Source organism: Macaca mulatta, chromosome 15 (assembly GCF_049350105.2).
Source record: "Macaca mulatta isolate MMU2019108-1 chromosome 15, T2T-MMU8v2.0, whole genome shotgun sequence".
In the NCBI taxonomy this organism is placed as follows: Eukaryota; Metazoa; Chordata; class Mammalia; order Primates; family Cercopithecidae; genus Macaca; species Macaca mulatta.
Window position 1 is genome coordinate 127,058,855 of NC_133420.1, and position 110,835 is coordinate 127,169,689.

A 110,835-nucleotide genomic window follows, 5' to 3' on the forward strand; every position below is an offset into this window, starting at 1 on the left:
AAACCCCGTCTCTACTAAAAATACAAAAAAAATTAGCCAGGAGTGGTGGTGGGCCTGTAATCCCAGCTACTCGGGAGGCTGAGGCAGGAGAATGGTGTAAACCTGGGAGGTGGAGCTTGCAGTGAGCCCAGATCGTGTCACTGCACTCCATCCTGGGCGACAGGGTGAGACTCCATCTCAAAAAAATAAATGTGTAGATAGATAGATAATAAAATAAAAAATTAAAAATAAAACAAAGTGAAACAAAAAACCTTGCTATTTTTTGTTGTTGTTGTTTTGAGATGGAGTCTCAGTCTGTTGCCCTGGCTGGAATTCAGTGGCACGATCTCGGCTCACTGCAACCTCAGCCTCCTGGTTTCAAACGATTCTCCTGCTGCAGCCTCCCCAGTAGCTGGGACTACAGGTGTGTGCCACAATGCCCCGCTAATTGTTTTTGGATTTTCAGTAGAGATGGGGTTTCACCATGTTGGCCAGGATGGTCTTGATCTCCTGACCTCAGTTGATCCATCTGCCTTGGCCTCCCAAAGTGCTGAGATTACAGGTGTGAGCCACCACCCCTGGCCTGTTATGTTTTACATAGACTTCAATAACTGCTGCTTTATCTTACTTCAATTTTATCTTGAAAGTTTAAAATATATTTTTTAAAAAGGGGGTTTGAGGTTTATATCTTTATCAGAAGGGGCCTATATATATATATATATATATATATATATTTTTTTTTTTTTTTTTTTTTTTTTGAGACAGAGTCTCACTCTGTTGCCTAGGCTGGAGTGCAGTGGCGCGATCTCCACTCACTGCAACCTCTACCTTCCGCGTTCACATCATTCTCCTGCCTCAGCCTCCCGAGTAGCTGGGACTACAGGCGCCCGCCACTACACCCGGCTAATTTTTTGTATTTTTAGTAGAGACGGGGTTTCACCCTGTTAGCCAGGATGGTCTAGATCTCTTGACCTTGTCACCTGCCCGCCTCAACCTCCCAAAGTGCTGGGATTACAGGCATGAGCCACAGCGCCCGGCCCAAAGGGGCCTATATTTTTAACAGTTGAAAAGACTACTTTAGTAACATAGTAAGTATCCTGAGATAGGTTTCAGTAGTTTTGAGTTAGTATGTATTGTTGTTACCCAAAAGGGGTCCAGATCCAGACCCCAAGAGAGGGTTCTCGGATCTCAAACAAGAAAGAATTCAGGGCAAGTCCGCAGTGCAGAGTGAAAGCAAGTTTGAGAAAGTAAAGGAATAAAACAATGGCTACTCCCTAGGCAGAGCAGCCATGAGGGCTGCTGGTTGCCCATTTTTATGGTTATTTTTTGATGATATGCTAAACAAGGTGTGGATTATTCATGCTCCCCCTTTTTAGACCATATAGGGTAACTTTCTGACGTTGCCATGGCATGTCAGAACTGTCACGGTGCTGGTGGGAGTGTAGCAGTGAGGACGACCACAGGTCACTCTCGTGGCCATTTTGGTTTTGGTGGGTTTTGGCCGGCTCCTTTACTGCAACCTGTTTTAATCAGCAAGGTGTTTATGACCTGTATTTTGTGCTGACCTCCTATCTAATGCTGTGACTTAGAATGCCTTAACCGCCTGGGAATGCAGCCCAGTAGGTGTCAGCCTCATTTTACCCAGCTCCTGTTTAAGATGGAGTTGTTCTGGTTCACACGCCTCTGACATTAGGGGCTGTTAATGATATCTGAGAAAGAACAAAGACATCGGGAATGTGATCCACACACTTCAGACAGCCTCCTCACTGCATGAAAATGGAGCCAAACAAGCAAAGATCTGGTGTGACCTCAGCTTTGCTCCTGGAATCACCCTCTGCCCAGTTCACACATTCCTGGCATGTCTTTCATTCTCTTGGGGAAGAGAGCAAGTGGAGTTGCCAGGTTACTGTTGATGAAGGGCAATTTTTAGAAGCAGAAAGTCAGCATCCTGTGCTGGATGATTCATCTTGCCCTCTGGGACATGCTCTGGATGTTAAACAGTAACTATTTGTTGGTGATTAATCTGTTGGATTTTGCTCAACCCCTAATTCGAGTGTCCATGATGGATAGATCACTTTTTTCTTTACACTACCTGTCAAGTATAAAATAGATGGATAACATTTCCCTTCCAAATGATTCAGAGAAATATGTTACAATTATTTGGTATTAAACTAAAAACAAAACGAACGCTTACTGAATTAGGTGAAAGTAGAGCTGAACTTTCAGCTTTCTAGATCAACCATTACACTATGGAATTTGCCGCTAAACTCCGAAAGTTTTGGAATATGAGAAACGGGACTCAGAAATGTGAGTCCCATTTTTCAGCCTTTTCCTTCTTCTGCTCAGCAGACACTGAGATATAATCCACAGGCAGTACAGACTCATTCTTCCAAAGGATTGATTATGTAACCTTGTACAAGCCTCAACTTTTCTCATTTATAAAATGGGAAAAATATCTTCCTTACCCAATTGTTGAGTGAACTGTGAAACATCCGTATGTATTATTGTGTATCAGTACATATATGCTATTTTTGTAGTAAGCCTCCAGAAAATGGAGGCTATATACTGTTTCATTTCTTAAAAGGATACTTTCACTTGGTTCAAAGTTCAAAAGATACAAAGAGTTTATGTTGTATTTCTTGAAATCTTTTCACTTCTGTTCCCAGCCACATAATTTCCCTCCATGATCCATTAGTTTCTTTTGCATCTTGCCAGATATTTTATGTAAGTCTAAAAGTAAACACGTGTATTTTCCCCAGTTTAACAATTTTACATAAAATTACACTATTGCTTGTTTTGCCTTTTAAAATAAAAATACATTTTTGAAATTGTTCGTATCAGCACACAAAGAGTTTCCTTTGTTTTTAAACAATTGTGCCTTAATTTAGGCATAGCTGTGCATTTCTGTGTGTCTTTCACAGAGAAAAGCTATTCAGCTTAGTTATCGGTTATTATGCAGTCGTGTTCTAACTTAATTACCAATTCTAACCCTTAACCACTGGATATTCATTCATCCATTCAACAAATATTTATCGAGCCCCTACCGCGAGTCAGGCGGTGCCTGGGAATCTGTATTCACAAGAACAAACCGCAGCTCCCCAGTCCACATCTAGCGGGTAGGAAGCTGGGCACCCCCTCCGGCCGGTCCCTCCTCTGCCGCCTGCGAGCCCCACCCGGGCCGCGGTCGGCGCCCGCCAGGCGGGGCTGGGAGAGGACGCCGGGGCTCCGCGCGTCCCGGCGCGAGTACGAGGACGCGGCCGGGGCAGGTGGGGGCAGAGCAGAGTGGGGCGCCGCCCCGACCCCCGGAGCAGCCGCTCGGCAGGGCGGGGTCGCCGGGCTGGGGGGGATCCCCGAGGCGACTTGGCGGCATCAGTCCAGAGAGCGGACACTCGCCCGGCTCTGGTGGCCTCCGCGCCGCCAGCGGCCCGCGGGGACTTCGGAGGCCACTTCCTGGACTCTCCCCTTTGCACAGACGGGGAAGCGGAGGCCCACTATCGGCCGGGGGAAGTCGGGGCGGTGCTGACAGGGCTGGTTCACAGCGCGTGCAACAGCTGAGCGGACGGAACTCGATTAAGAAACCAGGCACGCCGGGTGCCCACCAGCACCTCCGGCAGCAGAGACTCCAGCGGCCCGGCGGGTGGTGGGACCCAGGGCGGGGCGGGACGCGCGGCGGGGCCCCAGCCCTTTAAATGCCCTGCGCGCGGGAACCGCGGCCCAACAACCAACGGCGGGCGGGGCCGAGCGGGGCGCGCGCCTCCACCGCCCAACGATCGCCCCGGCCCCGCCCCGCCGCTGTCCAATCAGCCGCCCGCCTGCCGCCCTCCCCGCCGCCCAGTCGCCCTGGCCCGGACCAACCACACGGAGGGACGGCGGGGCGGGGCGGCAGGCGGGTGTGTCCGGGCGAGTGCCGGCGCCGCGCGCTCCGCTGGAGTTTCGAACGCTGTTGGCCCTCGAGACAGAAAAAAATACAAGAGCGGCGGCCAATGGCGAAGTGGGAAGGACCCGCGCGCAGACCCGGCCCCGCCCCGGCCGGCTGGAAAGAAGGCCCGGCCCGGCCATTGGCTCCCGCCGCCTGTCACTCGCCGGTGCGGCCAGCGGGCAGCGGCCTCGCGGCGACTGGTTCCGCCCAGGCGCGAAATGTAACGCGGGAAAAGCCGGGGCAGGCACCGCGGCGGCAGGTTGTTATTTTTGGGGGCTCAGCGCTGCGCGTCCTGCTTTCCTGTCACCGCGAGGGCCGGGCCGCCCGCCGCTTCAGCCTGCGCCGCGGAGTACAAAGAGCGGAGGGCGCGCTCGCCTGGGGCTGGGGTCCAGCCCTGCCCGCCGGTGCCGGCCGCTCCCCTCGGTAGGTGGCTGCTGCGCAGGATTCCGGGAAACGTCCGTCTGCCATGAGCCGGCAGGACTGAGCCGGCGACTCGGAGCAGAGCGAGCGGGGGCAGAGCGGTGCTCAGGGGTGCGGCCCGGGGCCGCCGGAGCTGCGGGTCGGGCCGGGCGATGATCCGGGGCGTGGAGGCGCCCATGGCGGAGAACCCGCCGCCGCCGCCGCCCGTCATCTTCTGCCACGACTCCCCGAAGCGGGTGCTGGTGTCGGTCATCAGGACGACCCCGATCAAGCCTACGTGCGGCGGTGGAGGGGAGCCGGAGCCGCCGCCGCCGCTCATCCCCACCAGCCCCGGCTTCAGCGACTTCATGGTGTACCCGTGGCGCTGGGGCGAGAACGCACACAACGTGACGCTCAGCCCCGGGGCCGCGGGGGCCGCCGCCTCTGCCGCCCTGCCTGCCGCCGCAGCCGCCGAGCACTCGGGGCTTCGTGGCCGGGGCGCGCCCCCGCCCGCCGCCTCGGCCTCCGCCGCCGCCTCGGGAGGTGAGGACGAGGAGGAAGCGAGCAGCCCCGACAGCGGCCACCTCAAGGTGAGCGGCGCGGGCGGGCGGGACGCGGGGCAGCCGGGGCCCGTTAACGGCGCGGCGGGCGGGGCGGAGTTGAAAACGCGAGGTCGGTCTGGCCGCGGCGGGGGCTGCGGCTGACAGGATGCTGACGTCACTGCCGCGCGCCAAAAACCGGCCCCGGCCGGGGGGGGGGCCTGTCACGTGACAGGCGGGAGCGGCGCGGGAGACAGTCCTTGCGGCAGGTGCAGTGTGGGCGGGAGCGCGGCCTGGGTCGCTGGGGAGGCCGGGTCAACGGCCACTGCCATCCTCCTGGCGGGCTGCCGAGTCCCTGGTTCCGAGAGGAAAGGAGGGGGGATGAGGGCCTTGAGTTCCACCGAGTGCGAGAGGGAAGGGAGCGCACAGTGTCTGCTCCATTACTGCAGATCGCCCTGGCCCTGTTAAAAGATGCCCTGCAGAGACAGCCGAAGAGCAAGAAATGACTTCTGGGCGTGTTCTGCGGCTGAAGTTGTGCCTTCACTGCCTTTCATTTATCCAGCATACTACTTGCTAGGTGTTGAGAGCACATGGTGGAATGAGACGCTAAAATTTGCTTGCAGTCTCCGACTGCTTAAAGCTGGGAAGGTTGTGACCACGGGTTCAAACCTACATTTTACAGATCAGGCAGCTGAGGCTTAGAGTGATTAGTGAGGCGACCTCCCAACGATCGCACAGCTCAGTAGTGGGAGAGCGGGGACTAGGTCGAGGTTTCGTGGCTCTTAGTCCTGCATGTGTTTGGGTGTCTTTCTGCTGACTTATACTGAACTCTGTAGACTGTAAGCTCCAGGAGAGCCAGGAGTATTTCTATCTGGAAGACTATATGAGTTTAATACCTTACATTCTGTAAATGCTCAATAAAGGTGCTCAAAATATATTCGTGTAATGAATAAATGGTGCTAACAGAAGGGTAATATCCAGGTTCCATTTGTTACGTGGCTGTATAAGATAAAGCAATTTGCAAGAGATATAATGAGTAAATCACACAGTGGATAAGCATCTGTACCAGCACATAATGTATAAGTTGAAATGAGTTTGATCATTTTACATGCAGTCACAAGGATGTTGAAACTACATTGTTTGGGTTTTGAGGAAATTGATACATTTTATATGGCATTATTATGAAGTAACTATAAAGTTATAAAACTATAGGTTTTTATACACTTCAACTCTTGAAACTACACCTCAGTAAACATTTGAAAGAACAGAACCTGGGCTGGGCGCGGTGGCTCACGCCTCTAATCCCAGCACTTTGGGAGGCCGAGGCGGGCGGATCACAATGTCAGGAGATCGAGACCATCCTGGCTAACATGGTAAAACCCTGTTTCTACAAAAAAATTAGCTGGGCGTGGTGGTGGGCGCCTGTAGTCCCAGCTACTCAGGAGGCTGAGGCAGGAGAATGGCGTGAACCCGGGAGGCGGAGCTTGCAGGGAGCTGAGATCAGGCCACTGCACTCCAGCCTGTGCAGCAGAGCCAGACTCCGTCTCAAAAAAAAAAAACAAAAAACAACAAAAAAAACAGAGCCTGGTGAGGTGGCTCGTGCCTGTAATCCCTTCGGGAGGCTGAGGGTGGGGAATCACTTGAGGCCAGGAGTTCAAGACCAGCCTGGGCAACATAGTGAGACCTCATCTGGCGGCCTGCCCCTATAGTCTCAGCTACATGGGAGGCTGAGGCAGGAGGATCACTGGAGGCCAGGAGTTTGAGGCTACAGTGAGACATGATAGCACCACTGCGCTTAAGCCTGAGTGACAAAGACCTCAACTCTTTAAAAAATATTGAAGAAACTTGCCGGGTGCGGTGGCTCACGCCTGTAATCCCAGCACTTGGGAGGCTGAGGCGGGTGCATCACCTGAGATCAGGAGTTCGAAACAGCCTGACCAACATGGTGAAACCCTGTCTCTACTGAAAGTACAAAAATTAGCTGGACGTGGTGGCGGGCGCCAAGAATCCCAGCTACTCAGGAGGCTGAGGCAGAATTGCTAGCACTCGGGAGGCGGCGGTTGCAGTGAGCCGAGATCGCGTCATTGCACTCCAGCCTGGGGGACAGAGGGAGACTCAGCCTCAAAAAAAAAAAAAAAAAAACAAAAAAAAAAATTGAAGAAACTAACGATAGAAGTGTTGATAATATTGCTGAGTATTACTGAAGGCTGCAGTTACTGTTGGGCTGCCTCTAGGTAGCCCTTAGTGAGATGTAAGATGAATGGGTGTCTGCGGGTGCGGTGGCTCACGCCTGTAATCCCAGCACTTTGGGAGGCTGAGGCGGGCGGATCACAAGGTCAGGAGATCGAGAACATCCTGGCTAACATGGTGAAACCCCGTCTCCACTAAAAATACAGGGAAAAAAAAAAATTGGCCGGACTTGTTGGCTGGCGCATGCAGTCCCAGCTACTTGCGAGGCTGAGGCCGGAGAATGGCGTGAACCCGGGAGGCGGAGCTTGCAGTGAGCCGAGATCGCGCCACTGCACTGCAGTCTGGGCCGCAGAGCGAGAGACTCTTGTCTCATTTAAAAAAAAAAAAAAAAATATGGATGGGTATCGTAGATATTTTTGTGTTAACGATTTATAAGTTTTAGTCTTTTTTAAGAAACGCTATATTAGATTATGTAGTTGAACAATATAAAGGCATACATTCATAAATTCTTGTGTAAGATTTTGCCTTTATGGTTTTATTCTTACGGATTAGTCTAGTTCTGGATCACCCAAGAAGATTGTTATATAGATGAAATCTATAGGTACGTTGTTTTTGGCCTAAAACAGACTTATCCTTACCCAGACATTTTATAAAAGTTGCTAACAGTGGCCGGGCGCGGAGGCTCAACGCCTGTAAACCCAGCACTTTGGGAGGCCAAGGCTGGCGGGTCACGAGGTCAAGAGATCGAGACCATCCTGGCCAACATGGTGAAACCCTGTCTCTACCAAAAATACAAAAGTTAGCTGGGTGTGGTGGCACACGCCTCTGTAGTCCCAGCTACTCGGGAGACTGAGGCAGGAGAATCGCTTGAACCCTGGAGGCAGAGGTTGCAGTGAACTGAGATCATGCCACTGCACTCCAGCCTGGCCACAGTGAGACTGTCTCAAAAAAAAAAAAATTGCTAACAAGATGCATGGGTTTGAATTGTATTTCCATGCTGTACACCTCTTTTCTGAGGTAAAGTATACCAACAGTTGTAAAAAACATGTAAAAGTGAAAAGGCTGTTTTATATTTCTGCTTTTTTCCTTTCTCATGTAGTTTTTCCTGTTGTAACTTTCATAAATTATTTGGTAAATTGATTTGAATATGTTTTTCTATTGATGAAGCAATCCACATGCAGCTCCAAAAATTCATTTATTTAGCATTCCCACCATAAGAGAGAAGGGTCTGGAATATACCTTTATTTAAGAAAGTTGCTAGAGTAAGCTTTGTGGGGGCAAGAAAGAAAAAAAAATAAGGAAGTTGCCTAGTTTGATTTGTGGTCAATACACTCAACTACAAAGATAGGGAGTCCCAGCCCGTTTTACTGCTTTGCTTCTTTAAAGTACTTGTAGTTCTTTATCTCCACGTGCATCATCGGTGAATTGTGCTGAGTCTGCTCATTTTTGGGGAAGACAGGAGACAAGTTTGTAATGTAGCCAGTGCCAATAACGTGCTCCCAATATGCCACATAGAGGCACTAACAGCTGTGGGATTGAGAACCACATTTGCGTTCATTTACTGTCTATTCATTGCCACTGCTCCCAGGGGAGGTGTTAGCGTCTGAGTCCTGCACACCCTGTGTCAGCTTTCTCTTGCTCTTTTGTTTGTTCCTGCCCAACACTGTCTTCCTCGCCTGTGGGAACACCTACCAGCTTATTTTGGCTGCTCATCACACAATTGCTTAGCACTGTTGGCATATAATTATATATTGTCTTCTTCTGGATTGTAGAATTCTGAGAGGGAAGAAAGCAGGTCTAACTGCCTTCGGCCACGGGTTGTTCCAAGGCTCCCCACCTTGTCACTGTGCCCTCTACTCAGACTGCATTTGAAGTTACTTCTTCACTGGGGCTGGTGGGATCTGGCTTCTCAGATACTATACACCCTGCAGGAGCTACCGGCTGCCTATGCTGCTTCCCCTTTCTGTGTCACCTGAACACTTCAAAACCTAGACTGTACATACTGTTTCGAATAGCTGATTTTTAAATACTTTATACATAATACATAAATTCATACTATTTATGAATAGTAATGTTTGAGCACTGTGTTAAACCTAACGTCATGTTAACATAGTAGGCACTATTTATTGCCTGGCACAGAGTAAGCATTTCATAATGTTAGCAGCAAACTGCTGGGCTCTGTTGAGCATTTTGAATTTTTTAATTCATTTTATCCTGTTTACCTGATGAGGAATGAGAAATAAGAGTCCCCAAGACAAAGTCTAGTTAAGATCATATGGTAAGGTAGCAGAACTGATTGGAACCTTTCAGTAGTCCCCGTTCTTAGTCCCTATACTATACTGCTCCTGGGACTATCACATGTAAATGGACTTCAGGGGTTTATTTTTGTTTTTTAAATATTAAGCTGATATAAGTAGACATAAGAAATGCATACTATTGGCTGGACATGCTGGCTCATGCCTGTAATCTTAGCACTTTGAGAGGCCAAGGTGGATGGATCACTTGAGGCCAGGAGTTTGAGAGACCAGCCTGGCCAACATGGTGAAACCCTGTCTCTACTACAAATACAAAAAAATTAGCCGGGCATGGTGGTGCACGCCTATAGTCCCGGCTACTCAGGAGGCTGAGGCATGAGAATCACATGAACCCAGGAGGTGGAAGTTGCAATGAGCTGAGATTGTGCCACTGCACTCCAGCCTGGGCGACTAAGCGAGATCCTGTCTCCAAAAAAAAAAAAAAAAAAAAAAAAGAAAAAAGAGAAAAGAAATACATACTATGTGTAGCTTATCTATATCTCAATTGAGATGCTTTATAAGAGTCCACTCAATTCAATAAACTGGAATTAAAACTTGAGAAGTTGTGAAGATGAGTCAGGATGGGAAGTAGGGTTAGGAAGCATGTATGCAAGTCATGGGAAGTTTGTATCTAAATCTGAATGTGAAAAGGTTCACACACCTCCGTCTGAGACCTATTTTTGTTTTCCTTCTAGGTTGTGCTTGTGCCCTTTATTTGAATTCTACTTACAAAAATGTGTCAAGGACTTTTAGGTTTTTTAGTTGTCACATGACTAACCACTTTCAAAATCACTAATCTACCTTCTAGAGGTATGGAGATTGTTTTTAAAATTGTATTTATTAAGGTGTGCAAAAGTTTTTGGCAATTTAATAATTTTGTGTTGCGAATCGTCAACAGACTTGACAAGATCTGTTCTTAGCCTAGAGGTGCACTTGGCTGCTGAGTGTAATACTCTTAATTGTCCGAAGATGCCTAGAAACAAGGTTTTCTCATTGATAAGGCCAATAGGAAGAGGGTCCTCTTTAAATAACATTGCTTATTTTAGTATATATTGTTAAAAGATGGTCTTTATTCATTTATTTAGGGCATTATATGATTATTTGTTTCGTCTTAGTTTTTGAGCTAAAAGAATGCACTTAATTAGCCGGGCGAGGTGGCGGCGCCTGTAGTCCCAGCTACCCGGGAGGCTGAGGCAGGAGAATGGCGGGAACCCGGGAGGCGGAGCTTGCAGTGAGCCGAGATCGCGCCACTGCACTCCAGCCTGGGCGACAGAGCGAGACTCCGCCTCAAAAAAAAAAAAAAAAAACAAAAAACTTATTCATGATATGACCATAACCAGCAATAATCCATGAAATTATTGTGGCTTAATAAATGATGGCAATAAACATTTCACTCCTGTGTAGCTCCTTCTGTCTGACTCTGGGTTAATAATTTTAGCAAGCAAGACTTGAGCTAAATGTGGCTACTGAGGATCACAGCCCAGGAGTGAAGATGAAAGAATTTGTTGATCACCAATAATGGCCACGAGTTGGTTTGTTAATTTGTACTTTAATGATAAGTCATGGTCCATTTAGGATCTTGCTAATTCCTGCTTCATTATACATGGGAATTTCTTGAGGAATTAAGTAAGGTTGATGAGCTTTTTGTTTCATCAACAGATATTTGTTACTAACACACTAAGTCAGTTAGCTTAGGCTAAAAAGCAGGCTGCAGAATGCAACTTCAAGATGGCAATCTCAGCCTCAGCATGGCTCATGTTATATGTCCTGGGAGGGTTGACCACTGGTGTGCTCCACATTCCGTTCATTCTAGGATCCTGAAGGAATCTCTCCAAGCTGGGACAGATGGGTCTCAAAGCAGAGAGAAAACAGAGATGGAAGAACCACATGTTGTATTAGTCCATTTTACATTGCTATAAAAGAATACCTGAAGCTGGGTGATTTATGAGAAAAATAGGTTTATTTGGCTTATAGTTCTGCAGGCTGTGCCAGAAGCTTGGCACCAGAATCTGCTTCTGGCGAGGGGACCTCAGGGAGCTTCAAATCATGGCAGAAGGTGAAGGGGAGCAGGTTTCACATGGTGAGAGGGGGAACAAGAGGGAGGGGAAGAAGTGCCAGGCTCTTTTTAACAGTCAGATCTCATGGTAAGAATATGAGCGAGGACAGCATCTGGATGTTCATGAGGGATCTGTCCTTATGACCCACACACTTCCCACTAGGCTCCGCCTCCAATACCGGGGATCAAATTTCAATATGAGATTTGGAGGGAACAAACATCCAAACTACACACGCTATTTTCGCCTTTTATTGGCCAAAGCAAGTCATGGCTAAGTTGGACTCTGGACCCACAGTGAAAGGGGCAGGGAATGTTTTTGCAATAATATCTGCCACAGTGCCTTCTCACACATTTTAAAAATTGTGGCAAAAACCCTGTAATATTTACTACCTTAACCATTTTTAAGTATACAGTACAGTATAGTAGTGTTAACGATATGTAAATGGTTGTGCAGCAAGTCCCTAGAATTGACTCATCTTAAACAAACTCTATAACTCACTGAACTTGCCTTTCCCCCTCCCTACTCCCTGGCAACCACCACTCTTCTGTGAGTTTGATGACCTCAGATGCCTCATATAGGTGAAACTATGCAGCATTTACCTTTTTGTCACTGGCTTGTTTTACTTAGCATAGTTTCCTAAAAGTTCATCCATGTTATGGCATATGGCAGGATTTCCATCTTTCTCAAGGCTGAGTAATACTCCATTGTTACTAACACACTGAGTCAGTTAGCTTAGGCTAAACTGTATATAGCACTATTGATCCATTCATCAGTAGGTGGACATTTGGGTTACTGTTGATTGTGAATAATGCTGCAATGAACACAGATGTCCAAATATCTCTTTGAGATCCTGTTTTCATTTCTTTTGGATATGTAGCCTTCCCATATCCCAATAATTAATTAATTAATTAAAAAATTCGCATATCCCAATAAATAAATAAATAATTTTAAAAAAATTCTGTTTTTAAAAAATTATTTATTTATCTATTTATTTATTTAATAATAGAGATGGGGTCTTGCTGTGTTGCCCAGGTTGGTCTCTAACTTCCGGCCTCAAGCGACCCTGTCACCTCAGACGCCCAGAGTGCTGGGATTACAGATGTGAGCCACTGTGCCTGACCCCCACTTTCTGAATCATTAAAAAAGTTAACTGGAATGGCTAATGAGAATTTATACTACCAACATAAAACACATTTCTTCAGTTATTAATAATTTTTAGGTGTTCCTGTTGAGTATACTGCCTGTATGACTGAAGGAAAAATAGGTGGAGACTTCATTAAATCTTTTGAAAACTTTCTGTAGACTTTTAGAATACAAGTAGTAAGTGTACAACTAATTTGAATATTCATGGTATAAGACTGAAATCAGGTCATTAAGTTGTGCTGAATATAGATTTTAATATCTAAGGATTTTCTTAAAACATGATTTATCCTAGAAGATAACTCATCCATGTAGGGATCGATCTTTTCTTTCAATGTGAAAATTTGATTGAAGGGAATTTTGCTGTAGCTTATTACTATCCTTCAAGGTTTCAGGCTGATGTTTAAGCTTTTGGAAGGCTTTGAGTTTTGATATTGAAAGCCCTAAAAGCATCTTCATTTTAGATGTAGTTGTATGTGATCTTTTTATTATTTTTTTTCATGTAACTTGTATGTGTGAAAGTTCACTTAACTGGGAAACAAAGTTTCTTTCAAGTAAATGTTTATTTTATATTAGTTTTAGCTGTATAGAAAAGCTGTGAAGATAGCACGGAGAGTTCCCATAAACTGCATACCCAGCTTTCCCGTTAACATCTTACACTAGTGTGGTACATTTGCTAAAAATTAATGAACCAATATTGATGCACTAGTATTAACTGAAGCCCATAGCATATTCAGATTTCCTTAGGTTTTTAATCAACGTGAAATTACATAACATTAATCATTTTAAAGTGTACAATCTAGTGACATTTAGTACATTCACAGTGTTGTACAAGTTCCAAAACATTTTTATCACCTCTAAAGAAAACTTGATCTATTAGGCCATGACTCCTTGTTCCCAACGACATGCAGACCTTGGAAACCAACAACCTACTTTCTGTCTCTGTGAATTTACCTATTCTGGATATTTCATTAAATGAAATCATGTAATATGTTGTCTTTTGTGTTTGGCTTCTCTTTTTAGCATACTGTTTTTTAGGTTCATCCACTTTGTAGCACACATTATTTTCATGGCTGAATAATTTCATTATATGTATATATACATATTCCATTGTGTATGTGTGTGTATATATATATATGATATTGATACAAAACTATCAAACTTTTCCACAGTGGCTGAGCCATTTTACATTCTCATCAGTAGTATATGATGGTTCCAATTTCTCTACATGTTTTAGAAAAAGCTATTTCCTACTTATTTTCCCTTTTTCTCCCAGTATAGTATAACCTAGTTGGTGCGAAGTAGTATCTCATTGTGATTTCAATTAGCATTTTCCTAAATGATGAATAATTTTGAGTTTTTTTTTTTTTTTTTTTTTTGGAGACAGTTTTTGCTCAGTTGTCCAGGCTGGAGTGCAGTGGCGCGATCTTGGCTCACTGCAACCTCCGGGGTTCAAGTGATTCTCCCTCCTCAGCTTCCCGAGTAGCTGGGATTACAGGCACTCACCATCATGCCCAACTAATTTTTGTATTTTTAATAGAGACGGGGTTTCACCATGTTGGCAGGCTGGTCTTGAACTCCTGACCTCAGGTGATCTACCCACCTTGGCCTCCCAACGTGCCGGGATTACAGGTGTGAGCCACTGCGCCTGGCTGATTTTGAGCATCTTTTTATGTATTTGCTGGCCATATAACTGCATTTGTTGGCCATATAACTGCTTTGGAGAAATGTCTCTTCAAGTCATTTGCCTATTTTTTAATTGAGTTTTTTGTGTTTTTTGTTGTTGTTGAGTTCTAAGAGGTCTTTTTATATCCTTGATACTAGGCCTTTATCAGATGTATGGTTTGCAAATAAATATCTCCCATTCTGTATGTTGGCCTTTCATTTTCTTCATAATGTCCTTTGATGTACAATAGTTTTACATTTTGATTCAGTCCAATTTATTTTGTTGCTTAGCTCTTGGTGCCATATCTAAGAATCCATTAAAAAATATAAAGTCATGAAGATTCATCTCTATGTTTTCTTTTAAGAACATTACAATCTTTTTTGTTTTTGTTTTTGTTTTTTTTTTGAGACAGGGTCTCACTCTGTTGCCCAGGCTGGAATGCAGTGGCGTGATCTTGGCCCCCTGCAACCTCTGCCTCCTAAGTAGCTGGGACTTCAGGCACGCTCCACCCTGCTCAGCTGACTTTTTGTGTTTTTGGTAGAGATGAGATTTCACCATGTTGCCCAGGCTGGTCTCCAACTTTGGTGCTGAAACAATCCACCCGCCTCGGCCTCCCGAAGTGCTGGGATTACAGGTGTGGGCTCCCATGTCCAGCTAAGAGCTCTCGAGTTCCAGTTCTTCCGTTTAGCTCTGTGGTACATTCTGGGTTAGTTTTTGTATATAGTGTAAGGTCAGGGTCTAACTTTATCCTTTGGTATATGGAAATCCAGTCACCCCAGAGCCATTTGGTAAAGAGGCTGTTCTTTCTCCGTGAACGTTCTTGGGTCCTTTGTTGAAAATCAATTGGCCTTTCATGTATAGGCTGGTTTCTGTACTCTAAATTTTATTTCATTGGTCTATATGTCTTTCCTTATGCCATTACCACACTGTCTTAATTGCCAGTGCTTAGTACGTTTTGAAATTGGGAAGTATGAGTCCTCCTGTTTTGATCTCTTTTTCAAGATTGTTTTAGCTATTTGGAGCCTCTTATTAAAATTCCATATGAACTTGAGGATAGCCTTTTCCATTTCTGCAAAAAAACAAAAAACAAACACAAAAAAACCCCTGGAATTTTAATAGAGATTGCATTGTGGCTGTAAGATTGCTTTGGATAGCATTGCTGTCTTATCAATTTTAAGTCATCTAATTCCTGAATTGTATCCTAGTAAGTTTGGTATGTTGTGTTTTTGGTATTATTTGTGTCAAGGTATTTTCTTTTATCCCTCGTGATTTCTTCTTTGTCCCATTGGCTATTTAAGAGTGTGTTGGGCTGGGCATGGGGGCTCACGCCTGTAATCCTAGCACTCTGGGAGGTCAAGGTGGGTGGATCACGAGGTCAGGAGTTCGAGACCAGCCTGGCCAACATGGTGAAACCCTGTCTCTACTAAAAATACAAAAATTATCTGGGTGTGGTGGCGCACACCTGTAGTCCCAGCTGCTCAGGAGGCTGAGGCAGGAGACTCACTGGAACTCGGAAGGTGGAGGTTGCAATGAGCCGAGATTGTGCCACTGCACTCCAGCCTGGGCAACAGAGCAAGACTCTGTCTCAAAAAAAAAAAAATGTGCTGTTTAATTTCTATATATTTGTTCCTGTTTTCCTTCTGTGAAGTTTCATTCCATGTGGTCAGAGAAGATACTTGGAATGCTTTCAGTCTTTTAAAATTTATTGAGACTTTTTTGTGGTCTAACATATGGTCTATGTTGGAGAATATCTTTGTGGATCTTCTGCCTAGTTGTCATATTTATTATTGAAAGTAGGGTATTAACTGGTCACAGGGGCTCACGCCTGTAACCCCAGCAATCTGGGAGGCCGAGGTGGGCGGATCACGTGAGGCCAGGAGTTCAAGACCAGCCTGGCCAACATGGTGAAACCCTGTCTCTACTAAAAATACAAAAAAAACCCCACCAAAAATTAGCCACGCGTGGTGGCGGGCACTTGTAATCCCAGCTACTCGGGGGGCTGAGGCAGGAGAAAGGAGAATTGCTTGAACCCGGGAGGTGGAGGTTGCAGTGAGCTGAGACTGCACCTCTGCACTCCAGCCTGGGCAACAAGAGTGAGACCTTGTCTCAAAAAAAAAAGAAAAGAAAAAAGAAATAAAGGAAGTAGGGTATCTAAGACTAGCTGTTTTTGAACTATTTCTCCTTTTAATTCTGTCACCTTTTGCAGGGGGCTCTGTTCTTAGGTGTATATGTATTTCTAAATGTTATATGTTTTTCTGGCCTTTCACTGTTCTTTCTGTCTTTTTTTCTTTCTTCCTTTTTTTTTTTTTTTTTGGAGATGGAGTCTAGGCTCTCTCACCAGGCTGGAGTGCAGTGGCATAATCTCGGCTCACTGCAACCTCCACCTCCTGGGTTCAAGCGATTCTCCTGCCTCAGCCTTCTGAGCAGCTAGGACTATAGGTGCGCGCCACCACCCCCAGCTAATTTTTGTATTTTTAGTAGAGTCGGGGTTTCACTATGTTGGCCAGGATGGTCTTGATCTCTTGACCACATGACCTGCACACCTCGGCCTCCCAAAGTGCTGGAATTACAGGGTGAGCCACTGCGCCCGTCCTTTTTTTTTTTTTTTTTTTTTTTTTTTTTTTTTTAAAGAGATAGGGTCTTGCTCTGTTGCCTAGGCTGGAGTGCAGTGGTGTGATCATAGCTCACTATATTCTTGACCTCCTGGGCTCAAGTGATCCTCCTGCCTCAGCCTCCTGAGTAGCTGGGACTATAGGCACACACCACTGCACCTTGCTAACTTAAATTTTTTTTTTTGTTTTGTGTTTTTTTGAGACTGCGTTTCACACTGTCTCCCAGGCTGGAGTGCAGGGTGCAATCTTGGCTCACTGCAACCTCCACATCCCAGGTTCAAACGATTCTCCTGCCTCAGCCTCCTGAATAGCTGGGATTACAGGCATGCGCCACCACACCTGGCTAATTTTTGTATTTTTAGTAGAGGCAGAGTTTCGCCATGTTGGTCAGGCTGGTCTCGAGCTCCTGACATCGTTATCTGCCCACCTTGGCCTCCCAGTCAGCTGTTAATCTTATCAAGTACCCCTTTTACATGATGAACCACTTTCTTTTCCTTTTGAGACCCCGTCTTGTTTTGTCCCCAGACTGAAGTCAGTGGCGTGATCATGGCTCACTGCAGCCTTGACCTCCCAGGCTCAGCTGATCCTCCTTCCTCAGCCTCCTGAGTAGCTGGGACCACAGGTGTGTACCACCACACTCGGATAATTTTTAAATTATTTGTAGAGATGAGGTCTCCTTGTGTTTCCCAGGCTGGTCTCAAACTCCTGGATTTGAGTGACCCTCCTGCCTTGGCCTCCCAAAGTGTTGGGGTTGCAGGCTTGAGCCACAGTGCTTATCCAACTCACTGCTTTCTTGCAGCTTTAAGATTCTTTTTGTCATTTGACAGTTTGATTACAACATGTCTTGGTGTGGATCTCTTTATTTTTCTTGAAGCTTATTGAGCTTCTTGGGTGTTTAGATTTGTGTCTTATCAAATTTGGGAAGTTTTCCATCATTATTTCTTCAGATATTCTTCCCTTTTCTCTCTTGCCTCTACAACTCCAGTTATATGTATGTTGGTGTGCTTGATGGTTCCATAGGCATCTTAGACTCTGTTGATTGCCCTTCATTCTTTTTTCTTTCTATTCTTCAGACTGGATAAATTCAACTGACCTATCTTCAAGTTGGCTGATTGTTCTGTCAGTTCAAATCTGCCATTGAAATTCTCTAGTGAAGTTTTTTTTTGTTTTGTTTTAGTTATTGTACTTTTCAGCTCCAGAATATCTATTTGATTCTTTTTTATACTTTCTGTCTCTTTGTTGGTTTTCTGTTTGTTGAGACCTTGTTCTCCTGGTTTCTTGTCATTCTTTTTCCTTTTTCTTTTCTTTTTCTTTTTCTTTTTTTTTTTTGAAACAGGGTCTCGCTCTATTGCCCAGGCCGGAGAGCAGTATTGTAATCATGGGTCACTGCAGCCTTGACCTTGCAGGCTCAAGTAATTCTCCCACCTCAGCCTCCCAAGTAGCCTGGGAGAAGTGCCACCATGCCTGGCTAATTTATTTTTATTTCTTGTAGAGAGGGGGTCTCGCTATGTTACCCAGGCTTCTTGTTATTCTTTGTCCATCGTTTCCATTAGCTCATTGAACATATTTAAGACAGTTGATCTAAAATCTTTGTCTAGTAAATCCAATGTCTATTCTTCTCAGTCTCTTTGTTAATTTCTCCTGCGTATGTACCATACTGCTTTTATTTCTTTGCATGTTTTGTAACATTTTGTTGAAAACCGGATGTTTTGAATATTATCATGTGGTGACTCCGGAAATCAGACCCTTCCTTCTGAGTTTTTATTGTTTGCTGTGAGTTGTAGTTGTTTAGTGACTATTCTAAACTCTTTCTAAATTCTGTGTTCTTTGTTGTGTTTGTTCTCTAAAGTCTCTTTCTTAGCCTGGTTCAGCTGATGCTTTTTTGTTTGCTTTTTGTTTTTTTGAGATGGAGTCTCGCTCTGTCATCTAGGCCGGGGTGCAGTGGCGTGATCTCAGCTCACTGCAACCTCCGCCTCTCGGGTTCAAGCAGTTCTCCTGCCTCAGCCTCCTGAGTAGCTGGGACTACAGGCGTGTGCCACCACACCCGGCTAATTTTTGTATTTTTAGTAGAGGCGGGGTTTCGCCATGTTAGCCAGGCTGCTCTTGAACTCTTGACCTCAGGTGATCCACCGGCCTCAGCCTCCCAAAGTGCTGGGATTGCAGGTGTAAGCCACCACGCCTGGTGCTTTGTTTTTTGTTTTTTAGAGATGGGGTCTCACTCGGTTGCTCAGGCTATAGTTCAGGGGTATCAAAACTCACTGTAGCCTTGAACTCCTTTGCTCAAGTGATCCTCCCACCTGAGTCACTGGGATTACAGGCTGAGCCACCACTAGTATTTTGCCAGACTTTTTTGAATACCTAGAGCCTCCCTCCACCATCCCCCAAAAAAGAGTAGAAAGAAAGGAGGACAACCACCTTCTTCCAGTCTATGCAGAATGGCTGTGTTGGGGGCACTGTCATTGCTTAGCCCTGCTGTTTACAACTCTACTCTAGCCTCATTTCCTGCTTGTGCTGAGCCTACAGTTCAGCTAGAGGGTCTTTTCAGATCTTTTCTGAGCATGCTTCCTGCCCTGGGCATATATGCGTGACTTTCTAAATTCCTAACCTTAGTGTAAGTGGACATTGTTGAATGCCCTAATTTCTAAAAGAAACTTCCTCCCAGCTTTTCCTCTCAGGCTGTTGGTGTGTCTGTTTGCCTCAGCTGAAATCTTTTGCCCAAGGTGGCTGCAGATTGTTATTTGCCTTACAAGGTTTTTGAGCAATACCCTCTGAGGAGACACCTCTCTGACCTGTTCCACATTAGGGAAAACAAAGACCGACACCTTGTGTCAGTCCTTCAGGTAACCCACAAGCTCAAAACAGGCAAGCGCAATTCTTTCAGAATTTCTCCCTCTGGAAGCAGGGACTGAGGGAGTAGGTTCCCAGACCGGGAATGCAGGCTGCTGTCTTCAAGACTGCCACTGGGGAAGGGAAAGAGAGAGGGCAGGTCAACATGCTGCAAAGCTTTTCCACTGTTTCAACTTGCTTTCTTATTGATTCAATTTGCTGAGTTGCTATAAATGTATTTTCTGGTTTGTGACAAAGCCGATTCTGACAGTTTTTGCTTGATTTTTCAGTCATCTGTGAAGGGATGGGCCGTTGGAGTTACCTGCTTCACCATTTTTACTGATGTCCCTTAAGAAAGACTTTTGCTTTGTTTTTAGAGACAAAAGGAAAATGTTTTGTGCTATGTTGCTTTGAACCCTGGCCTCAAGCGATCCTCCTACCTCAGCCTCCTAAATAGCTGGGACTATTAAGTGTGTGCTGCTGTGCCCAGCTCCCAAGAAAGATTTTTAAAAGTTATATTATGATATGTTGCTTTAATAAGTAGAGTTAAAGAAATTGTATTAATGTTTATAAAAATTATCAACAGGATGGAATCCGACGTGGTAGGCCCAGAGCAGATACTGTCCGTGATTTAATAAATGAAGGAGAGCATTCATCCAGCAGAATCCGTTGTAACATCTGTAATAGGGTGTTTCCACGGGAGAAATCGCTCCAGGCTCACAAAAGGACTCATACAGGTAAGTTGAGCAAATTTTATAGAGACTGTCAGAAGTAACACTTTTTTTTTTTTTTTTTTGAGATAGAGTCTCGCTCTGTCTCCCAAGCTGGAGTGCAGTGGCGCCATCTTGGCTCACTGCAAGCTCTGCCTCCTGGGTTCAAGTAATTCTCCCGCCTCAGCCTCCTGAGTGAGTAGCTGGGATTACAGGTATGCACCACCATGCCTGGCTAATTTTTGTATTTTTACTAGAGACAGGATTTCACCATATTGGTCAAGCTGGTCTCGAACTCCTCACCTTGTGATCTGCCTGCCTCAGCCTCCCAAAGTGCTGGGTGTGAACCACCGCACCCGGCCAGAAGTAACACTTAACTGAAAGCTCGTTTGATACTGAGTAATAAATTACCTTTTTAGTTGCCTTATATTTTCTTACATTAACACTATTAGTTGTGAAGTTTTTTAAAAAGGCAGTATAGTCAGTTTCTTTTTGGTGGAGAATAGTGGTTTTATGAATACTGGTTACATGTGATTTCTAAAGTTATCATGGTAATTAACCTAGATGTCATAGTCATGTTATTGGCAAATTTAGTTTTACCCCCTACCTGCCTGAATTTTACTTGATATACTTTTATCTATATAATTGTTAAAATTCATCTGTACGCCAAAAACTGTAATTGTCAAGTTTTTAATATAATTTTTAGAGTCCTCAGTGTGCTATCAGTACATCCGACCTAAGCATTAAATCTGTGGTGAACTATGGTAGGCAGCTATCCCAAGATTATGGTATATCTGTATTTGCATATGGAAATTATATTTGCATTTAAATATCATTTAGAGGGCCAAAAAAAAAAAAGTATAGAGGTCCCTTGTTCTCGCTATAAAGTTGGCCCCAAAGGAAGGAATCTTATAGTTCATCTAATAGTTTGCAGGTGAGGAAACTGAGGTGCCAAAAATCCAACTACTGCTGGCTTACAATCAGTCTCTCATACCTCTAAGGCTAGAGCCCCAAACAGCAGCTACTGTGACTCCTGAGCACTTGAAATGTGTGTAGTCTAAATTGAGATGGGCAGTAAATATAACATACACTTAATATGAAAAAAAGAGTGAATAATTTTTACTGTTGATTATGTATTGAAATGACACTTTTAGATAAATTGGATTAAATAAAATATATTAAAATTAATTTTACGGCCGGGCGGGTGGCTTATGCCTGTAATCCCAGCACTTTGGGAGGCCGAGGCGGGCAGATCACCTGAGGTCAGGCGTTCAAGACCAGCCTTGCCAACATGAAGAAACCTCATCTCTACTAAAAATAAAAAATTAGCCGGGCGTGGTGGCAAATGCCTGTAATCCCAGCTACTCAGGAAGCTGAGGCAGGAGAATCGCTTGAACCCGGAAGGCGGAGGTTGCGGTGAGCCGAGATCGTGCCATTGCACTCCAGCCTGGGTAACAAGAGCGAAACTCAATCTCAAAAAAAAAAAAAAAAATTAATTTCACCTGTTTCTCTTTACTTTTTCTAATGTACCTTCGAGAAGTGGTTCATACTGTCTTTCACTGGGCAGTACTGGTTTAGAACTTAAGCTCGTAACCCTCAGTCCCCTATTTTTTTCCACCATGTTTACGGTGCTCGCCTGTTTCTCACTTTTTTTTAACTTGCGGTTTTTGAAAATATATATTTAAATGATACGATAGAAAAGAGGTTCTTTTAACTTAAATCCCTGGAAAGGGGTAATGTTTGAATTTTGAATCATTGTAAACTAAGGTGTCTAGAAGTTTTGACTTTAGATATCATTAGTAAAATGATTACTTAATGAAACATTCTAATTTTGAGAATTTTAATGTATTTTTTTCCATCTGAATATTCTAAAATATCCCCCGGATAACTGGTTTGCAGGCCGTAGAGTTGCCAGTGGGGGTAAGATTCAACACTATGTGGGCGAATGGAGAAAGGGCTGACTGCCGTCCTGATCACCACTGCCTCACTGTGTCACCCGATACCTCACTGTGTCACCCGATACCCCACTGTGTCACCCGATACCCCACTGTGTCACCCGATACCTCACTGTGTCACCCGATACCTCACTGTGTCACCCGATACCCCAGGCATCAGCCTGGACATCTGTACATCAGGGAACTGAAAGGAGGACCCCTAAGGGGTAGTTGAGCCCTATTAGTATATTTTGTAAAAAGCTTTTCTGTTACTATTTTAAACAATCTCCCTATATCTGTGTTTTATTTTAACTTGTATTCAACTATCACAACCGCTTAGTATGTCTTTAAGTAATGAGAAATTTAGGGAGAACTTGTTATTGTTCTTTGAGTTATATTGGAAAATGCAAACCAATGTATAATTGTTGATTAAATAATGTTTTTTTCAATAAATAATGTTTAATTATCATTGAACAAAGTTTTCAGCACTTGAGCCTAGCACTGTGTTGTGTATAGGAATTTAAGTGAAGTATAAGGTGCTAGGAATCTTTGCAGGAGACTGCCATGACACATAAACAACACAGGACCCCACGTTAATGAAGGTATACAAAGTTCAATTATTTGGAGGTAGATAGGAAGAATTCAGTTATTTGGGGAGATAGGAAGAATCTTATTGACAGCCTACAGGATTGGGAAGATTTGAATGGGCAGAGAAACTTGGATTTTCAAGGATGAGAACAAGATGAGGAACTGCTTCCTGGCTGGAATGATTCTCCAGGAGGGAAGTAAGGATCAACTCTGCCCCTTAACCCCAGTAGCTAATGACGTTGCTGAGATTGCCTAGAGCGCCGATCTTAGAGGACCATTTAAAAGTCAGCAGATAATTTTTATTTGTTCAAGGTGTGTAATAGGATTTGTGGGTGGTTCAGGGGCTACTTGGTATGACAAAAGCAGACTTCTATGCCAGCTACTCTGGGGGTGCTGTGCAGGGGGAGAAACGAGAGGCCGGCCAGGAGGCTGTCGGAGGGTTCATCCTTGCAGGAGGGCTGCCCGTCTGACCAGGGGAAGCTGAATGGGAAGGCAGGAGTGGGTGGAAGACATAGTGAAGAACCAGTAAGATCTAGTGATTTGGAGTATGAGGGAGAAAAAGTCTGGGATAAACTCAAGATGATAACCTCAAGGCCTAAAGAATAGATTGTGTTCCCCAGCAGATAAGGCGCTTGATGCCACCCAAGGGCTGCCATTAGCATTTCCACCTGCGGCTCCGCAGGGACTGTGACATGTTTTATTGTGATTGGGAGTCAAGACCTATATAAAGGCTGATTCTCTCCCATCCCCCTGCTCTTCTGGCCTTATTATCTCAGATACCATATCTAACATCTGTCTCCTTAGGTGAGAGGCCCTATCTGTGTGACTATCCAGACTGTGGAAAAGCCTTTGTTCAAAGTGGACAGCTCAAGACACATCAGCGTCTCCACACCGGAGAGAAGCCTTTCGTCTGTTCAGAAAATGGTATGGTGTTCGAAGTTAAGTTTATGGAGTAACTAGTTGTGACGTAACAGTCAAAATATCTTTTCCTTGAATTTTTTTGAGGGGAAAGATTTTTTAATATAAATTTTATAAAACTTTTTAAGCTTTCTTCTTTGATAATTGCGATACATGCTGAATTTCTCAGAAATGACTGATTTTAAAAATGTGTTGGTTTTGATTTTTGTGAGTACATAGTAGGTATACATATTTATGGGGTATATGAGATACTTGATACAGACACGCAGTGCTGAATACTGACATGGTAAATGGGCTATCCACCCCCTCAAGCATGGGTCCTTTGTGTTACAAATCATCCCGTTATACTCTTAAGTTATTTTAGAATGTACAGTTAAATTTATTGACTATAGTCACCTTGTGCTATAAAATACTAGGTCTTATCCATTCTTTCTATTTTTGGTACCTATTAACCATCTCTACCTTCCCTTCATCCCGCAGCTCCCCTTCCCAGCCTCTGGTAACCATTGTTCTGCTCTCTATCTCCATGAGTTCAATTGTTTTGATATTTAGATCCTACAAATAAGCGAGAACAAGTGATGTTTGTCTTTCTGTGCCTGGCTTAAGAAATGATTGATTTTAAAATACGGTAATCCTTTTTGATGAAAACTTAAAGGGCAATTAAACATACTATATCCAGTTGTAGGCAGTAGAAAAATCTGTAAAAGTGAATACAGCCTTTGGAGCAACATTTTAAACTTTTTAATTATTAAACTGAAGTAAGCATATTATCCTAAGTGATTTTCTTAATCTTTTATCAGTTTCTAAAGCTGCACATTTGTTTGCAGTTACAGTATATTTGAAGTTCAGTGCAGTCTGTCCTGTTGCTCTGTAATTTTCTTGATTATTACACGTGTTGCAAAGGTCTGCAAACTTTTCATCTAGCAAGTTTGCTTAAGCCTATACACAATGGTTTCCTCTATGTGGAATAATGAATATTTATTTATTTTTTGAGGCAGAGTTTTGCTCTTGTTGCCCAGGCTGGAGTGCAATGGCGCCATCTCAGCTCACTGCAACCTCCACCTCCCGGGTTCAAGCGATTTTCCTGCCTCAGCCTTCCGAGTAGCTGAGATTAGAGGCATGCGCCACCATGCCCAGTTAATTTTGTAGTTTTAGCAGAGAGGGTTTCTCCATGCTGGTCAGGCTGGTCTTGAACTCCCGACCGCAGGTGATCTGCCTGCCTTGGCCTCCCAAAGTGCTGGGATTACAGGCATGAGCCACTGCGCCCGGCATTTATTTATTTATTTATTTATTTATTTTTATTGTTTTGAGACGGACTCTCACTTTTCGCCCAGGCTAGAGTGCAGTGGCACGATCTCAGCTCACTGCAACCTCTGCTTCCCAAGTTCAAACAATTCTCCTGCTTCAGCCTCTGGAGTAGCTGGGATTACAGGCGTGTACCACCATGTCCGGCTAATTTTTGTATTTTTAGTAGAGATGGGGGACCATGTTGGCCAGGCTGGTTTTGAACTGCTGACCTCAGGTGATCCACCCGCCTCGGCCTCCCAAAGTGCTGGGATTACAGGCATGAGCCACTGTACCTGGCCTGAATATTTGTTTTTTAAATGTTCTTGTTACCAACAAAGCTGACAGGAATGTTTTCACACTTGTAGCTTTGTTCATCTTTTGGGATGCTTCGTTATGATAGATTCCACAAATGGAATTCCCAGGTCCGAGGTTTTGAACTCCACCCCACCCCCGCGACGGAGTCTTGCTCTGTCACCCAGGCTGGAGTGCAGTGGTTGATCTCTGCTCACTGCAGCCTCCACCTCCCAGGTTGAAGCCATTCTCCTGCCTCAGCCTCCTGAGTAGCTGGGACTACAGGCAGAGGCCACCACGCCCGGCTAATTTTTGTATTTTTAGTAGAGATGGCGTTTTGCCATGTTGGCCAGGCTGGTCTCTTAACTCCCGACCTCGTGATCCGCCTGCCTCGGCCTGCTAAAGTGCTGGGATTACAGGCTTGAGCTGCTACACCCCCCTCATTTTCAACATTTTGAACTCATGCTGATAAATCACTTTCCAATGGTGTTGGACACACATGGCCATGACCGAAATGTGCCTGTCTTCCCGTCCCCGCTCTAGCATGAGACTGCGCTGGTTTGATTGTTTTCTCCTGCAAATTGTAAATCCTAAATTTCACTGTATTAATTTACTTTTCTGGATACCAGTGAAACTGAATGTTTTCCACGTTTGTGTGCTGGATGTCCAGATCCTGACAGGTGTTAACCTTGTGTTTTGAAGGCTGCCTGAGCAGATTCACCCATGCAAACCGCCACTGTCCGAAGCACCCCTACGCCAGGCTGAAGAGAGAGGAGCCCACGGACACACTCAGCAAACATCAGGCTGCCGACAACAAGGCCGCGGCCGAGTGGCTGGCGAGGTCAGGAATGCTGCCTTTAGTCCACCGTGAAGAAGCGCAGCGTGGGCTTGGGCTATGTTAGGGACTTGGACACTCCTCTCATTTTAAATAAGCTGCATTTATACATACTTTATAACATAATTAGAAATGACCCCTGATTTTCTATAAAATTGTTATGAATGGTATTAGGATCTTAGGATCTGTGTGTGATAGACAATTACAATATAATTGGAGTGCCCAGACCACAGTTTATTTTAAAAGGAAGAGTTTTCCCATTTTGAAAGAATGTTTTATGTGTATTGTATTTCATTTGTCATGAATGCAACCCCTCTTCATTTTCTTTATGTTAGCGTTAGCTATGTGCCAATTAAAATAGGGATAGACTGCCAAGGAGGGTGGATCACCTGAGGTCAGGAGTTTGAGAACAGTCTGGCTAACTTAGTGAAACCCCATCTTTACTAAAAATACAAAAATTACCTGGGCAGTAGTGGTGCGCGCCTGTAATCCCAGCTACTCAGGAGACTGAGGCAGGAGAATCGCTTGAGCCCGGGAGGCGGAGATTGCAGTGAGCCGAAATGGCCCCACTGTACTCCTGTACTCCAGCCTGGGTGACAGAGTGAGACCCTGTCTCAAAAAACAAAAAAAACGAAAACAAAAACAAAAAACCAGGAATAGATGTTAGTGGTTCTTCTTAGGTGAAGTTCCAAAAACACCAATTTAATTTTTTCCAGTGGCAACAAGGGGGCCAGTATAAAAGAATTTCTCTAAGGATATTTTGGTTGAAGGACCTGTCTGCTGTACACAAGCCAGCAGCAGCTGCTCAGGCCTCTTCCAAGCCTTCACTGGCTGCTTAGGGTAAAGTCCAGGATTCCTAGCTGTGCTGCCGCAGCCCTGCCTCCCTCTGATAAGGCAACTGTCCCCTGCCATGCTGGGCTGCGGGTTTCTCAACACAGGTGCCTTTGTGTCAGGGCCTGTGTGCACCCTGCTTCCTCTGCCTGCAGCACTTGCTCCCCACTTGGCTTAGCCTCTTGCTCACCTTCATCTCTTACTCAGGAAGGCCTCCCTGACCCGCTCAGCAACAAACGGGCTGAGACCCACTTAACAGATGCTTTCATTTTCCTTTTCAAAACATCCATCACACATTTATATGTTTGTTATATACCTTCCCTGCCAGACGGAAAGCTTCCCGGGGCAGGGGTATTTATATTTGTCTTATTACGGTAAGCCTAGGGCCTAGCATAGCTTCTGGGCCTTGATAAATATTTGAAGGAATAAACTCTGTTTTGTTTGGATAAAAATACATGAGAATTAGATAATGGAATCTGGAAATACTACTTGATTATTCAAGTCCAGGGAAATTTGTTAGCACTGTCATAGAAATTGTCTGTTTAGATGGGCTATTCTAGGGGCATCTTAAACTAAATATCTCCATCACTTCCTCCCCTCCTCTTTCTCCTGGTTGGCTCCTACTGCCCCATTATTTCTAATTGTGCCCCAGCCAGAAGCTTACTGATCATCCTTGTCTTTTTTTTTTTTTTTTCCTGAGACAGAGTCTTACTCTGTTGTCAAGGCTGAACTGTAGTAGCAGGATTGAGCCTCGACCTCCTAGGCTCAAGTGATCTCACTTCAGCCCCCTGAGTAGCTGGGACCACAGGTGTGTGCCACTACACCCAGCTAATTTTTAAGTTTTTTGTAGAGACAGGGTCTTGCCATGTTGCCCATGCTGGTCTCAAACTCCTGGCCTCAAGTGATTCAGCTGCCTTGACCTCCCGAAGTGTTGGGATTACAGGCATGAGCCACCGCACCTCGCCTCCTTGTCTTTCTCCTGTCTACTCAGTGATCAAGTTATGACATCTACCTCCTTACTAACTCAAATTCAGCCACTTGAATGCTCTCAATCCATTTTCCATGCTGCTGCCAGAGGGATCTTTCTAAAATGTCAGTATGATCCTCAGTCTAAAGCCTAAACCCTTTATTATGGAATTCAAAGTCCTTCATTACCTGGTTCCTCCTGACTTGCTGAACTTATCTTTTGCATTCTCCTTTTCTAGTCATCCTTCGAGTCATGCTACACAATTTGCACTTCTTTTTTTAGACCTCTGTGGGCATTGCCAAAACTTTTCCACTTTGAGTAGTCTGGATTTCCTGAAATTTGGTAGTTGTATTATTATTTTTTGTATGTCATTTTAAAAACAGCTTTGTTGGAGCTGGGTGTGGTGGCTTACGCCTGTATTCCCAGCACTTTGGCCGAGGTGGGTGGATCACCTGAGGTCAGGAGTTCAAGATCAGCCTGGCTAAATGGCAAGACCCTATCTCTACTAAAAATACAGGCCAGGCATGGTGGCTCATGCCTGTAATCCCAGCCCTTGTAAAACTCACCTGAGGTCGGGAGTTTGAGACCAGCCTGGCCAACATGGTAAAACCCTGTCATTGCACTCTAGCCTGGGCAAGAAGAGTGAAACTCTGTCTCAAAAAAAAAAAAAAAAATTAGCCAGGCATGGTGGTGGGCGCCTGTAATTCCAGCTACTCAGGAGGCTGAGGCACAAGAATAGCTTGAACCCAGAAGGCAGAGATTGCAGCGAGCCAAGCTTGTTCCACTGCCCTCCAGCCTGGGTGACAAAAGTCAGACTCTGTCTCAAAAAATAAAATAAAAGTAAATAAATAAAAACAGCTTTGCTGGTATACAAGTAACATATAAGAAATTATGGTACATTTAAAGTGTATAATTTGATACATTTTGACATGTATATACTGTGAAACCATCTCCACAATCAAGATGGTGAACATATCCATCATTTCCAAGTTTCCTCGTGCCCCTCTGTGCACTGAACCACACATTCCTCCCTGTCCCCCTTCCCCCCATACAACACTGATCTGCTGTCACTATAAAATAGTACTTTTATACAAATGTAGTTTGTTTATTCACTCGTTGATGGGCATTTGGGTTATTTTTAGCTATTACATATAAAGCTACTACAAACATTAATATACAAGGCTTTGTATGGACAGTTTTGTATGATCTGTTACTATCATTTAAATATGCATTTCTTTTTCTTTTCTTTTTTTTTTTTTTGAGACGGAGTCTTGCTCTGTCACCCTGGATGGAGTGCAGCAGCCCAACTTCGGCTTGCTGCAACCTCCGCCTCCCGGGTTCAAGTGATTCTCCTGCCTCAGCCTCTGGAGTATCTGGGATTACAGGTGCCTGCCACCATGCCCGGCTAATTTTTTTTTGTATTTTTAGTAGAGAGGGGGTTTCGCCATGTTAGCCAGGCTGGTTTTGAACTCTTGATCTCAAGTGATCTGCCCACCTCAGCCTCCCAGTGTGCTAAGATGACAGGCGTGAGCCATTGCGCCAGGCCTAAATATGCATTTCTTTAGTTACCAAAGAGTTGAGCATTTGCATTTTCTCTTGTAAATCATCAGCTGGCCATGTAATAGAATAAGGGCAGTGTTTTTAAGTTTTCGAATAAACACTGTGTCACAGATGTTAATCACTTTGTCATAGTTTGTGGGTTGAATATTTTACAGCGTTAACGCTGTCAGAAGTTGCCATCCCTCTGTAGATAGGATAAATAAGTTTCTAAAGACTTTTTTTCTACTATTTCTGTATTTTACTCTAGTCCGTTTCACACAGGCTTTTTAAGGCAGCGATAGTTTAATGGCAAAAACTATGTGATTTGAGAGTGAGTAAAAGATCTAGAACTGCCAGGTTTATTATGGAAACCCGAGCATGTCTCTTAACCTCGTTGAACTTCAGTTTCTTCCCTCTATAAATAAGAAATGTATGTTAAATCACTTTATAACTTTATAAACTGAACCACATAAAAGTAATACTGTGGTTCGGAACTTTTTAAAAGAAAAGTAAACATTTGGAAATTTCATGTCTGCCACGTAACTAATGTGGATGCATTTCACATAGGTATTGGGAAATGAGAGAACAGCGCACCCCCACCTTGAAAGGCAAGCTGGTTCAGAAGGCTGATCAGGAGCAGCAGGACCCTCTGGAATACCTTCAGTCTGATGAGGAGGATGACGAGAAGAGAGGGGCCCAGCGCCGGCTGCAGGAGCAGCGGGAGCGCCTGCACGGAGCCCTCGCGCTCATAGAGCTTGCCAACCTGACTGGGGCACCACTCCGACAGTAGCCTGGACACTGACTCTTCCACTGTACAAAAGTACTGCCCAGCATACTTAAAAAGTAGATCCTTGGGCATAAGCTAAGCACCTTATTTGCTTATCATAGGCTGCTATTCTGTAGAAATGTATGAAGAATGTCATTGCCCCAGAATATGGGGTGAGAGAGAAATGCACTTTTTTTATATGGAAATGAATTTGTTGTAAAGTTTAAAATATTTTGTAAATATGGATTGCACAGTACAGGGTAGAAAACTACATATTGTGGGAAGCTAGATTTTGCAAGTTTAATGCATTCATTGGAAGCAGTTCTCACAGGAAGCACTTTCTGAATAAGACACTTGTTTGAAAAACGGAATGGTACAAATAGCCAAAGAAAGTTGAAACAGATTATTTATAAGATCATTTTTAACAATATATATTAGTATGTTTAACAATACTGTAAACACTGAAGCAAGCAAGAAAGTATAAAATATGTAAGATAGATAATTTTAATTGCAAAATACTGTGCCCACTAAGGCTAGAGAAATGGGGGGCTGACTATTTTGGAAGATGTTCTAAGTAATGGACTTAGAAGAAAATAGGTATTTGAGGATCTTGGTAAGATGCACAATAGGTCAGAGTTTTTGAAATTGGAGCAAAATCAGTCTTATTCTATCTTTCTGGGGCTTTACAACTCAGTATAATGTTTAAGTTTGAAAAGCACTTGTCATCCCTAGCATGATAACTTGGGAACTTTTGCACATTTCATATTTCTCATTTGCTGAAATTGAGTGATTAATCTTGCAAAGTCTAGGTAACATAGTAATTGGTAATTTTAAAAATACATATTAAGGGCCCTGTAATGAGATTTGGCACTTGGATTTTTACTAAAGGGACACCTACAGGGTTGTTTTGTAGTGAAATGTTTTAGATCTTTTATTAGCAAACACTACATTTTAATTTTACTGCTTGTTTAGAATTATTAGCAAATGGAAGCCTCCATATTTATATTTTCAGTGCATAAAGCCACCTTCTTGCTTTACTTCAGAGTAACATGCCAAGCTATTTTGTGTTCACTAAATTTAGCTATCAGTTAAACACTGCAGAAAATATTAGCTACTCAAATAAGTAGGCTTCTGAAATAGTTTTAACTGCAAGTGTGTTAACTTGTGTGGTGGTTTTAAGCCATTTTTCCAAATAAAGTCATTAAACACCACTTTATGTACTGAAGCATGAACAGAAAAATCAAGAGCTGAGCAGAACACCTCGTTTATGTAGGCAAAACTTCCATCATTTTGGCTTTTGTTCTAAACAGAACTAAATGACATGCATAGCATGGTAATTTACAGATTGCTTAATTGGAGTAAAACTCAGAGTAATAGAGGGAAATACAGGCTCTTCAGTGCCTTTTTAGCTTTTTTGAGTTGAAGGGGTTCCTACAGATGTAGTTTAAACATTAGAAAGTAGGCTTCTTTATCCAAAAATCCCAATGTGTCATAGTACACAGATAGTTTAAAATATGTAGCCACGGGGAAGGGGAGGCATGTAAATGTCTTGAAGAGGAGAAAAAGTATGAAAGAAGATACGATAGTTACAAATAATGTGTATGACGAGGACATACTTTAAAAATGTAATTCCTCTGTACAGTAAATTGCAAATCTTTAGGGATTTTTTTGTAATAAGAGAATTTATATTTGTAATGGTCTAAGAATTTTGTTTGTAATGTGGTATATAGAATTTTAATTTGGAGCACTTACAAGCTGGTAAGAGAGACTATAGCATCTGAATTATCTTGGTTTATGTTTCAGCATTTCCTCTAGAATGTTTGCTCTCAAATATGTGATTTAATGAACTAAAAACAACACTCATCAGTCTTGGGAAATTTGAACTCTGATCAACTTAACTAAAGAAGGAAGGGTAGTAAGAATTTTTCAAATACAAATATTTGCCAATTCACAGATGATAACATTTAAAGCCTTCAAAAGAAAGGGTTTTCCTTGTTTCTCCAGTCAGCTTTTGTCAACTCTAATAGTTTTTTCATAAACATTTTTTATTTGTATAATTGCAACAGTTTAAGAAATTATTACAACTATTTACCATAGAAACATTTAAAATGTTCTTTTTTGATATAAGCTATATACTTGGGAAAATACATTGGTATCTAAAATTTGAGGTGTGTTAAGACTGCTTTTTGTTTTAAAAAATGTGGTTTACATTCAAATTTTTGAAGTGTTTTATGCTTCATATGGCTGAGTTGTAGTTTGGCAGAGTTAACAGCATAAGAATAAACATGCTGTAATTTTAAAAGATGCTTTGAATAAAAATTTATTTTAATTTAAAATTTAAAGTACGCAGTCATTCTTAAAGCCTTTATAATTTGTTTTCCTATCAAAAATATAATAACCATGATATAAAAAATTTTAAAAGACAGAAGCATTACCTACAGCCTTATATTCAGCCATCAGTATTATTTCAGTACATGTTTGCGTAGTTGTAAGTACAGTGTGGATTGCTTTTTCTTACTTAAATTATGGCCTTTAAGGTTATGGATATTTAACTTCCTCATCTGGTTCATTACTGCAGTGTTAAAAATATACTGCTGTGGATAGGTATTGAACTCTTGCCACCCCATTCCCAGGCCTTAAATTAGGGTAATAAGGAACTGGGATTTCATTTCACTTACATTTAGGATGGGTTGACTCTGGGCTCACCTCCTCAAGAATCCACTTAAAGCCTGTGTACTTATCTAAGAGTATAGCAAATTGGTTTTCTTTTTTCATCAGTTATTTCTGGTAGATCTTTAGTTGTGTGTTTGCAATGGCAAGGGTCAGCCTGTCCTACCCTTGTGCAGAAGAATATCGCAAGCAACTCCTTAGCGTGAGTTGCTATTTAAACAGGGTAAGGATGGGATTTTGACAGCGAGTTAAGGTCCTGGAAGTATGTATATACAAGCAAACTAAATGCAAGTATGATGAAGGCTGTCATTAAGTGACTTCAAAGTATTCTTTTTGCAGTCAAAATATTTGGAGACTCACAAGAAAACTGAATGTTCTGAGGAAATTAACCAAAATGATTTCCTGTTCAAGTTGAATATGAATTCATTTTCTCTTTTAAAACGGACTTAACATGTTTTTCTTTTTTGTTTTGGGTAACTTGGGCTCTTCTGGTCTTTTTAATGCTAGCTAATTTTCACGAGTTCTGCTTTAGTTCTTATCAGGGCTGAATATGTTTCCCAGTTTTCATTCTCCTGGTTGTTTAGTGCCTAAGAGTAGAAAAACAATTCTCTGCGCATCTATATAGTTGGGCCCCAACTTTTATTTAACTTGAAATCTTCAGTTTTTCTAAGAAGCTAAAAGTTCATATATATATATATATATATATATATATATATATATATAGTTGTTGTTGTTGTTTTTAAATTAATTAATTAATTAATTTTTTTTTTTGAGACGGAGCCTCGCTCTGTCGCCCAGGCTGGAGTGCAGTGGTGCGATCTCAGCTCACTGCAAGCTCCGCCTCCCGGGTTCACGCCATTCTCCTGCCTCAGCCTCCCGAGTAGCTGGGACTACAGGCGCTGCCACCGCGCCCGGCTAATTTTTTGTATTTTTAGTAGAGACGGGGTTTCAGCGGGTTAGCCAGGATGGTCTCGATCTCCTGACCTTGTGATCCGCCCGCCTCGGCCTCCCAAAGTGCTGGGATTACAGGCGTGAGCCACTGCGCCCGGCCAAAAGTTCATATTTTTTTAAAGACTGACAAGACTAGGCGGTTCTGGGAAGCTCTCCTTCAACTGACCTGACCCGAAGGCAAAGGGCCCTCCACGAGGAGTGGACCTGCTACAAAGCACCCAGAGGACACCCAAGTCCCAAGGCTTCACCCACCTTACTCCTAGCCACTCCACTCCTAGATATTTATTTAAGAAAAATGAAAACACAGGTCCCACAAACGCTCACGAATTTTCATGGAAGCATTTTTCCTAAGGGTCCTAAACGAAACAACCAATGGAGACACAATTTGTGATACTACTCAACGATTAAACAAACCACATGGTCGAGTCCACAACATGGAGTGAAAAACCCTGAGACCACACGCTCATTCATAAATTCTAGAAAGCACCCTGTTTATTTGAAATTCCGGAAACGGCAAACCTAACCTGCAGCAATAGTCATCCATGAGATGCGGGCGTTAACTTCAAAGGGGCAGCAAGGGGAACTTTTTGGGGCGATGGAAATGTTCTGTTTTGAGTGGTTACTCAGGTGGATGCCTTTGTCGAAGCTCATCTGAAACTATGGACTGGCAAGATGTGTACACTTCATTGCACGTAAATTACACACTAAACAAAAAAGTTGTAGGAAAAAAAAAAAAGCAGAACAAGTCCTGAGACGTACTGAAGCGTTTCTCTCCAGGAAAGTCTGGAGGAAGCCAGCGCTTTTCAACTCCCCCATGCGCTTCTGGCCCTGGAGACCGGAGGAGGTGCCTGGAGCCCGGGTGAGGCGCACCGCGCAGGGTCCTCCCGCGCCGGCCTCGGGGCGCCGGCAGGGGGCGGGCCGGGACCTGGGGTTGCGCCGGGCTCTTCCTGTTCCTGCCGCGCCCTCTTCCCCGGCCCGGCCGGGCGGGACCAGTGCGCGGCCGGGGCTGGCGGACGGCGGGGTCCGCGCGGCCGCGGGAGATGACGGCCGCCTGCCAGGCCGAGGCCGAGGGCGCTGGCGGGGAGCCCGGCGCGGCGCGGCTGCCCTCGCGGGTGGCCCGGCTGCTGTCGGCGCTCTTCTACGGGACCTGCTCCTTCCTCATCGTGCTGGTCAACAAGGCGCTGCTGACCACCTACGGGTGAGGCGGGGCCCGGGGCCGGGGGTCTGCGGGAGTGCGGGGCTGCCCCTGCCCTCCGTGCGCCTCAGCCGCGCCCGGGACAGGGCGGGTGGGGACAGGGACCCCGGAGTCTCAGCCGGGCACAGTGGCGGAGTTTCCCAGGCGCCCTCTGGAACTCGCGCAGCTTTCCACACTCAGGCCACAACCTGAGAACGTCGTTCTCCTCTTCCTGAGCGCGCCTGCCCTGCTGCGGGGCGCCCCGTCCTCGGCGGGCTGGGGGAGCTCGGACAGATGCTTCCAGACACCCAGCGAGCTGAAAACAGGGATTCCAGTGCCTGCTTCGAAGGACGCAGTTCCCTACACAGATCTCCGTGTTCAACGGTCAGGTACTCCTGAGCCCATAAGTCTGTACTGGTTGACTCTTCATTCTCAGATGACCAGCGTGTTCAGGGAAAACTCGGGAAAACAATTGGAAGTTCATACGAAGTACTTTTTTGGATTAGTGTGAAGTAAACCAGCAAATCTGTGCTGTCTGGAACCTATTTGTAAGGACTAGAAAATCCTGCTTAATTCTGCTACCATCGTAGCGGCACTGACAAAATTGTGGATTTAGACCCAGCTTCACCAGTTAACAGCTGTCTCTTCGGACCAGTCTCATCGTCAACAATTTTTTTTCAGATGCAAAAAAACTGAATGATTACAATCGGGTTAATTACCTTCCAGGGCTCTGCGAGAGCTGTTATACGTGAAGGCTGTTTGTAAACTCTACTGTGTTACAAGAATGTGCCATCAACATTTCAGAGCCCAAAGAGACCTAGAGAGTGTCTTAGCTAGAGAGTATCTTAGAGTATCAGCTTTCTTATTTTATGTATATATACCGATTGAGCTTATGTGGGTCTCAGTTTTCTCTAATATAAAATAAGAAAGCGGAGGCTGGATGAGGTGGTTTGCACCTGTAATGACAGCATTTGGGAGGCCAAGGCAGGCATATATATATAAAATATATAATAATATATATAATATATATTATAAAATATATAATAATATATATAATATATATTATAAAATATATACATATATACATATAGTGTGGGTGTGTGTGTATATATATAAAATTTTTTTGAGACAGGGTTTCACTCTGTTGCCCAGGCTGAAGTGTAGTGACACAATCATGGCTTGCTGCAGCCTCGACCACCTGGGTTCTAGCAGTCCTTCTGCCGCAGCCTCCAGAGGAGCTGGGACCATCGGTGTGCACCACTACACCGGCAGTTTTTTGGATTTTTTTGTAGAGGTGGGGTCTCAGTGTGTTTCCCAGGCTGGTCTTCAACTCCTGGACTCGAGGGCTGCTGTGGCCTCCCAAAGTACTGTGATTACAGGTGCAAACGATCATCCAGCCTCACCTTTCTGATTTTATATTCGAGAAAACTGATACCCACATAAGCTCGATTGGTTGTACCTCCAACAGATATTTATTAAGCACCTACTAAATCCTGAGCCCACCGCAAGTACCAGGGAATCCTCTGTGAACAGCACAAAGTCCCTGCTGTGGAGATTCTGCTTCAGTGGTGGAGACAGAAAACAAACAAGTAGTTCATGAATAAACGAGACACTTTCGGATCTGACGTGAGAGTGCTGGCCTGGAGTAGCTGTCACAGAGCATTCCAGGTAGAAGTGAGCAGCACCTGTGCAACGTGCTGACGTGGGCACGAGCTTGGCTGCTGGAGGAACAGAGAGAAGGTCACTGTGCCTGGGAGGGGGAGGTAGGCCGGGAAGGCGGGAGTCAGCTCTTTCTCTCATTCGGTGGCTTTCACTAAGCACTTGTGATGTACCAGCACTGTTCGAGAACAGTGTTTTCCCACTATTCTTGGGAAAGAGAAGTGAAGAGAGCAGACCAGAATCCTTAACTTCATGGAGCTGCATCCTTGTGAACCAATAAATGAGCCAGTAACATTTACATTATGTCAGATGTGACCAAGGTGCTGGAGAAAAAATAAGACAGGAAAGGGAGTGAGGGAGAGAGGGAGGGGAGAATATGCAGTGTGAGCGTGATCAGTGGAGCATCAGGAGGAGTTGGCATTGGAGCCATGACCCGGAGTGAGGTGGGGACGTAAGCCACACTGGGGGACGGGGGGAAGAGCATTCCAGGCCTGGAGGAGTGAAGAGTTTGAATGGGAATGGTACCAGATGGGGTCTGAGAGTAATGGATTGCTGGCCTGTGTGGGGTCTTTGGAGGCCACCGCGAGGGCTCTGGCGTCAGCTCTGAGTGAGATGGGAGCCACGCGAGGTGTTGGGGCAGGGGAATTACATGATCTAAATCACTCTGGCTGCTGTGTTGAGAGCAGATATCTGGGGACCAGGGTGGAAGGATGAGACGGGATCAATAGTTGTAGTTTCATGCTAAATGCAATTGGAAGTCCCTTGGAAGGTTTGGACATGGGAGTGACGTGACACAATGTGTGTGATTAAGAAGATATCTGTGGCTGGCGGACAGGTGGAGAACCGACAGCACTGGCAGCAGGGACAGGGGTCGGAAGCCACTGCAGGGCTGCAGGTGAAGACGGCATGGACTGGGCAGGGCATAGCAGCAGCGGTCGAAGGAAGGGATGGATTTGGGATTTTTTTTTGGTGATCCTGTGGCCGTCAGTATTCTTGGCAAGGTCTCGCCTGTGTATTATAGCTGCTGCCTGGCGTCCACGGGAAACACAGCCCTGCCTCAAGGAAATGAACGTGGACATACTGTACCTAAACCTGGAGCATTTGACACGGAAGCGAATGAAGGAAAAAGAAAACTTAAACACGATAAAAAAAAAAGAAAAAGAAAAAAGACCGGGTGCGGTGGTTTATGCCTGTAATCCCAGCACTTTGGGAGCCTGAGGCGGGCAGATCATGAGGTCAGGAGTTTGAGACCAGCCTGGCCAACATGGTGAAACTCTGTCTCTACTAAAAATACAAAAAAAAAAAAAAAAATTAGCTGGGCATGGTGGTGCACGCCTATAATCCCAGCTACTTGGGAGGCTGAGTCAGGAGAATCATTTGAACCCAGGAGGTGGCAGTTGCAGTGAGCTGAAATTGTACCACTGCACTCCAGCCTGAGCAATAGAGCAAGACTCAGTCTCAAAAAAAAAAAAAAAAGGAAAAAAATATCAGAAAAAGAGAATGCTATCAATGGGCTTGTTTGGGGGTGGCCAGTCATTATGTTAATGACAGTTGAAGGTAAGTCTTCATTTTGTGCACTTGAGTGAGCAGGGTGCTGACTGGCCATGGCAGTCAACGCCTCCAAAACCCAAGTCCTCTTGTTGGAAGCAGGCGCTGGCAAACCATGGTTAGTGCTTTGAAGATGAAGGGCAGTGTTCAACCAGGAAGAATTACGATATAAGACACCTCCTAAGAAAGGCTCTAAGGGCCGGGCTCAGTGGCGCACGCCTATAATCCCAGCACTTCGGGAAGCCGAGGTGGGTGGATCACCTGAGGTCAGGAGTTTGAGACCAGCCTGGCCAACATGGTGAAACCCCGTCTCTACTAAAAATACAAATATTAGCCGGGTGTGGTGGCAGGTGCCTGCAATCCCGGCTACTTGGGAGGCTGAGGCAGGAGGATCGCTTGAACCTGGGAGGCAGAGGTTGTGGTAAGCTGAGATCATGCCATTGCACTTCAGCCTGGGTAACAGAGTGAGACTCTGTCTCAAAAAAAAAAAAAAAAGGCTCTAGCCTTTCTATCTTTAAATTATTGAGTTTCATGATTGAAGGAGAAAATAGAGTTCTTGCCTTAGAAAGGCCAAAACCCTCATAATCCTTTTAAATAAACATTCCACATTTCTGTAATGTAATATACAGTTGGAGAACCCTGTTCACATAACATTGTTCATTCTTTCCTCTCAAAATGCTTTAAGCACACATTATTGAGGGGAGGAGGACTGGGGTGATGTGGTTACAGCAATAAACTATAGAAATCGGATCCAAGCGTGAGCTGTCTGAGGATAGAGTGTTGTGTTGTAGGATAGAAGAAAGGACCTTTTGGTAGTTACCTAATTCGCAGGGTCATGGGAATGTAACTCAGGGGATACTTTTTCCTCTTTCATTTTGGGCAGATTGTTTCTGGTCAGGGTACAAAATGAATGGGTGATCTTAGTGATTCGTTAGTTTTATAATTCATTGTAATGCCAGATTTACCTGGTTGGACAGAGAGACCTTTGAAGGCTGTGAGAACCTTTTAAGGTGAGGGGGAAAATAAGGGCATTTAAGAGTTTGTGGCCAGTTAGTTATGCTTTTTTTTTTTTTTTTTTTTGAGACAGGGTCTCACTCTGTCGCCCAGGCTGGAGTGCAGTGGGCACCATCACAGCTCACTTCAGCCTCTACCTCCTGGGCCCAAGTGATCTTCCCACCTCAGCCTCCTGAGTAGCCAAGACTACAGGAGTGTACCACTACACCCGGCTAATTTTTGCTTTTATTTATTTTTTTCGTAGAGAGGGGTTCTTGCCATGTTGCCCTGGCTGGTCTCGAACTCCTGGGCTCAAGCAATCCGTCCGCCTTGGCCTCTTGAATGGCTGGGATTACAGGCGTGAGCCCCCGCGCCTGGCTTGGTTATACTCTTGGTCCTTTGGATCAGGTTCATGAGGGTTGTACAGTTGTCCTGGAGTTGTGGAGTTTTTTCTCTTCTTTCTTTTGAGACTGGGTCTTGTTCTGTCACCCAGGCTGGAGTGCAGTGGCATGATCAAGGACAGCAGCCTCTACCTCCTGGGCTCAGGTGATCCTGTCACCTCAGCCTCCTGAGAAGCTGAGACTACAGGTGTGCACCACCACTCTGGGATCATTTTTGAATTAAAAAAATTGTTTGAATTTTTAATTTTTGTAGAGATGGGGTTTTGCTCTATTGCCCAGGTTGGTCTCAAATGCCTGGGCTCAAGTGATCCTCCTGCCTTAGCCTCCCAAAGTACTGAGATTACTAGCGTAAGCCACCACACCAAGCTGGTCTTTTCTGTTTTAATATTATGTAATATTGTACTCCTAGTCTATGACATGGAAGAATTTACTAATGATGCTTAATAAAAATATCTAACTTTACTGTATTCATTTCAACAAATATTTGCTCAGCATTTGCTATATATGTTTAGTATGCATCCCAAGGCTTTGAGGTTTTTTCTTTTTTTTTTTTGAGACAGGGTCTTACTCTGTCACCCAGGCCGGAGTGCAGTGGTGCAATCTCAGCTCACTGGAACCTCTGCTGGCTCAGACAATCCTCCGAAGTCAGCCTCCTGAGTTGCACGCCACCATGCCCAGCTAATGTTTTTTTTTTTTTTTTTAGAAATGGAGTCTCAATATGTTGCTCAGGCTGGTCTTGAACTCCTGGGCTCAAGTGATCCACCTGGCTTGGCCTCCTAAAGTGCTGGGATTACAGGCGTGAGCCACTGTGCGGGGTCTAGACACAGTAATTTCCAAACCTGCCCAGTAGTCTCAATCACTTGGAGAGGTTTTTTTCATAGAAGGTACTGAATTGGAATCCTCAGTAGTGGGAAGTGTAATTCTGTATCCCAAACCAAAAGCAACTCCTAATGTGCTCTTACTTTAATGAAAACCTGACTCTGTCCTGAAGATGTTGCTCCCTTCACCCCCCTTGATGGGCTGGATCTTTGCCTTACCCACCAGGCCTGGGCCAGGAGATAGGATTGGGTCCTCCTAGCTCCCAGCTACTCATGCTCTGTTGAGACTCTGGATGTGCCATCCTTTCTGTCCCCTGTGGAACGGTGCCTGAGCTTCTGGTGACTGATTCTGTAAGTCTTAGCCTTCCTCTCCACCTAGCTCAGGTCACCCTTCCTGTGGCTTCAGGGCCCACATGCTGCAGTGTCACAGTCTACTCTGGTCTCCAGCAAACTCTCTTGAACCTTGCTTTCCACGACTGCTGCCAGGACCCTCTCCTTACAAGGGTCAAAGTCAAAATAACAATGTGCAGACAAGGCTCTAAATTTAATGTTTTATTTGGGAAGAAAGAATTGCAGTGTCAGTCATCCATACAAGCTGGGTGGTCTTTGGTATGTCTGAAGAACGAAGAGAAGGTTTGAGGTTTTGCTGAAAAAGAAGAAATGTTACATACTCTGCTGGGAGAAGGTTTCTTGGTACTGTCAGGGCTTGGGGAGCTGGCAAGCAATGACTGGTGAGTGAAGGTGGTGGCAAAATTAGTCTTGGAGTTGCAGCAAGTGGTCTCAGAAGCTGGAGATAAAACTGGTTTCAGGTTACAACAAGCAGTTCCAGCAGTTGGGCTTGCAGACAATTACATTCTTGAGCAACGTTTTATACCCTGAGTGCTTTTCCTACCTGGCTACTGTTTTAGTTTGGTAGGACAACAGTGGCCCATTTCGGATGATCAACGGTAACGCGAGTAACCGCACCTCTCCAAGATCTCCAGGCTGTCCAGCTTGGCCTCCCCAGGCCTCCTCCTCACTCCCTTCTCACTGCTGTGGCTGTGCCTCCTGGCATCGTTTCCCTGCTTGGTCCGCTGCGAGCCACTCTAGGACGGACACGTGAGACTCTTTTCCTCTCACCTCCGCATGCACTTGTCTTCTGCTTGCTGCTTTCAGCACCTGAGCAGCTCTGAGTGTTGTGAGCCAAAAACCACATCCGGCTGGTGGTTTACTTTTCAATTGTCGACCCCATGGCCGGGCGCAGTGGTTCGCACCTATAATCCCAGCGCTTTGGAAGGCTGAGGTGGGTGGATCACTTGAGGTCAGGAGTTCAAGACCAACCTGGTCAGCCAACATGGTGAAACCCTGTCGCTACTGAAAATACAAAAATTAGCTGTGCCTGGTAATCCCAGCCACTCAGGAGTGCAGTGGTGTGATCTCGGCTCACTGCAACCTCTGCCTCCCAGGTCCAAGCAATTCTCCTGCCCCAGCCTCCCAAGTAGCTGGGATTACGGGCACCTACCACCACTCCTGGCTTATTTATTTATTTATTTATTTATTTATTTATTTATTTATTTTGAGTCAGAGTCTCTCTCTGTTGTTCAGACTGGAGTGCAATGGCGCGATCTTGGCCCACCGCAACCTCCACCTCCCGTGTTCAAGCAATTCTCCTGCCTCAGCCTCCCAAGTAGCTGGGATTACAGGCACCCACCACTGCGCCTGGCTAATTTTTTATTTTTTTAAAGTAGAGATGGGGTTTCACCATGTTGGCCAGGCTGGTCTCTTGGCCAGGCAGGTGTTGAACTCCTGACCTCGCGATCCACCTGCCTTGGCCTCCCAAAGTGCTGAGATTACAGGCCACTGCGCCTGGCTAATTTTTTTTTTTTTTTGAGACGGAGTCTCACTCTCACCTCGGCTGGAATGCAGTGGCTCGATCTCTGCTCACTGCAACCTCCACCTCCTGGGTTCAAGCAATTCTCCTGCCCAAGCCTCCCAAGTAGCTGGGATTACAGGGCCTGCCACTACGCCAGCTCATTTATTGTATTTTTAGTAGAGACAGGGTTTCACCATGTTGGTCAGGCTGGTCTCGAACTCCTGACCTCGTGATTCGCCTGCCTCAGCCTCCCAAAGTGCTGGGATTACAGGCATGAGCCACTGCGCCTGGCCAATTTTTGTATTTTTAGTAGAGACGGGGTTTCACCATGTTGGCCAGGCTGGTTTTGAACTCCTGACCTCAAGTGATCCACCCGCCTCGGCCTTCCAAAGTGCTGAGATTACAGGAGTGAGCTACCGCGCCTGACTCCCCAGCTAATTTTTGTATTTTTAGTAGAGACGGGGTTTTGCCATATTGGCCAGGCTGGTCTCGAACTCCTGACCTCAAGTGATCCACCTGCCTCGGCCTGTCAGAGTGCTGCGATTACAGGTGTGAACCACCACACCCAGCCAGAATCAGAAGACTCTTGAAGGAGTTCTCTTCTCATGATCTTTACTTCCTCATGTTCACATCTACAAGAACACAGTTAAAACATTGGGGATACAGAAATGAGCAAAGAAGACAATAATAATTCCCACTACCTAGAATCAATACCTTTTTTTTTTTTTTGAGATGGAGCTTTGCTTTTGTTTCCCAGGCTGGAGTACAATGGCATGATCTTGGCTCACAGCAACCTCCGCCTTCTGGGTTCAAGCAATTCTCTTGCCTCAGCCTCCTGAGTAGCTGGGATCACAGGCATGCGCCACCACGGCCAGCTAATTTTTGTATTTTTAGTAGAGATGGGGTTTCATCATGTTGGCCAGTCTGGTCTCAAACTCTTGATCTCAGGTGATCCACCTGCCTTGGCCTCCCAAAGTGCTAGGATTATAGGCGTGAGCCACTGTGCCCGGCTGACAGTACCTTTTTTAAGAAAAGTTATTCTGTTGTGATTATTATAAAGAATTCAGGTGGGCAGACTGAGGTCAGGAGTTTGAGACCAGCCTGGCCAACATGGCGAAAACACATTGCTACTAAAAATACAAAAATTAGCCAGGCATGGTGGTGGGTGCCTGTAATCCCAGCTACTTGGGAGGCTGAGGCAGGAGAATTGCTTGAACCTGGCAGGCAGAGGTTGCAGTGAGCTGAGATTGAGCCACTGCGCTCCAGCCTGGGTAACAGAGTGAGATTCCATCTCTAAAAAAAAGAGAATTCAAACAAAATAGAAATATTAGAGTGAAATTTTTAAAAAATTTACTATAATGAACATGAGGCAACAATTTCAGAAATCTTTTTGGATGGATGGATATAGATAAATAGGTGAAGACACAGTAACATAAATGAATCACTTTTTTTTTTTTTTTTTTTTTTGAGACGGAGTCTCACTCTGTCGCCCAGGCTGGAGTGCAGTGGCACGATCTCAGCTCACTGCAAACTCCGTCTCCCAGGTTCCCGCCATTCTTCTGCCTCAGCCTCCCAAGTAGCTGGGACTACAGGTACCCGCCACCACGCCCGGCTAATTTTTGTATTTTTAGTAGAGATGGGGTTTCACCGTGTTGGCGAGATGGTCTTGATCTCTTGACCTCGTGATCCGTCCACCTTGGCCTCCCAAAGTGCTGGGATTACAGGTGTGAGCTGTCGCGCCCAGGCGAGAGGCTCCAGTTTTTAAAGAAAAAAAGGACATATCAAGGGTGGGGTGATTACAAAAGTGATTTGTCAGGAATTCTCATTCGTTCGCAGAAATATCATTGGTTAGTGATTGGTTACACGTTGTTGAACTCTAGGGTGTGTGGCATTTTATGGCTATTTGGTATCGGTCTAGCGCCCACATAGCAAGTGGCTTTAAGAGGTAATTATTGAGCCAGGGGTGGTGGCTCTTGCCTGTAATTTCAGCACTTGGGAGGCCGAGGCGGGTGGATCACCTGAGGTCACAAGTTCAAGACCAGCTTGGTCAACATGGTGAAACCCCATCTCTACTAAATATACAAAAATTAGCTGGGCCTGGTTGTGGGTGCCTGTCATCCCAGCTATTCGGAAGGCTGAGGCAGGAGAATCACTTGAACCCAGGAGGCAGAAGTTGCAGTAAACCGAGATCGTGCTATTGCACTCCAGGCTGAGCAAGAGCGAAACTCCGTCTGAAAAAAAAAGAGAAAACAGCTCGGGCGCGGTGGCTCACGCCTGTAATCCCAGCACTTTGGGAGGCCGAGGTGGGCAGATCACGAGGTCAAGAGTTCGAGACCAGCCTGGCTAACATGGTGAAACCCCATTTCTACTAAAAATACAAAAAATTAGCTGGGTGTAGTGGCAGGCGCCTGTAATCCCAGCTACTCAGGAGGCTGAGGCAGGAGAATTGCTTGAACCCGGGAGGTGGAGGTTGCAGTGAGCTGAGATTGCGCCACTGTACTCCAACCTGAGTGACAGAGTGAGACTCCTTCTCAAAAAAAAAAAAAAGGTAATTATTTAGCTCAAACAGTAGTGACATGGCTGCTGTTACATTCCAGGGCCTCTCTGGGCCTGATAATTCCTTAGATAAAACGTTTCTTCTTTTCCCCCATAATCCCAGTTGTCCCAAAGACGTTTTTTATGGTTTTATGATCCGATCAAGTCTCATGCAATACATACAGGTTTGTTTTTTTAGTTTCTTTTAATGTAGAAAATTTCCCTATCCCACTCCTCGTGATAGTGACTTTTTGAAAATCCTGGACCAGTTGTTTTGTAAAATGTCCCACATTTTGGATTGTCCAGTTTACCTTTGAAGTCTCAATGAACTTATCTTCCTCTATTTTCTAACTGGAAGTCAGATCTAAAGACTTTATTTCATTTGGTTTAAACATTTTTGGCAAGAGTACTTGATATAGCTACCCTGGGAACTTCATCTTGCACCGTTATCAGGAGTGGCCGCAGCATGGGTCATGTTGGCTGCACTTGCACAGTTTTATTTAGATGGGGATTGCCGTAGCATGCGTGTATGAAATTTAGTTTTAACTGAACTGAATGGAGAAAAGAGAAGTAGAAGTTCAACTGAAAGAATTATTGACTTTCAAATATGTTTCTTCACTACAAGGATTAATATGTCTTAAAAGATCCCTCTAAATGTAAGAGGTGTAAGATCAATAAAAAATATTAAAAAGCTAAAGTCATTGAGTTTCTTTTAGATCCAGTGTTTCAAATTTTTTTTTTTTTTTTTTTTTTTTTTTTAAGACAGCGTCTTGCTCTGTCACCCAGGCTGGAGTGCCGTGGCATGATCTCAGGTCACTGCAGCCTCTGCCTCCCAGGTTCAAGCGATTCTCCTTCCTCAGTCTCCCGAGTAACTGGGATTACAGGTGTGTGCCACCGCATCTGGCTAATTTTTGTATTTTTTGGTAGAGATGGGGTTTCACCATGTTGTCCAGGCTGGTCTCAAACTCCTGACCTCAGGTGATCCACCCGCCTTGGCCTCCCAAAGTGCTGGGATTACAGGCGTGAGCCACCGCATCTGGCCTATAGAGTAGTTTAATAACTCAGTAAGGTGGTTCAACTTATAGAATAGAATTCAATATAAAGTTATGGAATCTAGTCTTCTAAATTCCAGGCCTAGTAACTAGCCCTGTATGGTGGTGGTTGTCTGTCTCCCAGATCGATTTATCATTTACGGTTGTTTTCGTCTGTGTGCACTACGATCGCCTCAGGTGTCGGTAACTGCATTTGCAGCAGTCGCCTTGTAGCTCCTGGTTGTTTTAAACGTATTTCCTTATGTGGCAGTTAGGTTGTTTGGTCTTAGTTGGTTTCCTTAGGTCTGCAATGCTTTCTTTTAATCTCCTTTGACTGTCATATCAATTCAACGTTGAGCTTTTGTTTTATTGGTTTTATTTTTTCTGAGATGTTCTATGGCCTGAAGCAATTAGCAAGACTTCCTTCTCTTCCATGCCTTAAATGTTCTTCTAGGCTGGGCTCTTTGATTTATCTTCGGTGAGCCTTTTTGTTGTTGTTTTACTGTTTGTTTATTTTTTTCAATTTATTTATTTTTTTGGAGACAGAGCCTTGCTCTGTCGCCCAGGCTGGAGGGCAGTGGCACAATCTCGGCTCACTGCAACCTCTGCTTCCTGGGTTCAAGTGATTCTCATGCCTCAGCCTTCCGAGTAGTTGGGATTACAGGTGCCCGCCACCACGCCCGGCTAATTTTTTGTTTTTTAGTAGAGATAGGGTTTCACCATGTTGACGAGGCTGGTCTCGAACTCCTCACCTCAGGTGATCTTGCCTCGGCCTCCCAAAGTGTTGAGATTATAGGCATGAGCCACCGCTCCCAGCCAGGTGACCCTTTTTGTTGTTGTTTTACTGTTTGTTTATATTGTTGCCTTGTGATTTTGCTTCATGTTACTGGTTGTATTCTCAGAGGCGTAGGAAGTATGTTGGGAAGTGATGCTAGGAGGCAGAATCAGGCAGAGGGAGAAGTCGGGCTTTGAGGCAGTCACAGCAAAGGCCTCATCCCAGGGGCTCTTGAGTGGTACTGGCTCTGTAGAGCTGTCCTGAATTGGGGCAGGGGTGTAGCTGTTATACTCCTGCAGAGACCAACAGTTAAAATGCAGGCCATGCTCAGGGAGTGGACATGCTACTATCAGGCAGCTTTCTGCAGCAGAGGACCCAGCTGTGGAATGGTTGCTTCCGTGTGGAAGGGAGTATATGGGTGGCATGACCCAGCACTGACTAGAATTAATTTTATTTGCATGGTGGTACTGTCCAGCCATTCATTCTGTTTTCTCTGATAAGGTAGGTTTGTTCTTTATTCTCTTCTTAGCCTGTCTGAGATAGGTGAGTTTCCCTTCCGACATACAGATGGAGGGCTGAGTTTTGTGGGGTATTCCAGCTTTGTGAGTAGCCTGAGAAATGACTGGGAGCCAGTGAAGGGTTGAGCCAGTGCAGGTGCGGTCCTGCCTTGTTAAATATGATGTGAGGTAGGGGTCAGGAGTCTGCATGCAAATCACCCAGTGCCGTTTGCTAAAAGATTGTCTTTTCCCCACTGCTCTGCAGCGTCATCTATGTCATAAATTGTCATAAATCAGGTGTCTGTACATGCGTGTCCCTGTCTTGACCTGTGTTCTTTTCCATTGTCCCATTGGTTTATCTTTGTGTAAATACCACACAGTCTCATTTATTGTAATTTGAAAATGAATCCTGACATCCATTAGAGTCATTCCTCTGACTTTGTTTATCTTCAGGATTGTCTTGGGTGATATGTTTGTGATCTTTGCCTTTCTTTTCATTCAGCTTTAGGATCAGATTGTCAGTTTCCACAGAATATCTGCTGATATTTCTGCTGAGATTGCACTGATTCTATAAATAAGTTCGGGGATAATGGACCTCACTACAATATTGAGTTTCCAACCCATGACCTTTATTTAGATCTTTAATTTTGAGAATATTGGTGTATACTTTTTTATACAGATGCCTTTCTTGCAAATCTTTGATTAGATTTGTTCCTGGGCATATTATCCTTTAAAACTAATATAATGAATCACTATGTAGCCCTTACCCAGTGTCCACAACCTTGCTGCATTAGTATCCCTCTCCCACTCACTCCACCATCGCCCCCCAGAGTATTTTGAAGTAAATTAAAAATATATCATGTTTAGCTGGGCACAGTGGCTCCTGCCTACAATCCCAGCCTGTTGGGAGGCCGAGGCGGGCAGATCATTTGAGGTCAAGAGTTTGAGACCAGCCTGGCCAACATGGTGAAACTCTGTTTCTACTAAAAATTACAAAAATTAACCAGGCGTGGTGGTGCACGCCTATAGTCCCAGCTACTCGGGAGGCTGAGGCAGGAGAATCGCTTGAACCCGGGAGGCGGAGGTTGCAGTGAGCTGAGACCGTGCCACTGCACTCCGGCCTGGGTGACAGAGTGAGACTCCATCTCTCTCTCTCTCTCTCTCTCTATATATATATATGTATATACACACACACTGATATACATATATATAGAGAGAGAGACAGAGAGATGGAGCATAATATATATATATTATATATATGCATATGTATGTAATGTTTAGCTGGGTGTGGTGGCATGCCTCTGCGGTCCCAGCTACTAGGGAGGCGGAGGTGGAAGGATGGCTTGAGCCACCACACCACTGCACTCCAGCCTGGGTGGCAGGAAGCTGAGGTGGGAGCATCTTCTGAGCCCAGAAGGTTGAGACTCCAATGAGTCATGTTTACACCACTGCATTCCAGCCTGGGCAACAGAGCAAGACACTGTCTTAAAAAGAAAAAAAAAAAGAATTAAATGAAAAGTGAACCATTTGATACATTTTCATTTTCTCAGAGTTTTTAATAACTTGTCGTTATTTATTATGTACTATCTTCAGATTTTTATATTTGCTCAACTGATTCATTGTTCTTCTTTGTAGTTTCCCATCACCAATTTTCCTTGGAATTGGACAGGTGAGTGAAAAAAAATAGAATTAACCTCTTATTTTGTCATCAGTGTTCATAATGACATTTTAAGTCCTTTTGTTTAAAGCTGTGGTTGCAAATTTATTCAGCTGGCAGAGGACCAGAGGGTCATGGTACTCCTGGTGAGACAACAGGACATATTGACACTTTATTTCAGTCTACAATTTAAGAACAATTGTATTTATGGGAAAAACAGCTTCTTATTTTAAGTTCCTTAACTGAATTTAATTACTGTAAAGCAGGGGGCTACGAGGCTCAGAGCCTCCAAGGCCTGGCGGGTAACACATGAGTTGATGAGGACTGGGTGGGAGAGAATGCTTGTCCCACTTAAAGTGTCAGCTTGATACTCAGTTTAAGCCATTGTGCCTGATAGGAAAAGGGTTGGGAGGTGGGACCCACCATGCTGCCCTTATTATTAGCATCAGAAGGTTTTCAAGAGAAAGAGAGTTTGAATTTTTTTTTTTTTTTTGAGACGGAGTTTTGCTCTTGTCGCCCAGGTTGGAGTGCAATGGCACTATGTCGACTCACCGTGACCTCTGCCTCCCAGGTTCAAGAAATTCTTCCAGCTCAGCCTCCCAAGTAGCTGGGATTACAGGCAGCTGCCACCACGGCCAGCTATTTTTGTATTTTCAGTAGAGATGGGTTTTTGCCATGTTGGTCAGGCTGGTCTCGAACTCTTGACTCTAGCGATCCGCCCGCCTTGGCCTCCCAAAATGCTGGGATTACAGGTGTGAGCCGCCGCGCTCGGCTGAGAGTTTGAGTTTTTACATAAAGTCTTCAAACTTGTACATGCTGGCAACAGATTCAAATTTTTACAAAACTCCCTATGTGCTAAACAAAACATGTTTGCAGTTTGCTTCCTGGAGTTTGTGATTTTTGCTCTGAAGTACATGGATGAGCTTGGGTAAACCTGTTCAAACTATGCCCATTTGGCAGTTTCTGAAATTTCCCATTTATGTTAATTTGTGACTGTTTATTCTTGTGGTTATATACTGGTGATTTCCAGATAAATAGTAACAGACCACAATGTTTTTTGTTTGTTTTGATTTTGATTTAATTCATAGAGGGAAAAGCTTAACATTATGAAAATAGTATCTGTTAACTAAATTTTTAATTGTGAATCTGGGTAAACATTCTTCTTTTTTTTTTTTTTTTGAGACTGAGTCTCACCCTGTCACCCAGGCTGGAGTGCAATGGCGTGATCTCGACTCACTGTAACCTCTGCCTCCTGGGTTCAAGTGATTCTCCTGCCCCAGCCTCCCAAGTAGCTGGGATTACAGGTGCACACCACCATGCCCAGCTAATTTTTTGTATCTTTAATAGAGACAGGGTTTTACTATGTTGTCCATGTTGATCTCGAACTCCTGACCTCGTGATCCACACACCTTGGCCTCCCAAGGTGCTAGGATTACAGGCATGAGCCACTGCGCCTGGCCAAATAAACATTATTCTGATTAAATGTCTTGCTAATAAATACCTCTTTGCAACATCATTTTAGGGAGAAGCAATTATAACAAGAATTTTCTTAGAGTAAAAAAATTATCTTTATATTTCAGTGTAAAAATATTAGAAAAAAGCATGTTAAAAAAAAAAAAAAAGATCAGGCCAGGCACGGTAGCTCAGGCCTATAATCCTAGCACCTTGGGAGGCCGAGGTGGGTGGATCACTTGAAGTCAATAGTTTGAGACCAGCCTGGACAACATGGTGAAACTCAGTCTCTACTAAAAATAAAAAAAATAGCCGGAAATTGCTTGAACATTCACCGGGAGGCAGAGGTTGCAGTGAGCCAAGATTGCACCACTTCACTCCAGCCTGGGTGACAAGCAAGACTCTGTCTCAAAAAAAAAAAAAAATTCAGTGATAAGGTGCCCTTTGTAGTCTCTAAGTGAAATAAATTACTCTTTAACCCAGTGGCTTATACCCAAAGGTAAAGCCTTTCTGATTTGCAATTTGTTGAGGTAAGAGGCCAGTTAGACCTAATTTTAAAAGTCCGAATTACATTTATTTTAAGTAAGTGTTGGTATATTTATTTTATTATTTTTTTTTTTCCTTCTTTCTTTTTTTTTTTTTTTTGACAGTGTCTGGCTATGTTGCCCAGGCTGGAGTGCAGTGGTGTGATCTTGGTTCACTGTACCCTTCACTTCCTGGGCTCAAGTGATCCTCCTGCCTCAGCCTTTCAAGTAGCTGGGCTACAGGCATGCACCACCACACTGACTAATTTGTGTATTTTTTGTAGTGATAGGGTTTCACCATGATGCCCAGGCTGGTCTTGAACTTCTGGGCTCAAGCGGTCTGCCCACCTTGGCCTCCAAAGTGTTGGGATTATGGGCGTGAGCCACTGCGCCTGGCCAATGTTATTGTATTTCTTTAAAAATTATAAAGCGAGGCATAAGTACAAAGTACAGTTATAATTCAGGGTGGGCTTAATTACATAAATATATGATAAGTATAAAGTTTGTAAACTCAGGAGCAAGGTATAGGATTATAATCATGTTGAAGGAGTCTTAAATTTTTGCATCCTAATATGGAGAGAATTGAGTAAGTTCTACAACTTGCATGAAAGATGATGTTAAACTTTTATTTCATAATAATGATATGGAGTATTTCCAATATGCCTAGGGCACTCCAGATTAAGAGGATTTGATGAGACATTTTTGCTATGCCAGCTGGATTGAAAAGTAAATCTGTCTTTAAACTTTTTTCCCTCTTTGTTGGTCTTCTGTCTTATGGAAATAATGGACTTGTTAAAAAATATGCCTAGGAGTAGAGTTTCTTTTAAAAGGATGTTCTCGTGCCTTTATGGGGGAAGGTGACCGTATGTTTAGTATGTGGGAAATATGGTCCAGGATCAATGTGTCACCTCACTGACTGTGATCGCTTTTGCACATTTGTCACTGTCAGGGAGACCATTCCCTTTCTCGCTCTCCCACAGTTCCATTCCTAGAGCCCTTTGAGATAATGTGTGTGTGTATGTGTAAGTGTATTGGAGATTATACTTTTTTTTTTGAGAGAGAGTCTTGCTCTGTCTCCCAGGCTGGAGTGCAGTGGCATGATCATGGCTCACTGCAGCCTTGACTTTCCAGGCTCAGGTGATCCTCCCACCTCAGTATCCTGAATAGCTGGGACCACAGATCACCAAGACTGGCTAATTTTTTGTATTTTTTTGTAGAGATGGGTTTTCACCATGTTGCTTAGGCTGGTCTTGAACTCCTAGGCTCAAGTGATCTTCCTGTCTCGGCTTCCCAAAGTGCTGGGATTACAGGCGTGAGCCATGGCACCCAACCGATATTACCTTTTTTTTTTTTTTTTTTTTTTTTTTGAGACAGTGGTGTGATCTTGGCTCACTGCAACCTCGGCCTCTCAGGTTCAAGCAATTCTCCTGCTTCAGCCTCCTGAGTAGCTGAGTAAACATTCTGCGTCTGCCAGCATGCCCAGCTAATTTTTGTTTTTTAGTAAAGACAGGGTTTCATCATGTTGGCCAGGCTGGTCTTGAACTCCTGACCTCAAGTAATCCACCCATCTTGGCCTCCCAAAGTGCTGGGATTATAGCTGTGAGCCACCGTGCCCTGCCCAACATTACGTTTTTTGCCTAGAGTTCTGATGGAATCTGTACTGTGGCAAGAAAAACAATTTTAATATTCTAAGAAATAGTTATTTTTTTCTGGAACCTAGAAAATGAATTTTTTGCTGTATTTCTTTTTGATGAATGTGTTTTCTTCTGATGAGGTCATTGCACCTCAATCAATCTTTGCAGATATTTTGCTGAAGTTTCTCTCTCCCCTTTTCTCTTTTCTTCAGATGGCAGCCACCATAATGATACTATATGTGTCCAAGCTAAACAAAATAATTCACTTCCCTGATTTTGATAAGAAAATTCCTGTAAAGGTATGTAATGAAAAGTATATGTGACTGTGATAGAAGATGTGAAAATACACATTGATTTTAGAGTACAGGTCCATTTCTATACACACTGTACTTCCTGCCTGCGCTGGATATAAACTTCTTTTTTTGTTTGAGATGGACTCTCGCTCTGTCGCCCAGGCTGGAGTGCAATGGTGCGATCTTGGCTCACTGGAATCTCCGCCTCCTGGGTTCAAGTGATTCTTGTGCCTCAGCCTCCTGAGTAGGTGGGATTACAGGTGCCTGCCACCATGCCCAGCTAATTTTTTTGTGTGTGTGTATTTTTAGTAGAGATGGGGTTTCACCATGTTGGTCAGGCTGGTCTCAAACTCCTGACCTCAAGTGATCCACCCACCTTGGCCTCCCAAAGTGCTCGGATTACAGGTGTGAGCCACTGTGCCTGGTCAAGAAACTTTTTAGTGAAGATTGTATATCGCTTAGTTGTCCATTTATGTAATGCATATAGTAGTAAAAGTATGTGCTTAACAACTGACATCAAATCAATGAATATTGTATGTCTTCTGAAGTGAGAGAACTCTAAATTAGGGATTGGCAAACTTTTTGGTAAAGGGTCAGACCATCTCTTGTAATTATTCACCTCTGCCACTGTACCATGAAAGTAGCCCTTGATGACATTGAAATGGGTTGATGTTCATGTGTTCCAATAAAACTTTATTTACATAAATAAGAGCTGGGCTGGATTTGGGCCCTCGTTTACTGATTTCTGTTTTCGTTTTATCCTGGCCTGACAAAAGCTGTGAGTGGAATTAAGAATGCAATTTGATATACATAGAAATATGCAGTTTTTTCCATCCTGGAACTAGAAACAGAAAATCTGCCATTACTTCCTGGACTGTGGAATGGAACTAACATTTGTTGAACAGTTGCTGGGTTCCAGACATTAGGTCAGGCATTTTAATTCTTAGACCAGTCCCATACAACAGGTGGTATTAAATGGATTATGACAGCATTTAGGTTTAAATCAGACTGTCAGTTCCCTGAGGGTGAGGACCTCATGTGGCTGGTTTGCTGCCTTTCTCTAATGCTTGGAAAAATGCCAGCATCTAGCCCTGGATTATTTATCAGACAGACTAAAGAAGCACATGCTTACAGCATCAGTAATCAGGGGATCCCAGTGTGGTGGCTCACGCCTATAATCCCAGCAACTTGGGAGATCAAGGCAGGAGGATTGCCTGAGGCCAGGAGTTGGAGGTCAGTGTGGGGAACATAGTAAGACGTTGTCTCAAAAAAAAAAAAAAAAAAAAAAACAGGTGCGGTGGCTCATGCCTGTAACCCCAGCACTTGGGAGACTGAGGCAGGCGGATCACGAGGTCAAGAGATTGAGACCAGCTTGGCCAACATGGTGAAACCCCGTCTCTAATAAAAATAAAAAAAAATTAACTGGGCATGGTGGCACACACCTGTAGTCCCAGCTACTCAGGAGGCTGAGGCAGGAGAATCGCTTGAACCTGGGAGGCAGAGGTTGCAGTAAGCCAAGGTCATGCCACTGCACTCCAGCCTGGGCAACAGAGTAAGGCCTCATCTAAAAAAAAAAAAAAAAAAAAATTCAGGGACATCCAGAAAAAGAGAAAAATAAAAGGTTGAAGTATATGAAAGCTGTCAACCTAATCATCATGAGAAAAACCAGAATATTACTGGGCTTACTTACTCTTATTTTATCTTATAGTATAATTTTAAAACATTTTAAAATGGTAAAATCTATACATAGAGAAAAAGGCATCCTATTTGAATGTGTAATTGAATGACTAATTACCCTTGTAAACCATTACTTAGGTCATGAAATGGGATCACAAAGTCTTCCTTACCCACTATCCTAACTTTTCTAACAATAATTTTCTTGCTTTCTTTGTAGTTTTTCTAAATCTGGATGCATCCCTAAATTCTTTTTTTTTGAGACGGAGTTTTGCTCTTGTTGCCCAGGTTGGAGTGCAACTCAGCTCAGTGCAACCTCCAACTCCCAGGTTCAAGCGATTCTCCTGCCTCAGCCTCCTGAGTAGCTGGGATTATAGGCATGTACTACCATGCCCCACTAATTTTGTATTTTTAGTAGAGATGGGGTTTCTCCATGTTGGTCAGGCTGGTCACGAACTCCCAACCTCAGGTGATCCGCCCACATTAGCCTCCCAAAGTGCTGGGATTACAGGCTTGAGTCACCGCACCCAGCCACATCCCTAAATTCTATAGTCTCGCTTTACCTGCTTTTGAACTTGAGATAAAGGGGATCTAACTCTATGTTCTTTTGTATCTGGCTTCTTTCACTTAATATTATGATAGTGAAATTCATCCGTGTTGTGTGTGGCTGTATTCTTTTATTTTCATCGTATGAATATATCACAATTTACTTATCTGTTCTATTATTCATGGTAATTTGGATATTTCCAGTTTGGGGGCTAGAAAAATAAAAAGTACCACCCTGAACATACTTAAAAGTTGGACCCTGGCATCCATGTGTTAGCTGGGGCTGCCATAGCAAAATACCCCTGGCCAGGTGGCTTCAACAACAGAAATGGATGTCCTCGCAGTTCTGGAGGCTGGAAGTCCAGGACCTAGGTGCTGGCAGGGTTGACTTCCGGTGAGGCTTTGCTTCCTGGCTTACAGACAGCCACCTTCTCACTGTGCCCTCAATGGTCTTTCCTCCGTGTGTGCACTCCTGGTATCTCTTCCACTTCTTTTTCTTTCTGTTTTTATTTTCATTTTTATTATTATTTTGAGACAGGGTCTAGCTCTGTCACCCAGGCTAGAGTGCAGTGGTATATCCACAGCTCACTGCAACCTCAAACTCGTGGGCCCAAGTGATCCTCCTGCCTCAGCCTCCCAAGTAGCTGGGACTACAAGCATTTGTTACCATGCCTTGCTAATTAAATTTTTTTTTTTGTAGAGACAAGGTCTCACTATGTTGCCAGGGCTGGTGTTGAACTCCTGGGCTTAAGCTGTCTTCCTCTGTCGGCCTCCCAGAGTGTTACAATTACAGGTGTGAGCCACCGTGCCTGGCCTCTTCTCTTCATATAGGGACACCAGTCTTGTTGGGCTAGGGCTCTACCACTATGCCCTCATGTAACCTGACTTCCCTTGGTTAAGACCTCATCTCCAAATACAGTCACATTGGGGATTAAGGCTTCAACATGTGAATGTGGGGAAAAACAAGATTCAGTTCATAACAGTGCCTATGAGTGAGGAATGTGTCTATCAGGGAGTGGAACTGCTGGCCCTGGGGCATGCATATCTTCAGCTTCAATCTGTAAAGTTGAACAGTTCTTCTTGGTGGCTGTACCAGTTCACCTTCTGACAAGTGTGCATGAAAGTCCCTGTTGCTTCACATTCTTGGTATGTGAGTCATATTACATTTTGCTAATCTGGGTTGGGTGAGGTGGCTCACACCTGTAATCCCAGCACTTTGGGAGGCTGAGGCAGGCAGATCACCTGAGACCAGGAGTTCAAGACCATCCTGGCCACCATGGCAAAACCCCATCTCTACTAAAAATACAAAAAATTAGCCGGGCATGGTGGCGGGTGCCTGTAACCCCAGCTTGGGATTACAGGAGACTCAGGAGACTGAGGCAGGAGAATTGCTTGAACCTGGGAGGCGGAGGTTGCAGTGAGCCAAGATCATACCATTGCATTCCAGCCTGGACAATAAGAGCAAAACTCTGTCTCAAAAATAAATAAATGCATCAATAAATAAATTTTACTAATCTGGTGGGTGTGTTGTGACATCTTATGGGCTTTAATTTGCATTTCCCTGATGACCAGTGGGGAGGAGCCTCTTTTCTTTTTCTTTTTTTTTTTGAGATGAAGTCTTGCTCTATCGCCCAAGCTGGAGTGCAGTGGCGCGATTTTGGCTCACTGCAACCTCTGCCTCCCGGGTTCAAGCAATTCTCCTGCCTCAGCCTCCTGAGTAGCTGGGACTACAGACGTGTGCCACCACCCCCAGCTAATTTTTGTATTTTTAGTAGAGATGGGGTTTCGCTATGTTGGTCAGGCTGGTCTCAAACTCCTGACCTTGTGATCCACCTGCCTTGGCCTCCCAAAGTGCTGGGATTATAGGCGTGAGCCACCATGCCGCACCAAAATCATTTTTTAAATGTCTGTTTCAATATCCTCTCTGGCGAAGTATCTGTCACCATTTTTATATGTGAAGGAAAATGCTTATTGGAGTTCTAACCAAATATTCATTCTTTTTTTTTTATTGAAGCTGTTTCCTCTGCCTCTCCTCTACGTTGGAAACCACATAAGTGGATTATCAAGCACAAGTAAATTAAGGTAGAGTGTGGGATAATGGCTAGTTCCTCACCTCTGTGCTGCCAATGTTACAAAGACTAAGTTTGATTTTGCCATTGATAGTGCTTCTACTATATATAGAAGATAATAATATTCAGTAATTTAAGAAAGTAAGGTGGAGTTTTGAGTTTAATTGGCCAATGATTTTAGGAATGTTAAAAAGCTTATTTTTTTAAATTATTTTCAAGCCTGAACATAGAATATGAGAGCTGTAGACATTAAGGTAGAGAAGGTCTGATTCATCCAGGTACGACTGTTGGTATGAATATGATTTTGTGTGACTTTTGGTTTCGTCTCCGTTTTATAAGAGCAGGAACATCTCCTCAGGCTTGGGGTAGACCAGGTTTGGTGCAGGGAAGAATAAATGACAGACATTTTCAAGTGTGTGCTGTATACATTTGAAATTTGCATCTGCATTTATTTCAGGGTCTTTTTTTTTTTTTTTTGAGATGGAGTCTCACTCTGTCACCCAGGTTGGAGTGCAGTGGCATTATCTTGACTCACGGCAGCCTCCACCTTCCGAGTTCAAGTGATTCTCTAGCCTCAGCCTCCCAAGTAGCTGGGATTACAGGCATGCGCCAACACGCCTGGCTAAGTTTTGTACTTTTAGTAGAGATGGAGTTTCACCATGTTGGCCAGGCTAGTCTTGAACTCCTGACCTCACGTGATCCATCTGCCTCGGCCTCCCAAAGTGCTGGTATTACAGGTCTGAGCCACTGTGCCCGGCCTATTTCAGGGTCTTTTGATTATGGGGCACATAATACCTTATCCTTCTTGGAATGCTATTAAATGGATCAATTTCACTGTTAATGATTTTAAGGGTTTGATATCTTTTTTGAGACGGAGTCTTGCTCAGTCACCCAGGCTGGAGTGTAGTGGTGCGATCTTGGCTCACTGCAACCTCTACCTCTTGGGTTCAAGCGATTCTCCTGCCTCAGCCTCCCAAGTAGCTGGGATTCCACGCCTGCCACCATGCCCAGCTAATTTTTGTATTTTTAGTAAAGACAGAGTTTTACCGTGTTGGCCAGGCTAGTCTTGAACTCCTGACCTCAAGTAATCCGCCCGTCTCGGCCTCCCAAAGTGCTTGACTTACAGGCATGAGCCACCACGCCCGGCCTAAACTTTTTCAATAAGGACAGGTTTTCACCACTTCATATAGGAAAAGCAGGATAAAAGCTTCCTTCCTTTATTAGTGCTCAGACTAATAAATTAGTGTCCCGACACCTTCAATGGTGACCAGGGAGGGTTGTTTTCTGTTTGTTTGTTGTTGTTTTTTCCTATCATGGATTCATGCTTTTTCATTTACTTGATACAAGTCCTTTATCAAATATGTGTTTTGCAAATATTTTTTTCCTAGTTTGTGGCTTATCTTTTTATTTTCTTAACACTGTCTTTCACAGAGCAGAAGTTTTTAATTTTAATGAAGTTCACAATCATTTTTTTTTCATGGATTATACTTCTGGTTTTGAATTTGAAACCCATCATCAAACCAAGATCATCCAAATTTTGTGTGCTATCTTCCAGAATTTTTGTAGTTTACGTTTTACATTTAGGTCTCTACAAATTTGCCTGCTCTAGACATCTCACACAAGTAGAATCGTACAGTATTTTTGCCTTTTTTGACTGGCTTATTCACTTACATCATATTTTTAGGGTTTATCCATGTTATATTAGGTGTCAGATTTTAATTCCTTTTTCAAGCTGATTAATATTCCATTGCAGGTATATATATAATATATATATTATATATGTGTGTATATATATGCATATATATGTGTATATATGTGTATATATATGTGTGTGTATATATATAACATTTTGTTTATCCATTTATAAAAATATTATTTATTTATTTTTTTGAGACAGGGTCTCGCTTTATTACCCAGGCTGGATTGCAGTGGTGCAATCACAGCTCACTGCAGCCTCACCCTGCTGGGCTCAGGTGATTCTCCTGTCTTGGTCTCCTGAGTTGCTGGGGCTACAGGTGTGCACCACCACGCCTGGCTTATTTTTATATTTTTTGTAGAGACTAGGTCTTACCATGTTGCCCAGGCTGATCTTGAACTCCTGAACTCAAGCAATCTGCCTGCTCCGGCCTCCCAAAGTGTTGGGATTACAGGAATGAGCCACTGTGCCCAGCCTGTAAAAGTTTTTAATTTTGATGAATTCCAGTTTTTCTATTTTTTCCTTTCGTTGCTTGTGCTTTTGATGTTTTATCTAAGGCTTTGCCTAACCGAAGGGTCATAAAGATTTACTTCTATACTTTCTTCTAAGAATTTTATAGTTTTAGATCCTATATCCAGGTCTTTAATACATCTCAGAGAATTAAAAATTTTTTTCTTTTAAGTAATGGGGTCTTTCTATGTTGCTGTGTTACCCAGACTCAAATGCAGTAGCTATTCACCGGTGCAGTCATGGCTCACTGTGGCCTCAAACGATTCCCCACCTCAGCCTCTCGAGTACCTGGGACTGCAGGCACATGTGACAGTACCCAGCTCTTGCGTTAATTTTTTGTATATGGTGTGAGATAGAAGTTCAAATTCATTTTTTTGCACGTGGATGTTCAGTTGTCCCAGCAGCATTTGTTGAAAAGACTGTTCTTTTTCCATTGTATTGTGTTTGCACCCTGGTTGAAAATCAATTGATCATAATTTTAAGAATGTATTTCTTGACTCTTAATTCTATTCTCTTGATTGTATATCTATCTTTATTATTATTTTTTTGAGACAGGGTCTTGCTCTGTCACCCAGGCTGGAGTGTGGTGGCACAGTCACTACTCACTGTAGCCTTGACCTCCTAGGCCCAAGCGATCCTCCCACCTCAGCCTCCCAAGTAGCTGGGACCACAGGTGTGCACCACGACACCTGGCTAATGATTATTTTAATTTTTTGTAGAGATAGCATTTCACCATGTTGCCCAGGCTGGTCTGAAACTCCTGGGCCCAAGGGATCCACCTGCCTCAGCCTCCTAAATTGCTGGGATGATTGGAGTGAGCCACCATGCCCATCTATCTATCTATCTATCTATCTATCTATCTATCTATCTATCTATCTATCTATCTATCTTTAAACCAGTACTAGCTAGTCTTGATTATTGTAACTTTGTATTAAATTTTGAAATTGGAAAGTGTAAGTACACCAACTTTGTTGTTCTTTTTCAAGATAGTTTTGATTTTTTAATTCTCTTGCATTTCCTTATTAATTTTAAAATCAGCTTGTCAATTTCTGCAAGAAAAAAAAAAAGAATAAATAAAGCCAGCTAAGATTTGATAGGGATTATGTTGAATCTGTGACTTAGTTTGTTAGTGTTGCTGTACAGGACTACCCGAGGCTGGGTAATTTATGAAGAAAAGAGGTTTGTGTGCTTCACAGTTCTGCAGGCTGTGCAAGAAGAATGGCGCCAGCATCTGCATCTGGTGAGGGCCTCAGGCTACTTCCACTCCTGGCAGAAGGGGAAGGGGAGCCAGTGTGTGCAGAGATCCCGTGGCAAGATGGGGGGTGCTATCAGGGTCCTTTAACAATCAACCTTCATGGGAACTAACAGAGTGAGAACTCACCCCCCGCCCTGCCCCAGCTGATTAATCTATCCGTGAGGAATCAGCTCTCACAGCTGAAACATTCCCCACTAGGCTCCACCTCCAACATGGGGATCTAATTTTAACATGAGGCATAAAGGGTCAGATATCCAAACTAGCAATCTGTGTATCTATTTGAAGAGCATTTTTAATAACATAAGGTTTTAATAACATAAGGTCTTTTGATCCATGAACATGGAGTGTCTTTCCATTTATTTAGGTCTTCATTACTTTCTTTTTTTAATTTAAAAATTTTCTTAGAAGGCCACATACAGTGGCTCACTTTGGGAGGCCAAGGCAGGTGGATCACCTGAGGTCAGGAGTTTGAGACTAGCCTGGCCAACATGTGAAACCCCGTCTCTACTAAAAATACAAAAATTAGCTGGGTGTGGTGGTGGACACCTGTAATCCCAGCTACCTGGGAGGGTGAGGCAGGAGAATGGCTTGAACCCAGGAGCGGAAGTTGCAGTGAGCCAAGATCGCACCATTGCATACCAGCCTGGGCGACAAGAGCGAAACTCTGTCTCAAAAAAAATTTTTTTTTTTTCTTAGAGATGGTATCTCACTCTGTTGCCCAGGTTGGAGTACAAGTGGCATGATCATAGCTCACTGCAGTAGCCTCGACCTCCTATGCTCAAGCCATCCTCCTGTCTCAGCTTCCCGAGTGACTGAGACTACAGGCATTCACTACTGTGCCCGGTTAATTTAAAAAACATATATTTTTTTGACTTGGCGTGGTGGCTTACGTCTGTAGTCCCAGCACTTTGGGAGGCCAAAGCAGATGGATCACTTGAGGTCCGGAGTTCGAGACCCGTCCTGATCAACATGGTGAAACCCCATCTATACTAAAAATACAAAAATTAGCCAGGTGTGGTAGTACACGCCTATAATCCCAGCTACTCAGGTGGCTGAGGCACAAGAATCGCTTGAGCCCAGGAGGCGGAGGTTGCAGTGAGCCAAGATCATGCCACTGCATTTCAGCCTGGCAACAGAGCAGGACCCTGCCCATGCTGGTCTCAACCTCCTGGCCTCAAGCAATTCTTCCACTTCAGCCTCCCAAAGTGCTAGGATTATAGGCATTAACCACCGCACCTGCTGGCTTCTTTAATTTTTTTTTTAAACAATGTTTTGTAGTTTTCTGCACACAAGTCTTACACTTCTTTTGTTAAAATTTTGTCTAAGAATTTTATTCTTTTTGATATTATTTTAGATGAAATTGCTTTGCTAACTTAATTTTTTTTTCTTTTGAGATGGAGTCTCGTTCTGTTGCCCAGGCTGAAGTGCAGTGGTGCAATCTTGGCTTACTGTAACCTCTGCTTCCTAGGGTCAAGCAGTTCTCCTGCCTTAGCCTCCCGAGTAACTGGGATTACAGTCACGCACCACTATGTCCAGCTAATTTTTTGTATTTTTAGTATAGGTGGGGTTTCACCATGTTGACCAGGCTGGTCTTGAACTCCTGACCTCAAGTTATCCACCCACCTCGGCCTCCCAAAGTGTTGGGATTACAGGCGTAAGCCACTGTGCCCGGCCTAATTTCATTTTTGGATTGCTCATTGCTAGTGAGCAATATTCAGAGTTGACTTTTGTATATTCGTTTTGTTTCCTGCACATTTGCTTGATTCACTTATTGTGGTTCTAATAATTTTTAAGTGGATCCCTTAGGATTTTCTGTATAGAAGATGTTCTGTACAACAAATAGAGATTTGCTTTAGTTCTTCCTTTCCAAATGAGATGTTTGTTTTTTTCTAATTGCACTGTCTAGAACCTCAAGTACAGTGTTGAATAGATACAATGGTGAGAGTGAATATCCTGGTCTTGTTCCTGATCATTAGGGGGAAAACATTCACCTTTTAACCATTATGTATACCTTATTTGCTTTTAAAAGGCATAATCTAGAATACTTTCCGAATGTAATTGAAAATATAAAACGTGTTGTTGTTGTTGCAGCTTTGAAAAATGTAGATCCAGCCAGTCTCGTAAGGCATATTTAGGTGTGAATATAAAGTTCCTGAACATTCTTTCTGCAGCTGTTCTCTGGATGCAGCATGGTTGAGAATGTGAAGCCTGTGCTGGGGTCTGGTTGGCTGAGCTGCCACTCTCCTCCTGTGCTGCTGTTCCGGCTCTGACTTTCTTTCCCTAGCTCATCGGCCGCTCAGGGTCGCATCTAGAAGCAGGTGGAGATGGGCTGGCATTTGGCAGCCCTGGCAGTCTGTTGACTATGCATTGAGCTGCATCCTGGAATCTCTGGGTGTTAGGAGTGGGTAAAAGGTTCTTAAGTATATATTTTAAGGAAATATAGCCTTATTACATAAAATTTGGGGAAGAAAATCACCCATAAATCTACCTTTTAACAGACAATTTTAAATACTCATTTTCAGCCCAGCACGGTGGCTCACGCCTATAATCCCAGCACTTTAGGAGGCTGAGGCGGGTGGATCACCTGAGATCAGGAGTTCAGGACCAGCCTGGCCAACATAGTGAAACCTCGTTTCTACTAAAAATGCAAAAATTCGCCGGGTGTGGTGGTGTAATCCCAGCTACCCGAGAGGCTGAGGCAGGAGAATCGCTTGAACCCAGGAGGTGGGGATTGCAGTGAGCTGAGATTGCACCACTGCACTCCAGCCTGGGTGACAGAGTGAAACTCTATCTCAAAATAAATAAATAAATAAATAAATAAATAAATAATCATTTGCAGCCCTTTTCTGTATATAAAATGTATCTTGTTACATTGTAGACCCTACATAGCTTTGTATCCATTTATTTTATTTAATATTAATTTTCCAATAGTATTTGTATTACAGTTATAATACCATGTTCCCTCAACTGAATGTATCATGATTTATTTAACCATTGTGATGTCTGACATTTAGGTTGTTTCTGATGTTTTTCCCACAGACACTGCAGTGAACACATTTATGCATGTGTTTTTTTCCTGTCTTTCGATTATTACCTTAGAATAAGTTTCCCAAGAAGTAATTAGGTCCAAGGTCAGAACCTTTTTTTATTATTTTGAGACAGAGGTTGCAGTGGTGCAATCTTGGCTCACTGCAACCTCTGCCTCCCGGGTTCAAGCAATTCTCCTGTTTCAACCTCCTGAGTAGCTAGGACTGCAGGTGCACACCACCATGCCTGGCTAGTTTTTGTATTTTTAGTAGAGAAGAGGTTGCACCATGTTGGCCAGGTGGTCTCAAACTCCTGACTTCAAATGATCCATCCGCCTCAGCCTCCTAAAGTGCTGGGATTACAGGCGAGAGCCACCGTGCCCAGCCGGTCAGGACTGTTTAATGACGATGCATAGGCCTGACTTGATTTGTCAAAGGATGTATCGGTTCACATCATGAAGTAGTTTCAGCATAACCTTTAGAATGGTTGGACAGAATGGTGTCTTAAATTGCCAAGTGAAGGCTGGGTGCGGTGGCTAACGCCTGTAATCCCAGCACTTTGGGAGGCTGAGGCAGGAGGATTACCTTAGGTCAGGAGTTAGAGACCAGCCTGGCCAATATGGCGAAACCCTGTCTCTTCTAAAAATACAAAAATTATCCGAGCATCATGGCGTGTGCCTGTAATCCCAGCTACTTGGGAGGCTGAGGCAGGAGAATCGCTTGAACCCGGGAGGCAGAGGTTGCAGTGAGCCGAGACAGCACCAATGCACTACAGCCTGGGCAACACAGTGAGACTCTGTCTCCAAAAATAAATAAATAAAAAATAAGTAAATAAATTGCTAAGTGAAAGTGGCATGAAATCTTTTAATCTCCATTTATTGTTATTATTTAATGTGATTTGTTAATGGTAAATGTGAAAATTAATTTGGAAAATTAGTAAGCTTAATTAAAAATGTAAAACATGTAAAAGAAAAAACCAATCAACCAACCCTTGGTGTCTGATATGCTTCACTCTTTTCCTGGCAGCCTGCCGATGTTCACCGTGCTCAGGAAATTCACCATTCCACTTACCTTACTTCTGGAGACCGTCATACTCGGGTGATTTTGTTTTTCCTCCATTCTTCCAGTGTGTCTCCCACCACTGCATTTCTTTTACCCAGCAAATTCTAGTAGCCATTGCTAGTTGGGCAATAATTTAAGGACAAATGGTTTATTCATTTAAAAGTAGTTGTGTGCTTCTGAGATTCCCTAAGAACTTAATGAGGGATTTTTTAAAAGTTGTAATTTTACCATAGACAAATAATGCATGTTTGTGGTAGAAAATCATAAGAAAGGGCCAGGCGCGGTGGCTCAAGCCTGTAATCCCAGCACTTTGGGAGGCCGAGGTGGGCGGATCACAAGGTCAGGAGATCGAGACCATCCTTGCTAAAATGGTGAAACCCCATCTCTACTAAAAATACAAAAAAATTAGCCGGGCTGGTGGCGGGCGCCTGTAGTCCCAGCTACTTGGGAGGCTGAGGCAGGAGAATGGCGGGAACCCAGGAGGTGGAGCTTGCAGTGAGCCGAGATCGCACCATTGCACTCCAGCCTGGGCGACAGAGCGAGACTCTGTCTCAACAACAAAAAAAAAAAAAAAGAAAAAAAGAAAATCATAAGAGAGAAGGAAAAAGAAACTCCAAAACAGATGTAAGCCTGTTTCCTGAGCCAGATGGAATATATACCAATTTCGGAATACAGAAGAGAAACTGTCCACGTATACATACAGGATAGGTGTGCAGGGTATGAGGGATGTCAGTTCTGATACAGTGATTATAATATCAGAAGAAATTAATTTTTATATTGTTGGTATAAAATTTCTCATGAGGATATTTAGTTTGATATCCAAAAAGTTGATTCTTGATTTTGCCGGGAGGATTATTTAGAAAGGAATTTCGGTTGGTGGTTCAGTGTTTTAAGCCCTTGTACTGAATATTATCTTAATCTTTGAATACTCACTATCAGTCCGTACAAACTAGATCCACCAGCCGGAGCGCTTCTGTGTTTTGTCCCAGTATCTCTCTAGTGAGAACAGAGAAATCAGTTTGTAATTAGATTAAGAAAACTGCTTAAGAAATAATGTAAATTTAGTCTGGCTTAGAAACACTTTTAGTGCTTTCTCTACTTCAAGCATTGTCTGCTAGATTTTAGCTGTAAAACTGTTGATGTCTATTTTCAATTTGTTTAAAAAATAGAATCATATTTCAATGTTTTCCTGTCCGCTCCCTTTCCTTTCTTTATGTATTTATTACAGGAAGCAGTATTCGCTCAACATCATCATCAGTGTCTTTGCCATCATTCTCGGGGCTTTCATAGCAGCTGGGTAAGACTTTGGACTGTTCCTGCTCAATAACTTCTTTGTGTCTTTCACAATAGGCCCAGCCCCATCCTCTGTTTTTCATTTTCCATCTGGCTGCCATTGAATTGAGCAGCCAGGAGACAAATCTGTTGAAGTTAGTGGAATCCCTGTGTGTTCCTGTGAAAGTCAAAGTGGGTCCCACCTTGGCCAGAAAATTTCTGAGAATATGTGAAGAGAGCATTGCAAGATATTAGTACAGCTTTTCTTCACAAAAAGCAGTGAACTGTTTACGTTTCTTACTGAATGTTTGTCTTTAATATAACAGCTTTACTTGAGAAGTTCTTAGGCATTTGATTAACAATAACAGACTTACAAAGCCTTTGTATGCTGATTTATTTTATTATTCCATGATACCTTAGCAGTTGCTATTTCCGATGGTAGAATGCTAAATGTATGTGTATGTTTGGGATACAAGCCAACACTGGTGCACGACTACTACTTTAATGATTATTTTGCAAAAGGAATAACAAGGACTGTAAGTCTTCATGGGCAGGCAGGTGCTCAGATTTCTCTGTTACAGCATGCATGGTGGATAGTGCATGTTAATAGTTACATTCCCTGGGTGTGGTGGCTCACCCCTATAATCCCAGCACTGTAGGAGGCCTGGGTGGGAAGATCACCTGAGCCCATGAATTTGAGATCAGCCTGGGCAACAGTGAGACCCTATCTCTACAAAAAAAAAAAAAAAGAGAGAGAGAGAAAATTAGCCTGGCATGGTGGTGTGTGCCTGGAGTCTCAGCTACTCAGGAAGCTGGGGAAAGAGGATCTCTTGGGCCCAGGAGTTTGAGGTTACAGTGAGCAATGATTGCACCACTGCACTCCAGCCTGGGCAACAGAGTAAGATCCTGTCTCTAAGAAAAACAAATCATGCTTATTATTATTATAAATGTATTTAGTCCATTGTGCAGACTAAGGTTTATTACTTAATGTTTCATCTGTACCTTTCTCTCCCCTAGTCCTAGCCATGGGCTGAGTTTCACTCCTTGAAAGCTGGCTCTGTGGTCTCAGTGCTCCAATTCACACCGTGGGTATAGTGCCAGCACCCATTAGACAGCAGCGCTCAGAGCCTGGTCTAGTCATGACAGGCTTTTTTTGGAATGAAATTTTAGGAGTAAAGTAGTTTAAAAAGGGAGGAGTTCTATGGAAGATGCTTTGGGGCTAAAGGGGACAGCTTCCCCCTCTACTCTCTGAAGGTTCATTAAAAAAGGAACTGTGGTGGCTCACGCCTGCAATCCCAACACTTTGGGAGGCCGAGGCGGGTGGATCACCTGAGGTCAGGAGTTAGAGACTAGCCTGGCCAACATGGCGAAACCCGTCTCTACTAAAAATACAAAAATTAGCCCGGTGTGGTGGCGTGCGCCTGTAATCCCAGCTACTGGGAGGCTGAGGTAGGAGAATTGCTTGAATCTGGGAAGTGGAGGTTGTAGTGAGCTGAGATTGTGCCATTGCACTCCAGCCTGGGTGACAGAGTGAGACTCCATCTCAAAAAAAAAAAAAAAAAAAAAAAAAAAAGGAACTGACAAAAGAGCAGATTGAGAAGAGAAAAAGACACACAGATTTACCTTCCCATGCCTGGGGTGGAGATCACGGGAGAGCGGCCACCCAGTGACCCAGTGGGGTGCAGGTGCTTCTATATCCTTCTTCACGGAGGGCAGGGAGTGGAGACAATGCTTTGGAGAGGTCAGGAGTGATGACTGGAGAGAATGAATGGGCCTGGGAGACAGAAATTGTAAAGGATTGATTCTCTTTGGAATTTGCACCTGAGAGGCAGACATTATATTTTTAAAGTCTGCCCAGATGTGGCTGCATTCCTCAGTCTTGTTCTCTGCAGTAGATGTCAGAGAGGGGGATGGAAAGCAAGTGTGTTCTCATGAGTGGCAGTCTTTTAAGGTCGAAAAGGGAGTATCCAAGAAAAACCTCTTCAGCATCTGCTGCCCTTCAAGGGCTTCCCATGTAAAATAATCTGCATGCCAGGGTCCCATATTTTGGGGTGAAATTCCCTGGGCTCCTCCCACGGCACTCTGAGGTCTCCCCAGCACAGCCCCTCTCTTCTAGCTTCCTTAGGGCTCATCTTGAAAACCACTGGCTTACAGCCAGTTAAAGACTTTTGCAAAAAATGGTTTATAAAACTGTTGGTAAGTCTTTGGTGAGGAATGGCCCTTCAGTTACCATGTGTATACAGGCACGTTTCCAGAACCAGGGAGCAGAAATCCAGTCTGTGCTTCACATATGCATGGACAGTCTGCAAATGATCTGAAAGGGTAAATCAGGGTTCCAAAAGCATCTGACTTTCAACCAAGAACCAGCCTGGAGTATCCATGCTCAGGCTGGCCCTACCTCTGGCACTCACAGAACGGATCCCCTCCTGGCTGCTGGCATTCACAGCGCTTAGCCACAGATCAGCCGTGAGTGCTCAGCTAGAGACCAGCAGAGACCCCATCCTGCTCTCCTCTTACATTAGCGCATCCAGATGCAAGCAGTGGCAGATCAGAATGTCCGGTGAGCAGGCGATGCTGCTGTAACAAACAGCCTCCACATGGCAGTAACTTCACTCACCAGATGCACCCCATCCATGCCACACACACCACCCAACACTAGGCAGTGCTAGTGAGAGGGCTCTGCTCCATGTGCTTACTCAGGCATCCAGGCTGATGGAGTCCCTGCCTCAGAGGGCACTTCCTTTACCAAACAAGCAGGAAAAGGGAATGTGGGGAATTGTGTACTGGTTCTTAAAGGTTTCACCCAGAAGTGACATGTGTTACCTTCTCTCACATTTTATTCAAAAAGCAAGTCACATGGCCAGAAAAAGTTAAAATACAACATCTGGGCTGGGTGTGGTAGCTCATGCCTGTAATCCTGTTACAGGAAAGGGGTCCTGATCCAGACCCCAAGAGAGGGTTCTTGGATCTTGTGCAAGAAAGAATTCAGGGCAAGTCCACAGTGCAGAGGGAAAGCAAGTTTATTAAGAAAGTAAAGGAATAAAAGAATGGCCACTCCATAGACAGAGCAGCCCCGAGGGCTGCTGGTTGCCCATTTTATGATTATTTCTTGATGATTTGCTAAACAAGGGGTGGATTATTCATGCTTCCCCTTTTAGACCATATAGGGTAACTTTCTGACGTTGCCCTGGCGTTTGTAAACTGTCACAGTGATGGCGGGAGTGTAGCAGTGAGGACGACCACAGGTCACTCTTGTGGCCATTTTGGTTTCGGTGAGTTTTGGCCGGCTCCTTTACTGCAACCTGTTTTAATCAGCAAGGTGTTTATGACCTGTATTTTGTGCTGACCTCCTATCTAATGCTGTGACTTAGAATGCCTTAAAACCGCCTGGGAATGCAGCCTAGTAGGTGTCAGCCTCATTTTACCCAGCTCCTGTTTAAGATGGAGTTGCTCTGGTTCACACGCCTCTGACAATCCCAGCACTTTGGGAGGCCCAGGTGACAGGATTGCCTGAGCCCAGGAGTTTGAGACCAGCCCTGGCAACATAATGAGACCCTGTCACTACAAAAATAGAAATAAAAAAATTAGCTGGGCATGGTGGCACATGCCTGTAGTCCCAGCTACTCAGGAGACTGAGATAGGAGGATCGCTTGAACAACTGCAAGGGTTACATGAATCTGCTCTAATTGATTAAACAAGTAAATTCTTCAGAAATGTCTGTGCTGTCACCACCGGCCTAAACAAATGGTGGGTAAGCCGCCTGACAGTGGCCCAGGCTTCTGGGAGTGGGAGCAGTGCTGCTGGGAACTCTTGGTCCCCCGAGTAGGAGTTCCCCTGCAGCTCTCCCAGGAGGCGGGCAGTGTCTCCTCCCATCCTCTTTCCACTCACTTAGCTCTGCCGTCTAAGGGGGCAGCAGACTCTGCTCTTCTTCACGCTGAATCACATATGGGTAGGTAAGAAATTTGGAAGACCCTTATTTTGAAGAAAATCCTTTTGTTTTGAGACGGAGTTTCACTCTTGTTGCTCAGGCTGGAGTCGCAGTCTTGGCTCACCACAACCTCTGCCTCCCCGGTTCAAGTGATTCTCCTGCCTCAGCCTCCCAAGTAGCTGTGATTACAGGCATGCGACACCAGGCCCAGCTAATTCTGTATTTTTAGTAGAGACGGGGTTTCTCCATGTTGGTCAGGCTGGTCTTGAACTCCCAACGCAGGTGATCCATCCACCTTAGCCTCCTAAAGTGCTGGGATTACAGGCATGAGCTACTGCGCCCGGCTGAAAATCCTTTTTTTTTTTTTTTTTTTTTGAGACAGAGTCTCGCTGTGTCGCCCAGGCTGGAGTGTGGTGGCGCGATCTTGGCTCACCGCAAGCTCCGCCTCCTGGGTTCACGCCATTCTCCTGCCTCAGCCTCCCAAGTAGCTGGGATTACAGGTGCCCGCCACCAAACCCGGCTAATTTTTTGTATTTTTAGTAGAGACAGGGTTTCACCATGTTAGCCAGGATGGTCTCGATCTCCTGACCTCGTGATCCACCCGCCTCGGCCTTCCAAAGTGCTGGGATTACAGGTGTGAGCCACCGCACCTGGACTTTTTTTTTTAAATTGTGACTGAGAGAGAATTCTGACTTACGATGACTAAAATTAACTTCCCTTCTCACAAATATGTTTGTAGATAATAATGTGTGGAGGCCTCAAGCAAAAGTCTAATTTAATTTGCATTCAGATTTTGGTACAGTTTTTGCTCTCTTTCATTCTCTTTGGTTAGAAATAATCTTATTTTGACGTTGAAGAAGATTTAGGATATGCCCCTCCAAACTATGCTACTGTGGGATCAGGATTATTTTGAGCTGAGGACAATTGAGAATCAACACATCAGGAAGTTTGCTGCCTTCTCCTTTCTGCCTAAAAAACAGGGAATCAGTTTCCCATTGTGAAGGGGGCCCCTTCTCCCATCCCAGGAAGAGGAGAGCAATTCCTGTCACTGGATGGAGGATCGGCCCTGAGATGCATCTGCATAAACAAACCCTCAAATAACCCTTCTCCTTCATCATTTCCACTGTAGATTTCCTAGTTACTTTCTAACAGTTACACAATTTATTTGTTCCTTGAAGCCCAAATCCTCTTTCCTTTGTCACAATGTAAGTCCCCAAGCCTCACTGTTTCTTTGAGTTTCACTTATTTTCTGTGAACTTTAGGGAACGTATTAATAAGATTTGTATTCTCTTTCTCCTGTTAATCTGTCTTTTATCAGTTAAATTAGCAGGCCCCCAGACACTGAACCTGAGCGGGTACAGGAAAAGGTTTTCCTCCCTGGCAGTGTGTATTTCTGAATATTATGGTCTAGCACTGTCTGCAACCATCAAGTGCAGGTGGGTGGGCCACTTCATGGCTCAGCTGTTGCTCTTCCTCTTGTTCCTGTCATAGCTCCCCAGATGTTTTTACGCTGGTGCTATTTATAATGGAAATGGAAGAGAAGATGTTTCAAAAGAACGGGAGGAAAGGAGCCAATAAGGGGTCACACAGAAGGATGGACAGGGTGCGGCTGGGGCACCAGAAGGAGGTGTCACTGCCTCATGCAACCCTCTTACCCAGTCTCTGCCAGCTGCCCCTCACTGGCTGCACCCTGGGGGTGGCCCTGTTCACTACAATAAGCAAAGTCGCTGAGTGGGACAGGGTGAAGCACTCCCCTTAGGAAAGTCAGGGCTCACCAATTATTACGCGGATTCCTCAGCTGGCGAAAGAAAGGGGCTGCAGTTGAAGGAGGATGGTTCCTGTCCCTCAGGTTTTAAGCCGTTCACTGCTGAGTTGAAGCCACCTGATGGGCTGGTTTGGTTTTTGTCTGGAGGCAAAGCAGAGGAATTAACCATTCACTACCACACAGTGTGCCACAGAAAAGTGCATTTGATTAGGGAAAGGTAAAACAGGCGGGCTTGGAGGCCAAGTTAGGAGTTTTCGAATAATCCTTCTCCTTTTGTGGTCTCCCTCCCAGGTCTGACCTTGCTTTTAACTTAGAAGGCTATATTTTTGTATTCCTGAATGATATCTTCACAGCAGCAAATGGAGTTTATACCAAACAGAAAATGGACCCAAAGGTACCAGACCTTGCCTATGGCTTTTTGGCTTTGTCATCTGGGCCCTAGAATTATATGAAAAACAAAAATGAATGTGTACAGTTGGCATGTCATGTAATTTATATAATATGACGTGTAGATTCCTAATTTATTTTCAATTATCTTGTCTGTGTAAGTTATTATTTGCAAAATTTTGGGTGAAAATGAGATAGCATGGGAAAAGCTACTAGTTTAGATGCACACTCAGAATATATAAAAAGGGATTAATTTGAAAGGCAAACTAACTTTTTTACTGGCATCATCAACGACCAAGGCAAGGTCAGGGGTCACGATATTTGTTCTGAGAGCACTAGTTTGGAGTCTGGAGATGTGGGTTAGAGACACAAGTTTTGCTACTTACTGGCCGTTGTGACTTTGAACCTTAACTTCTCCAAACGTCAGTTTCCTCATCTGTGGAATGAAATGACTGCAATGGATAATTTGTAAGGTCCTGTCCAGCCATAGCTGCTGCTTCTGATGATGAGGGGCTGGGGCAGAGGAGCTTTGCTTTTGTGTGGCTGCCTGTCACGTGGAGGCCCCATCCCTCCCCCCCACAGCTGTTACAGGAAGCCCGGGAGGATGAGTCAGACATATGTTTCTTTGTTCCAAGCTCTTTGTGCTGGATGAGGGAGTTCACTCTGACCAACAGGCTTATTTCTATGAGCTTTTTTTTTTTTAAATCTGCACTGTGTTTTTTTTTCCCCCTGCATGGCCTTTTTTTTTTTTTTTTTTTTTTTTTTTTTTTTTTTAACGGTAGCAGTTTTACAAAAACAGGTTTGTTGTCTTTGCAAAATCACAATATGTCATCCTTTTTTGAAAATGGTGAAGTGGTGTGGCCACTTTAATGAAAGTAAATGTATAATGCTGCTGTCCTTTAATGGAAACAGCAGATGTTTTTAAAGAGTTTTGTTTATATTCACGTTTTTAATGTTCTTTATTTTGTTCCAGATTTCCCATTTTGAATAACGTGCTTAAAAAAAACCCCACACAATTAGAATGCTGGAGATGAATGGAACCCTAGAGGCTTTCCACTGCCATGCGTTTTCTCTGTAGTTTTGGTGTAAAACAAATGTTTATTCCAAAATCTCAGTACCCTCAAAATGAAGCATTTTATGTCAGAAATTTGCTGAAAATATTCCAGTACAGTTGCCCAGAATGCATATTCTAACTTTGCATGAATATGCAGTTGAATAAATGGCTCCAGGAAATCTGTGCGTCATGTTTCTAAAATTGAGTGGTTTTTATGTTTTTGTTTTTGCAGGAGCTAGGGAAATACGGAGTGCTCTTCTACAATGCCTGCTTCATGATTATTCCAACTCTTATTATTAGTGTCTCCACTGGAGACCTGCGACAGGTGAGCTGATGGCAATCGTTACAGTCTTCCTTAGCAGGCTGTAACATTTTTAATATTTAACATTTGGTATGCACAGAAATAAAACGTGTAAAGGTAGCTGGGACTACCAGGAGGGTACATGATAACAAGATGTTTGATATCCCTAGTAATCTTTTGGCACTACCCTTGCATTGGCATTTAGCCTTAGCCACATATCAAGGAGTGCCAAGAACTGTGGACTTGGAACTTTTTGGAACACAACAATACAAATCTGAGTTTGAGTTCCATATCGCCCTTTGCTAATGTGGGACCCTGGGAGAGCTACTTACCCTAGAAGGGGATTTTGATCATTTCAAAAAATAGGTTTATTTATTTGTTACTTTCTATTACGGACATTTTGAAACGTGCACAAAATGGAATAATTCAATGAGTAGTCACGGACCCACCACCTAGCTTCAACACTTTGGCATTTTGCCATATTATTTTATCTGTCCTCATCCACCCCCACTTTTTTGTTCCCTGGAGTGTTTTAAAACCTATCCCAGCCATCACGCCATTTTACCTCTGAATATCCCAGGATCCACACTTGAATTTTGGGAAGGTGTTGTTCTTTCAGCATTTGCCCTGAAACCCGATCTGCTGCTCGTGAGAGACAAATGAAATGGTCAATTTAGTGGTAAGATCTGAGGCCCAGTGGAGCGGTGGAGGCCAAGTCTCTTAGGAAGTGTGGACATTCACTACAGTGACAGCTCCAGTGGCCACCCTGAAGGGTGCAAGACGATGCCCTAGATACTTTTCCTATATGATGGGAATAGCCCATCAGGTGGCTTCAACTCAACAGTGAATGGCTTAAAACCTGAGGGACATGAACCATCTTCCTTCAACTGCAACCCCTTTCTTTCGCTAGCTGAGGAATCTGCATAATAATTGGTGAGCCCTGACTTTCCTAAGGGGAGTGCTTCACCCTGTCCCACTCAGCGACTTTGCTTATTGTAGTGAACAGGGCCACCCCCAGGGTGCAGCCAGTGAGGGGCAGCTGGCAGAGACTGGGTAAGAGGGGTTGCATGAGGCAGCGACAACTCCATCTGGTGCCCCAGCCGCACCAGACTTCTTCAGGAAGTCGCAGGCCACACAGCCTCTGAGAATTTTGCTGATGTGTAAGTGAGTGTGAGAAACGAGATGCGAGGGGCAAAACCCTCCTCGGCGGGACCTGCACCCACAGACTCAGCTCCAGACACAGCCCCGACCAGCCCGGCGGTAACCCCCTCATTGCTGGGCTGGGGCTGGGGCTGCACCCATTGACCCACGGCCAGGGCGGTGTTTCCGTGTCGAGCAGTCAGCGTGGGTGCGTGTTGCCCACCAGCTGAAAGTCGATCCCATTGGCAGCTCTTTTAGGGTCTGAGTGACTCTGAAGGCTGCAGGCTGCTGTGGACTCCTGGGCAGCTCATTGTTCTTTCGTTAGCTGGACTTTCTCACTTGACCAATTCTCTTCCCAGAAGGAGGGGTCAGCAGAGGGGCTGAGCAACCTCGTCCCCGGGCACAAACAGCCATTTCCACGGGTTTATGCGGAAAACCACCAGGTGGCACCAATCTGGATAAAGAGCTCTTGTTTCGGGTTAATCAGAACGTTGTGAACCTGGGCCTCCTGTTAATTCCGTGCTGGAAGATAAAGCGGGCACCTGCCCCTCTCTAGGAAGAATGAGCAGGGCAGGATATCTGAAAACACAGTATTTGTGTTTCCGCTACCAGCAATCAATCTGAAACTGAGTCAGTGCCAGCAACGTTACAAAAAACTAAATTATGAACTCTTGGCCAGGCGTGGTGGCTCACGCCAATCATCCCAGCACTTTGGGAGGCTGAGGCAGGCGGATCTCCTGAGGTCAGGAGTTCGAGACCAGCCTGGCCAACATGATGAAACCCCATTTGTAGAGAGTATTTTTAGCAGTAAAAATACAAAAATTAGCCAGGCATGGTGGCAGGCGCCTGTAATCCCAGCTACTTGGGAGGCTGAGGCAGGAGAATCACTTAAACCCAGGAGGCAGAGGTTGCAGTGAGCTGAGACTGTGCCACTGTATTCCAGCCTGGCTGACAGAGCAAGACTCCGTCTCCCCCCAAAAAAATCACAAACTCTTCATGAGTGGTTCTAGTGGTTTGTCTCCTTTCATTATTATAGAAGTGAGGTTTTTTTTTTTTTTAATCACTGGAGTTTTATCTGTTCTGAAATTCTGGTATTTTAGATAATTTTTTTTCCAGAAATAGAAATCTAGAAACTCCTAAAAATTGTTAAAACACCTCATTGGGACTAAAAGCATATTTCCCCATGGGAACAACGCTATGAAAGGCATAGTGACCAGAAACTGAATTTTAGGTAGTTGATGAGTAAAATAGATTAGGTGTATTATGTTAATAATTTATAACATTGTTTCAGAAGAAATATGTGTTCTCATATCAAAGTCATTGGCTTATAAACTTATAGCATGGTGTTTTCAGAAGCTGCTACATGCCTGTAATGATTATCATGCAGAATTCTACTTTCTCATGTAATAATAATAATAGCCAATATTTGTTGAGGGCTTATGATGTCAGACATTTTTCAAAGCATTGTTCATGAATTATCTGACTGCATTTCCACGACGGAAGAGAAGGTCCTGTTACTATTCCTGTCGTATAGGAAAAGCATCCAGGGCATCGTGCTTAAGTATCTTCCCAAGAATAGCAGGTGGTCAGTTCAGGCACTCTGGGCTCTAGAAACATCCTCCACTGTCATCTCATTTACTTTATTTGCATATGAAAAGTGTTCGCTTTCTCCTTCATGTGTGAAAAACATATCCCTCACTTATACAAAGTACCAGAGACCTAACATATTCTTTATGTTTATTTATTTTATTTTGTTTTTTTGAGACAGAGTCTCGCTCTGTCACCCAAGCTGGAGTGTAGTGGTGCGATCTTGGCTCACTGCAACTTCCATCTGCCAGATTCAAGCAATTCTTCTGCCTCAGCCTCCCGAGTAGCTGGGATTACAGGTGCCCACCACCATGCCCAGCTAATTTTTGTATTTTTAGTGGAGATGGGGTTTCACCATGTTGGCCAGGCCGGTCTTGAACTCCTGACCTCAGGTAATCCGCCTGCCTTGGCCTCCCAAAGTGCCAGGATTACAGGTGTGAGCCACTGCGTCCAACCCCAAAAGTTTGACTGTTTTTTTTTTTTTTTTGAGATAGAGTTTTGCTCTTGTTGCCCAGGCTGGAGTGCGAGATCGCTTGGCTCATTGCAACCTCCGCCACCCAGGTTCAAGCGATTCTCCTGCCTTAGCCTCCCGAGTAGCTCAGATTATAAGCGCCCACCACCATGTCCGGCTAATTTTGTATTTTTAGTTGAGACGGGGTTTCACCATGTTGACCAGGCTGGTCTCAAACTCCTGACCTCATGATCTGCCCACCTTCCAAAGTGCTAGAATTACAGATGTGAGCCACTGCGCCAAGTTTAACTAGTTTTAAAAGTATTGTATGACAAGAGATGCCAAATATATGAGACACTCACTGTAATCTGCAAGAAAAAGCCATCAACTCCATAGGAAAAAAAAACAAAAACAAAAACAAAACAGTGACGTTTCCACTACTAACATTGAATCAGGGTAAATTTCTTCCCATTGGTCCCTTTTGACCATGGCGGAATTCATTTTAGATTGTAAACCAAATAAGAAAAAGAAATGAATTTATGTAATTAGGTGTGTTAGCCTGTAATATAAAATTGCTTTTTGTTTACCAAGTTTGGTTTGACTGTTCTGAAAGCTGATTAATGAATTAGAGCAAAATGTGAACTTCTCTTGTTAATGGAAAGAAATTCGATGAGTTATTTTTCCTAGTTAACTGGGACTAGGAGCGATGGAGAGGATCAGAGACTGTGGTAAACGTGTGTGTGTGACTCACTCCTCTGGGAATTCAAGCCCAGACTTTGGACTTACACAGTCAATAGATCTATTAATAGTGCCTCGATTCTGTCTCTGATGAACAAAGTCAGAGATGACAGCTTCTCTTGTTAACAAATTAGGCCCTTGGAAAATACTCAGCGGGTGAACTTTCTTCACTATTTGAATCACTGCAGTAGGTTCAAAGTACATCTAGTGTATTACAGTTGACGAACAGGGATAAAGAATGGGACTTTTTTTTTTTCCCCTGATTGAAAAACCCTGAGTGCAAAGTGAAAAAGACTCATATTCCCACAGTAAGTCTAAAGGAAGAAGGGCTTTATTGTTATTTACCTTTAATTATTTCTTTTTAAAAATAAATGTCATGCTACATTATTTTTAAAATGCCACTAATACAGTCTCATCATTATTAAGGAAATAAAACTAAAATCTATAAAAATTTAGGTTGCGTCTGGTCATGGTGGCTCACGCCAGTAATCCCTGTACTTTGGGAGGTTGAGGCGGGTGGATCTCGAGGTCAAGAGATCGAGACCATCCTGGCCACCATGGTGAAAACCCGTCTCTACTAGAAGTACAAAAATTAGCTGGGTGTGGTGGTGAGCACCTGTAGTCCCAGCTACTCGGGAGGCTGAGGCAGGAGAATTGCTTGAACCTGAGAGGTGGAGGTTGCAGTGAGCCGAGATGGTGCTGCTGCACTCTAGCCTGGTGACAGAGGGAGACTCTGTCTCAAAAAAAAAAAAAAAAAAAAAGGTTGGTGAAGAATCTAAATATTTTTATGAGTCACAAAATAGCCCTCAATGGATTTTGTTGTATCAGGAACACATATATAGTTTTTATTTATTTCTTATTAATGGATGGATTGATTTTTTTACTGTTTGCATAAATACTTTTAGCTCTTTGAGAAAATAGATGTTTTTCTACCCTTGGTTTGAAATTTAAAACTTACGTATTTCTCTTATTCCCAATTTTATTTTAATTTCAGACAGTAAGTGTTTCCCATGATTTTTGTGGTTTGGTTTTGTTTTGGTCTTTGACTGCCTTAAGCGTAAACTTTTCGGCTTTAATTCTCTTGGATGTTTTCTGCTCCTTTGATTAGCTTGGGGCTTGCTGGTAAGACAGATTTTTATTTATTATATTTTTCTTTCACAAGTACGCATTTAACAAAAAGTGTTAGGATGCAAGGAAACTGTCAAACATATACAGAAGGAGACAGAGTGATGTGGCAAACTCCACATATATGCCCATCAGCCAGTTTCAACAGTTAGGAACACTTAATGTGTGTCTTTTTTTGTTTGTTTGTTTTTGAGACAAGGTCTCACTGTGTTGCCCAGGCTGGAGTGTGCAGTGGTACCATCACGGCTCACTGCAGCCTCCATCTCCTGGGCTCAGGTGATCCTCCCACCTCAGCCTTCCCAGTAACTGGGACCACAAGTGTGCACACCACCATGCCCAGCTAATTTTTGTAATGTGTATCTTTTTGATAAGTGAAGTGGGCAAAGCATTACTAATGAAACAGTGACAGTGAAATGTGACAAGATGGTCCCGATTGGAGAAGAGAATTCTACCTTAATTGTTTAAAAATTTGAACTATAAACTTAAAAGATTTCATTTTAAATACATAGAGTTTCTAAAACTTGTTAAACAAAGTATTGCTTACTAGAAAGTGAGTGGAACTTATATTTGATTCTATTTGATCCTGTTACGGGCAGTCTTCAGACACCTTCAAATTGTTTTTGGATACAAGTAGGAGACCAACCATGAAGAAAATACTCCTTCTTATTGTCTCCTCAGGAGGGTTAATTTAATTTTCTCAGCTAGGGATGAAATCCCCGGAGAGCAGAAATTGAGTCTTTTTTGTTTGTTCGTTTGAGGTGGAGTTTTGCTTTTGTTGCCCAGGCTGGAGTGCAATGGCATGACCTCGGCTCACTGCAACCTCTGCCTCCCGGGTTCAAGCGATTCTCCTGTCTCAGCCTCCATAGTAGCTGGGATTACAGGCCCCTGCCACTGTGCCTGGCTAATTTTTGTATTTTTCGTAGAGATAGGGTTTCACCATGTCAGCCAGGCTGGTCCCAAACTCCTGACCTCAGGTGATCCACCCGCCTCGGCCTCCCAAAGTGCTGGGATTACAGGTGTGAGCCACCGCACCTGGCCAGAAATGAAGTCTTAAACTTCTTTGTCTACCATCTCCTCCACCCCAATTACTTGATTGCTTTGTAAGTAGCAAATAATAGTTTATTTGTTCACAATACTTCCTAAGCATGTGCAAGTTCCTGAAAACAGTTTATGACCTTAAACTTTTCTTGCCTACATTATTAATTAAGAATAAACTTTTTGGCTGGGTTTGGTGGCTCACGCCTGTAATCCCAGTACTTTGGGAGGCCAAGGCAGGCAGATGACTTGAGCCCAGGAGTTTGAGACCAGCCTGGGCAACATGGCGAGACTCTGTCTCTACTTAAAAAAAAAAAAAAAGCCAGGCCAAAAAAAAAAAAAAAAAAAATAGCCAGGCATGGTGACCTGTGTGTATAGTCCCAGCTACTTAGGAGGCTGAGGTGGGAGGGCTGATTAATCCCAGGAAGTAGAGGCTGCAGTGAGCCATGATCACACCTGGGTGACAGAGCAAGACCTGGTCTCAAAAAAGAAAGAAAAAAAAGAGATGATCAACTTTCTTCTAAAATTATTTACAAAAAATAAACCCAACCTTGAATTTGGGACCACAAATTAAACTAGTAAAGGTGTGTAAAGTCAGTGAATCAATGATAGCCACAGCGATAATAGCAGTTGTGATTTTGTGCTGGCTGTCAGCACAGTCCTAAACAATTTCATTCAGTCCTTATATCCACCTTTTGAGGAAGGCTTTCCTTTTTTTAAATAATCTACATTTTGTAAAATGAATCTGAGATTCAGGGAAGAAAAGAGATTTGCCCAACGTCACCCAATTAGTATCACCTAGGATTTTTAGCATTATATTTTCTGTTTGGGAAGATGGTTCCTGTATCAAAACGCAGTTTAGTAAAACCAGTAAATTTAAACTGCAGTATCATTAACCTAATCATTACTTTTTTTCTTTTTTAATAATAGGCTACTGAATTCAACCAATGGAAGAATGTTCTGTTTATCCTACAGTTTCTTCTTTCCTGTTTTTTGGGGTAAGAAACCATAGATAAGTAGAAACACTGGTCGACAATATCTCTTGACAAGTCACATCAAGATATGCCTTCTGTCTATTCTGTCAGAATTCCTTTGTGTTTCTCTGACTTTCTCTGCAAAGTACCCCTGCAGCAAAGGAGGTGGCAGGGACCCAGGAGACCTGGAAACCCAGCCTGAAAGACCAGGAGCAAGCATACAACTCTTGTTTTTGAAAGTCATGCTAATGTCCTTTCTCCTCCAAAATACGATGTTGCCTATTGATTTCTGAAAGTTTGTCTGAAATGACGTTTCAAGCTCAATGCTGAGGACTTTTTTGTTTTTGTTTCTTAAGAGATGGAGTCTCACTGTGTTGCCCAGGCTGGACTCAAACTCCTGGGCTCAAGCAGTCTTCCTGCCTTCGCCTCCTGATCAGCTGGGACTCCGGGCTCCTGCCTCCAGGCCTGGCAGTGATATGTTTTTGTCTTTGTCACCATGTCGTTAGTTTTTCAAGATGCCTTCCTCACATAATGATGAGACTATGACAGCCTTTTCCTATAGTGCTACATCTGCTATATTCAGGAAAATTTTCAAAGAGAGATGTCTAGGCTGTTGTATGGTCCAACAGTTAGGCGTTTTTGTTCTTGAAATTTTCTTTCTTTTCTTTTTTTTTTTGGAGATGAAGTCTCGCTTTGTTGCCCAGGCTAGAGTGCAGTGTCGCGATCTTGGCTCACTGCAACCTCTGCATCCCAGGTTCAAGCAATTCTCCTGCCTCAGCCTCCCGAGTAGCTGGGCTTACAGGCATGCACCACAACGCTCGGCTAATTTTTTGTGTTTTTAGTAGAGATGGGGTTTCACTGTGTTAGCCAGTATGGTCTCGATCTCCTTACCTCGTGATCTGCCCGCCTCGGTCTCCCAAAGTGCTGGGATTACAGGCGTGAGCCCTGGCGCCCGGCTCTGTTCTTGAAATTTTCTTTAGGTATATCTTCTTGTTAAGAGGCCATATAGTTTGTGTCTATTTCAATCTTCTAAGACTTGAAAATCCCTTTGCATGAATAGGTGATTCATGCAACCAGGAAATCATTAAAAAGGTATGAAAGAATAAATAGGGAGACTGAGGCAGGTGGATCACCTGAGGTCAGGAGTTTCAGACCAGCCTGGCCAACATGGCATAACCCCGTCTCTACTAAAAATACAAAAATTAGGTGTGTGTGGTGATGCACACCTGTTGTCCCAGCTACTTAGGAGTCTGAGGCAGAAGAATCACTTGAACCCAGGAGGTGGAGGTTGCAGTGAGCCAAGATCGTGCCACTGTACTCCAGCCTGGGTGACAGAGGAGACTCTATCTCAAAAAAAAAAAAAAAAAAAAGAATAAATAGGGAACACCAGCTCCCCTCCATTCTTCCCTGCCTCCAGCACTGTTGTTTTCTTCTCCAGAGGCTACACTGTTGGAAATCTTGGGAGGATCCTTCCTGAGCGGGGTTCATTCCAATACAGGCCCTGGTGCCTTCTCCCATACTGAAGGGGCCCTTGAATTCCTATAGCAGGGAATCACTCATCAAATGATTTTTCCTGTGAAGGAAGATGCATTCCCTCTCCACCTGCCACACTTTTCATTCTGTGTAGGTGAACTAAGACAACTCATGACCTCTTGGATCAACACTTTTCCATTCTCAATCTCGATTTCAATTGCAGTGATGTAGTCACATGTAGTAAAAACATTTATGTATCTCTTCCATTCATTAGTTCTCTCTTTAGCTGTGTCTGATTTAATGTTTAACCTGTTGATGGAGTTTTTGATTTGAACAATTTTTCATTTTCTTTGTAAAAGTTCCACAGTTTTTTCCCAAGCGTGGCTGTTCATTTAGAAACACTCTCACTGGTGATCCTTGTGACTGTGCCTTTGACTTCTTTAAGTGTCACACACAGCTATTCTATATTCTGTATCTGACAATCCCAGCATCTGCAGCTCTTGAGAATTTAAGTATGTACTTTTTTGTTTCAGGTGATGTTCATTGTGGTTTGCTTTTTTCTGTCTTTGGTGACCTGTGATTGTAAGCATTTTGCTTAATTTTTTTTTTTTTTTTTTTTTTTGAGGTGGAGTCTCACTTTGTCCCCCAGGCTGGAGTCCAGTGGCATGATCTTGGCTCACTGCAACCTCCACCTCTTGTGTTCAAGTGATTCTCCTGCCTCAGCCTCCTGAGTAGCTGGGATTACAGGCGCCCACCACCACACCTGGCTAATTTTTGTATTTTTAGTAGAGACGGAGTTTCACCATGTTGGCCAGGCTGGTCTCGAACTCCTGACCTCAGGTGATCCTCCTGCCTCGGCCTCCCAAAGTGCTGGGATTACAGGCATGAGCCACCGCACCTGGCCCGTTTTGCTTAATCTTGATCAGCCCCGTGAGCTGAAATTGGGAATTTGAGACACTTTTCCACAGGGACAGGTTGTATTTGCTTCTGCTGGTAGCCAGGGGTTGCCCCAGACTTTGGTCCCTTCAGGCCTTTCGAGAGTCTGGGCTCAGTACCCCCTCCTCCCCCTAGAGTTTGGCCCCAAGCCAAACTTCTCTCCCATTCATGGAAAAATTGTCTTCCACAAAATCAGTTCCTGGTGCCAAAGAGGTTGGGGACCACTGCCTTAGAGCACTTAGCCATTGTTGGAAGCATAAGTTTAGTAAAATACCTGTAGTTTTCCCAGTTGTTGACTGAGAACATTTAACCTTGGAAAAAAAAAAAAATCTAAGCCATGCTTGTGAGTCATCCTTTGTCAAACCATCTCTTATTTTCCTCTCTCATCGAAAAATAAGAAGTCAGCCCTTAGTACACAAACTTAGGCTAGCTCCTTTCCCTGGCTAAGCCCGTATTCCTCTGTGAACAGTAGAGCAGAGATTCGAAGTCTTCTCATGTCATTGTAAACTTGATGACATATTGGTGTTTTTGGTTTGTTTTTTGTTTTTAACATGCACTTTACTGTTTAACCATTCCATGAAGGAAATCAAGAATTTGACCCTCTGAGGTCAGCTGTCCTCAGTGGGTGAGGGCAGACAGCCTTGCTGTGAGCTGTCACTCTCCAGGGCTTGCCCATGAGAGGTTTGACCCCATCTGTCTACAATTCCATACTTTTTTTTTTTTTTTTTGAGATGGAGTCTCGCTCTGTCGCCCAGGCTGGAGGGCAGTGGCGCAATCTTGGTTCACTGCAAACTCTACCTCCCGGGTTCACAGCATTCTCCTGCCTCAGCCTCCCGAGTAGCTGGGACTACAGGCACCGCCACCTCGCCCGGCTAATTTTTTTGTATTTTTTTTAGTAGAGACGGGGTTTCACTGTGTTAGCCAGGATGGTCTCGAACTCCTGACCTCGTGATCCGCCCGTCTCAGCCTCCCAAAGTGCTGGGATTGCAGGCGTGAGCCACCGCACCCGGCCAACATGAACTTTACCTTTAATGGTGAAGTTTTCAGTCTGAAATTGCACTGCGAGGAGACTTCCATTTTGGCATGGCGGCTTTTTCAGAATCTTGCTTTCTTGCAGTTTCTCAAAGTACGCTAGGATCTGATCATCTGCATCTCCATAGTGAGCTTCCCAGCACCTCCTTGGCTTTGGGCACTGCTGCTGGTTTCGGGCTGTCTCTTCTCTCCTGACCGATGCTAAAGGATGTCTTAGGGTAACACACACACCGCAACTCCAGACTCCACGTGAGCCCACTCAGCCTCTTACTTGCTTTCATCGCTTTCAGGTTTGCATTTCAGGCTTGCTTTTTTCAGCCACCAAACCTCTATTCTGAGTTGAAAATATAATTTAAAAATTATTACACTTTGAAATGTTTTGTTAAGAAGCCGATAGAAAGGTGAAAGGGCCAGTGCCAACCACAGTCCTGAAAGATACTGTAAACCAGCAGTCCCCAACCTTTTTGGCACCAGGGACTGGTTTCTTGGAAGACAATTTTTCCACGGCTGGAGGATGGGTAAGGATGGTTTTGGGATGAAACTGTTCTACCTCAGATCGTCAGGCATTGGATTCTCATAAGGAGCACACAACCTACTTCCCTCAAATGTGCAGTTCACAGTAGGGTTTGCGCTCCTATGAGAATCTAATGCCTCCTGATCTGACAGGAGGTGGGGCTCAGGTGGTCATGCTTGCTAACCTTTTGCTGTGCACCTCGGTTCCTAACAGGCTGTGGACTGGTACCAGTCCGCGGTCCAGGGCTTGGGGACCCCTGCTATAAACCAAAGAGTGTCTGAGACGGGTCTCAATCTATTTAGAGGTTCATTTTTCGAAGGTTGAGGATGCACTTGGGGAAAAAGAGACACAAGTCACAGTAGGATCTGTGGCCTGTGCTTTTTCCAAGGAGAATTTTGAGGACTTCAATATTTAAAGGGGAAAGGGTGGCAGGAGGGGCAGAGGGAAAGAAAAAAAAGGGAGGGAGGGTATGTCAGGAGGTGAGTGGTTACATTCTTGTAAGGTGAGTGAGTCCTACCTTCTTGGAAGATTTGGATTAGTGCTCACTGAATCCACATGTTACATGTGAAAGGAGAGGTCGAAGAACAATTACTCATTTGTCTGACTTTCAGCAAATCTGCATTTTACATAAGATAAAAGCAAGCATACAGGAGAAGGAGGCGGCAGCAATCACGCGTTTGTCTTGGAGTGGGCAGAGGGATGATTTCTAGTTCTGTCTTTGTCCAGTACCTGTTTAAGATAAGCTATTAATTTACGTCATCATGTGGGCGCGGTGGCTCAAGCCTGCAATCCCAGCACTTTGGGAGGCCGAGGTGGGTGGATCACTTGAGGTCGAGTTTGAGAACATCATGGCCAACATGGTGAAACCCTGTCTCTACTAAATATACAAAAATCAGCCAGGCGTGGTCGTGTGCCCCTGTAATCCAAGCTACTTGGGAGGCTGAGGCACGAGAATCTCTTGAACCCGGGAGGTGGAGGTTGCAGTGAGCCAAGCCTGTGCCATTACACTCTAGCCTGGGTGACAGTGCAAGACTCCGTCTAAAAAAAAAAAAAAAAAAAATCAGGGTGAAATTCAGCAGAACTCTGTTTTAGGGTGAAGATTTTGGGACCTGCAAGGAAATTCCTTGTGAGCAATTTGTGAGGGAGGCCACGTGGGGAGATACGTGGCCTTCTCTCTTTGCAGCTATCTATAGAGGAACAGAATAGAAGGCTTTCGTGTGACTCAGTTTCCAGACTTAACTTCTCCCTTTGGCCTCGTGAGTTTGGGGTTCTGAGATTTAATTTTCCTTTCACAACACTATCCTGAATGCCATAACCCCCAAAAGATCTAACTTCCAAAAATTATAATCCTGAAAGAGTAGAATCTCAAATGTTGAAATCCTGAAGGCTGAATTCTGGGGAAGGGATTGTGTATTTCGGTTGTATGCAGGATAGTTGCCTCATGTCAGGTGGATGCAACTAAATAACAAAATTACTTTGTTACTGTCTTCATTTGGAAACTTAAGTATGGTTTAAGACGATGCTGGGGGTGCCAAGTTGACAAGCAGGGGGAATTGTGGAGTTAATTTCAGGTATCAACTCGACTGGATTAAGGAGTACCTGGGAGCCCAGTGAAGCTTTATTTTAGTTGTGTGTGTGTGTGTGTACGTGGGTGTGGAAACCCACAGGAGATTGGCGTGCAAGTCTGAGTGGACCAGGTGGGGAGGATTTGCCCTCATGGTTGGCAGGCACCAGCCAATTGGCCATGGCGCGGAGAGATCAAATGCAGAAGAGGCAAATCCATCCCTCTTTGAAATCTGGGACAGACTTTTCTTCTGCTGCCTTGGACATCAGAACTCCCAGCTCACTGGCCTTGGGAATCCAGGGCTTCCACCAGCAGTCTGTGGTCAGGAGGCCTTTGGCCTTGGACTGAGAGTTACACCAAAGGCTTCCCTCGTTCTGAGGCCTTTGGACTTGGTCTAAGCCATGCTACTGGCATCTCAGGGTCTCCAGCTTGCAGATGGCCTGTCTTGGGAGTTTTTAGCCTCCATAATTGCGGGAGCCAATTCCCCTGATAAATCCCCTCTCATATATCTATACTTGTGTATTCTATTGGTTCTGTTCCTCTGGGGAACCCTGACTAATACAGATTCCTTTACTGAGGAAGCCAAATATCATTCCTTCCTACTGTATTCGTAACAACACAACAGAAGAGAGATCCAGGAAAATGTTCTCTCACAAACGGGCTATGAAAGATAGAAGTTTAAAAGCTAGTTATCATTGGTGCCGCGAAAGCAGAACATTGCTTAACTGCAATGGCTGAGCAGTTATCAAACTTGCAAATGGACAGCGTATGCTTACAAAGTCCGCGGACCACAGCCACTCTCCAGGCACCAGTGCAGGAGTGTTCTGAAGATCAGAGATGTGAAAATGCAGGGGAGAAATATAAGAAATCTAGACTGGACACAGTGGCTCATGCCTGTAGCTCTAACGCTTTGTTTGGGAGGCTGAGGTGGGAGGATCACTTGAGGCCAGGAGTTTGAGACCAGCCTGGGCGACATATGAGAACTCATTTCTACAGAAAAAAGTTAGGCAAATATGGTGGCAGGTTCTTACAGTTCCAGCTACTCAGGAGGGTGAGGCAGGAGGATTGTTTGAGCCCAGGAGTTTGAGGCTGCAGTGTGCTATGATGGCACCACTGCACTCCAACCTGGGCAACAGAGGGAGAACCTGTCTCTAAAAAAGTATGTATATAAAAAAGTGTGTATTTATATATATATATAAGTATATATGTGTATGTGTGTGTGTATATATGTAAATCTCTCCTGCCAAATTATTCAATGCTGTAGAATTTCTGTCCCTTAAAAGATATAAATAATGTCTTTTTTTTTTTTTTTTTTTTTTTGAGATGGAGTCTCACTCTGCCCAGGCTGGAATGCAGTGACGTGATTTCATCTCACTGCAACCTCTGCCTCCTGGGTTCAAGCGATTCTCCTGCCTCAGCCTCCTGAGTAGCTGAGATTATAGGTTCCAGCCACCATGCCCAGCTAATTTTTGTATGTTTAGTAGAGGTGGAGTTTCACCATGTTGCCCAGGCTGGCACTCTGTGAGTTCTTAGGAGTGAGTTCTTCCCAGAGATGATGAGGATGAGGTTCCTTGGAATTCTTTGAAATCTGGAATTATAAGAGAATGATGTGCTCGGGTACCATTGTGGATGGTGGAAGGAATGCAAAAGTGGCCTGTGAATATTTGAACGTTTGTGTTGAGTTTCTATATTTGTTGGGGCAGGGAACAGTAATCAGTAACAAGGTGTAAACTAGGTCATTTGAGTTTTGTTTGTGACTGCCACAGTGTTGGGTAAGGCAGTTATTTTTGTGCTGTTTTTAGAACAGGAAGAAGAAACCTTTGAGCAGAGGTTCTGGTCCAGGAGTTTCTACTTGGGCACCTCCACCCTGGGGGCCCTAGAAGCAGCACACTCAGCCGGCCTGTGTTGTCTGAATAAATGTGCATCAGATGTATGTGCTGTTATGTTTCAAATGTACACTGATAATATCATGACTTCAAAATACAGAGCGGGCTGGGCACGGTGGCTCACACCTGTAATCCCAGCACTTTGGGAGGCTGAGGTGGGAGGATCACCTGAGCCCAGAAGGTAGAGACTGGGATCATCTGAGCCCAGTGAGTTGTGATTGTGCCACTGTACTCCAGCCTGAGTGACAGAGTGAGACCCTGTCTAAAAAATATATAGAATGGAAAAAAAGGTTACTAAGAATTCAGCCATACTTTTAAATATTGTTGCATTTTATTAATCTATGGATAATAAAACCAAAGCTAGTCATGTGGAGGTTGATATTTTCAGTATTAAAAGGGTTGTGGTTTCCCTTGTACTGAGTACTGAGTTAACGAAGGTTCTTTTAGTTCAGAGTCTTGGTTTTGGCCAAAGAACTATACAAGTGGTTTTTTGCATATAGAAATAGATTCTTTTAAAAAATGTAATATACTACTACTTTGAGCCCAGTGGTTCTATATTTGCCCTCTCTGGGGACATCTAGTGGGTATATTAAGAAGTGCAAGCTGGGAGTGGGGCTAATGCCTATAGTCCCAGCACTTTGGGAGGCTGGGGAGGGAGGATTGCTTGAGCCACAGAGTTCCAGACCAGCCTGGGCAAGACAGCAAGACTCTGTATCTAGAAAAATTTAAAAATTAGCCAGGTTTAGTGATGTGTACCTGTAGTTCCAGCTACCTGAGAGGCTGAGGTGGGAGGATTGCTTGAGCCTGGGAGGTGGAGGCTGCAGTGAATCATGATCACACCACTGCACTCCAGCCTGGACAAAAGAGTGAGACCCTGTCTTTAAAAAACAGAAAGAAAAGAGAAGTGCAGCTCTTCGGTCTAGCCGCCTGTCTGTTGCTAAGGAGGATGGCTGCTCATTGAGGCTCACTCCAGAATGTTAGGGAGGGGTTCTCCTTCCTGGCGCAGCCCAGCTGGTGAGTGATGTCCTCGTCACCCACACTCATGATAGATGGTGCTGGGATCTTAGATCCGTGATGTCTTCTGATTCTGAATGCAGGCTGAGGTGGCTTCACTAAGATGGAGCCGGGTGTGATGGCACACTTCTCTAAGCCCAGCTACTTGGAAGACAGGCGGGAGGATCCCTTGAACCCAGGCATTCATGTCCAGCCTGGGTAATACAGGCAGACCTCGTCAAGAGATAAGGTTCCCCCCAACCCTTTTTTAAGAAAAAAAAAAAAAAAACGTAGGATGGAGAAAATGTTGCATGACTGGAACCCTGGAGTTGGAATTTTAAAGCAAAAGTGGAAATAAAGAACATCCATGCTGTCCTTGGTTGAAGGCTGCGCTGGTGCGTACGCGGCCTGCAGGAAGCTCCCCTCTTGCCCCTGCGTTGGGCGGGGCCCTGCGCTGTGCTCCTGCTGCTGCCAGCTGTCTCCTCTCAGCTGGGTCTGAGCGGCTCCGGGGCAGGTGCTGCGAATGGGATGGTCCCCTCCGACGGCCAGGGCCTGGCAGAGCAGGCACTCAGTGGCATCAGTTTGAGTTTTCAAATTTTTTCATTTTATGCATAAATAGGATTATTTATAGCTCCTGGGAATCTAAATTAATGTTAGATTTATTAAAATTATAACAATTTGAGAAACTTGGATTTTGTTTTGTTTTTTTTTTTTGAGACGGAGTCTCACTTTGTCCCCCAGGCTAAAGTACAGTGGTGCGATCCCGGCTCACTGCAACCTCTGCCTCTTGGGCTCAAGCGATTCTCCTGCCTCAGCCCCCCGAGTAGCTGAGACTACAGGTGCCCACCACCACGCCTGGCTAATTTTTTTGTATTTTTAGTAGAGACAGGGTTTCACTGTGTTGGCCAGGATCGTCTCACTCTCTGCCTGCCTTGGCCTCCCAAAGTGCTGGGATTACAGGCGTGAGCCACCATGCCCGGCCGAAACTTAGATTTTTTTTCTTAAGCCTTAAAGTTCAACTTACAAATATTATTGCCTTATTTATAAGGCTAACAATTTTTCTATAAAAGAACATTTACTTTCATTATTTGATAAATGGTTTATTAACTCAAGTTTAACTGATTAAAATCCCCTAAACAATGTACTGTAAATCAGTTCCATTTACAGCTTAGTGAATTAAAATAATTTAAGCATTTTCAACTGCTTTTACAAATGGGAGCTGCCTACTTTTTCTTCAGCAATTCCAGCCCCTGAGGCCAATTAACAAAGCTAGTAGATTGCTTTTTGTACTTAAGCAACTGTTTGAAATCTAATAAACCAAATTTAGAAATGGGGTAAATCAGCTTCTTAAAAAACATTCAGGCCGGTTGCAGTGGCTCATGTCTGTAATCCCAGCACTTTGAGGGGCCGAGGCGGGCAGATCACGAGGTCAAGAGAGCGAGACCATTCTGGCCAACCTGGTGAAACCCCGTCTCTACTAAAAGTACAAAAATTAGCTGGGTGTGGTGGCGCTCGCCTGTAGTCCCAGCTACTTGGGAGGCTGAGGCAGGAGAATTGCTTGAACCTGGGAGGCAGAGGTTGCAGTGAGCCGAGATCACGCCACTGCACTCCAGGCTGGCCACAGAGTGAGACTCCGTCTCAAAAAAAAAAAAAAAAAAAATTCAAATTCTGATGAGACTTCAACACTCTTCTTTCAAATTAAAATTGCAAGTCTAACATCAATTATATATTTCTTTTTTTTTTTTTTTTTTTTTTTTTTTTGAGTCGGAGTCCCGCTCTGTCGCCCAGGCTAGAGTACAGTGGCCGGATCTCAGCTCACTGCAAGCTCCGCCTCCCGGGTTCACGCCATTCTCCTGCCTCAGCCTCCCGAGTAGCTGGGACTACAGGTGCCCGCCACCACGCCCGGCTAGTTTTTTGTATTTTTAGTAGAGACGGGGTTTCACCGTGTTAGCCAGGATGGTCTCGATCTCCTGACCTCGTGATCCGCCCGTCTCGGCCTCCCAAAGTGCTGGGATTACAGGCTTGAGCCACCGCGCCCGGCCAATTATATATTTCAAATTAGAACCAAGAGTTTCTTTAACTTTTCAAATTGTTTTAATTACAATGCACACAGTATTCCAAAGATTACAAAATTTAAGTTTGAAATTAAGTTTATTCTTCAACTTGTAAAGCTTGATATTCTGATTTTTTCCCTCTACCACCTTTAGTAATAAACACACTCAGGCCAACAGAGGTTATCATGTTGAAGGTCTGTGACCGTGATCTCCACCAGAGATTTAGCCTAGCACCAAGACCGAGTGTTAAATTCTAGCAGGATTCTAGAATTCAGTCAATTCTGTGCTTACCCAAGTGCAGGTGCACTGAGCCCTTTGCTAGAGTTGAGTTTGCTTCTGTCAATGGGGAATCCAAGCTCCTGCCTTCAACCTGGGACTGATTAATTAATTAATTAATTGAGACGGAGTCTCGCCCTGTCACCCAGGCTGGAGTGCAGTGGTATGATCTCAGCTCCGCCTCCCGGGTTCAAGCAATTCTGCTGCCTCATCCTCCCGAGTAGCTGGGACTACAGGCATGTGCCGCCACGCCCGGCTAATTTTCGTATTTTTAGTAGAGAGAGGGTTTCACCATGTTGGCCAGGCTGGTCTGGAACTCCTGACCTCAGGCGATTCACCCACCTCTGCCTCCTAAAGTGCTGGGATTATGGGCATGAGCGACCGTGTCCAGCCTGACCTGGGATTTAGCTTTTCACATCTCACCCACCTTGTGCTCTCCCTGTACCTTCCGTGTTTCTTTCTCAGCCGGTTTGTATTCCCTTTCAACATTTCATCATCTGATCTGAGTTGCAGCTTAGGTGAGGTTGCAGCTAATTTCCATCACGGCTTGACTGGAATTAGCTCACTTCTTTACCTGACTGGATTGGGCATTCTTTTTTTTGGTTTTGTTTTGTTTTGTTTTGTTTTTAAATTTATTTATTATTATTATACTTTAAGTTGTAGGGTACATGTGCATAACGTGCAGGTTTGTTACATATGTATATTTGTGCCATGTTGCTGTGCTGCACCCATCAACTCGTCATTTACATCAGGTATAACTCCCAATGCAATCCCTCCCCCCTCCCCCCTCCCCATGATAGGCCCCTGTGTGTGATGTTCCCCTTCCTGAGTCCGAGTGATCTCATTGTTCAGTTCCCACCTATGAGTGAGAACATGCGGTGTTTGATTTTCTGTTCTTGTGATAGTTTGCTAAGAATGATGGATTCCAGCTGCATCCAAGTCCCTACAAAGGACTCAAACTCATCCTTTTTTATGGCTGCATAGTATTCCATGGTGTATATGTGCCACATTTTCTTAATCCAATCTGTCACTGATGGACATTTGGGTTGATTCCAAGTCTTTGCTATTGTGAATAGTGCTGCAATAAACATACGTGTGCATGTGTCTTTATAGCAGCATAATTTATAATCCTTTGGGTATATACCCATTAATGGGATGGCTGGGTCATATGGTACATCTAGTTCTAGATCCTTGAGGAATCGCCATACTGTTTTCCATAATGGTTGAACTAGTTTACAATCCCACCAACAGTGTAAAAGTGTTCCTATTTCTCCACATCCTCTCCAGCACCTGTTGTTTCCTGACTTTTTAATGATTGCCATTCTAACTGGTGTGAGATGGTATCTCATTGTGGTTTTGATTTGCATTTCTCTGATGGCCAGTGATGATGAGCATTTTTTCATGTGTCTGTTGGCTGTATGAATGTCTTCGAGAAATGTCTGTTCATATCCTTTGCCCACTTTTTGATGGGGTTGTTTGTTTTTTTCTTGTAAATTTGTTTGAGTTCTTTGTAGGTTCTGGATATTAGCCCTTTGTCAGATGAGTAGATTGCAAAAATTTTCTCCCATTCTGTAGGTTGCCTGTTCACTCTGATGGTAGTTTCTTTTGCTGTGCAGAAGCTCTTTAGTTTAATGAGATCCCATTTGTCAATTTTGGCTTTTGCTGCCGTTGCTTTTGGTGTTTTAGACATGAAGTCTTTGCCCATGCCTATGTCCTGAATGGTACTACCTAGGTTTTCCTCTAGGATTTTTATGGTATTAGGTCTAACATTTAAGTCTCTAATCCATCTTGAATTAATTTTCGTATAAGGAGTAAGGAAAGGATCCAGTTTCAGCTTTCTACTTATGGCTAGCCAATTTTCCCAGCACCATTTATTAAATAGGGAATCCTTTCCCCATTTCTTGTTTCTCTCAGGTTTGTCAAAGATCAAATGGCTGTAGATGTGTGGTATTATTTCTGAGGACTCTGTTCTGTTCCATTGGTCTATATCTCTGTTTTGGTACCAGTACCATGCTGTTTTGGTTACTGTAGCCTTGTAGTATAGTTTGAAGTCAGGTAGCGTGATGCCTTCAGCTTTGTTCTTTTGACTTAGGATTGTCTTGGAGATGCGGGCTCTTTTTTGGTTCCATATGAACTTTAAAGCAGTTTTTTCCAATTCTGTGAAGAAACTCATTGGTAGCTTGATGGGGATGGCATTGAATCTATAAATTACCTTGGGCAGTATGGCCATTTTCATGATATTGATTCTTCCTATCCATGAGCATGGTATGTTCTTGAGACGGAGTTCACTTTGTCGCCCAGGCTGGAGAGCACTGGCCGGATCTCAGCTCACTGCAAGCTCCGCCTCCCGGGTTCACGCCATTCTCCTGCCTCAGCTTCCTGAGTAGCTGGGACTACAGGCGCCGCCACCTCGCCCGGCTAATTTTTTGTATTTTTAGTAGAGACGGGGTTTCACCGTGTTAGCCAGGATGGTCTCGATCTCCTGACCTCGTGATCCGCCCACCTTGGCCTCCCAAAGTGCTGGGATTACAGGCATGAGCCACCGCGCCCGGCCGGATTTGGCATTCTTTACCTGTGTATGTGTTTTCTTGTTGCGTGCTCGTTCACAAGGCTGTATCATTTTATTGGCAAGTAAGTATCAATACCTACGGTCATGTTAAGTGCCTGAGTTAACTTTGGTAACAGGTACAGTAGCCTTATCCACACGTGGCATCTGTTTCAATCTCCTCTGTCTGAAGGCAGCAATCGCTCAGCTGATTTTCTCTTCCGACACCAGGGGTCCTCCTCTCTGGCTGCAGGTCAGAATCACCTGAGGATCTTTCATCTCGTGCGTGGTCAGGGCCCCACCTCAAACCATGTGAAGCAGAACCTCTGCCAGGCATCGTTCATTGTGTGTTGGAAGTGCAGCAGGCAGACTGGGCATGGTGGCTCACGCCTGTAATCCTAGCATTTTGGGAGGCCAAGGCGGGCGGATTGCCTGAGCTCAGGAGTTCAAGACCAGCCTGGGCAACACAGTGAAACCCCGTCTCTACTAAAATACAAAAAAAAATTAGCTGGGCATGGCAGCATGAGCCTGTAGGCCCAGTTCCTCGGAAGGCTGAGGCAGGAGAATTGCTGGAACCTAGGGGTGGAGGTTGCAGTGAGCCGAGATTGCGCCACTGCACTCCAGCCTGGTCGACAGAGTGAGACTCCGTCCCTACCAAAACAAACAAACAAAAAAAGGTGCAACAGGTGATTCTGATGCACAGAGGATTAAAAACTCAAAGTCGGCCGGGCGCGGTGGCTCACACCTGTAATCCCAGCACTTTGGGAGGCCAAGGCGGGTGGATCACCTGAGGTTAGGAGATCCAGACCATCCTGGCTAACCCGGTGAAACCCTGTCTCTACTAAAAATACAAAAAAATTAGCCGGGCGCGGTGGTGGGCGCCTGTAGTCCCAGCTACTCGGGAGGCTGAGGCAGGAGAATGGCACGAACCCAGAAGGCGGAGCTTGCAGTGAGCTCAGATCGCGCCACTGCACTCCAGCCTGGGCGACAGAGCGAGACTCCGTCTCAAAAAAAAAAAAAAAAAAAAAAACAAAAACAAAACTCAAAGTCTTAACTTCATTTAACATGCTGATAAATGAGAGATTTCAGGTCATTAAACCTTGTTCTCCTTACTCCCAGGTTGTGGAAACATTCAGGGGAAATGTACAGAGAAAATGAGAAGGATACCTTAAGTAGAAGGTTTAGCTAATTCACAGCTGGACCATTTTCCTGTCATAAGACCAATAGCAAGATATCTTAAGGTGTGGGTTACACAACCTTTATGATATGTGTTTCTTTTTTCTTTGCCTTAAAGTGCTTGTGTGGGGGCCACTGCTGGCCTTAACCTATTTATTATTCCCCAGCGTAGTGAGACGCACACTCTGTGTCTGCTTCCTTGTCGCAGGTTTCTGCTGATGTACTCCACGGTTCTGTGCAGCTATTACAATTCAGCCTTGACGACAGCAGTGGTTGGAGCCATCAAGGTGAGTGGATGGAGCCTTGGAAGGAACAACTGAGTCAAGGAATGGACTGTGAATCCAGATTTTCCGCTGGAGGCCGGATTAGATTTTGTTGGTTGTGGTGGTGGTGGTGTAAGAATGAGGGCTGTGACCTTTTCAGCTGGGCCTGTGTGATCCCATCTTACTTCTTTTTCTTTTTTGAGACAGAGTCTCGTTCTGTCATCCAGGCTGGAGTGCAGTGGTGCAATCTTGGCTCACTGCACCCACCTCCCAGGTTCAAGCAGTTCTCCTGCCTCAGCCTCCCGAGTAGCTGGGATTACAGGCACCCACCATCACAGCTGGCTAATTTTTTATATTTTTGGTGGAGACTGGGTTTCACCTTGTTGGCCAGGCTGGTCTTGAACTCCTGACCTCGTGATCCACCCATCTCAGCCTCCCAAAGTGCTGGGATTACAGGTGTGAGCCACTGAGCCCGGCCCCATCTTACTTCTTCTAATCTACTACATGGAATAGAGGGACAGATTGCTAATTTATAAAGGAGAGACAAATTACAACTTTTAAGTTGGGGGTGGCTTGGAGGGGTGGGTCTGGGAAAATGAAGTAAAAAGCTAAAACAAAACAAAACAAAACCCAGGTATCAATGATGAGTAAGACACCTTGTGATCCATAATTTGGTTTTCTGGGAGAACCTGCCCACTGAGAAGTGGAGCCCTTGTGGAGGTGCGTGCTGTGTGGTGAGGTCGGTGAGCTGTGGAGGTGCGTGTTGTGTGGTGAGGTCGGTGAGCTTGTGGGCTGGTGTGTGGTGAGGTCGGTGAGCTTGTGGGCTGGTGCATGGGTGTGTGTGTGGATGCATCTGAATAAACACACGCACGTGAATGAATAGCGGGAGAGGTGTTCTAGATTCTATTCCGTAATTGCGTCGTTTTTCTATTCGCATGAAGTCCTAGAGTGTTTGAAAACACTGCCTGCTTCAAGAATTCACCTGTCCCTTGGCTGCCCAGAGGTCTCCTAGAATGCACTGGGCAGAGCATGGCCTGGAATTTATTGACTGTCTCCGCTCTACTCAAATTTACGATCAAGACAATTAACTCACTACTTGGCCCTGGTGTGCCCACAGATTGCAGTGTAGTGTCCAGTGCACAATCTGCAGTGCCCAGGGTTGAAAAAAAAAAAAAAAAGAAAGAAAAACAGGCCAGGCACAGTGGCTCATGCCTGTAATCCCAGGACTTCAAGAGGCCGAGGCAGGCAGATCACCTGAGGTCAGGAATTAGAGACCAGCCTGGCCAATATGTCAAAACCCCATCTCTACTAAAAATACAAAAATGAGCCAGGTGTGGTGGTGAGTACCCTGTAGTCCCAGCTACTTGGGAGGCTGGACTGGAGAATCTCTTGAACCTGGGAGGCAAAGATTGCAGTGAACCGAGATTGTGCCACTGCACTCCAGCCTGGGCAACACAGCGAGACTCTGTCTAAAAAAAAAAAAAAAGAAAAAGAAAAAGAAAAAAACCCTGGAAAACCTCACTACCCAATGATAGTAAAGAGTTAGGATCTGGCAAGCTGATGATAGCCCCACTCTTCCTCTTTTGCCTGCATGCCAACTGGAACAGGGGAGAGAATAACGCAATTTTCTGTTGTTATCAGACCATAATTTACTGCATTCATTTAGTAAGCCCCATATGTAATGGCTTATTTATTTTTCTGAGGCAGGGTCTTGCTCTGTTGCCCAGGCTGGAGTACAGTGGCATGTAGCTCAGTGCAGCCTTGACTTCCTGGGCTCAAGCAGTCCTCCCACTTCAGTCCCTGTGGGATTACAGGCATGTGCCACCATGTCCGGCTACTTTCAAAAAATTTTTGGTAGAGATGGGATCTCACTATGTTGCCCCCACTGGTCTTAAACTCCTGGGCTCAAGTGATCCTTTGACTTTGGCCTCCCGGAGTATTGGGATTACAGGCGTGAACCATCATTCCTGGCCTGTAATGGTTTTTTATTTTTTTCAGCCCCCTGTGAATATCCCTGTGTACAAGTCTCTTTGCAAAGTAACTAAAATGTCTAGTTTCAGGTTTTACTATTTATATTTTCCCCTAAACATTTTACTTTTAAAATGACGAATCCTCTTTTTCTGCAGAATGTATCCGTTGCCTACATTGGGATGTTAATCGGTGGAGACTACATTTTCTCTTTGTTAAACTTTGTAGGATTAAATATTTGGTGAGTGGGAATTTTTAATGGACTCGCTTTGGGAAAACAAGAACCTTGAACAGTTCGATTAATATGTAATAAGCAAAAGAGCCTAGAGAAGTCTTTCATGTTAAGCCAGGAGGCGTTTTGACATTCTGATTTCTACGATAATTTTACTTCATCCCTGGGTTCATCCTCACGCAGATCCATGGGGACATGTGTGATGACAGTTTGCGGGGCTGGGATCGGAATTTAACTCACCTGTCTTCCTCACAGAAGGCCCCTGCGTTCTCTGCCCTCCTGTGAAGTGGAGGGTGTTACTTTTGTGACCACTAGGCTCGGCAAGCAGGGGGTGTGGACTAACCCAGCTTTGAAAGGCATTTGGGGTCTCAGCAGTGGGATACTATTTAAGGCTAAGGGTATGTAGTTTATTCAGTAAAAACCAAGTGCTTATTTTCTCTCTGAGGTTCTGCCTTAGATTTGATGACTCTTTTTCTGCCTCCAAAGGCTTGTAAATAAGAGGGGACATTCTCATCAAGCAATCCACAAACTTGAGGAGAAACACAGATATTGGAATAATTCCCTCCGCATGAAGCAGGCTGTATTGATAGAAACGCCAGCAACGGCTGCTGGAGCCCCTGGGAAATTCCCCGTCATTTATTTTCACTTTTTTTTTCTCCTTTCAGCATGGCAGGGGGCTTGAGATACTCCTTTTTAACACTGAGCAGCCAGTTAAAACCAAAACCTGTGGATGAAGAAAACATCCGTTTGGATTTGAAGAGCTAGAGTCTGTGGCAGGATTGGAGACTGACTTGTGACTGGGGGCTGGGGGGCATTCCCAGTGGGAATGTGAAGCCAGAGGTTTCAGATTCGTGACATCCACCCCCTGGGCAAGCAAGAGCATCTGCAAAATGCAAAGAGAACTACCTCATATGCATGCACGATGAGCCAATGGCAGTCCCGAGAAATGTACTTGGGCCACGCCTTACCGGTGGAAAGCAAATCTTTTCAAAATAAGCCACTGGGACTCGGTAGGTGGAGCCCCAGCTGCTCTTCGAGGGACCTGCGGGGCCTTCGTGGCATCTCTGTGCCATGTGCTGGCAGGAGGTTGATGTGATGGTGACTGTTTTCTGATCAACACCTTGGCCGTGATTCGCAAGGTCCCAGCCAAAGCAAAGGGCTGGTGGTTTCAGTTTAGACAGACATGTCTTTATTCTAATAAAATTAGTTCACTGCCAGTAATTTGTTAGCTTTGATGAAAGCTATGTTGCTATCTTTTCCTAATCATCAAAGTAAATAAAAAATCATTTCTATGTATGCCTCATCATGTGGTATTATTGGAGGCAGAAAACGGTGTCCGTCATTCACAATGTAGCAGAATGTGTCACCTTGAAGGGACAATTCCAAACTCCTTTATGACTGGAGGTTGGGGAAAGCTACAAAGTAACTCAATAGGGAAAAAAATACTCAGGCTTTATCCTGTTTTTTTTTGTTTTGTTTTTTGTTTTTTTTTTTTGAGACAGAATCTCATTCTATCCCCCAGGCTGGAGTGCAGTGGCGCAATCTCGACTCACTGCAGCCTCTGCCACCTGGGTTCAGGTGATTCTCTTGCTTCAGCCTCCCGAGTAGCTGGGATTACAGGCATCTGCCACCACGTCCTGCTGATTTTTGTACTTTTAGTAGAGACGAGGTTTGGCCGTCATGTTGGCCAGGCTAGTCTTGAACTCCTGACCTCAGGTGATCTGCCCACCTTGGCCTCCTAAAGTGCTGGGATCACAGGCGTGAGCCACTGCGCCCGGCCAGTCCTGTTAGCATTTAAGCACTGACCTGTTTGTTTCTTCTCATCTCCCTCCAGGTTTGTTCAGGAGCTTTTACCAAAGGTGCATTTCCTCACATGCTCACCTACCTCCAACGCCTGGTGTACGGGAAGGAAGCCCGAATGGATAGGGTGCCTTTTCCCGCCCTGTGTGGAAATGGGTGTCCCCACTGGAATTGGGAGTGCAGGGTAGAGCCCCAGTCTGGGAGTCAGGAGCCAGACTAACTAATCTTGTCTCTACTACTAAATTTGGAGACCTTTCCTGTCACTTTGCCTGTCGTGGCCTCTAGTATTTTAATCTGTAAAATTCAACTAGATCTCTCAATCCTTGCGAGTGGCAACTTTCTGAGTTTTGAGAAGCTGCGCCAGATCTGGAGCAGGCCAGCACAGGAAGGGATCACTGTGTGGATTTTTGTGTGGCCGGGTGCGGTGGCTCACGCCTGTAATCCCAGCACTTTGGGAGGCTGAGGTGGGAAAATCGCTTAGGCCCGGGAGTCTGAGACCAGCCCAGGCAACATGGTGAAACACCATCTCTTCAAAACAAAATTAGCCAGGCGTGGTGGCGCGCACCTCTGATCCCAGCTATGGGGGAGGCTGAGGTGGGAGGATTGCTTGAGCCTGGGAGGTTGAGGCTGCTGTGAGCTGTGATTACGCCACTGCACTCCAGCCTCAGTGACAGGGCGAGACCTTGTCTCAAAAAATTTTTTAAAAAAATTGTGGTAAAGTATACGACAGAATTTACCATCCTAACCATTTTTAAGTGTATACAGTCCAGCAGGAGTAAGCATACTGATTGTACAACCTACCTCCAGAGCTTTTTCATCTTGCAAAACTGAAACTCTGTACCCATGAAACAAGAACTCCCCATTTCCCCATCCCCCCGGCCCCTGGCAACCCCCGTTCTGCTCTCTTTGTGAGTTTGACTATTCAAGATCCCTTATATAAGTAGAATCATATAGTAGTGGTGTTTTTGTGACAGGTTTATTCACTAAGCATCGTATCGCCAACGTTCGTCCGTGTTGTAGCAGCGTGTCCTTCCTTACATGGGAATGTGTGTTGTGGGTTTGCTGCATCTGTTATCCAGTCATCTGCTGATGGGCACTTGGCTTGCTTCAACCGTTTGGCTATTGTGCATAATGCTGCTATTAATATGGGTGTACAAATACGTCTTCAAGACTCTGCTTTCAGCTTTTTTAGATACATGCCTGGAAGTGGAATAGCTGGATTCTGTGGTCATTCTATTTTTAATTTTTTGAGGAATTGCTATGCTGTTTTCTGTAGTGGCTGCACCATTCTACATTCCTGCCATCAAGGGTTCCAATTTCTCCACAACCTCAATAACATTTGTTATTTCCTGTTTCATTTTTACTAGTAGCCATCATAATGGATGTTTAAAAAAATTTATTTTTATTTTATTTTGTTTTTAGAGGTGGGGTCTCACTATGTTGCCTGGGGTGGTCTGCAGTGCTTGGGCACAAGTTATCCTCCTACCTCAGCCTCTGGAGTAGCTGGGACTATAGGCTACTGTAGCTGTGTTTTGGTTTTGATTCATATTTCCTTAATTAATCGATTAGTGGTGTTGAGCATTTTTTCATGTACTTGTTGGCCATTTGTTTATCTTCTTAAATAAATGTCTATTCAAGTCCATTGCCCATTTCTTAATCAAGTTGTTTGTTTTATTGTTGTTGAGTTGTAGGAGTTCTTTACTGTTTCAATATGCTTTTAAATTTATTTTATTATTATTATTTTTGAGACACGGTCTCACTTTGTCTCCCAGGCTGTAGCGCAGTTGCATGATCTCGGCTCACTGCAATCTCCACCTTCCAGGCTCAAGCGATGCTCCCACCTTAGCCTCCCGAGGAGCTGGGACCACTACTAAAAAATTAGCCTGCCAAATTTTAAATAGTTTTTGTAGAGACAGAGTCGTGCCCTGTTGCCCAGGCTGGTCTTGAACTCCCAAGCTCAAGTGATCCTCCCACCTTGGCCTCCTAAAGTGTGGGGATTACAGGCGTGAGCCACTGTGCGCAGCCTTCAATGTGCTTTTAAGAGGCTTCTGGAGGGCTGGGCATGGCAACATGGCAAGATTCTGTGTCTACAAGCACAAATCAATTGGTAAGATAAAATAATTAAAAGGCTTCTGGAGTGTAACCTAGGAGCTCCCAAACTTTTTTTTTTTTGAGACAAGGTCTTGCTCTGTCTCCCAGGCTGGAGTGCAGTGGCATGATCTCGGCTCACTGCAATCTTGAACTCCCAGGTTCAAGTGATTCTCATGTCTCAGCCTCCCAAGTAGCTGGGATCATAGGTGTATGCCACCAGGCCTGGCTTTTTTGTGTTTTTTTGGTTTTTTTTTGTATTTTTAGTAGTGACTGGGTTTCACCAGTTGGCCAGATTGGTCTTGAACTCCTGGCCTCAGGTGATCTACCTGCCTCGGCCTCCCAAAGCGCTGGGATTACAGGCTGGAGCCACTGCACCTAGCCATCCAAACTTTTCTTAACTACCTTCTGTTGCATCAACATACTTTTTGAATCCCAGAGACCAAAGATGCTAAGCAAAACAAACACAAACTAATTCTTTCTTCCAATTTTTTTTATCTTTAATTTTTATTCTTAAAATTCCTAAAGAAAGATATGTTTTAAGACTTTTACACCTGCTTCCATGTGTGGCCAGCAGAGGGCACCCTAAGAGCAGCCCAGCAGCCCTAGTAACTGGGTTGAAAGTTGAAATGTTTGCTATACAACTAAAGAACTTGGGTTTAAGGAAGGAGGGAGGTTGAAGGAAGCTCCAGTCAGGCTGTTGGGGGTGCTGGAGGTGGAGAAGTGGTATGGAAAGGCTCTGCAAACCCCATCAAGGCTGAAGAAAAAATGTAGGCCCAGTGACCCAGGTCTCCAGATTTAATTTTTCCTGGTAAAAACGTAAAAACCACTAGTGGATGGGACACAAAAATTAGTTTAATTACCTTGATATTCTGCACACTTCTTGCCATAGTACTACAAATAACAGTTACACCGTTTGTTAACTTGGACTATTTCCTGCTGTTTTAATACTTTTTATATTAAGTATATCTCAAGCGTTGGAGTTTTTTCACAGCTGAGGTTGATTAAATAATAGGACCTAGTTTAGAGAAGAGTTTTAAATACATGTTTTTGTGCACTCAGGAAAATAGGGAAGGTACATTTGTTATTAATTTCAAAGTCTTTAGGCCAGGCACGGTGGCTCATGCCTGTAATCCCAGCACTTTGGGAAGCCAAGGCAGGCAGACACCTGAGGTCAGGAGTTCAAGACCAACCTGGCCAATATGGTGAAACCCCATCTCTACTAAAAATACAAAAATTTGCTGGGCGTGGTGGTGCATGCCTGTAATCCCAGCTACTCCAGAGGCTGAGGCAGGAGAATGGCTTCAACCTGGGAGGCAGAGGTTGCAGTGAGCTGAGATTGTGCCACCGCACTCCAGCCTGGGTGACAGAGCGACACTCCATCTCAAAAAAAAAAAAAAAAAAAATCTTTAGTTGCTTTTTTCCTTGCACTTTTAGGGCTTGGTGACTTGCACTTGTGAGTCGTCTCTATTTTCTGTGAATGGTCGTGTGTAGTTGTGCATGCATTTTGTGTATTGGGACTTGCCACGGGTCTGCGGCTTACCTGACCAGCAGCTGCTGCTGCTCCGTGGGAGCCTTCAGGAAACAGGGCACCTAGCTGCTCAGAATCTCCACCCATGTTCGTCTCTGTCATCACATACTTATGGAAAAGGAACGCATGCCCCTTGAGGATGAAGCTGGAGAACTCCAAGCCATTGCTAGAGACTTCAAGGATCAGGAAACCATCCGTGTGCCGTGTGAATTCCAGCTCTGACCACTCCAGGTTAAAGTCGTCACCAGGATAAGCCCTGAGGCTTCTGTCTGCCATTTGTGGTGCCTGCACCAGAAACAGCATTGCTAACTTGGGGCCTCTTAGCAATGCAGACTCTCAGGGTACATTCACTGAATCAGAACCTGCATTTATCCCAGAGGATTTGAGAAGCATTAGCCACCCCAGGCTGTTGGTCCAGATCATCCTTTTTTTTTTTTTTTTTGATAGAGTCTTGCTCTGTCGCCCAGGCTGGAGTGCAATGGCGCGATCTCGGCTCACTGCAACCTCTGCCTCCCGGGTTCAAGGGATTCTCCTGCCTCAGCCTCCTGAGTAGCTGGGATTACAGGCATGTGCCACCATGCCTGGCTAAGTTTTGTATTTTTAGCAGAGATGGGGTTTCACCATGTTGGCCAGGCTGGTCTTGAACTCCTGACCTCAAATGATCCACCCGCCTCAGCCTCCCACAGTGCTGAGATTACAGGTGTGAGCCACCGCGCCCGGCCTGGACCATCCTTTAAGTAGTAGGGGACTTTAACCTGGAGTTCATGGACAAGATTTAGTGAGCTGGTGCACACAGCTGGGGAAAGAATACATCCGGATTTTCCCTAACCTCTAACCAACATTTAGCATTTCTTTCCATTCGAATGTAGGAGAAACCACAGTAGTATTAGCTGTACCTGTGACTTTGTTACCAATAGAATTAAAGATATTTTCATATTACATTATGGGTTTCACAGAAAAACCATTTATACCCTACTTGTCATTTACTAGTTGTTAGACTCTCCATTAGTTGTTATTTAATTGTTCATAAAGAGGCATATTTTTAGTATATCACATTAAAAAAATAGTGTATATCTGGTTTTTGGTAATTGGTTTCCTTTATAATTCTATGTATTTAATTTTGTGCATTTAAAAATATTATTCAAAGAAGGAGGCCATGACTATACTGCCATTGTGGTCCATGGCATAAAAGAAAAATAAGGATCTAGTCGGGCGCGGTGGCTCAATCCTGTAATCCCAGCACTTTGGGAGGCCGAGGTGGGTGAATCACAAGATCAGGAGATGAAGACCATCTGGCTAACACGGTGAAACCCCATCTCTGGGATACACGTGCAGGACATGCAGGTTTGTTATACAGGTAAATGTGTGCCGTGGTGGTTTGCTGCACAGATCAACCTATCACCTAGGTATTAAACCCCACCTGCATTAGCTATTTATCCTGATGCTCTGCCTCCTCCACCCCCCTAACAGGCCCCAGTGTGTGTTGCTCCTCTCCCTGTGTCCATGTATTCTCATTGTTCAGCTACCACTTATAAGTGAAAACATGCAGTGTTTGGTATTCTGTTCCTGTGTTAGTTTGCTGAGGATAACAGCTTCTAGCTCCATCCACGTCCCTGAAATGGACATGATCTCATTCCTTTTGATGGCTGCATAGTATTCCGTGGTGTGTATGTACCATGTTTTCTTTATCCAGTCTATCATAGATGGGCATTTGGGTTGATTCCATGTCTTTGCTATTGTGAAAAGTGCTGCAATGAACATACACATGCCTGTATCTTTATTTTTAAAAATCTTTTTTTAAAGACAGGATCTGGCTCTGTTGCCCAGGCAGGAGGGCAGTGGCATGATCTTAGCTCACTGCAAACACTGCCTCCCAGGCTCAAGTGATCTGCCCTCCTCAGCCCCCTGAGTAGCTGAGACCACAGGGACACATCACTATGCCTGGCTAATTTTTGTCTTTTTAGTTGCAATGGGATCTTTCTATGTTGCCTAGGCTGGCCTCAAGGGATCCTCCCACCTTGGCCTCCCAAAGTGCTGTGATTACAGGTGTGAACCACCATGCCCAGTCAGAGATGCTCAATTCCTGGTGAGTGCAGCTGAGGGCCTGGGGCCCTCCCTACCAAGCCCCTATCCATAAGATGCAGGCTCTACCTCAAGTACAGCAGGCCACAAATACTGGGGTCCCAATACCCTTGCCCCAGCTGACTTGGAAGGCTGTTCCATGCTGGGGAAAGATTAGCTGACAAGACCAGAGGCCACCACCCTGCCCAGCACCCAGAGGTGTGGCTCAGAGAGGTTGTCCAGGGAAGACGCAGCCTGTGCAGTAAATAATTCAATCTTGCCCAAAAAGATGTCTGGTCTTCGCCCTAAGCTTCTTGGAATATCATGCCAAATAGGAGTGTCTTTGTTTGCCTGGGGACCTTGGGTCACATGAGATAGTCTAACAATGTGATTTCAGATGGGGACTGGCCACACCAGAAAGACCAAGAGTGTGGTTTAGGGTGAAGGCTTTGGGTGATACCTGCAGAGTCTGGAGACAGAGATCAGCCATGTGGGCAATCAGTGATGTTGATGTAATGAAGCCCCAGTAAAAACTCTGAACACTGAGGCTTGATTGAGTTTCCTGGGTTGGCAATGCTGTATGCGTGCTGTCCTGTCACACACTGTTGCTGGAAAGGTAATGATGTGTGTTGATTCTATGAGAGAAGACAATGGAGGCTCTACATTGGGCACTTCCCCATGCACTGTCCAATCCAGTGCTTTTCTTGGCCCATTTTAATCTGTATTCTTTCCTTTATATAATAAACTGTAACCACAAGTATAACAGCTTTCTGTGAGGTCTATGAGTCCTACCAAATGATCAAAACTGAGGTTGGTTTTGAGAACTCCTCAAACTTGCAGCTAGTATCAGAAGTGAGGGTGGTCCCGTGGGGGCTGTGTGCCCTTAAACATTGCAGTTGCCCAAATTAACACAAAGTCCATAAGAAAAAAGAGCTCCAGGGCACTCCTTAAAGGAACATTACTTGAAGCAGAATGTGGGGAAAATGCATGCCTAAGAGACTCTTGATAATGATGCCTCTCTTAATTAAGAGCAACAAGCTAAATCATAGTCCAACTGGTTCTCCAGGGGGAACCAGGGAAAGACACAGCAAAGAAGAGGCTCTCATGGAGTCAACAAACCTCAAAGTCTGGCCTCAATAACTGCCCCTGCCAGAATTTAATTGGATCAGACTGCTGGGCAATTTATGCCCCAGGGCACTATCAAAAACGATAGAGCAATCAGCTGGTAATTGGGGCCTGATGGACCCCGGTAATACCAAATCAAGCAGACGGCTGAAGATAGAAATCAGGGAAAGAGGCAAAGAGAACCCCCTTAAACCCAGTGTCACTGCAGGGACACAGTGTGAAACTCAAGCCTCACCCTCCAAGTAGTGACACCAAAGGGGAAAACGGACTTTACTAAAGTATTCTGGTGTGTAGCCAAGTCACAAAATAAACGAAACAACCAAATCAAGCTCCAGGGAGAAGGGAGGGGAAACAGTATCCGGAGTTCCTGCAATATACTACCTAAAACGTCCAGGTTCAACAAAAAAGTAGAAGACATTCAGAGAAACATGAAAGTGTGACCCATAAAAGCAGGCAACAGAAACAGTTTATAAGAGGGACCAGGTGTATTTAACAGACAAAACTTCATTATAAATAAGTTCAAAGAACCAAAGTACAAATGATTAAATAAGTGAAGGAAGGTATGAAGACAATGTTTCATCAAACAGGGAAATCAAAAAGTGAAAGTAATAAAAAAGAACGAAATAGATATTCTGGAGTTGAAAAGTACAAAACCAAAATCAAGCATTTATTTGGGGGCTTAACAGTAAATCTGAACCTACAGAAGAAAGAATCTGTGAATTTGAAGAGAGATCAATAGAGATTATTCAATTTAAAGATCAGAGAAAATAGAATGAAGAAAAATGAAAAGAAAGCACATCAACATTTGCATAATTGCAGGGGCAGAAGGAGAAGAAAATGAGAAAAGAATTAAAAAAATTGAATTATGGGTAAAAACTTCCTAAATCTGATGAAAAACATGAATCCATACATCCAAGAAAGTCCACAAACTCCACAGACAAATGCAAAGAGATCCACATCCAGACACTGATGTAAAAATACTGAAAGTCAAATACACAGAGAAAATCTTGGGAATAGGAAGAGAAAAACTACTCATCCCTTACAAAGGAACCCCAATAAGATTAACAGCTGACTTTTTTTTTTTTTTTTTTGAGATGGAGTCTTGCTCTGTAGCCCAGGCTGGAGTGCAGTGGTGTGATCTCGGCTCACTGCAAGCTCTGCCTCCCGGGTTCCCGCCGTTCTCCTGCCTCAGCCTCCCGAGTAGCTGGGACTACAGGCTCCGCCACCACGCCCGGCTAATTTTTTTGTATTTTTAGTAGAGATGGGGTTTCACTGTGTTAGCCAGGATGGTCTTGATCTCCTGACCTCGTGATCCACCCACCTCGGCCTCCCAAAGTGCTGGGATTACAGGCGTGAGCCACAGTGCCCCGCCTAACAGCTGACTTCTCATCAGAAGCAGTGGAGTCCAGAAGGCAGTGGAATAACATTCAAAGTGCTGAAAAGAAAGTCCATGAAAAAGAATAGAGTGTTTTATAGGCATGATATGAAGCCTAACTGACTTCATTATGCACATTTAGTGACATGGTGTGGGCTGTGTCCCCACCCAAATCTCATCTTGAATTGTAGCTCCCATAATTCCCATGTGTCATGGGCAGGACCTGGTGGGAGGTAATTGAATCATGGGGGTGGGTCTTTCTCATGCTGTTCTCATGATAGTGAGTACGTCTCACAAGATGTGATGGTTTTATAAAGCGGAGTTCCCCCACACATGCTCTCTTGCCTGCCACCATGTAAGATGTGACTTTGCTCCTCCTTCACCTCCTGCCATGATTGCGAGGCCTCCTCAGCCATTAAGCCTCTTTCCTTTATAAGTTACCCAGTCTCGGGTATGTCTTTATCAGCAGCATGAGAAGACTACTACACTTAGGAATATTGCTATATCTGTCATGCCCTCATATAGAAGAGCAGACAAAGAGTTACATAAGAAACACAGTCATATTCAACTCCTCCCTCCACCCCAGGATCTGAGAAAACCCTGTTCATTAACTCAGTGATATCAGTAAAGTCCTAGAAACCATGTTCTAAACACAAATATTCCTCTTATATATTTTAGTTTTAGTAATGAGGTTTATAAGCTCTGGTAACTGTATGCATTTGGAAGCAAAATGGCTCACAATGCTCTGATCGGCACTGTTCAGTAAAACTTTCTGCACTAAGGGATGTGTTTAAATCTGTGCTGTTCAACACGTGTGGTCATTGACCACCTGGAATGGCTAGTGCAACTGAAGAGCTGAATTTTAAATTAAATGAAATGAAATTAAAATTTAACCACAGATGGCCAGTGGTTAGTGATTTGGTAACACAGCTCCGGCAGCTCCAAAACCTTTCTTTTCCTCTGGTTATCTTTCTCGAGTAAACTATGTAGCTTATTTTGTGTGGTGAACCTTAGTTTAATAAACATTTTCAATATAGATAAGAATAAATTACCCTGAAAAGAATAGAGAGAAACATTAGTAAGCACTTGCTACAAAAAAGCTTGTTGCTATTTGGCTTTTAACTGATTCTGGCACAGAAAAACACTGTGATTCCTAAAGAGGAATTTATGCCCATAAAGCTGGCTCTAAAAACTCTAAATTGAGTAGAACAAGGCCCAGTACACGTGGGTACTGAAAAATCCTTGTTGAATGAATGAGTAGACCATATAATCAAAGGGCAAGCTTCACGATGTTCTTGTTTTTCTTCAATTAATTTCTCTTGACATAAAATGTAAATGAAGGTGAAGTTCTCTCTTCCTAAGTAAACTAAACTTGGAACATTCATGAGAGTTTATTTGACAGGGTGTGGTTCCCTGCTCTCTTCTTCTTTGTCCATCCACATGCTCACCCCTGGCATGACAGAGCCTGCATATTAGCAAGATAGAGTTGGGTTTGTGTGTAGGTTGTTTACGAATGGGGACTTCATAGGATAGGGACAGCTAGCAATGGTGAGCTGAACGGAGGCCAACCGGGCCCTGAAAGGTAGCTGGATGGGAGCAAGAAGCAAGCATTTACCCCGTCTTCTAGACTCCCAGGGTGTTCTTGATCAGCTGGTAGAAGGGCTTTTTTTACTGATGGGCTGAGACTGCACACCCTTTCTGCTATTGCTGGCCACTTACAACCATAGAAATGATCGATCCCCCAGGTTTTGTTAAATGTGATCACGTCTGCAATAGCAACACTGTTAATGACAACTACCATTTACTGCGTCCCCGTTCTGTGAGATCCCAAAATAGGAACCAATCCCGTAGCACTCTCTTCCAGGGGGCTTCCCACTCTTTCAACCCCAGCACCCCCTGGTTAGTGCTCCCTCAGTCCGATGCTTTGAAAAAACTTTCAAAACATGAAATCGTACTTGCGCACAATCTATATTTTGTATTTGTCAAAACTGTGTGATTCCCCTTTAGAATTTCTGGTGACATGAGACAGCTGATGTTACTAACCAGCTGACGGGGGTTAATTCTACTCGAAAGCACGGAGAGTTGATGACTGTCTTAATCCTTATAGCTTTGGGATACAAAAGTCTTCTGAAAACCTGACTTTTGGGGGATACTGAAAATGACTTAAGGATGGCCATTCTTGTTTTCAGGAACTCGCTAGTGATTTGGGAACTTTAGTTTGGAACAATTCTTCCAGACTGAGTTGTTCTTGCATTTTCATCTCAAACTTGGAGTACTGGCTTGAAGAGCAGGGTGGATGGGGTCCCCTTGGTAGTTGAATAAGATCACCCAGTCCTTGTGCATTTTACCTAGGAAACCAACCAAGGTAGCTGCTGACATCGGGGTGGCTGGGCTTTCCCAAAGGTGCCATTATTCTCCTGTTGTGATGGCACAGGTGGGCAGCAGTTGTGTGATGGCAGCCTCTGGAATCAGATGGCCTGGGGCCACGTCCTCGTTTTAAAAAGCAGCTTGACCAAGGTATTATTTAAATATCTTAAAGTCCAGCAATTGTAAGCGTACAGTTTAATGACCTGGGGGTTAATGTATGGAGCTGTGCAACCATCACCCCAATACAGTTTTAGAACATTTCCACAACCCCCAAAACGTTCCCCTTCCCCATGCCCTCACCCAGCCCCAGGCAGGCACTGGCCTGCTGTGTGTGGAGTGTATTTCAGAAAGCCTCTGCTGTTTCATCTCCACCACAGAGGCACGGAGGACAGCCTCAGTTCCACCGCATCCTCACGAACGCTGCCTGCGAGCCTGATGCTCTATTTACTAGTTTATGTGTATGTAGTATTTTACTCATTCAATTGACATTTCTAATAACGTAGGCGGTTACACATTCCACACATTTGCGTACTAGTTGTATTTCTTCATTTAATTTAATTTTCTGTCCATGTCTTTTTTTTTTTTTGAGATGGGGTCTCACTCTGTTGGCCAGGCTGGAGTGCAGTGGTGCGATCTCGGTTCACTGCAACCTCTGCCTCCCGGGTTCAAGCAATTCTCCTGCCTCAGCCTCCCAAGTAGCTGGGATTATAGGCGCCTGCCACCATGCCAGGCTAATTTTTTGTATTTTTATTAGACACAGGGTTTCACCATGTTGTCTAGGCTGGTCTTGAACTCCTGACCTCGTGATTCGCCTGCCTCAGCCTCCCAAAGTGCTGGGATTACAGGCATAAGCCACCGCGCCTGACCAATTTTCTGCTCATATCTTTTACTTCAAGATGTTCTTTGACCTTTGAGTTGCTCCCATATGTCCTGCATCTAAGGCCCTGTTTGGACCCATATCAAGCTAGGTTTTCTGACTTTATGTGTTTTCTCAGTGCTGCCAGCTTTTCCATATTTGTTCTTGCCTCTGCTCCTCCTACCTTTACTATAGTGTTGTGGAGAAGGTACTCAGTGAACTTGGTTATTGAGTTCTGTTCACTGTCTCCGCACCCTCTTCAATCCCAGCCCCACTGCCCCGCCAAGTACATGCACACCACACTTAACTAAGTTAATTCACCTCCTTAATCTGAAGCCTCAGACCTTTCATCCGCGGGCTCTTGGAGGGCTGCA

The 110,835-nt window shown here is 44.3% G+C and overlaps 2 protein-coding genes and 1 long non-coding RNA gene across 19 annotated transcripts; 2 read left to right on the forward strand and 1 right to left on the reverse strand.

Moving 5' to 3' along the window:
- The first annotated feature begins 711 nt into the window (after positions 1-711).
- On the forward strand, positions 712-32,623 carry ZNF367 (zinc finger protein 367). Its single transcript, XM_001106047.5, has 5 exons — positions 712-4,887; positions 20,208-20,358; positions 23,658-23,777; positions 26,052-26,190; positions 30,089-32,623. The coding sequence occupies exons 1-5, from the start codon at positions 4,471-4,473 to the stop codon at positions 30,309-30,311; spliced, it is 1,050 nt and encodes a 349-aa protein (XP_001106047.1). The 5' UTR covers positions 712-4,470; the 3' UTR covers positions 30,312-32,623.
- A 2,248-nt stretch (positions 32,624-34,871) lies between these two features.
- SLC35D2 (solute carrier family 35 member D2) lies at positions 34,872-98,550 on the forward strand. Of its 17 annotated transcripts, none has more exons than XM_077966520.1 (14): positions 34,872-35,106; positions 35,270-35,471; positions 36,551-36,671; positions 48,827-48,860; positions 52,671-52,757; positions 56,986-57,053; positions 64,554-64,625; positions 65,818-65,886; positions 71,846-71,948; positions 73,228-73,320; positions 80,303-80,370; positions 95,004-95,082; positions 97,185-97,267; positions 97,924-98,550. In XM_077966520.1, the coding sequence occupies exons 5-14, from the start codon at positions 52,671-52,673 to the stop codon at positions 98,021-98,023; spliced, it is 822 nt and encodes a 273-aa protein (XP_077822646.1). In that variant the 5' UTR covers positions 34,872-35,106; positions 35,270-35,471; positions 36,551-36,671; positions 48,827-48,860; the 3' UTR covers positions 98,024-98,550. The 17 variants fall into 17 exon arrangements, with proteins under 17 accessions (XP_077822646.1, XP_077822649.1, XP_077822650.1 ...); XM_077966523.1 differs by lacking the exon at positions 35,270-35,471 and adding an exon at positions 51,492-51,550; XM_077966524.1 differs by lacking the exons at positions 35,270-35,471; positions 36,551-36,671 and adding exons at positions 41,410-41,599; positions 51,492-51,550.
- Positions 67,384-72,448, reverse strand: LOC114672863 (uncharacterized). Its single transcript, XR_003723394.2, has 3 exons — positions 72,328-72,448; positions 71,565-71,695; positions 67,384-67,635 (listed from the first exon to the last, which is right to left on the reverse strand). It is a non-coding gene; the product is annotated as an uncharacterized LOC114672863 (long non-coding RNA).
- Positions 98,551-110,835: the final 12,285 nt, after the last annotated feature.

Coding starts and splice junctions, on each gene's coding strand:
- ZNF367 (XM_001106047.5), top strand. CDS start 4,471: ATGATCCGGGGCGTGGAGGCGCCCATGGCGGAGAACCCGCCGCCGCCG. Junction 4,888..20,207: donor CCGACAGCGGCCACCTCAAG/GTGAGCGGCGCG, acceptor AATTATCAACAG/GATGGAATCCGACGTGGTAG. Junction 20,359..23,657: donor TCACAAAAGGACTCATACAG/GTAAGTTGAGCA, acceptor CTGTCTCCTTAG/GTGAGAGGCCCTATCTGTGT.
- SLC35D2 (XM_077966511.1), top strand. CDS start 41,439: ATGATCAACGGTAACGCGAGTAACCGCACCTCTCCAAGATCTCCAGGC. Junction 52,758..56,985: donor ATAAGAAAATTCCTGTAAAG/GTATGTAATGAA, acceptor TTTTTATTGAAG/CTGTTTCCTCTGCCTCTCCT. Junction 80,371..95,003: donor CTTCTTTCCTGTTTTTTGGG/GTAAGAAACCAT, acceptor TCCTTGTCGCAG/GTTTCTGCTGATGTACTCCA.